The 144,179-nt window shown below is 28.4% G+C and overlaps 2 protein-coding genes across 3 annotated transcripts in view; one reads left to right on the top strand and one right to left on the bottom strand.

Annotated features, from left to right (window-relative positions):
• Positions 1-62,138: 62,138 nt before the first annotated feature.
• Positions 62,139-130,253, top strand: LOC107455410 (uncharacterized). Of its 2 annotated transcripts, none has more exons than XM_016072965.4 (7): positions 62,139-62,336; positions 115,856-116,304; positions 120,157-120,322; positions 124,182-124,306; positions 124,588-124,755; positions 126,210-126,348; positions 129,894-130,253. In XM_016072965.4, exons 2-7 carry the CDS (start codon positions 116,253-116,255, stop codon positions 130,018-130,020), a joined length of 777 nt encoding a protein of 258 aa, XP_015928451.3. In that variant the 5' UTR covers positions 62,139-62,336; positions 115,856-116,252; the 3' UTR covers positions 130,021-130,253. The 2 variants fall into 2 exon arrangements, with proteins under 2 accessions (XP_015928451.3, XP_071033575.2); XM_071177474.2 differs by lacking the exon at positions 62,139-62,336 and adding an exon at positions 102,893-103,049.
• A 12,464-nt stretch (positions 130,254-142,717) lies between these two features.
• Positions 142,718-144,179, bottom strand: part of LOC122270551 (glutamate-gated chloride channel-like) — an 18,857-nt gene continuing 17,395 nt past the window's right edge. The window contains exon 8 of the mRNA XM_043048268.3: positions 142,718-143,049. Within this exon, the coding sequence (XP_042904202.3) occupies positions 142,852-143,049 (198 nt within the window). The 3' untranslated portion in view covers positions 142,718-142,851. The remainder of the gene's footprint in view (positions 143,050-144,179) is intronic.

Raw genomic sequence — 144,179 nt, 5'->3', positions numbered from 1 at the left:
ACTTTAAAATTTTTTTATTTAATTATTCAAAAAAAGTAAATTACTGTATCAAAAGAGCTACATTAAAACGACATAGTTTAAAACACCCCAAAAATTTTATTATCTTATCCGAAATCTTTTTATTACCATTATTCAATGAAATTTTAAAAGATAATAAATAATTATAAATACTTTTTTGCATGGAGATATCTTGAGGGTAATATTTTTCATAAGTATGGAAAATTTCTTGAATAGTTCAAAAAATTTATAATTCGATAATAGATTATTTGAATAGTCAATGTGGGTAAATGAACATTATGTGAATTTCCATTTTACTATCCTGACTGAACTACTGGTACTATATTTTTCAGACTGCGAATTCTCGATCATTGTATTTTGATGCTCAAGAAGCAATTTGAGTCGCAGTAAAACGGTATGTTTATTCAGAAAAAGTGCATTTTGAGGGATCTGTTTTAGTATCTTAAAATATTGTATTCTCAAAGTACTTATCCTTCTAACCAAGATTTTTTCTTCTTAAAGTCAATTCTTAGATTCAGGGAGAATTAATATTAATATTCGAAAAGCCGGTTGTTAGATAAATAGTTAAAGGTGTTTCCCAAATTATCACGTGCACTCTATGTCTAAAAATGCTAATGTCACTAGGGAAGGACTACGATTGTTTTGCATTATGAACTTGCTAATTGTAGCTACTACTTAAAATTCAATCATTAAAATTTCAATGTTTTCGTTAAATTTAGTACTAGTTATTTCATTTATTAGTTATTTGAATTTAAAATTATATTTAAAAAATATAATATTCTTGTTCTGCAAAATATATCTTAGCTGAAAATGTTATAGGCTTTAAAAATTCGTTGATTTATTTCCTACATTTAGTTTCAATATTTTAAATAGAATGTTCAATGTGAATAACTGTCTGCAAACAATTTTTATTTTAAAAATTCCATTGAGTCTGTATATGCAAAAAATCAATTTGAAAAGAAAGTAACAAAATGATATGCATGATTTGAGGTCATACAAAGAGTTGTGTAACTAAGGTTCGCACAGCGAATCTTCAAAATCTACACGAATACGCTCCAAATCCTTAACCATTCACAGCAGCACTGGAATTTCATTTTCTACTTTGAAACATGAAGAAAAGTTATCTTTGTGGTCGCACAAGCACGTATCTAGGAATTTCAAACATCTTAAGATATGTCAGATTTATATACAAGATATATATGTGGTGGATAGAAATTTTGTTATTGGAATTTAATCAAGACAGGTTTTTGAAATTTAATGCTGGTAGAAGAATTCTTTACAGAGCGGAAAATAAGGATTTTATTTTATATTAAGGAACATCTTTCTATAAAATGTATGTTTTGGCGGAATAAATATGGTTTCCGCATTTCGTAAAATATCAAGATGATATAAATATATGACTTATATATATATACTATATATACTTATATTTATGAATTTTATTGAATTTTTTATTTTATGGTTGTAAATCCATTAAAATATTTATTGCTAAAGGTGTTACATAAATGAAAATTAAACTAGTATAGCTTATACAAAAGAATATAACTGTCTTAAGATAAAAATTATATAATATTAAATACGGATTCATACAAATTGTTTTTATTAGTATTTGTTTCAGATTTCTGGAGCTAGAAACTTTCGTGAATATTTTTCAAATCACTCCCATTAATTACTTTTATTATTAGGGACTTGACAGCGTATAACACGTAAAATACCATCATTAGTATCTATCAATTCCCTGTTATTAACATATTTTTTCTTAGGAACATGATTTCATATCACTGGCACTCTATTCCTTGTCAATATTTATATAATCACTGTCATTAATAAATCTTATTGTTAGGACCGTGATTTCATATCCCCGTCACTCAATTCCTTATTAATATTTATATAATCACTGTCATTAATAAATTTTATAGTTAGGAACAAGACTTCAGATCACTGGTACACAATTCCTTATCAATATTTAAATAATCATCACCATTAATAAATCTTATTGTTAGGAGCGTGATTTCATATCACTGGCACTCTATTCCTTGTCAATATTTATATAATCACTGTCATTAATAAATTTTATAGTTAGGAACAAGATTTCAGATCACTGGTACACAATTCCTTATCAATATATATATAATCATTGCCATTAATAAATCTTATTGTTAGGAGCGTGATTTCATATCCCTGGCACTGAATTCTTTGTCAGCATTTATATAATCACTGTCATTAATAAATTTAATGTTAGGAAAATTTTTTCCTATTGAATCCGATATTTTCGTCGATGTCTATCAAATCCCGTTAATAAACTTTATTCTCTGTTAAATGACGTTATGTCTCTGGCACTTAGTATTTTACATAATCACTGCCATCAATAAATTTTATTGTTAGAAATTTGATTTTTCATATCACTTGAACTCAATTCTTTCGTCAATCCTCATACAATTACTGCTATAAAAAAATTTTATTGTTAGACATGATCACAAATCACTGGAATTCGATACCCTTGTCTATATTTATAAATCACTGCATAATTAAACTTAACTATTAACAGGATTATCTCATATCACTGGCAGACAATTTCCTCGTCGTTGTTATCCCCTCGTTCCATTCATAAAATTTATTCATTGGGAAATTATCGTATATCTCTGGCGCTTGATATTTCGGTTAATATCACAAGCCTGCGAAATTGAACTTTTGGAAAAATACAAGAGAAGTTATTGTTGATTTATATGTTATTTGCTGTGCTGATTTCGAAAATGACCTTCATTTTTCCCAATCACATCAGGATTTTTTTATAAAATCGATATTAATGTTTTTACTAAAATCCTATTTGGAAAAGAATTCTCTCAAACAATTTTGCATGTACTGTCCGGCAACTGTTCTCTTCATTCATTTTGATCTATGTAAAATTTAATCTTGTGAAAGAAAATTGATTTTTGAGCTATCAGCTAATTTTTTAAAGGTTAAAATGAATAAAAAATACTGTTACCAGACAGCACAAGTCACCTCTGGTCGAGAAAAAAACAATAAGTTCCTTGCGTTCAAACTTTTTACACCAGATTCTAGAAGAAAATCACCAACATACCATTGTAATTTGTTTTTATTGATATTTTATTGAGATAACTGACGTAAAATTGACGATTGACTAAGAATAACAAATATTGTGTAAGTGTATATGAAAGTTTGAAACAAAAAACAAAACAAACAAAAATCAAAACAAGCAAAAAAACAAAAGAGAAAATTTTCTATTTAAGTACATACTCGTTTTCCTCTGAAACTTATTTTTGATGATCTTCTTTTATGCTTAATCTCAGGTTTATCCCGAGCTATCATCCAACAGTAGTCAGCGAGCATGTTCTTGTCCCATCTTCCTTGATATTTACGCTCCATATCTTTGATATCTTGATGGAACCTTTCCCCTTGCTCTTCGCTGACTGCTCCTAAATTTTCAGGGAAAAAGTCCACATGTGAGTGAAGGAAATGCATTTTTACACTCATGGAGCAACCCAGCGTTTTAAATTTGTCCAGCATTTTCGTTACGATTTCCTTATAATTAGGATCCTTGTAGTTACCCAGAAATTTATTGACGACATCTTTGAAAGCAACCCAAGCTTCTTTCTCCGTTTCTGTCATGTTAGTCTCAAATTCTTTATCCTTCATGAGTTTGCGGATATCTGGAACAACAAATATTCCTTCTTTCAACTTAGCTTGGGATAAACCTGGAAACTTTTTGCAAAGATATTTGAAACAATTGCCATCATTTGGAACAGCCTTGACTAACTGCTTCATTACACCTAATTTTATATGTAGCTGAGGTAACAATACTTTTTTCGGATCAACTAAGCTGTTTCGAATAACGTTCTTTGTGCCTGGGTCAAGATTTTGTCTTTTCGGCCATTCTTTTTTGACCCAATGTTGAGTCTTGTCACGGCTGTCCCACTCACAAATGAAACATGGGTACTTTGTAAATCCCCCTTGTTGACCAAGAAGCATGGAGATAACTTTCAAATCACTGCAAATAGTCCAACTGTGGTCGATATATTTGATTTTGTTCAGGACGAGAGCCAAGTTTTCGTAGCATTCTTTTAAATATACTGAGTGTCCAACTGGTACTGATGCATACTGACTCCCATGATGAAGAAGAACAGCTTTGAGGCTTCTTTTAGAGAAATCTATAAACAGCCTCCACTCATCCTTATCGTAGATGACATTAAATTTGCTCATCAATCCAGGAACATCAGAACAATAGACCAAGTTCTCCTCTTCATCAAAGTACTTAATAAATTCCTTTTCAAGATTCCTGTACCAATAAAAAGATGTTCCTTTGGCCAATAAGTTTTTTTCTTTCAGTCTGGAGCCTAACAACTCAGCTGCCTCTTTCGAAAGGCCAAGATCTCTAGTCAGATCATTAAGCTCAACCTGAGAGAAGGGCTGAGGAGAACCGTCTGCGGAAAGCTTATATTCGATATCCGAGCCTTGAACTTCTGGATGCTCCGAATCTGAAGAGATGATTGGCAATTCAGTTGGAGGCAAAGGCACAGGCACACCAGGTCCATGAGGAACAGATGGCCGATGGAATGTTATCAGGATAAGATATTAGTCTTTGATTTTTTCGGTTATACCCACGAACATGGCAGGAACAAAAATAACAATCATCAAAGTGGTTTTGGGGCTCCCTCCACGTCATAGGAATCCCAAATCGTAAAGTAGTCTTCTTTCCTTGATGCCATAAGCGTAGATCATTGAGACACAGCACACAAACTTTATGAGGTGCCCAAGATTTGTCCTGATCTCCGAGTTTCATGCCAAAATATGCGAGATAAAGTTGTTTTACATAGTCTGTAATGTTCCTTATTCGATTTTTAACAACACAATATTCGCCGCATATATAACAAAAGTCATCTGGGAAATTTTCACAATGTCTCGAACTCGAAGCCATGTTTCACGAAACGCACAGAAAAAAGAAGACTTTAAAATGATTCCCTATTACGCTTGCTAGTGTTTCTGAGAGGTCAACGAAACTAGATAAGGATTCTCGTGACGCTATTGGTAGAGGGAGATTGTGACAGAGAAAGGGACGGTGACAGGAAGTAGTAATAGAGGGGTACTTTTGTAGATTTGACCAAAGTAGAATGCTGGTCAGTCAAGAAGGGATAGAAATTCAAAAACTTTATTTTTTTTATGGTAAATGTTCATAAAAATTCCAGTAAAATTGAATTTTTCTAATTTTTATGGTAAATGTTCATAAAAATTCCAGTAAAATTGAATTTTTCTAAAAAACGTGACGTGATAGAAATTTTTCATTATTATTTTCCACTTCAGCACCAAAAAATACATTAAGTTCAGCTATCAGACCCTTTGTATTTTTTTCATCGCAGGCCTGTGTATTTAATAAATCACTGTTATAAATACATTTTATCGTCGGGGCATGTTTTTATATCACTGGCACTCAATTTCCTGGTCAATATTTATTAAATCACTAATATTAATAAAAGCTTATTGTTAGGACATGATCTCAGATCGCTGGATTCGGATACCATCTTCAATACATATCAAATCCTTGCCGTTTTTAAACATAATTTTTAGCAGTATAATTTCTTTATATAACAGGCACACAATATACTCGTCGATGCTTACAAAATTTCATTAATAAACTTTATTTTTAGGAAAATGCTTTTATATCTGTAGCATTTTATATATTCGTTAACATTTAATAAATCATTGCTACTAACAAAATTTAATTCTCGGAACATTATGTATTTTCACGCAAACATTTTTATTTGAAATTTTTTTCGAGAAACTTTGAAAAAGAGTTACTGAATATTTCGAATTTTCACAATATTAAATACCTTTCTGAAGCAGGGTTCGCGTTATAAGCACCGTAGCAATGAAGATAAAACAAATGAAAATTATAGACATATGCAAAGGGGAGGGGGGAATAATAATGAAAAAATATAACAAGCAACTGATTTTTTTAAAAAAGAAAAAAAAAGAAAGCATGAAATTTTTAAAAAAAAACCGGAAAATAAAAGATATGATCTTTTCATCAGCCCACACTATTATATCCGTAAAAAAGAGTGCTACCTGATATTGTATCAATATAGACAAAGCAAAATATATTAATACGATAGTGTGAGGAGCATTCATACAATTTTTTTACAAAAATTACAACAAATAAAATAGCACACAATAAGTAAGAATAACACGTAAAAACAGAAAATAAAGTAAAAGAAAAAGAAAAAACAGTATAAAACAAAACAAAAACTATAAAGTGAGTAGCAAAATCAGATGTACTTACATGAACGGGAAATTTTTCAAGAATGATTTAAAAATATTTTCGCAACAAGGTTGCCAGATTACAAAATATGTTTTATATATATATATATATATATATATATTCCTTATATTTAATATATATATATATATATATATATATATATATATATATATATATATATATATATATATATATATATATATATATATATATATATATATATATATATATATATATATATATATATATATATATATATATATATATATATGCATTTGGTATCGTATATTAAAATTTTCCAAACAGTATTTTTTAATAATGTTTATTTAATTTCAAATTTGTCTCACAACAAAAAGCTAAAAGTTTTTTAAATATTTTCCCACAAAGATTATTTTTAAGGTTTAATTTATTTTGGATGAATTATTAAGCTATTCGTTTAAGTTGGCTTATGTGTTTATAGTTATGATAGCTATTTTATTCGTCCGTCATAATATATAATATATAAAACTACTCTTTTTGTTTCAAATGAAAAAGTAACCCAAACAGTTAATTATAAACTTTTCAAAATACAACTAAAATTTTTAGCAAATAACAATAAATACATTTGTTCATGCTAAGGTATACTCACAAGAATGTTGATTAAATCAATTAATTACAAACCTGGTTTCAAAGACAAATAAAATAGGTTGTAATAAACTTTATTACTCTCTTTTTATTATCTTCTCTAGGTGAAGAACGTTGAGAAGAATTTCAATTACATTTTTTTTTATATACATAAAAGACCGCATTTCGAAACTCTTTCTCGAAAATTAAATGCTTTAACGGAAGAATTTTGCATCAAGCACATAAAAGAACACATATTTTTATAAAGGTAGCAACAAAACTGCAGAATAGAACTAGCTTTTCTCAAAATGATTTCAGAAACTCTTTTCCCTATCTAAACATTCACGATAATTGTTCTTTTAGGCTTTTTCCATTCTTATAAATTTAATAATTACACGTAAAATTTAATTTAAAATTACAGTATAAGTACACGATAATAGAGATACTGATTTGCATTTTAATAGTTACTTCTCACTCACGAAGTTAAAAAAAGAACTCCCACAACTGCTCATTGCTCAACAAAAGGGGTTTAAGAGATTAAGGCTTCAGATTCGGTACGAAGGACGTGAAGGTGACCTTGCGTTTCGGTCTTTTTTATTTCCCCAAAAAGGCTGATGCTGTTTGATATGAAGCCGGTATGTGGTCAAGCTGACTCCGGATATGGAATTCTGATCATTTGACCAAGCTGCCATTGCGTCATCATTGTTCCATCGCAGCTCACTTATAGAGTTTGATCTACGATATATATATATATATATATATATATATATATATATATATATATATATATATATATATATATATATATATATATATATATATAAGTTTGGTGGCGGAGGACTGATGGTATGAGCCTGTTTCTCCTGGTATGGGGCTGGCCCACTGGGGAAGGTTGATGTTATGATGAATGCCTATGGATACTGTGATATTCTCCTTCCTACCTTGTGGGCAACGTACGGTATGGATGACTGCTTGTATCAAGACGACAACGCAAGATCCCATGTTGCAAGGAGGACTCTTGATTGGTATGTGAACGTTAAACGCATGGAGTGGCCGGCGCAGAGGCCTGATCTTAACCCAATTGAGCATCTCTGGGACGAATTGGACCGTCAGTTCAGGGCCTACACCCTTCTCCCCAAAAGCAAGCATGAATTATGGAACTTCCTGTTAAACATTTGGAAGGAAATTCCTCTTTCCACTATGGGTAATTTAGTGGAGAGCATGCCCAGAAGAGTTGCAGCTGTGATTGCAGCCAAAGGAGGACCTACCTCCTATTAATTTTAATAAATATGGGTTTATGTCGTTATAGTGTCGTGTCCCGTCACTTTCTTCCAAATAGTGTATATATATATATATATATTCTTTTCTTGTGTTGACAACACTGAGACAAGCAAAAGCTGAGACAAACTGAGCAATAAGTTGAGAAGAATCGATTGGTTAAAAGCTTTCAGTTCCCATCAATAAGCAAAGTGTTCTGTATTATGTTTTAATTATATTTATGCTGGTTCAATAATAATAACTTTATTTCAGGGTGTTATTGTATTTCATTGGAAAATGAGTACTAGTCTTGCTGTTATGCTTCTTAAGTTTGATAAAAAACATATTCGAAGAGTAGAAGGAAACATTGATGACAGTTATGAAAGATGTAACATTGAATGATTGCTTAGGAGACATGCCATCATAAATGATATAACTACTAATGTTGGTGAACATGACATCGATGTCATAACAGAAATATGTAGCTTTTGCTCTGCTCAGTTCTAGGCAAAGGATAAAATGTTTTTCCGGAAAGTATACCAAATGTTGCCATGATTGGAAAGTCAAATTTCCAGATTTAGTGATCATTCCTGATTTGCTGAAAAGAAGAAGTGAGAATTTCTTCGAGGTAAGAAATTATCGGAATCATATCCATGATTGATTAAAAATGCTTAATTTTTTAAACGAAAATTTAGTCTTAAAGATTTTAAGAATTGATTAAAATTTATAAGATATCGCTCTGGAACACATTTTAAATGGTTAAACTTAGCAACAAACAAAGTGAACATGGTTTGTATAGCCATATAAGATAGGATAGCAATCTTTGGGAGATGGGAGTGTCAGCAGGTCAGAGCCCACTAGTTTTATTATTTTTCTTTATTACTTGAAAATAAGGTTGATTTCAAAAAGTTAAGCAAAACTAAAATTGAAATTGATTCTGTTTTTTCCTAAAAACTATTCATCAATGGATATGAAAAAAATATGCTTTATTATCCTTCTCAGTTTTCAGATTATTTACAAAATTGCTATTCAACCATTTCTGATTAACTGATTCAAAAAGTGATTTAAAAATGATTTTTTTACATTCTTGATTACTTCATTTAGTTTTTTTTACTTAGATTTTGTTTTTTTATTTACTCTTTTTTACTCTAGCGGCAAATTAAAGTATAGTATTTTTTTAAAAACTTCCTTATTGAAGAGAAATATTTTCTGTTTCCTTTTCAGTCAAAGCAAAGCAATGTCAAGGCTCTTTTAAAAAAATACTGATTTTCAAGAAACTTTTAAATTTCTGAAAAATGATTCTTAAAATATTTTTGAACATTTTTTTCGTATTTAGTACGGTACAACATGATTCAAATTAACACATTGCTTTAAAAAAATAAAAATCAAAAATTCGTGTTCCTTACACCTTAAGATTTTACTGCCATGATTTGATTAACGGGATTTTATACTAAAAACGATTTAAATAAAAAAAAAAGTTTTGCTATTCACAATGAACTTTGTGTTCAGTACATTAAAGTCATTTTTTTACTTCTTATTCTCTCATCAATACTTCTTAAAGGATGATACTGAGCTATCATTTACCCATGATGGTAACAGATGTTCTAAATGGTTCTCTTATAAAAGAAAATGTACGAAAGAAAAAGAAATAAATAATAAGAACATTCTACTTACCTTACTTTAAAACAAAGTAGCCTCCAGACTTAGAAGTTAGAAAAAGTATTAAATTTGTGCTTTTACCTTTCGTTTTAAAGTACGAGGCAAAGTTTACTGAGAACATAATATCAATCGAAGAGTGCTAGAACATATGAATATACATATATATATATATTCCTATTATATAATAAGAATTATAATATATATATATATATATAATAAGAATAATATTTACATGAACTATCGTTCATTGGCCACTCATATGAACTGAATATAGGGAAAGATATTCACTTTTTCTTCTCATTTTGAAACGTTTAAGAAAAAGAGAGATTAAAATCGTTTTAAAAATATTGTTTGAATGGAATTTTAATTTAACATCATGGTTTCCAAAATTTAATGTTAGAAAGATATATAATAAAATAGAGAGCTATTAAATATCTAACTTTAATAATAAATAGTTAACTCTAATATATTTAATTTTAATAAGGAAAATAGACAGAGAAAAAATTAAATACAGATAGACAATATACATAAGCGTATATAAGCATTTAGACTGATAGATAGGTAAATAGGAAACATATTGATAGAGAGAAAGATAAGCAAAAAGATGCATAAACAGGTAAATAGACTGACATAACTATTAATATTTATTTTCAATAATAATGTCAATAAGAATAGCTAGAGAAAAATAAAAAAAAAGTTATATACAGACAAAAAAATTTTTAAATAAGCAAATATCTAAATACAAATATTGAATATAGATAGAAAAATGGATACATAGATATCTAAACTGGTTGACAGGGAAAAAGATAAGCAAATTGATGCATAAACATATAGACAGATAGGCATATTTATTTTATTTCTTTCAAATGGCAGAGGTGAATTGACATGTTAAAGAGCAAAACCACAGGAACAAAACAAGAAAGTAAAAAGTCATTTCCTCAGGAGCGCTCTTGCTTCCCAATATCGCTCGGTAGACGACGACCCGCGGAGGGCCCTGCAGCACAGGATGTGGCTGCCATCCAAAACAGCTTGGCTCATGCGCAGAGAACAATAGGGATCAGGTGCCAGCCCTAAACGAAACAGGTGCGCGGCTAGGCATTCATGTCCGATATATAGTCGAAACTGAGCCACCGCTTCGCGACGCGGCCAGTCTGGAATGGTGTTCTGTCGAAGATCTCTCCACACTTTGGTTTTTACCCTTTCTAACAATTGATAATGGAAATCCCCATTGATTTTTGATCTAATAATCCTTTTTAAAGTTGAGAAGGGGACTAGGCTACTAAGAGCATGGAGAATTCTTGTGCCTCTCTTTGCCAAAACATCAGCCCTCTCATTTCCTGCAATATCACAGTGCCCGGGAATCCATTGTAGACAGATAGGCATATAGATAGATAGATTGACAGGTATATAATAAAACAGATAGGCATACAGATAGATAGATTGATAGGTATATAATAAAACATTTTTAAACGTTTTACTACTAAGAAATGCTTAAAATGTTTTTATTTTGCTATTAAAGTTAGGTATTGAAGAAATTGTTATGAGAGCAATTATGCAAGTCATTTTCAAGCTATTATGCAAGTTACTACTTGTAAGCATTTTGAACCAAAATAAATGATATTATTTTTTAAATTTTGCTAAAAATCAGTTAATATGTGATGCTTACACTTTTGATGCTAACTGTTTTCAGATGTAATCCTATTTCAAAGTGAAATAAAGTTTGCTATGTTGCACTTAAGCAGTTATGTTGAAAAATTCTGTTAATTTTTCACGCTACTTTTTTATTTCATTACAAATGTACAAAAAATGCAACGGGTAAATTTATTGTGAGTGAAGTAAAAAAAAAGTTTAGTGAAAATTTCTTATGGGGGATATATTTCATTTTAATAAATATTTTCCATGTACTAGCTTATTTTACACATTCCCTGTTATTGTTACACGCTATAGACATTGTTTTTAATCAAAAATCTGCTCCATTCTGAAAAAAGAAATTTTTTCTAGATTGTAAATTTAAATAGTTTTTTTAATATTTATGTTAATATCAGTTAATTATGAGGAAATTTAAATGGCAAAAGTAATATCTTATTTTAATAAATTCCTTTTATGGATATAAAATATTCCCATCTTAAACACCGTTTAAATTTAAAACGTTTTGACAACTTCTACTTAATGTCTTTTTTATGTAGCTTTATGAAAAATGAGCGACCAAAAACTAAATATGAAAATTGATGGTAACATTAAACAATTTAATAGCCCCTTCAGGAATACTTAATGAATTGATTTATATGCAAAATGACTTCATTTTCCTTTTATTTTATTCATATTAGGAAGATATGCAATAAAAAATAATAAAAGTATTTAAGAATATAAATTTCCTGTTTTTACTTAAGCTGCTGCAATTAGTGTAAAATATTAGCTTTCAAGCATTTTAATAGTTAGAGTTCTTACTTAAATTTAGCAATAATTCATTTTAATGAATTATGTTATAACGATTTTTTTCTTCAAATTTTGTTTGTTAGAATTATTTAAAAAATATCACGTGTTATTAATCAAATAAATATTGAGAAAAATTCTTGGACTAGTGGATTTAACGGTGGGCACATGTAGCATGCAATTGAAATTTTACATAGCCAATTAAAGATCAAAGGGGGAAAATGGTTTATGTTCTTTTTTCTCAAAAATGGCGATTGGATATCTGATGCAATTTCAGGATTACTATGGTTTCACAAATTAATAAAGTGAAAAATCGGTTCTCTATCCATGAGTTATTAGGCAGTGGACCGTGCTGGGAAAAAACTTCTGGGTAAATTTACTGTGCTGGGAAAATACGATTTACGGGTAAACCAGAATAACAATAGAAAATATAGTGAAGAAAACGAGGAAAAGACTAGTAAGAAAGTATTGTCTGGGGAGTTTTGAAGAAAAAAATGGTTCACGTCGAACTCGATTTTAAATTTTTTTGTTCATTTTTCGAAATTGTAAATTTTGTATGAAATTTTTGGGGGGATATGAATAAATACTTGTGACATTTGTGTATGTTTTTAATTTTATAATTTCAATCGAATGCCTGCCACTGAAAATTCTCAATCCTTGAACTTCGTTTTCGCAAAATCACCTTTTAAGGGTATAAACCATTATTTTATCCTGATTTTCAATTTTTAAAAATTAAAATTGTTCTTTTCTACATTAAGAAGATAGAAAAATGAATTTTGAGGAGTAATTTTTGAAGTTTTTTATTTGGTAATTAAAATGTTCGTTCTTAAGAATGCGTCGTAATTCATGATACGTAATTTATTATTACGTTGTTCATTACTTAAAATATGTAGAGTCTCCAAGCAATGAACTTTCTCTATTTCTGAGTCATCCTTATAACAAAAGTTTTAATAGCAGCTTTAAAAGCAGTCAAAATGTTCTTCATATTACAAAGATACTGTCTTTCTATAATGAATTTTTAAGGCACTAATATTTTCGATTTTTATCAATTTTGAAAATATTTAGACGTTTATTTTTTTAAGGTAAATTTTGAAGAAGTCTGTAATTTAAGAAGAAGTTGGAACATTAGAAAGAAATGGAAGAATACCAAATGATGCAATTCTCTACGACTTTTTAGAAGTGGATAAAGAACTGTAAGCAGCTTTATATCCAATAGATGATGTGATTTGGTTCAGTGTAATGGAAAACTATAAAAGCGAGGAAAACGACAGTGATATGAAGACATGATTCAGCTTTAAGGATCGATCATTCGAAACCATTAAAAGGGAAATGGAAAAACAACTTATTTGACTCTATTTTTATTTAACTCTTAAAACGTAAAATATTTTATGAAACTTTAGCACCACAAAATATAAAGCAATATAAAATCACGAAATTACTACATACGTAATTGAAACTTGTTCTATTACATATAACTTATATATATAATTAAACATGCGTAATTAATATATATATATATATATATATATATATATATATATATATATATATATATATATATATATATATATATATATATATATATATATATATATATATATATATATATATATATATATATATATATATATATATATATATATAAATTTAAAAATTTAATTATAAATTTAAAAAGAAAAAATTTATGTACTCATCATGATCATAAGGCGTATTAACTTATTTTTGAAATTAAAATTAATTCCTACTTATACACTTTTAAGCTTATTAAATCTGCAAAAAATTACGTAACAGTTACTTAAAAAATGGAAAATCTGTAACCTTCGTGTAAAATTTTTTTTTTTTTCTATAGTGAATTTTTTAACTGAAACCAATTGATTTCGTGAAATAAATCATGGAATAATAATTGATTACAATAACTGTTAATGCTTGTAAAAGAATTCTTATCTTCACGCAAGTGAAGATTGTAATTTACTCAATTCGACAAAATTATAGCTTGCAATTTTCTCAAGAATCTTTTGAGTTACAAAAGAAAAAACGTTCTTAAAAAGTTCTTTTTTTAAATTTATTTTTATTTCTTTAATTATTATTTTTTTATTATCGTGTATTGATATGAAAATATCGTGAAATTTCCACCCTCGTTCGAACTCAGATTACACCTTCAATTTGAACTGGGCAAGCAATATGGTGCAGATTAAACCATTTTTGATCTAGTTTTTCTTTACATGGCAGAAAGTAGCAATTACAGGTAAATGAACAAATATCCAATTAATTAGTAAATCATTCAAAATGTTTACTAATTACAATATGATATTAGTATTTTTTTGAGCACATGCTCACAGTAAATTACAAAACCTAAAGAATTGTCAAACTAAATCATCAAGCAAAATTCCCCCCTCCCCTCCCCCCAAAAAAACCTGATTGTTTCACTTAGGGAGTTATCTTATTTAAGCTAATTCAGGGTTTACAATTCCAAAATATTCAGGTTTCAATTTTTTTTGTCCTTTTTGTATATTTTCTGAGCTTCCTTTATAACACCATTTGATTTTGTTCATATATTATTCCCTGTGACAGCTTAAGAAAAATATTACCTCTTTCATTTGGTAGTATTTACAATAACTCCATGCATTTTCTTAAAATAGTAATTTTTAATTAGAATAATATTAATCAAATAAAAAGGTGTTAACAAGCATGCGAAGTATTTACCAACATATCCCATAACAGTAATTATTACCTGAAAACTATATGGAACATGTTCTCGTAGTTTAATTGAAATTCTTTGAACTTTTCAGACCTTTTTTCTTTATCACAAGCAGCTGTCTTTCTAAGATATTTCAGCATAGATTACATTACCATTTCAATTTGTGAGCATTCCCTTCCCAAAATTTTTGAATATTAATTGAAAATTATTCAAATATATTTCTGAAATTCATTTCTAATACAAAGTTCTCCTTAAAATTGTTTAAGTAGCTTGTCTTTCAAAATGACGCCAACCTTGCAGTTTTTAAAATTAGAGATTTTATTTTTATTCTTTTTTAACACATTTAAGCCATTTTAATGCATACTTGAACACTGTTTAATTTCACCTTGTTTTAACCTTCAAATTTTTGAAAAAGATTAGAGAAAGTAAATTCAGTACAAAAATATCATTTCTAATGCATTATCATGTAACAGAATTTTGTGTAATTGGAATTGGGTTTTAAATGTGTAAATTGTTGAGGCGAAGATTTCGATGAAATTAAGTTTTTTTTGAATTTTACAGAAGAGTATATATTGAGATCTTCGATAACATAAAGGTATTGGGATAAATTTTTTTTAACGATAAAATAATCTTTTTAACACAGTTCATATTTTGAAGTTAAGTGAAAAGTTGAAATTGATGGTTAGAGTTGTTGATGGTTAGAATTAATTTTAGAAGAAATTTAGTATATCTGGAAGTCACGCTGAAAGTCAAGGTAAGAAATGCATAAAAAATTTATACTCCTTCATCATTAAGCTTATTCAATATTTGTAGTCCTACTTGATTATAATCCAAGCACATTATTTGTACTCTTACTTTTGCATCGTTTGTGCTTAAGGTTGGTTCTTGTTTTTTTATCATGAATCGCATTCTTGCTTCCTTATAATCTCTAATCACTATTTTTGTTTTAAGTTCATTTTTTGTATTCCTACTTCATCATAATCCGTACTCAATATGCGTACTCTTATATCAGCGTAATTCGATTCTAATATTCGCACTATCACTTTATTTTTAGCACTCTAACTTCATTTATATTCATAATCTTTGTTCATCATTATTCGTACTCTTTACTTCATAATTCTAATCAATATTTTAAGAGCGTTCACCCAGAAATTATGCTATAGTATTTATAAATTATATTTTAATTTATAACGAGCATTGAACAGCCGGCCATATTTTCAGTTTACAACTGTCAATATTCAACTCCGTAGCCTTGAAATTTTGAACTCAGTCCAGAAGACAAGGACATTGCTGAATCAAGCCAAGAGACAAACTAGATTTCGTGGAGAACAATGTAATGAAACTAATCAGTATTTACGTTATACGCAAAGGAAAACCACGAAAACCAGCAATGGTCATCCCGGTGGAAAGGGGGTTCTAACCAATGATCATTAAGGATAACTTGCGTCAGCACGGTGGTTGGTCCTAGCCAGGAGCAGAGTTCTTATAAACCAGCTACAGCTGAGAGTCAATCCTGCGTCACCTCTTTGAGAGGAGAACTGAGTCATCCCGGATACATAAATTATGTTTCATAATAACAGAATTTATAAAATTTTAATAATAGCACGTGCATGCTTTTTTCATAGGAGCACAAATAAGAAAAAAATGGCACCCTCTTCTTGATGTCTTTAGAAGTAATTGGTTTCTTTCATCATTGGCTACAATCTATTTTTATTACCTGTAACTGGTCGCCAGTCAGTAAGGGTGATGCTTTACTTAATGAAATTAGATATATATATTAATTGCAATCTAATAATTACTTTGCCTAGATTTCTATATAGCTAATATTTATTGTTCTCATTGGTGAAGCATGATATTTATCGGTATTTTTTTACGACTTACGTTTTTAAAATCCTTTCAGCATAATAAACGTTAGCTCTCAAATTTTTACATTCCAGTATATTTTTCCTAATCCATTTTTATCTCTAAAATAAATCAGATAAAAATCTTTAGAAAAAAAGTATACGCATTCGAAAACTCAAATAAAAGTTTGGGTTCTGCGTACTTCGATTGCTGATAACAACTCAACCCAGCGGAGTCTCATTGAATAGATTGTCATGACGATCCCATTCAGAGGTCTGGGAAAAAGTTATCTACTATTTTCACACTGAGTCAATAAACTTTTCTTGCTATATCACTATATCTTCAAAAAAGATTTTTTTGAATTGAATCGAATTCCTTTTTTTTATTTGAACGTCCATTTCTTTAGAAAACTCAGAAAAAAGTGAAAATCAGAAGTGTATCGTAAGATATGATTTTTAATATCACTTTTTCTCCTTTTACGTTATGAAAGTTGAAACAGTGTTAAGGAAAACAATGCAACTGAAAATGTACTTAAGGGAATTTTTTTTTAAATTTTTATTTTTGATAATACTTATAGTATTCGCAGCAATGTTAAATTTAAAAAATATTAAATTAAAAATTTTTTTTTTCATTTGCAAAATTTCTCTTCGCGGTTTTCGTAAAAAGATTATGTAATAAAATTATCGTTACAAGGAGATAAAAATTATGATAAAATTATCGTGCGTAATGCAATGATATTTTTGGTAAAAACAATAACAATAACGACATAATTTTAGTTAATCAAAATATACGGTATTTAAACGTAGTTTTTCCGTTCCTATGGTAACGGTTTACCGGAAATTCCGGTTTAAAAAATTATAGTTCTTATTACAACACATTTAGCAGAAAATACAAAGCTGAAAAATAAATTAAAACGATTAAATAATTTCTATGCTATGCTCTAAGGAATCATGATGAAATTACCTAATTCTTCACTTACCAATATTTATCACGATGGGAAGGTATTCTTCTGCTTGAAGTGCCCCTTGTATATTGATCTAAGCTGTCTGGCTGTATGTGGTAATACGTATTTCCAGAATTGCCGAGGAAGGTGTCGAGGAGTTTATTAAACGAGGAATTTAAAAAAAGGTAAAATAAATTACACAATAAACACATAAATAAACAAACTGCCTAGTCCCTATAGTTTATAGCTATTGTGCCTTCCACTGCTTATAATAGGGTGAATTTCAAATTTGAAGCCATTTTGTTAGCTCACAAAAGAATATTTCTTATTTTGGAATTTAATTTAATAGTTGTCTAGATATTTGTGATTTCCAAAAGTACACACGATTAATAGTCATTATGTATAAAATTAAAAGAATTTGCCAAACTTCTTTTTCTATAAATTTTTAACGAAGTGCAATCTTAAAAAGTAGGCTGTCCAAAATGACAAAGTCAAATTTCATTTTTATATTTTACCAATTTCCAGTACGTAAAATAGCTTAACACTTAAGTTTTCAAAAAAAATTATTTTATAATAAGTCTTGAAGATACTTTTGATCTTTTTTAAATTTTTTGGAACTTGTTTAGTGTTTTATGTTGTTCAAGGGAAGTGTCCGGTCTTTATCTGAAAATAATTATTTTTAAAAATACTCAGTAGGTGAAACTACCACTTTTTTATATTGCTTCCATGATTCAGTGAGTGGGAATAATCATTTTAAAATAAAAAACCTTGGATGAAGGATCACTTTTGAAGGTTTTTAGATTTTTAAAAAATTCTTCATCGATTATGAATACTTTTGTGTGTTGTCCAGGTTGTTACTAGCTTTGTAAAGTTAATTAGTGAACCTTTATTATTTTCTTGTCCTATACAAAGAAAGTCTGTGAACCATGCTTGAACCATGTTCACAGCCATAAAATGTTTTTTATAATAGGGATGTTTTTTATAATAGGGAATGTTATAATAGGGAAGAGCCCCCCAGTGGCGTATGACGGCATTCCCGGGCAGTGTTCCTATGCAATTTTATTTATGATAATGTACCCTAACTCCCTTAGTTTCCTTCCGCAGCATTTATGCGAACCCTGTTACAGATAACTTTTTTAAACTTGTACTTTTCAACAGAAAACGCAGTAAAAATGTTATTAGTAAAAAAGTCTACAGCTTCATGAGCAGAACTAATTTCAGTTTTGAAATTTCCTCTCCCGAATCACGTAAAATCAAGCACTAGTATAAATGCCGCAAAAAATTAGTTCCTCAGTGTAATTTCTCAGGTTGTTTATAACGATAAAAACTTTTCAAGATTGGAAAATACTTTAATAGTTAAATTACTCAATTCTTATTTAACTTACTCAAATTTCTTATCCGTCCTTTTAAGAAAAACTGATGCATATATATATATATATATATATATATATATATATATATATATATATATATATATATATATATATATATATATATATATATATATATATATAGAGAGAGAGAGAGAGAGAGAGAGAGAGAGAGAGAGAGTAGTTTTGAAATTAGCGATGCGAAAGGAACTAAGATATGTTAAAAAAAAGTTCCCCAGTGTTATAACTCAAATGATATGATTTGTATTTTAATAAAGAATCATATGCAAAGCATTGAACATCATAAACAAAGCATTGAGAATCATGTGTAAAGTAGTTGAGCATTTTAATATTTAGGGAATAATTATATTTTTTTATTTACAAAAATTAAAGATATCGATTATTTGTTATTGAAGAAATATATTTTGGTTACATATTATAAAGTAGAATAAAAAAATATGCATTTAATTAGATAGACTCCATTTTAAAGGTGCATAATTGATTCCTTTTTTTACAAAAAGAAAAAAAAATTCCTAAATAGATAAATGTTGGAAGTGATATCAATCTCCATTATTTTACACTTTCCGGCGTGAGACGGAGTTCGGAAGAAATAAATTGGTAGAAACGAAACTGATAAGAAAATGTTTCAAAATAAAAAAAAAGTAATAAAATTTTAATTTCTTCACCTAACTCCAAACATAGACAAAATGTATCTTTCTTAGTGTGTCATGGTTTAGCTAAAATGTATTCTTACTTTTTTATGTATTTATTTTTTTTACGTAACATTTTCTTACAAATGGGATATTTCATCTTCGTCAGGAAGTCAAATCTCATTTTGTGTGAATTGGTTTTCCCGAATTCTTGTCGCAGCTCATTCGTCTTTCGTTTTTATTTCTTTTAAAAAAAAAGAGTAGGGACAAATTAAAAGGAAAAAATACCATTAATTACGTGAACCAGAAAATATGAACTAAATGCTGGGAAAGAAATATGTTTTTTAAAATTAGAAATTGTCTGAAGCGTGCCAAAACTTACACGCACTTGTAAATACTGCGATAATATTAATTTTTATAAGATTGCTTTTATACTTTAATAATCGATCAAATTAAAGCTGTAAAGTAAATCTTACGTTCAAGGGGACTGCAATATCCCATTTATAACAAAACTCATTATCACAATAGAGAGTTCATTAAAGGGCGTATACACCTTTTTAACTGCCGAATAACTGAAGCTATATTTATAAAAAGGCTATAAAGGTATAGTAAAATGGTTCTGTGCTACATGGTGAAACTACTATTTACAAAGCTCTTTGTTCCAAAAAAAAAAAGCAACTTTAAAATTACAAATGTTTTTTAGTACTCACTTTCAAAAATAAAACTCTCACTGACGAATCTCTTTGACGATTCAGTAATCCTTAAGCTGCATTTCATAAATTTTTAAGTATCATTTCGTCACGAAATCACGTGTTAAGAAAATGTAACGAAAATGTTTCTAGAGTTGGAACCTCATCGCAATGCATTGTGGGAAACTAACTAAAATGAACTAAAATTATCTAAAGTTAACTAAAATTAATTAAATTTAACTAAAGTGATGAAACTACACTAAAGACTATATGATTGAAAATAAAGTGTCGAGACGAGCCGCGACCAGCCTACATGGTAGTCAAGAAGTTGACCTCGTGCGAAGAAGATCTCGGGTTCGAATCCCGCTTCGAGAATTTATGTAATTTATCTTTTTGCTCTATCTGTCCTTCTTATGCTTTTTGGTTGACCTTGATCCACCTATATGTCGACCACGATAAAGTGATTATAAGAAAAATTAGATACATTAGTTGCTACGAATTTTGTTTTCGTTTGGAAAAAATAGAATGACGAAATATTTCTTCAGTTTTGACGAAGTTTGTCTCCTCGAATAAGAGACGATAGAATTTTTTCACTTTGAAGAAAATTTTGCTCGGAACATAAACCAGGAAACGGTTTCGTCAAAAGGGAAGAAAGTTTCGTTGAATTTGAGCTTCCTTTTTTTTTGCAGTGCGGAACGAGTAAAGTAGCTCGTTGCAGAATGTCATCAATTTGGTATGAATGGACACATTGTATTTATTAATGATAAAGAAAGAATGCTTAAAAAGTACTTTTGTTTGTTTGTGATTTCGTAAACTGAGCCGTAACGAAAATTCTTCTAGGTTTAGAGAACAAGAAAAAAAGTTATTACTAATACTAGTTCTTCGTTTGTCTTAAGCTTTCCAAATATCAATAATGCTTTCAATATTTCTTTCACTGATACATACATTAGTTAATGATACATTAAATTAAATATTTTTTTGTTGGTTCAATAAGCGAAAAATGTATGATCAAAACTACGTTAATATGTTTCTGACTCAGAACGGTATGTTTTATTTAATTAGCAGAATTATGCTTTTTTTAAACCAGGAACATCAATACAGTACAATACGGTAATTTTGCTCCGTGTTTACTTAGCATTGTTTCACCTAATTTCTTTTAATTTTTTGGTTATAAGAATACTTTTAGTTTCTTATCAATAAAATATAAGTTCTACATTGACTTACGAAAGCATTAAGTAACAGATGTATTAAAAATATTCACGTGTCTTTACACTTTTAGACAATATTTGTGTCTGCAAAAAATAAAAGTACCAAGTAAAATTAATAATGTCATGTATTTATATGAAAACATTTAAGAAATGATATACTCTGCACTTAGAGTATCATTTTCTGGTTTAAATACTGTTAATATAGAAATACTTAAGAACTTAATGATCATAGAAAGTTGAACACTACTAAGTATTAATTTCAGTTGAAATTGAATCTTAGAGTTATAAGCAGCTTACAGCTTTAATAAACAAGAAGCTACTAGTGCATTGAAAAATAACATATACAAGCGCTAAACCTAAATGTTCGATGAATAGTTTCAATCATCACTACTTCATTCATCTATACCCTTGATTAGAAACTTTTTTTCCTGTCTAGTTGTAAAAGAACAGGTAAGTCAGGTTAGAAGACTAAGTTTTCCTTATTGACTTTAAGCCTTGCTCCAACTTAATCGTCTTACTGGCTTCATTTACTTAAATAAGACTACTTCATCGATTAAAAGCTATTGGAATTCTATTATAGAGTATTAAGTGCAGGAGGAATTAATTAAAATTAATAAAGAAATTATTTATAAAGTTAATTGAATAATTATTTAAAAAATTAGTTAAAATATTAATTATAGATTTATTAATTAATAATTAAAACAATCAAAGGGTTAATTTTAGGAATTAAGTAAATGAGTTGAGTTGACTTGCAATTTTGAATTTTTTTTTCTCTTTGAACATGGAGTAATAAATGTTAACCCCTTTAAAGTCAAAACAACAACAAACGTCAAACAATCTTTTAACGTAATACATTATTTATTATGGTTTAGAAAACCATTAAAAAATTTAAATTTCCTTTAATAGTTTTTAAAAAATATACTTCTTGTTTACATGCCGTTGTCTGAACCTCCAACTAAATATTACACTTCGTTTAGAAGTACAACACATTTTCTGTTTTGCAGAAATAGAATGTCTTCAATCAATAGATAAAAAATATGCCTTTCTGTACGGAAAAAGCATATTTTATTTGAGTGTTTTAGCCGGATAGAAATAAATTATTTACAAGTAAAATATTTTTCAAGTTTTGTCATAAGCAATGAAACACTTTGAACTATATCACATTTCTTTGCATACTGACCTAGGGTTTGATCCTGAATCGCCTTTGCTCTGTTATTGTTTGAATTAGGTGGCCAATATTGTGATATCTAATGACTTTTTCCATAACTTCTTGACCTGAATATATATACCTATCTTCTCTGGGCAATTTAATGATATCCATAAAAAATAAGAATGTCCAGAAATGTTCTGATATCATGCTCTGCAAGATGAAACTCATGCTTATTTTTTCTGAGCAGCATAAATTGAAAGACTCTTTATGCATATGTTCCACCATTGGATCAGAATACAAATAAAAAATCTCAATCGGACTGAGTTCAGATAGTTTTTCTTGTATTTGTAAAATTCGAGTTCCTTGTATTTTCCAGTTCTTTCTCGTGATCTTTTGTGTATGGTTGAGGGCCCGATTGATTGCATTCCCCAATTTTCAGATTTACATCAAGAATTTAAGTTGCAAATGTACATCTCGAATACGCTGAGTTGTGAGGAATTGTTTCAAACTGTTCATTTTCTGGTTCTGTGATTTTCAATGAATGGGGTAAAAATTCGCATGATATATTTTCAATTGTTAGGAATTCAGATTACGCTGGAATTGTATAGGAATTTCAATTTTCTCTGCCATATCATGCAAATCTTCTGTTACATTTAAATCATCACTATGTGCTTCATTTACGATCATATTACAATCAAATCTTCATTATCGCTGTTTTGATCAAGATCAGGAGGAATAATTTCTAATTCAAAATAATCCTGTTCTTCACATTGTCACATCAGGTAGGGTGTTTAAATATCCAACAGCCTCTTCATTTGCTTTAAGGAAAGCTTTCTTAGACAGTTTGGAAAATAAATTTGAAAGTAATTGTTCTTAAAAAAATACGGCAAATGATTTCAGTTATTTTGTAAAAGCAGAATTTAAGCAAATAATCAATACTGTTCATAATTGTAAATTTAAATTTTTGATGTATTACTGAAAAAAATGATGCATTCATGATACGTCAAGCATTTTGAGAAAAAGATATCAGTAATGTCTAGATTAGCATTATCTATATTGTATTTACTGTATTTAATGAATTCGTTGATCAGAATTTTGTTCAATACTTTATTACTATTTTATTATCATTTTTTATTTTTTATGTACTTAAAATACTTTATTTTGAAGCTAATCATGAACGAAAGCATATATTTTACTCAAAATATTGAAATACAAACTAAATTTATGAATTTTTGAAGTTGACATAAATGTATTCGAAAAAAATAAATAAAATTAAAAAAAAACCTTAAATTAAAAGAACCGTGGAATTAAAATAGTTTTATTATAAAAACAGCCGACAAAATAAGCTTATACAAACTAAATTTATAAATTTTTGAAGCTTCATGAAAAATGTATTAGAAGAAAAAAGAAGAGAAAGAAAAAAAACTATAAATAAAACTAAACCATGAAATTAAAACATTTTTATTATAAAAACAGTAACAAAATAAGCTTTTATTTCATTTTCAAATAAAGGAAAAGATTATGATTTTGCAAAGTTTCTATAGAGATTAAATAAAAAAGAATGTCACTTTTGTTATAACAGCATACAATGAATTCTTGAGCACTTAAAAAAATAAGTTTAATAAAAAATATAACATATTTTTGCAAATTTTACTTCAAATATATTTACAACCTTTCATACCTTCTAAATTTAGCTTCTGCAATGGACTATCTTCATGAAAAAGAGTTAACGAAACGAAAAGCTTGACATTTGATGATACAGATAATAGATACAGATAACAGATAAGAGTATATGCATGAATTCGACACTCGGTGGCTGAGCGGTAGCGCTTCACGCTGTCGTGCCACAGGTCCCTGGTTCGATCCTCGAGCCGGGCAAGGTTGACTCAGCCTTTCATCCCTTCTGTGGGTCGATAAATGAGTACCAAGCATGCTTGGGAACTAAACACTGAGTCTTCCGTGTTCGCCTGACCACCTGACCGGAAAATCTGCTCCTGTACCCCAGAGCCCAAGGTCAAGAAAACTGAGATGGGCACAGTAGGCCTTGGCCCTCTATGGGCTGTCTCGCCACTGCGTTTAGTTCAGTTTATATGCATGAATTCATGTGTGCATAGACAAATGCTAAAATGCTTATTAATAAACGTATTATAAAAATCTTGATTATTTTTTACTTCACTGAATTATTACGAATATATTCATATATTAAAACAATTACAAATACATAGACACAATTATCGCAATTATAACAATACACAATTATTGCAATTATAACATAACATCAGATATATATTTAAGATTTTTACTTTAGCCATTTAAAAAGTATTATATATCAACTCAATATATCAATGATTTGAAGATAACTTCCTGTTTTTGACGATATCATAGTATTATCCTATAAGTGTGATATGTTTCTGCATTTTGGTATTTTTTATTGCAAAATATTTTTAGTTTGAATTTTACAATGTATTTTTATGCATAATTATGTCACAAAAACCTAGTAAATGTCTGTTAAAATAGCCGGAAATTTCTTGCTAAATCCGCTTATAAATTATTTTTTTCAGCTGTTATTTGTCTGCTTGATAACACAACGATTTTTAAAGAACTTAATTAGGTTCGTAAATCTACAACCGAGAAGAAAAGGGTGGTTAAAGAAAAATTTCTACGACATTCTTTATGTCGTCGAACTATCTTCGTATTTTAATTTAAAGTATTTATTCCCTTTTTTATGCAGTATTTTTTTGTGCAAGCTCATTGATTTGTTATTTAAATCTGTATAAAAGAAGTACTTTTTTTCTTTACAAACGTTGTTTTTATAGTAATTTCACTACTTCTGTAAATCCAATATAAAAACAAGCTTTAATGCTTGACTAGTTTACTAATTCAATTTATATTTCCGCTACTTACATGTTGCGCAGTTTTTATACATTTTTAGTTTAAAGCGTTTTTTTTCCATTTGTGTTATAGATTTTAGGAAAAAAATCATTTACTTGAGTAAAGCAGTAATTTACGCAAAATAAAATGTCCAAGTTACATACATAGATTAGTTTTTTTAATACGCCTTATAATTTTTATATGTTCTTCTCAAACTATTTCTAGAATCTTATTCTTTAAATATCGCGTTTTCAGTAATGATTGAAAAGTTTCTGACATGTTTTCTTCCAAGCTTTTTATTTAATCTCAAATATGAATTTAAGAGATTTAATTATAGAGCAGTTATGCTTCACCAATATCTCTAAACCATATAATATGTTTCATAAGCGTTCAAAATTATTTTAAATATCTTATTCATGAAATATAAATTATTGGTATAGTATTGCAGGTTTCTGGGAAGCTTTTTCTGCTGGATGCCTGGCTCTGCTTTTTCAAAAAATATATCTTAGTTTAAAATGTGAATTGATGAAATTTGCTTATAGAACAGTAATGTTTCACCTATTTTATCTCAATCACTCAAAACATATTTTAATTTATATATTTTCTCAAAATATTTCTAAATTTTTCTCTTAAATATTTTTTTGTTGAAAATATGAACTTATGAAATTTGATTATAGAACAGTTATGTTTCACTAGCATTTTCAGTCTCTCTAAAAACATAATTTATGCATGTTCTCAAAATTGTTCTAGAATTTTTTCTTAAAATATAAGATATGGATATTACGTGTAAAGTTTCTGAAATGACTTCTTTAAAATGTTTTATTATGAAGCTTCAAGTCTAAAATTAAGAAATATAAGCAAAGATAACTCAAGAAACGCAAGTAAAATAAAACTTTGTTAAATTATACAGCATTTTATCATTATTTGTTTCTCAACAAATCTGGCTAGATGAAAACACATGTTAGTTCAAGATTGGAATTCGAATTTTACAGAAAATTGGAAATAAGACTTGAGAATTTTATGTCAATTTATCCATTCATAATATAAATTTCTACGTGGTTATTTAGTATTTTTCTTTTTTTAAATTTTCACTATCTTGTTGTGATTTCTAACAAACAAATGGCGATAAATTATCAGTAAATAGCGTAAAATGAGTTTGTAAGAAATATTGTTGATTGAAATATGCTACTTTGTATTCTTGAAATTAGATAATAAGAAATAACGAAGATATTGATTTACTGACTGTTGATGGTTTACTATAGTTGTGTTACTATAGTTCAGTGGAATAAACGAAATAATGATTAATTTATTATTTCGTGAATTTAAAAAAGGCGGGAGCGTAGAGAAAAGAAGAAAAAAAAGTGTATTTTGCCCCTTCATTCTTGTTCGAATCTATTTAACATTCTGTAATGCATTGAAAAACAGAGTAATTTTTTTTTATAAATTGAAAGATCTGTTAAGAGAGAGAAAAATAAAAAAAGATTCAAATGACGAAACAAAAGAAAATTATAAAAAGTTGCTTGTATCCGATTGTGTTTAGTAGTATTTTATTTATTCGATAGTCTTTCTTGATTCCTATTATTTAAATCAAGTAAAACAGACAAGGAGTGGGATTGTTCTTTGAAACATTTTTTTCTTTTTTTAAAAAAAAAAGTTATTCGGGCTCCATTTTTTCTTTAAAGCCTTTATTACTGTTTTATTTACAGCTTTTATAAGTATACAGAATCCCTAACTCACTCAATTTAGATTATACGTTAAAAATAATTTATCTATTATCTAATATTGTTATTTATCTTGTAATTGAAAAACTTCTGTCTCTAAAGTGTAAATAAAATAAAAAGAGCATGTGAGTAATATTACTTAATTTACCTCATGTATATACGTAAATTAAGCGTACATGTAGAATTATTTGTCATTTTAAATTATTTTCTTAACTATCATGCATGCTCACGTATATGAGAGATACACTAGGAATAAATTTAGTTTTTTATTTATTTTTAATCCCGTTGACCATTTTTGAACTGAAAAATATTCAAATTAATAGAAATTATTTTTATTAAGCTTATTACAATAAGAATTTTGATAACTATATAACTTTATTTAAAATTAATTTTTTTTTTCCAGAAATATTTACGATGCACTTTTGTTGTTTACAAAAATAGAAAACCTTTTTCTAAAAAAATTGATTTTTTCTTAGAAAAAACCCCTTACATATCTTTTTAATTTTTTTCAAAAGTTCATTAAAAAACAACAGTATTTTTTTTAAAAAAAAACAAGAAGTTGTGATTGACATTTCTACAAGTCTTTATTACACCTTTTGCTTAAATTGCGATTTTAAATGCGTTTAATACTTCTACCATTACTAAATAGTAATAAAGTGAACAAAGGAAAATTAAGAATAATGCTTTTTTCACTGATTAACATAAAAATATAAAAGAGTGAACAAATTATTTGCTCAGAAGATTTACTTATATTACCACAAATTTAAACGCAATGATTCTAAATATTATAGAAAATATAATTAATTTATACTGCAAAGTAAAGAAATAATCAAGTGAAAAATTTCCCTTTCAATTTATTTTCGAAAGCTTATTTTATTTGTACAGTTTTTTACATAATAAACATTAGGAATTCTCCCTTGCACGTAATAAATAAGAAAAATGAGAAGATTATTCAATTACCATTTATTCGAAAAAAATTGAATTTTTTTCTCTTGAATGAGAGAAATTGGAGGAAAATATTTTCATTTTTCATTTTCCATTATTTAAAAGAAATTTAATGAGTAAAATTGGAATTGTAGTTTAAGTATAATTAATAACACTTTGCAGTAAATAATTCGTATTTAATAATTTGAAAATTGATGCAAGATTAAAATATATCTTGAAACAGCATATAATTATATATATTTTTTTAGTCTTCAAAAAAGTTTTTATTCCGTCAATAATTCAAGACCTTGCAAGCTTTTCTCAAGATTTCTTAGGTACTTCCTAATTTCAATGATTTGAAATTAAGTAATTCAACGATTTTAAAGGTAAATAATTCTTCGAAAAAGATTTTTATACACAGTTAGAAATATTTTTGAAAAATTGCTCAATAACAATTTATTTAATTGCAATTTTAAAATGTTTCTAGAAGCTTATTCCTGAAATATAAATTATCCGCATAGTATTAAAAGTTTCTCAGATGCTTTCTTCGAAAAATTTATCGTTGTTTTAAATGTAAATTTATAAAAATTGCTTATGGAACAGTAATGCTTAACCCATTATATCTCAATCAATCAAAATATATCATAATTTATGTATTTTCTCAAAATATTTCTAGATGTTTCTGAGATGTTTTCTTTGAAATAATTTTTCAGTTTAAAATGTGAACTTGGTAATAGAACAGTTATATTTCACTAACATTTTTAAATGCTCCTGTAATCTTTTCTTAAAATATAGGATACTGATGCTAAGTGTAAAGTTTTTAAAAATTAATATTTCATTAAAGTTTCAAATTTAAAATTAGGAAATTTGAGCTAAGATAAGTCAAGAAAATTAATTGGAATTAAACTTTGTAAAATTATTTAAATTAATTATCATTGCTTTATTTGCAACAAACCTGGCAGAATGAATGCAAATGTGAATTAAAGATTGGAATCTGACTGAAGAGTGAAAATAAGGCTTTGAATTTTCCCATTCATGATCAAAAATTCTTCGTGATCATTTAGTATTCTTCTTTTTTAATTCTTCTTTTTTAATTCTCACTCTCTTCATATGATTTATAAGAAACAAATAGCAGTAAATGATCTCCATAACATAATACTTTACACCATTTAAAGCAAGTTTTTTACGTTAATATTATGTTTCAGAAATGTAAGTTTTAAGGTTTGAACTGAAAATTTAAAAAATGAAATAAAAATAGTGGCCATTTCATCCTTTTAGGCAATAATTACAATAGTTTTTTAATTCTTTTGGTCTCGCAGTGGACTGTTCCCAGCAGAAACACGGTTCCCAGCAGATCACTGAAGTCAAGCATCACTGGTTGCGGTCAGCGTGCGGGTGGGTGACCACTTGGATCAGTCTGCGTAGGGACCGAGAGTGTGCGGTATTGGTCCTCATTAAACTGTTCTACCGTAAAGTGCTGAACTTCTCTTGCAGGTCGTTAGGCTACCGAAGTAGGAGATCAAAATTGCGATGGCATGTCATCGGATTATCCTCAGGGACGTTTCCCATACCGTCGCCAATAGTCCATTGTGCAGCTCTAGTGCGACGTAAGTGAACTACAATTTTGAATTCTTTTGCCTTTGTAAATTAGATAAAATTGCTAAAGGTATACTTTTCGCGTTTCATCAGTACTCAGGGAAGCTTTGAATTGTTTAAACTTTTTAAACTATAAAAATTCATTTTTAATAATGTTTATAAATGCAAATATACTGACATTGGTGTTCGTCGTAGCATTTGGCTTCCTTGGCTGATCATTCTGGATGCCAAAAAGATAGAAATTGTTGCCTAAGTCGATGAACTACGGAAAGACTCACATTTAGCCACCTGGACAGTTCTATCTGAATTTGTTTCGTCTCTAGTCTTCCAAATGATCTCCATCGCAGTTTTTCAGACAAGTGATGACTGAAGGTCATTGTTACAAATTAGTTAACTCAAGTTTTTTATGTTAGAAAAACAGCGAAATCCGTAATCTTGCGATCAAACACACAATTTTACGCTCAGTGCAGATAACGTTATTCCATTCCAGTGCCATTAATTTAGATATTGCAGTTTTGCTAAAAACTCTTTATTTTTGGGAGAGTAGTAGCTATTTTTTTATAATTTATGATAGTCAGTGTATGAGTTAAAATAATAAAAAAAGAAAGTAATATTTGACTGCATGATACCCTTAAACAATTTAGTGATATATATAACTAGCTAATAATAGAAATAAAGCCTTTTATGAAATATAATTTTTCTTTTTGAATTCCGCTGATAAACTGTTTGTTAAATGACATCAAATGTGAAATGTTTTGCATATACTTTTTTACAGACACAATTGTGGCTGTTACCCACATTGAGTTATTGTTAAGAAAAAACAAATGAATTGAGATTCATTACCACGCATAATTCATTATTGATTTATTTTTAAGTATATAATGCAATTTGTTTCTTAACTTCCAATGATGAGACTAATATTCAGAAACATGCCCTCATTTCTTATTTTGAATTTTTAATTTGTTAGAGAAACTGAATAATTTAAGAAAAGGAAACCGCAGCCCTTGTTAAAATGTTCTATACACAAATGTTTAACAGTTTACAAACAGAACGCATCTTTCTTTTTGAAAATTAATGAACAAAATTCTTTTCTATTGATTTTGCTATCAAAAATAAGATGAAAAAAAGGAATGATGAAGAATGACTTCTTAGCTCATCTATCATATCCTTACTGCAATGTGTCATGACGTCATAAAGATCAACAAATATTTTAACAAAAAAAAAATTGTTTGTTTTTTTCGAGCGTCTCTCACATAATTAAAAGTTTTTATGCCTTTTGTTTAGTTATTCTTTTTAATTTAAGAAGTACTTTTTTGTTGTCACCGAAGGGAATATTTCATGTTGGGTAAAAGCATGATGCAAAATTAAACATCATGAAATATTGTGAATATGATGTATTGTTTTTCTATTTGTTTAATGGTTAAATTACAGCATGTTATTTTTTATATGAGTGTGTGTTTCGCTTATCGGAATTTTGTTTGCAACAGTCCTATAATAAATAACTAAAAACTTCTTAAATTCCAAATTAATTAAGTTTCGAATTATCATCAGCGCTATGTTTATTCTTTGTAATTGCAGTTGTTTTTAGCATTTTAAATTAATAAATTCATGAATTATTATTGTTTCAAAGTCTGTTATAAGTTATGTTTTTATATGCTAAATTAGTTTACGAAATTAAGATTCCGAAGTTGCTTATTTTCTAAAGTTAATGAATCCTGTTGTAAAAAGCATTCTGCAAGATGAGAATTATTTAGTTGCATAAAATAAAATATCACCTTGTTCAAAAGTTTACGCAAGTTTTTAAGTATAATTATTAGCATTTATTTAATGACATGTGCGATATGTTTGTCCTCTACTGACTATGATGTGGTGCTTTAATTAATTAAGTTAAAGCTGAATTGTGCAAAAATTGCTCAGTTGTTGAGAAATGGATGACGCATTTTGATGGTTTTAGAACAATTCTAGATATACATTGTTGAAAAACCGTGTAGTTTTGCATTCATGGCTCTTTTTAACCATATTTGTTGTAAATGGTTTCAAAATCATAAAGTTAAAAAATGTTCTTTATCGCTAACTTTACGGTTTATTGCATAGATAGACTGCTGATGATTATATTACCGTAATTTTAGATTTAAAATTCCGCCGGCCAGGTGGCCGAGTGGTTAGCACGCCTGACTGCGAAGCCAATGGCTGCGGGTTCGAATCCCGCTCTGGGAATGGATGTTTCTCTCTCTATGTGTTGTCCTCGGTTGTGTGTGATGTGTGAATGTGGCCCACCCTATAAACGGGTTTGAGGCAGTGTGGCGTGGGTAATGTTGCTCGCCTCCGTGACTCTGGTTTACAGGTGCCCACTGGGTAACGTGAAATGAGTAATAATTCCGGCATCTTCTAAGGCGAAGAATAATGCTCAGTGCCTGCCATTGGGAAAAAAAAAGATTTAAAATTTCAACAGTGTATCTATGATTTATTTGAGTTCCAAAATAAATTTATATTCCAAAATTATAACTTATAATATTATTAGATACACGCTTTTGGAAATACAACTGCAGTATAAGTTTTGCAATTGGAAATAAATATAACGTTTCTGAGATTAACATTTGGAATGACGATAAAAAAAACTACGTCTGATTTTGAAAACTGCAATTTATTCTTAAGATTCTGAAGAATTTAGTACAAGGAAATTAGTGACAGAAGAATTTCATTATTAAAATAATACTATCTCTTTATTGCTTACTTTTAAGCGGCTCATAAAGTGTGTAAGTGACAAATAATGTTGCCATTAAGATAACGAATGGAACAAAAAGGACAGTTTTACGCCATTTTCTTGGACTGTTTTCCCTTTCATTTGAACGATGGGATTTTGTGACTTTTACTTTATAGCCTGAAATATTTTTATGATTGTTTATTGTTTTGCTTTTATACATTGCCGTTTATTTTAGGAAAAAAATGATTATTACGTTAACCTCAGAAAGATGGACATTATCTTCGAAGATAAATTGAGATAATAGTATTTTAAAGAAAAATTATCTAAAATATAGAACTTTTTTTTTCTTTTTAACAGCAATTTATTGGCTAATGTTATTTGGGAAACAGTTTCCATAAAAACCTGTTAGTTTTTTCTGAGAGCGATTTGATATAGAGAAATAGGGAAGTGAGAAAAGTTTAAGGCCAAAAGCTGAGGTTAAAAATCCTTCATGACTAATTCTGTTATACTTACATTGATAGTTTAAATTTTAAAGTGTAGACAATTCATCATTGGTGTCAAATGCTAAGCCATATTGCAATAATTTATTTGTATTTTAGTACCTTGATGCTTCGGAAAAAAACTAGCATTTGAAGCTTTATGATTTATTCTTGATTTATCCAAAGTCTATTTTTCTAATTTTCCAAGATATTAAATTACTATTGTAAGATAAATAGAATTTGCCAAGGCAGGTTTAGCCCGTGCAGGAATAATGTCCCCGTTGGACATTAAAGCGAATGTTCCTCCACGTTAACCTATGGAGAATTATGTGTGTAGAATAATTTTTGCACAGAAACTAAGAAATAATTTTGAGTATTCTTTGTTTAATTTTTGAATTTTACATATTCCTTCATTTTATTTATTGAAATGTATATATTTTAAAGTTGTATAATTAAAACTTCAACGTTGAGGAAGTACTTTCATTCATACCTTCATGTGGGGCTACTTTGTGCAAATTCGAATTTGGCACTTTTCATGTGCTGTTATTCAATATTAGGTTTTTTCAGGTTAAAAATGTGTGGAATTTGAAGATAGAAGTCTTCTCAATTACTACAAAATTTTCTTCCAATTTTAAAACAATCTCAGAGTGTGTTTTGGTTATCCAATGTCAACAACTTTCCGAGATCGTCGGACGTCGAAAAGTGTGCGTGGAAACTTTAACTGTGAAATGCAAAGACGTTGATAAAACAATAGTCGTAAGTGCAAATTTTTTTATTCATATATTAATAAACATTTATATCAGGTTAGCGTTAAAAAAATTTGAAAATTAATGACAAATAAACGAAAATGAAAAAAATGCACTGTGGGGCTACTTTGTGCAAAGTTTCACTCGTTTTTTTTCGGCAGAAAAATTGTCAGACGTTATAAAAAAAATACCTGGAACGAGAAACTACCGTGATTGCACTTTAAAAAAGCTGCAACAATGTTTGCAAGCAGTTGCTGGCGGTATGTCGATTGCAGAAACTTCTCGGAAGTACAAAATCCACAGAAATACTATCTCTAATAAAATTCACAAGAAACACGTGAAACGTGCTGGTAAACTATTATTTTTGTTCTACAAAGAATTTTTTAATGAATTAATCAAGCGATTTAACACATAAAAATATATTTTTATATATTTTATAGGACATCAGGTGATTTTGACAGAAACTCAAGAGCAAGTTCTGTCATTTTCATTCAAGCAGGTTAAGTTCAAATTTATCAATATTATAAATGTTTATGAATATGTAATTATTTTTATTTTTGAAATTTCATCCATTTCAATGTTCAAAAATGTATATTGTTTCTTTTTGCTTAAACTCAAATGTTTTGAAATTAACATTCCTTTTAAGAAAAAAATTCTTTATAAAAAATGGTTTTTTAGCGCTGAAAATTATTTTCAAACTAATATCTTTACATATCTTGATGTTTTTGTTATTAAAAATGTCAACAGTTAACTTTTTTGACAATTTCATATCAATATTTTACTAAAAACATGATTATTAAACTGAATTCCTATCGCTGCACAAAGTAGCCTCACTTGGGGGCTACTTTGTGCAAGTTATGTTTTGACTTATTATTTGTAAATATTACATACAAATAATACCAATATTGATCAAATTCACTCGTCTGAGTCCAGTTATGAATATAATATCGATAAATTTTACTAAAGTTTGAATTAACAAAGTTTTTTTACATGTCAAAGTTCAAAAACTGCGAAATCCTGCACAAAGTAGCTCCACATGACGGTACTATGAAATACTTATCAATTTAAAATAATGACAACTCAACAACTCAAAAAATCATATAATGCTTTTTATAATGTTTTTATTTGTTCTCTAAAACACAGAAATGTTTACTTTATTTCAAACTATTATTGATTTTTTCCCATTTTTCAACGTCATAAAAACGGTATGACAGATTTAAAATGCTAATTTTTTATTCCATTTATTAGAGAACAAACTACTTTATTAGCTTAAATATAAAGTATAAAGTTAGTCCTTGAAATTTGCTTAGCGTGCATAATATACATAAAATAGAGTATAAGTAATTTTAATAGAGTATTTTTAATAAACAATATATTTCATAAAAAATGTCATTAATTGAAATATGCTACTTTGAAATTAGATAATTTAAAATAATGAACACGTTGCTTTACTGACTGTCCCGGTTTACTATAATTGTATTACTAAAGTTACTGTAGTTATATTACTATAGTTGAATTAAAATCTGACTTGTAATTGATTGTGTTTGACAGTAATTTATTTTTTTGAACTATATAAATCAAGTAAAACTAACAAGGAGTAGGATTGTTCTTTAAAAATAATTTTACTTAAAAGCAATTAATCTTATTGAGACTTCATTCTTTCTTTAAATCATTCATTACTGTATTTATTTTTAAGAACACAAATTTTTAACTCACTCATTTTAGATAACACTTTAAAATAATTTATTTAATAATTAAAACAATTATATATATAATAATTATAAAAATATAAACAAAAGGAAATAATTACGTAAGTAATACTGATAAATGTACCCCATGTAAATACTACGAGTAGAATGTTTTATCATCCCTAGCAGCAAATTAATTTGAGCCCTCATTGGGATAACCATTACATGAAACTTGGTCCAATAACGGTACAAAGGGTTCAAAAAGGTCGTACTTTTTTTTCAAAAAGTGCATTTTTTTTAAAGAAAACAATTAGTTGTCATTGACATTTCTACAAGTATTTTTAGATGTACTGTTTAGATTGCGTTTTCAAATGCATTTAATTTTTTTCCACTACTAAATCATAAAAAAAGTGAACAAAAAAAGACTATGAATAATGTTTTTCCTCTAGAATACAATAAAAAAATTGAATGAACTATTTCAGATAGAAAATATTGCTATAATACCATAAAACTAAACGTAATGTTACTAAAAATAACAGAAAATATAATTCATTTATACTGCAAAGCAAAGAAATAATCCTGTGAAAAATTTCACTTTTAATTTATTTTCCAAAGCTTATCTTATTTGTATAGTTTTTTTTATATAATAAACATTAAGAATTCTCCTTTGCGTATAATAAAAGAAATGAAAAGATTATTCAATTACCATTTATTCTAAAAGAAGTTAGATTTTTCTTTCGTGAAAATAAACGAGGTAAATTGAAAGAAAGTATTTTCATTTTTTCATTTATTTTTTAATCCTTTATATAAAAGAAATATAATGAATAAAATTGGAATTGAAGTGTAAGCATAATTAATTATGCTTTACAATAAATTATTTTTATCTAATAACTTAAAAACTGATCTATGATAAAAATATATTTTGAAACAATATACAATTATATATATTTTTTTTATCTTAAAAGTATATTTTGCTCAGTTAGTATTTCCTTACCTAACCAGCTTTGTACAAACTTTCTTATGTATTTCTTAATTTCAACGATTTATAAAGTAAATTTTTCTTACCGAAAAAATTTTTATAAACTGAATGATAAGATAGTCAAATTGCTTATAAATAAATATTTACCAATGAGTTAAAATAGGTGTTTCAAAATTGATATAAATTGATACTTTTAGATGCGTAGATAGTTCACATGTTAAAAATTTATACGAGATAGCGGTACAGAGTTCCATTATGGGATAATTCTAGTGTTTTCAGCAAAAATGCTTCCATAAAAGCTTTTCTGATTAATTTAAAACTGTAACTTTTAATAGTTTTGCCAAAAGAGTTTTCTGTTGCTTGATATTGCTTTTGGGTATTTATGGCCAAAAAATGCTACTGTATGGTACTGTACAGTAAGAGAAAGATATTTCTGTTAAAACAATATATAATTATGGTAATAAAACCAAAATGTATGGTGCTTGAACCATTCATTTGGTAAATGTTCCGTTCATATGGTAACAGTTTACCAGAATTTCTGGTTCTGCGGCCCAGTCAATATATCCGACGCGAAGTAAAAATAAAAGAGAAATGTGAATTAGAAAGGAAACTATCATATGAAATTATAATATACTTTATTTATGAACTATACGGATCATTTTAAATTGTACGCGCGAAAATGTAAAATTCTAATTGGCTTGCGGCACCTGCCATTCCAGGGATACTGCATCGTATCAAAAATACGCAGAAAAAATTTCAAATCTTAGAACAGAATTTGAAACATAGTTTAAAGATTTTAATTCTTTGGAAGACAAATCTAGCTTGTTTTCGTCGATTTTCTCAATAAATATAGACTCAGTACCCAGTAATATGCAAATGGAAGTGATTGAGATTCAGTGCAACTCAAATTTGAAGGCAAAATTCATTGAAGTGTGTATGCTTGAATTTTACAAATATTTACCGGTAAGGTTTGAAAATACTCGAAAATTCGCATATGAAATTAATTCTATTTTTGGAAGTACTTATTCAGTGCGAGCAGTTATTTTCTGTTATGAATGGAAATAAATCTCCTGTCCGAATATAACGCTCACGTTAGGTCAATTTTAAAAGTCTCGGCCAATAAAATTTCTCCCGAAATAGGAAAGATAGTAGCAGAGAAGAGATGTCAAGTATCAAACAGTAATTTAACTTTATATATGTTTATTACAATGTATTATTCGAAATAAAAATATTTGTTTCTATGAACATTGATTTTCTTTTTTTGCGGCCCACCTAAAGTTAAGCGTTGTTTATTTGGCCCAAGTTAGCTTCTGAGTTTGACACCCCTGCTGTAAGGTATCATGATAAATTACCAAATTTTGCCCTATTTACACATTTTATTAAAGATTATAAAACCATATTTTATTCCTAATTTTATCAAAATTATTATCAGAGCGTTTCTGTCAAAATTACCATGCTTTATGGTGTAAGACAGAAGCATTAGTAAATTCAAATATTATTTATATATTCCTAAGATTTTTTTCCTCGGTGTAAATCAAAATTCTCAAAAAATAAATTATTTTTCTTACTTTGTAAGAATTAACTCTTGTTGCAATGATTGAAAGTTGCAGAAAAATCAGTCATTAAATTCCATGAAAAGAATTGAAATACATGCGTGCTTTTGAGAAAATAAAATAAAATAGGGGCAAATAAAAATATCTATTTTCTGCTTTTTTTTTTTCTTCAATTGTTTGTCCGCCGAATTGCTATTCTATTTATATCTGAATTTTATTTCAGAAATATTGTTACTAAAATTTTTTTTTGAATTTAAATCAGGAATTTAAAGCAGAAAAGAATTGCAATGAATAAAATGAACTGTTTTCCGATAATGATAAAAATATTAAGCAAAAAATATTTTCAAAAGATAGAAGTTTGATTTTTGATATATATGTATATATAAACTAACTTTAAATTTTTCCTTTGGCTTTAAGGTAACAAAAGCAATCAGTTTTGAGGCTTTCAGAATACCGTCGTAATTACCTTAGGACATAAAAGTTTATAAAGAAAAAATGAAACCAATAAACCACTATTGAGTTTTTGGCTATTTGCCTTAAACTGAAAACTGCATTGATAAAACTTTTCCCCGATAATCTTTGTTTTTCTTTAAACAATGCTTAATAGTGACTCGTTCACTGTATCGATATTGGTCCCTTGTGAAATAATTAACGTCTTAAGCTACTACATTTTTTTTTGAAAAATTAAAAACACTTTGTGTCATTTTATTTCGTTCGTGTGCCTGAAATTTTCAATAGAGTGACAGAGTTAAGTTGAGAATATAAATTACTTCATTTTTTTTAGTCCTATTTTCTGCAGTTAAAAGTTATTGTTCTGCAGTCAGAGTTAATTAAAAAAAAGAAATGTTGCTAGGAGATTAATTGTTTTATTTTAATAATCAATAGAGATACAAAATAACTAAATTGATATGAATTAACCGAATGTTAAAAAAAGCATAACTTAAATGATACGGCAATAGTAGTGATTAAGGTAATTTTTAAAATACATTCTACAACAAAAAAATCGACGCACCAAGAAAGAATTGTCCGATTGAATTGAAAATTGGAAGATAGGAAGAAAATGTACAGAATAGTAAATGATTAAAATTTCAGAACAATTGAATAATTTATTGTAGAGTTACAGTAACAAGTTCAATAAGGTGTTGACCCGCCTCTAGTCTGGATACAAGCTGCCACACGGCGTGGCATAGATCGATAAAGCTCCCGGATGGTCTCTTGCGGTATTTCCTTCCAAATTCGATCCAATTGTCGAACGAGGTCATCAACATTCCGTGCCAGATGCAATCGCCTTCCCATCATATCCCAGAGGGAGAGAGATCTGGTGATCTGGCAGGCCAAGGAAGAGTTTGACAAGCTTGCAGACAGTTCCTAGTAGTGCCGTATGTGGTCTGGCATTGTCCTGCTGAAAAACCAACCCAAGGAGCTGCAAAAGGAACGGTAGTAAAACAGGTCTTAGGATGTCGTCGACGTACCGCTGTGCAGTAAGTGTACCTCTAATGACGACCAAAGGGGTCCGGCTGTCAAAGGAAATGGCACCCCAGACCATAATGCCTTGTTGAGGGCCGGTGTGGTGTGCAATAGTGAAAGCAGGATCCCTCCTCTGCCCTATGCGTCTCCAAACACGTCTTCGATGATCATCAGGACACCGTTGGAAGCGGGATTCGTCGCTAAAGACTATACGTCCCCAGTCGGCTTCATTCCAGCCTGATCAAGCGTCGATTTTGCGCGTCTTAGTGCGTTCCTGGTGCGTCGATTTTTTTGTTATAGAGTGTATTTTATTTTTATAGATTTTATTATTTTTATAGTATTTTATTTTATTTATATAGAGTTTATTTTATTTTTGTTATAGAACTCCTAATTGTAAAACAAAGTAAAACTGTTAATTTCTTTTCAAAGGCGCCTTTTTTACTTTGCTCATTTTCTTATACATTCATTTGGGGTGTACTTTTTTAAATACGCATAATGATTTGGGTCTAGTATAAAAAGAGTAGAAATGAATTTTGTATTTTAATTTTGTTCCTTTCGAAACGTTGATGCCTGAGAAGCAGAAGATGTAATTTCGAGTTTGACCTTAGATATTTTGTGATTACTTTTATTCTTGAGAAATATCTATCCACTGACGCAGAAGGCATTGGCTGAGTCAATAAAAACGCTTGAGTATATCTCAGACAAATTATTTTGTTGTAAATATTCTGTAACTTTTGGAATTGATTGATAGAAATCGAAGGCAAATGTTGAGTTTTCAAAACAAAATATCTTCTCCATGTACAGAATCATAGTTAGATTTTTTTATGCTTTTAGAAAAACATTTTTCATGTCTTTAAAGAAAATGAATCTCTTAGGTTCATTTTAGATTTTCCTCCATTTATTGAGATCTATTGTATGACTTTCTAAGAATGATCAGCTTTAATCATTTTCTCGTATTTAATTTTTTTGTTTCAGTTCTATCTTCATATTTAAAATACCGCTGAATGGTATATAAGATGATGAACGACAGAGGTAAAAAAGTTGTAGCTTAAGAGCCCCGCTTTAATAATCACTTGAAAATGCTAATATTTTATTTTTTAATTTTGATTTTCACGAGTGGAAATATAAAGCAAATAACCTTCAAAATTATTGTCTATGTTACCGCATTTACCTATAAAAACTAAATAATGTTATACAAATTTTCAGTACCAGCAATATTTTTTAAAAAATTAAAAAATCTAGATTTTTTGAACGATTTAAAAAATAATTTGATCTTTATTGGGATTTATAGATTTAAGCCTTGGATTGTTATAGAAATTATCGAAGTTGGAAAAAGGCTCGAATTTTCCATCTACATGATATAAATTATTCACTTTTTAGTCTTAATTTTTCGAGTGAAGGCCTCTTAAATTGTAAATAATTTTCTTTTAACATCTTTTGCACAGACAGTCTAATTTAACTTAAATATATATATCTTGCTGAGAAACTCCTGTAAGTGACTGATGTTATATTTGAACCTAATCAAATTGTTAGGGCAAATGAGGTTTTACTTGGAAAAAAACGTAGATCAAGGTATATAATTTTAAAGCTTGGTATCACAACTTTTAATTTTAATATTTCAGCCTTACTTACTTACATTGCATAAAGTTATAATTCATTATAACACATAGACCCTGAGGCATTATTCTTTCTAGCTTTCATTCGCTGTTTTTACATAAGAAAAACCTATTTTTATAAAATAAAATTGTATATAGTTTTCTTTTACTGAATATGTAATATTTTTTTGTTCCAATATCATGGGAGATATTCTCAAATTTTGAAGGAGGAAAACACACTAATTATTTCCTTTTTCGCATTTCGTAAATCATCATCACATCAAAAGAAAAAAATAAAAATAAAAATCGTGAAATCCATAGCAGTAACTACAAACAAAAAAAAAGATAGATGGTGAAATCACACGAATCGGACTCTTCAACTGGGGAGTACTAAATGTGTGATTCATTTGGAGATTCAGTTGTTGTAATAAATAATATCGTCTTCAAGGTACAGGATTTTAAAAACTGGGTGGAAATAAATGCTCCTACCTAAAAAAAGAAAAAAAAGCGATGGAATCATTGCTTTCAAAGTTAAATATTCATATGCGTGATTCGACTTTTCCATATTGTCTGAAATATATTGGGGTTTTTAAAAACCATTTGAAAATCAATAATTGTCGAAAATACAATCGGAATACTGAAAGGATTTGTTATAATATAACATAAAGTGAGCGAGTCCAAAAGTGATTACTTAAATACGCAATTTAAATTTTACGTGTAGAAATAATATTAACTGAGGAATAATCGGAATTTCAAAACGTCCGGGGAATTCGGCAGCACAAGCAATAAAAAGTTTAAAAAAAAAAAAAAAAAAAAAAAAAAAAAAAAAAAAAAAAAAAAAAAAACGATGTAATCGTCACATTAAAAGTAGGTAATTGATTTGAGTTTTACGTGTAACTAAATTGTAGAAAAGTCATTGTTTTTTTTTTAAAAAAATGTGTAAATTCGTAGCAATAAATGTCGAAAGAATGATCGAAATACCGCATGGATTAACGAGAATATCGACACAAAACGAGTATGTCAAAGAATGATTTTTCGAATGAACGATTCCAATTTCGCTCACCGTAATAATATCGGTATATTTCAAAAATTCACGAGAATATAAATAACAACTGAGCAATGAAAAACATCGGTATTTCATAAAAATAGAACAAAAGTTCGTAGCAATAGTTGCTAAAAATATGATCAAATCACAACATATATTTACAATGGAATCGGCGTGAATTGTGAGAGGTAAAAGCGATTTAAAATTTCATGTTCGTAATTTTTTAAAAAAAATATTGGATAGACCAAATTAATAAACAAAAGTAGGAAATTATTTTACTACAAATCTGAATTTGTAAGAAAATCCCCCCCACAGTTAAATTTTAGTAAAATGTAAAATATGGTGTTCTTGGAAAAAAATATATGAATGAAATAACATGAGTTCTGGAACGAAATTATCTGTTCAACTTTCGCGATTGCGGTTCCCCCCCCCTATATTTTCTAATTGAAATTCAAGCTGAAACCAGTCATTATTAAACATTTTTATTCTTAAATAAGAATCGAAAAGCCACGAGCATTTCTTTCCCCCCCCCCCAATGCGCGTGAAAGGAATTTTTGAAAAATAAAATAAAAGTTTTGTTTTATAATATATGCTGTTATATAATAATTTTGGCTAAAAAAAGCTTTTAAAGATGTCGATAGAAAAGAAAACCAATTTTTTTACTTCATTATTCCTTATTTTTCATTCATTCCCAAATAAGAATAGAAAAATTAAGAACATTTCATTTTCTTCTGATGCGCGAAAAAGGCATCTTTTGAATGTAATTATGAGGAAGTAAATCTTTCGAACATTTCTTCAGAAAAGAAATTTATTTTTCACTTTATTATTCTTTATTTTTCATTCTTCCCAAATAAGAATAGAAAATCACAAACATTCCTTTCCCCCCGATGTGCGAAAAAGGCATCCTTTAAATATAACTTTAGTGAAAGAAAAAAATTCGCAAATTTCTGCGGAAAAGAAAACCAGAATTTTTTACTTCCTAAAGAAAAATTCTTTCTGCAAGAGCCTGTAACTTTCTGCGACAATATCGCCGTATCGCCGCGATTCTGCCACGGGCAATAGACAGCGCAAATAGACAGCGAATTATTCTGAGGAATTCCAGCGAATGAATCAGGAGTGAGACTTAAATCTCTCGTTTTATTTTAGCACAATCAAATGCTCAGATGAGGGTTTTGTGAAAAAAATATGCACTAAGTATTCAAAAAAATTTAAAGCATTCATTGTTGTTTAAACTTTTAGCGTGTGTCTATGTTATCTTTCTACTTTATTATTATTACAATATGATATCTTTGTCTGTAAAATTGCGGAAAATATTCATGCTATAATACAATATTTTAACATACTCAGTATTTTAATTAAATAAAATATTTTCCAGCATGGAATCCCTTTCGGTTTCATCGCGGAATACTTTTCATTGATTTCCAAAAGTTAAAGGAAATGATAAACGCTTTGAAACGTAGCCAAGAAACCGAAAATCTGTACCGAAGCACATGGTTCATTTCCGAGCGAGAGTTAACAGTTGTTGGATGGAAAAGTGGATTCTGGGAAATGAGAGTAAATGATATTTAACTTAAGACAAATGGTTATTTGATCCGGCAGAAGAGAAGAAGAAATGACTCTATCTTTCATTCATATGACTCCCCGGAAGAGTCCTAATGGCTTCTGTCTATAAAACTATAACAGTCATTCCACTACAGTTCTTGAAGATTCCACCCAAGGGGGATACATTTTATAAACATAGTTGGTTCGTAGAAAATATTTATCTGAATTTATCTTCGAATAAATATAGAATTTCTTGTAAATTTAAAATAGTTATTTATAAAATGAAAGCAATACTTTGCAATATAATTAAGTACAGACATTTTCTATAGTTAAGCAGAGTATACTGTATTAATTATTTACTTTAATAGTAATATATACAAAGTCTGTTTTGCTTCATTTTGGGAATACATTTTATGAACGTAGTTTATTTGTAGAAAATACTTATCTGAATTTATCTTCCGATTATATGGAATTTCTTGTTAATTTAAAATAGTCATTTATAAAATGAAAGCAATACTTTGCAATAGAATTAAGTACAGACATTTTTTATAGCTAAGCAGAGTATACTGTATTAATTATTTACTTTAATATACAAAGTCTGTTTTGTTTCATTTTGGGAATGCATTTTATGAACGTAGTTTATTTGTAAAAAATACTTATCTGAATTTATCTTCCGATTATATGGAATTTCTTGCTAATTTGAAATAGTTATTTATAAAATGAAAGTAATACTTTGCAATAGAATTAAGTACAGAGATTTTCTATAGCTAAGCAGAGTATACTGTATTAATTATTTACTTTAATATACAAAGCCTGTTTTGTTTCATTTTGGGAATGCATTTTATGAACGTAGTTTAATTGTAAAAAATACTTATCTGAATTTATCTTCCGATTATATGGAATTTCTTGCTAATTTAAAATAGTTATTTATAAAATGAAAGTAATACTTCGCAATAGAATTAAGTACAGACATTTTCTATAGCTAAGCAGAGTATACTGTATTAATTATTTACTTTAATAGTAATATATAAAAATTCTGTTTTGTTTCATTTTGGGAATGCATTTTATGAACGTAGTTTATTTGTAAAAAATACTTATCTGAATTTATCTTCCGATTATATGGAATTTCTTGCTAATTTAAAATAGTTATTTATAAAATGAAAGTAATACTTCGCAATAGAATTAAGTACAGACATTTTCTATTGTTAAGTAGAGCATACTGTATGAATTATTTACTTTAATAGTAATATATATATAGTCTGCTTTGTTTTCATTTTCGGAATACATTTTATAAACGTAGTTTATTCGTGGAAAATATTTCTCTGAATTTATCTTCCGATTATACAGGATTTATTGTTATTTATAAAAAGCAGTATTTTGCAATAGAATTCAGAACAAGAATTTTCTTTAGTTAAGTAGAGTATACTGTATTAATTATTTACTTTAATAGTAATATAGATAATGTCTGTTTTGTTTTTATTTTGGGAATACATTATAAAAACATAGTTGGCTCGTAGAAAATATGTATCTGAATTTATCTTACGATTATATATGATTTATTGTTAATTTAAAATAGTTATTTATAAAATGAAAGCAATATTTTACAATAGAATTTAGCATAGATTTTTTTTCTGTGTTAGTGTTACTGATATAGTTTATTTACTTTAACAGTAGTATACTGTAAATAGAATACTGGCGTAGTTTATTTACTTTAGCAGTAATGTATACAAAGTCTGTTACATTTTCATATTGAGGATGCATTTAATGAAACAGATTGTTTGCATGGAATATTTATCTGAATTTATCTTCCAATCATGTCGGACTTCGATGAGATTTGAGCATCTCATTGATTATACATAATTAGATAAAGAAAAACATGTTTTTGGTGGTATATACCATAAAATAAAGATTAGCTAGCATATTTTACATCTATTAAAACTGCAAAATTACCAGTACTGGAATTTATCAAAATTAACTAAGCATCATTGGCATGAATATCAGCTAGACTAGACGAGTTATTAGCATTTTTCCATTAATTTGTTCTTTAGTACACAGTTTTTTTCAACAAGTACCTATTACCAAAATTAATATAGTATTTTCGGCATTAATAATAACTTGGCGATTTTTTTCAATTCTCTGAAAGAATTAATACTATTTCTCCATTAATTTTCTATTTAGTAGATAGCATATTATTTATTTCATTTAGTACCTGTTACCAAAATTAATTAGGCATCGTTGGTGCCAAAAAAGTAGGGTGGTTTTTACGTTTCTTCCTTACGAAATAGTACAATTTCTTTATTAATTTTGCAATTAGTGCATAAATTATTTTTTTATTTCTATTACAGTTGCTATTATATAATTTAGTTTTGTAAAAATGTTATAAAAACATAACTTGTAAGAAATTAGTACTTGGTTTTTGATACTATTTTGGCCACGTAGTGTTTTTAAGCGCTCATATTGATTATTGTGTCTATCTGACATAAGCATTGGAAATAAATATTTAAAAAAGTGCAATAAAAACCCTTTTTTATTAACGAGAGCTATAAACTAGGTAACATAAATTATGGCATGGTTTAAATATTTGAAAATGTGTTTTTAAATTTTTAAAACCTGGTTTAACTATTCTTGCAGTTATATTTATATTAAAGGCTAATACTTAACCAGTGAAAAAATTTCATTTTTCAAACACCTCCCGAACAATCTAATTGAAATTTCAAACAAGTTCTATTATCTGAATTGCCACTCGCCGCCGTGTCAAAATTTCATGACGATAGCATAAACGGTTCTGGAGTTACAAGAGAGATATGCATACAGAAACACAGACGAACTCTTTATTTTATTATTATAAATCCTCCAAAATATTTCCTTAAATTTATTTTCAATAAAATATTTTTATAGAATTTTCTCTTAATATTTTTCAACGAAATTTAATATTGTATTTATTCATATTTTTAAATATATTTTACTAGTTTACGTACTTTTACAGGAGTATAAAGGAAATTTCTTAAGCCTTCTACTTGAGTGTACATTTTACAAAGTAATAAATTTGTAAAAAACGTTTACATGAATTATATTGGGAAACAGGAGTATAAAGGAAATTTCTTAAGCCTTCTACTTGAGTGTACATTTTACAAAGTAATAAATTTGTAAAAAACGTTTACATGAATTATATTGGGAAACAATTTTTTTTATTGCAAACATACATATTGCATACAAGTGTTTGATCTTGCCTATTTAGGATGTGAGGATTTCAAATCTGAAATTACTTTTGTACCTAAAGCTACAGGATTTTTTTTAAATGACATTTTTGTCTATTTTTTGCCAAAGTGTACAAGTTTAAAAACGTTATGTATTGCAGATGATGGTCACGTAAGTGATGCGACAAATTTCTCGGAGCGTAAGGGCAAATCACCAGGATTAAAATTGCATACGAATCCAATCCCGAAAATTTGATCACACGCGCATGTATATATATTTTTTTATCTTACTTCACATTAATTTTCTCGTATTTCTAGTATCGTTTAATAGTTATTAACTCATGAAATGTATCTGTTTATCCAGATATGTTCTCAGGATATGAAACGTTTAGCCAAGCTTCTGTTTGGTCGCTGTTATGGGCGCTCAACTCTCATTGGTCTCAAATGTCAACAATGTTCTATGATAGTTACTCAATGTCTAAAATTATTTGTTCTTCTATATAATTGCAAAATTAAAAATAAATAATAAATTAGAGATCCTGGAGGGAGATGAGGCCAGACGTTGGACTTAATGCTGGCTGCGATGTTGGAGCTGCTAGTGTGAGCCCCCGTCGTTAGGAATTCATCAGGGGAGGCGTGGTGTGTTACCGATGAATCTGTCTGTTTTCTTGGCCACATTTATCTGGCAGATGCTTTCTTCGGGGGCATAGGGGCAGAGCTGTGTGCCGGAGTCCATGTCTATGTCGTAATACCCGGCTAGGGGCTCTCCCCCCAATTATGTCCTGTTTAGAAGCACTCGGAGAAACAGTGTAAGGTTGGGAAGCAGAGTCGTGATGGCTCAAAGGCTGGAGAATTCGCCTTCCAATGAGGTCATCTGGCATGGATGAAATTGATTTTTACTAATTGAATAATAAATGATAAAAAAAAATTGAAAATGTAAACGTGTTTTTAATATGATAATTGTAAAACATAACCTTTTTGTAAATAAATTTATCAAATGGGCATTTTGGATATCACTTCTTCAGAAATAAATAAACCATGCGGACATTTATTGACATGGTTGACATCGGTTTTCGTGAAAATATTGAAGATAAATATTATAGGGATACGTATTGTAGACGATATTCTAGGGATACGTATAGGATACGTATTGTAGTATTCTTGAAAATATTGGGTTAAAATTATCATAAATTTTTGTGAAATTTCTCTTTAGATGTTTAAACATTAATTACATTATTAAAGCTGTTCCTTCAAATATTTTTCAGCAAATTTGAATAACAGTTTTTTTGTTGTTGGGAGGAGGAGCTTATAGAGTATACAACAGTGGATGGATACATTTTACGAGAAAAGCATATTATACTTAACATTTTATTACAATTTACGGAAGACATTTTTTGGGCGGAAATATTTAGATCAGATCTAACAAGTTTAAATCAAATTATCGTTTTTATAGTCAAAATACTTCGTTTAGAATGTTTGATTAAATTTTTTGTTACTTTTATGGGCAGGAAAGTTTCATTTAAATCGATTAAATACTACGTACTTCAATTATATACTTGTTTTTAGTACAAGTGATGTATTTTAGATACATATTTTGAAACTTATAAGCTTATAAAATATTTAAAATCAGATTTATTTCAAACATATGATTGAATGTTCTATATTTGTAAATTATTCAGTATAGTTACAATGTAGCTATCATTTTCAGAAAAAATGACAATGAAAATTGCTTTTAATTGTGAAGTCATACAACAGGACTCCGGATGAAGTTATTGAAGATTTTCCACCAGATTTAGCTTTCATATGCTTGTTAAAATCCAAGAAATTCTTAGATGTGCTTATTTTTCACTCATTGCATAATTTTTTTTTCATTTTTAGATAGTTAATTTAAATTTTTAAATATTTTGCAAAGAAAAGACTTTATCATTCGACATTCTTTTCTTATATAATAATAAAAATAAACTAATAATAAAAAAAGAAACATATGAAATATTTCAAAGAATTTCAGAGTCGAATCTAAGATGAACAGTAATTACATTATAATGACTGATAATATTTAAACTTCACAATACATAGTCCAAACATTTTTCTTCTTTTATTTTAATGCATGAACCTTATCTTAGTAGGATTTCTTTTTATTCCTCCAAGAAGAGCGGAAATTATCCTCAGTTCTTTACGTAATAAAGGAAATGGAAAGCGAAAGCATAATTCAATAATCTTCTTCGAGCAGTAAATGTGCCAGTTTTCTTTCTATTTTCTTTCCCTCATACGAAATGACGGAAATATGAAAATTGAAATATTTTATTTTATTTTTTGATCTTTAATATTTCTTTCTGGAATTTAATTTGAATTATGGGGAATTTACACCGTTTCTTGTAACGTCTAGATGCTTTACAAATATTAATTTTTATGATTTTTCTTCCATCACAAGTGACATTATAAGCGAAAAAAATATTAACAGTCGGAATAAAGAGAAAGAAAGAGCATGATGTGATAAATTCAAAGTTCAAACAATTACTCTCGTGAAAAATTGCACATTTCAAAATTTGTAGATTAAGTGAAGAAAAATTTTATTTAAGAATCAAATTAATGTATTTTCTGTTGATTGAGGTTGGAATACAACGATTGCTTGAAAACAAACAAAAGATTTGAAAAGATTTGAGTAATTTCGAATAAATAAAGAAACTATCTAAATAACTATCTAACTAACTAACTAAATAAATAAATTAATAAAAAAATGAAATTTATTATATTGTCATTATCTTACATTTGATCGTTAAAAACACTTACACGAATATTTGTTTGCTGAGCCATCATAATTAATAATTTCCATCTTGTATTTAATATGAATTATTGTGAATTTACATTAATTTAGTTTAAGCATTATTTATGCATTTTTATTTCTTATAAATTGCATTTTTAGGGCAGACATAGAACATACGAGTAAATATAAAGAAAAAATAACATAACGTTGTGAATTGAAAACTCTAAAATTTACTCTTAAACTGTTTTCGAAATTTAAGTTTAAGTGAAGAAAACTTTAATTTGAAAATCAATTCCACTGAATTAGATTGAACTCAATTGACTATTTGAAAGCCATTATCCATCCCTTATTCCATTGTCCGTCTTTTATATTTGATATTTAAAAATATTTTCACCATTAAGCGATAATTATTTATAATTGGTTATTTTTTGCTGCTAGTTCTTTGCTAAGCAAATAACTGTTTGATAATTTTAATGATTTTTAATCCATCACAAGTAACAAAGCAAGAGAGAAAAAATCTTTTCAGTAATTTATTAAATAAATGTTTCCAGTAATGTTTATTCCTAACAAAAATTTCATCAATATGTCTGTTACTGTCTAGCGTTCATTTATTCAATAAAAAAAGATAAAAATAAATATATGAGTAACGACAATTTACCGACATGAGTTCCTTTTAAAAACAGAACTGAATTCACTATCTGCTTTTGTACACGGAGAAAACATTCTAGTACAATATCCTGTCTAGTACAATATCCTTCTAGTACATCATTCCAGTACAATATCCACAAAGTATGTCCATGCCAGTTCGGGTAAAAAATAAAAAAAAAGCATAATTCCGGAACTAAAATCAAATTATACGGTATTCAAACTATTCATTTATTACTTTTTTCATTCATATAGTAACGGTTTACAGGAAATTCTTTTTTTCTTTAAATCATAGTTCCTATTACTACACTTTTAGTAAAAAATACATAACTAAAATGTAAATTTAACCGAATGAATGGGTTTTGCTTTGTGCGATGCTCAGATGTGTTATGAAAATATACCACTCTTTACCACATTTATCAATTTTTATCACAATCTTATTTTATTATTAATTTTTTCCGAGACATTACCAAACTGCTTCGGTAAAAACTACCAAGTTTTTGATGGTTTGATAGAACCAGAAACACGGTCAATTTTACCATATTCTTGTAGGTTTTGACAATACTTTTTTTCTCCGTATGCAGTTAGTTGTTTATTTTAAACTATTTCCTGCTTAAAAAAAATTGGTAAATGAGATTTTAATTACAATTACAATTTTCTTCAAATTTATTTCTTCGGCAGAAATTTTCTTAGTTTATCTTTCAAAACTTAAATACAATTATTAATTTGGTCCTTCCATTCCTCTTTAGATTGATATTTTATACTTCGAATAACAATTATTTAGACATTTAATTGATTTAATTGAAATTATATCCTAATATATATATATATATATATATATATATATATATATATATATATATATATATATATATATATATATATATATATATATATATATATATATATATATATATATATATATATATATATATATATATATATATATATATATATATATATATATATATATATATATATATATATATATATATATAATATATATATATATATATATATACGTTTCGCATCATTCTGCATAAATTAAATTATTCATTTTTCTGAAATATTTTTTCCTATAATTCAACTTCATAAGTTAAACAATAATAATTATGATGATGGTGATGTGTTTGAGCATGAACAATTTAGTTTTTTATGTTTTACTTTGAAAATAAAGTTGGTTACATAAGAGTTAATTTTCAATCGTACTTGTATGGAACTCTATTTTAAATACTAATCAACATTTTTACGACAACATTTAATCCCTCCTAAATAGTAGGTTTTCTTTATAAGCATTTATACACTTAATTAAAAATTTATCATTGGGTTAAAGTAGGACACAATGCCTGATATATAATTTATTATTATAAGATGCGTAAATTTTTCATCAGATTCTGGATACAGTTTAAAGTTGATGGAAAAATATAATTAGTTTGAATACGAAAAAATTACCATAAAAATATTAAATATGACAGATACTGAATAAAGAAAATACTAAACAAGGTATCAGTTTTTCCCTTAAATTTGTGGTTGATCCTGTTAAAAAAAAGAAAAAAAAAGAAACATTTGTTGAACAGAAAGAGTTGTAAAAAAAAGAAAAAAAAGAAACATTTTTTTAGGCAGTTGTCAGAAAAAGAAATTGCATTAGATAAGGAATACAATTTTCAGCTTTTACACTATCTCCAATCAGAGCACAATGCAAATTAAATTAATTTTTAAAAAAATCGTATTTGAAAAGAGTTAAGATTTGCCACGTTGAATTTTTGAACGATTGTTTCTCTGAATAGAAAAAAAGAAAATTATTGTTCTCCCTTTCTTAAAATTGTTTTTAAATTATTTTATTGATTAACTTATATTATTACCGTTTCGTAAAAGGTGATGATCAAAAATGTTTTAAAGCATTAAGTCAAAAGGCTTAATGATTCTATCCCCAAATTTTGAGGTGCATTTCAGCAAAGCTTTACAAAGTACTGTACAATAATATTATAGTTCGTATTTACATATTTAGTAATATATACCAAACTTAAAAGTAGATTTCACCGATGCTTAACCATTTTTATGCTATGCTGAAAGATATCATGATAAAAATATCAAATTTTACCGTATTTACCGTATTACGTATCACGCGTTATGAATGCATATTTTGTGGTTAATTTTACCAAAATCATTGCCAAAGCACTTCGGTAAAAATTGACAAGCTTTTTGGTGTTCCCTTAGAGTCAGAAGCGCAGTAAAGTTTCGAATGTTTTGGTATTTTTGACCATGTTTTTTTACTCAGTGCTATCATAAAATATGATTACTAGCAATTAAAATTTCAAATAGTTAATTACATCTAATAAAATGGATTTTTAATTCTAATAAAATGGATTTAGTTTTAAGGGCTGCATTACAGTTGATTACAAATAGTTTATATAACGCGAACTTAACTGCAAATTAAACTGCGAAAAAAATTCACACAAGATAAACAAACTTAGATAGTTAAGACATTTGTGGTATAAAACGAGAATTCTGGTAAGTAAATCCTTAATTTTTTATTCATTGTGATAATGGTTTATCTGAAATTCTGGTTTCCAAAAATATAGTTCTTATTAGTAAACATTTAGTAAAAATACAAAATTAAACATAAAATCTAACCGAAAAAATGCTTTTCTTACAATACTCTAGAGCAGGGGTCGGCAACCTGTTTGTCCTTAAGGGCGCAATACTAAATTTGAAAATCACCGAGGGCGCATATTTTACAGATAATCATGCACAATCCTAAACTCAACTGACTACTTGCTGTATATCGCCGTTTGACATGAATTAAGTAAATCGCTCTGGCTATCATACATTTACATTAGTCCAGCGAGGGCGCATTAAAAATCGATCGGGGGCGCCATGGCGCCCGCGGGCGCCGCGTTGCCTACCCCTGCTCTAGAGACTCATGATACGTTATCGTTCTTGTAAATAACAGAACTAAAATTCATTTTACCATTTATTTGGATGCTTTAACATTTTGATGTCTGCCTTTTATCAAGTAAAATTGTAATGTATCTTATAATCTGTTTATCCCCTTACAGCTTTTCTTGAAAATAAAATTGGTCTATTTAAACTGTTAATAGAAAATAAATGACTGTTAGTATTTAATTTTTTAAAATATTTGAACCTGGCAGGTTTTTTTAAGTGTTTTAACGATCCTAACTTTGAATAGATCATGCTATTATGTCTGTTTTATTCATCTTTTATTTAGATAGTGGGGTTCATTTATTTATCTATATACATATATGGGTTTCTCTGCAAGTACAAAGACGTAAGTTTGAGAAATCAGCACGAATATACATCCAGTGTTATAGCGGGATTCGATTCCCTACTTCCATGCTTCAGAGAGGTTAGCAGAAGAGCGATAGCGCACAGCAAAGAAGGCTTCAGAGCTCTTAAAATAATCAAAATCAAACACTATTGGGGTCTCCGTGGTAAAAGGGTATTGTCCTTCCTCCTAACTTTTTTAGGTGTAGAGGTAGCAGGTTCAATATCTTAGTGCGTTTATTTTTTCTTCAATTTTGTGCTGTCTGATTTTCAATTTACTAGAGAGAATTCATTCATTTCATTAAACTCACGAGCACAATAAATACATAAATATGTATCCAAGATATATTTGCTTATTTGTTGTTACATATTTAGGTTTACGGTGGTATTTAAACCCGCTACCTTCATACTTCCATTTTATGAGGTTGTGACAGTCTGATGCATAACAGTTAAGTTATTGCTTCAGTTCAAGCATTTTTTAGGCATTTGTATATTTACAAATAATTATTTTTATAGGTAATTAGATCTTATCTTATAGGTAATATGGGAATGAAAGAAACAAACCAACAAAAAACAAAATTAAATAGTTATAATTAGTTCAATTAGATATCATTTACTATATAAAATAGTTGCCAAACTGAAGATTTTTGTAATTACTCAAATTGCACTAGTACTGTCAAAGTTACTGACTATTTTGGTAAATATACCAAATTTTATTACATTTTCAACCAAACAGCATGATAATAAGATCATACTTTATTTGTTGTTTTATAAAAATCTATTACCAAAGTGTAACTGTAAAAATTACTGAACTTCTTAATGCTCTCGTGGAAATGGAAAACAAGGTTAATTCTAACATATGATGGTAGTCAGTGAACTAATTATCAATTAGTGTATCAACTATCAATTAGTGTTACTTCAAATTTTATTCGAAACTTTTGGTTAATTTTCGCAAAATTTGAAAATAGTGCGGATTCTCTTTAAGTAAATCTGATTTTTTTCTTTAATTCAATGTGCATTCCAATTGAATATAATGGACTTCCTAATTTTCTTGATATATTTCATTATTATTTCTTTTAATAGAAAAATTATGTAGGAAGAAATATTTATTTTAATAATCAACGTTTAAAGAATAGTGAATATTTTCATCAGTAAAGGCAAAATAATTATTAAATAAAATCCCTTAATAACACAAATTAGATCATTTTTAAAATTTCTAGAGATCGAAATTTTTTTCACTGTTCAGATCAATATATAATTATAGAAATGTTAAAAACAAACGTCAAAAAACGTAAACCAAATATTAAAACATTACTAGTATTTGAATTATTTAATTGAGAATTTTAGTTTGTCCCATTATTTATTTATTTATTTGCTTCGTCTAAGATATTATTCCTTCTTTGGAATGATCAATCAGATTTATAAAGAGTAATCGAAAAAAAGGCCATGATATTTATAAGCTCCTATATTAACTATTCTGGTGGTAATGGGAAAAAGCAATGTTATTTTCAAAGCATGACAAAAGCAATGAAAATATATGAAGTTCTAGTCTATTTTTGCCCAAACAACTAATATTTCCCCTCTTTTGACGTCAAAAGATCTTTTTTGTTATTCATAATATTTTTTTCAGGCAGAAGTAAATTTCTTTTTGGTTCAGGCTTACAATTGTATAGTAACTCATTTTATGGAAGAGAGCGCTAGGTGGTATTTAAATCAGATTTTCTTTTAACAATTCGAATAAATAGCTTTCCTTTCTTTCCCGTCTCGAATAAAAGTCAAAGAAATTGCTCTTAAATAATATTTAATTATGTGGATTCCTATTTGGATTATTTTGACTGATTATTTAAAATAAAATTTCAGATGCAAAAATTACTTAATGTAAGTTATAATGGCCTAATATGTTGTAAAGTTTTGCTTGTATTTTTCTTTTAAGCAAAAGAGCGAATTAACTCTACATTTTTAACGTATATTATTTTATCTTAACTAGAACATAAAGTATAGTACTCATAGAAACGGACCACTCCGAATAACTTTTGATCTAATGATAGGATCTTCAGGTTTTAGGACTCAATCTCTTATGATTTAATCTTAAATGATTCCTCAAATATGCTAAAGAATTAAAGGGAGACGATATTATGGGCTTAAATTCAGGTTCTAGTATTCAATCTTTAATGATTAAATCTTAAATTATTCCTGAAGTGTGCTAAACAATTAAATGGAGACGATATTATGGGCTTAAATTCAGGTTCTAGGATTCAATATTTAATGATTAAATCTTAAATGATTCCTCAAATATGCTAAACAATTAGGGGAAGACGGTATTTTAAGTTACGAAATTGACGCAAAAATGTACTTTCTATTTCTTTCCTGACACATTTGGTATTTTGACGCTTAAAATTTAGGGAGAAGACACAACCTGAGAAATATGGCTCTTATAGCCAAGAATGAAGTTTGGACCTCTTAATGCTAATTTTACTTTTTGTGTATTTTTCCATATCTCAAAAACTTTGTAAGCAAATTAAAACATTTTTGCATACCATTATAAAGTTTGTTTAACCAAAGTTAATTCCATGCAAAATAACTTTTAGTAAATACTTTTTTTATAATTTTATTTAATAGTAGTTTAAATATTTTTGGATTGAAAGGTAAAAAATTTTTTTCGTTATTTTAAAGAGAATAGAATTTCACATTGCTCAATACGAAATTTGAGCGAAATAGATTGAATAGTTTTTAAGAAATTTAATATTAAAAATGCGTTTTTTTCTTTCAAAATATTCTAAAATGCTTAAAAATCATTAAAAATATTTAAAATTTTTTAACTATCTGATGAATAACAGATGGCACATCCGTAACTCCATTTGCAAATATGATTGTAAAAATTAGCATCAGTCATACGCATTACATATTCATTCATAATATGATATGCAAATGTGTGATATTGTGAGAGTCTTATAAGTATAATCACCAAATTTATCTTGGAAAAAGGTAATTTTAAAGAAGAGTTATACATATTAGCAAGCAATATTATCAACCAATGTTTTATTTAGAAATGTTAGGTTTTTCTCAGATATACTTGCATAGAAAGTTGAATTTTTTTAATGAACCAAATTTATCTCAGAAAAAGCTAATTTTAGAGAATAGCTGTACACATTAGCAACCATAATTTTAATTTGGTTGCTAATGTGTATACTATGTGTATGCTATGAGTGCATTTGAATCATTACTTTGGACGAGTCTTATTTGCGACAAATGCATTGCCAATCCATTTTTTCGGTTCGCTATTTTCCTTTTTTTTAATAGTTATTGTGACTCATCTCCTCATGTTTTCTTTTTTTTAAAGTCTCAATGTTTTCAAAATAATATTATTACAACAAGCAAAATTCGAGCTTGGGTTCTTAAACTGTTTACTGTTTTTTCAAACTTTGATAAAATCATTACTAAAATCTCTTGTAATACACTACATGTAAAGGTCCTAAAATCAAATATAGTCTGAACTAAACATCTGAATTCAAACTGAGAGTTGAATCGTATTTTTTGTTATAAACCCTTTTAGAAACCATAAAATTCCTTTAATTAAAATAAATTAAATTGCAATTGCATCGCTCAATTAAATTTATTTATGTTTTCAATGTTTATAGTTTAATTTAATTAAAAATGAACTTTTGCGTCAGGTAGAGCGATCTAAAACCATTATTTTTTCTCCATATATATTTTTTCATTAATCTTTTTTGATAATAAAGAATTTTTTTTGTTGAAAAGTATCTGTTTGTTATTTTTCAGTTTCGGTTTAGAACTATTATACAAATATAATTTTAAACTGACAGATAAAAATAATGGTGTCCAAAACACTGATGTTTTTAGTAAAATTATTATAATTGCTGTTAATATGTCTAAATACTTGGGTATGAGGCCCTTCATTGCTCTACCTGCAGTACAAGTGGCCCTTCATTCAAAAAGGTTGTGCATACCTTAAAAAGTTTTGAAATTAAGATTTTTCAAAGCCTAATTAATTTCCTTAATTATCAAAATAAAGAATAACAATCGTTTCATGAAAAAAAAAAGAAAATAAAAGCATATAAAAGAACTGCTGCGAATCAATCAGTGTGCGGCTGGAAAAATGTTCAAAATTAAACATTAAAAACTTATGAAAATCTATTACCGTTAGCACTTTTGTATTTATGACTTTATCACATGACAGTTTTGCTGTAAAAACAAGCGTACAATAATTGGTCACAGTTAGGACTTTTTCAATCAATAGAAGGTCTTTCGAGAAACACTGATATTGATTGTTCTAGTATATATTTACAGATGCAAAAATAAGCAATAGGTACTCCGGGATTAAATATATCATCCAAAGCAACTTTTGTGCCAATGGCTAAAAATAAGTATAAATCCGGATTATTTAACAGCGTGATATCTCCAGAAATTTTCAAAAATTTTCGCTTTTGATTTTATTACTTAAAAAATAACTAACTTTTATCGATTACGAAATTTGAAGTAAACCTTTCAAACCCTTAAAATAGGCACGTGAAAACTCCATGTATTCGAACAAACGTTATTTAGCGTGATAATTCTTTTTTTTCCCCATTTTTTTTTCTCTTTGGCTGGCTGTACAATTTTAAATAATTTTACTTTTAAGCTTTTTGGCTTAGGGTGGAATTTCTTTTGAATGCTACCAAATCGAGCAATCCCAATCTTATGCCTTTATCCTTATAAAAAAACTTCCCATTTCCAAAAAATCGTTTCAAAGACGTTAGCGATATTTATCAAAGGTAATTAGGATTAACACCGTTTACCCTGTCATTCAGGCTCTAGGGATTGTTGCAGAACTAGTTGTCTTGTAGATAAAGGACATTCTTTATGAGGAAATCTATAGTTAATTTGTAAAAGCATTCAGAAACAAATTACGAGTAAAACACATTTAAAACATTCATAAGTGGGTTATTCAGAAAGCACTTTAATTATTAACACGAAGAATTAAAAGAAGTTTTATTCTTTTTCATAGAAATTTTATAAAATCAAAGTTTTAAAAAAAATTTTTCTTGACTTATTTGAGTTAAATAAAAACTCTAATAATTTGAGCTTTGTTAAATAATTTAATGGATAGTGCATCAAAAGTAGTAAAACAAACAATTAGGGTGGAATTCTTAAAATTTTATTTTATAATCGACGTTTAACAGCTGATCCAATTCTGAGCTTTTGACTACAATGTTCAAATCCGCAGACCTGTAGATTTGAACCCAATCTAGAAGGCAAGCAAACTCCTAGATCAAACATTGGGGCAAACTAGCCTTTGTAGGAGACTTTTTTGTTGGAACTAACCAGCCTTTTTGCATTACAAGGAGAAGAAAATCACCAAAACCTCCCAAGGTTAGCCCGATGGCAAGGGGATTTCATCCAATTCTCTGTATTTTCTGGTTTTGATGTAAAGATGTATAAAAGAAGTATTTTCTGCAGTGTGTCTCAAAAATTGGTTTTACTTGTTGTAATCTTATACTTACAATTATCCTAAAAACAATCATTAGGGTATACATTATTAAAACTTCCATATGGACGTAGTAAGTTGCATTTCAATCTGCATTATAGCTCCGCATTTACAAATTTACCAAATACCATATATTCCATATTTAAAAATAAAATAAGATTTTTGATGTTTAAAAAAGAATCAGTTTTTCAATCTTATATAATAAGAAAAATTTGAATTGGGGAGACAGAATCACCCAAGCTCTTAAATTTCCCAATTTGAGAAATCACCAGAAGTTTAATTAAAAAAAAAAATTTTTAAATTATGTATACCATGTGCATTTTTTCTAAACCATAGCTTACTTTTGCCAAAATTTGATTTCGACCTGTTTTGAATTTTCCATTTAAGATGCACAGGGTATTCTGCAAATATTAATTAGCGACCTAATCATTACACTTTTTAGGAAATTTTTACACGAAACTTTAGTAAAAAATTACGAATCAAATTATGGTCTAAAGTATAGGCACAGTCTGGGTGTATCATCCGTAAAATATTATTTACCTTAAAATATTATACCGAAATTTTTACAGCAATTTTTATTTTGTGAGAGATTTGACGTTAGTTGTTACTGCAAGAATTACGGTTTATCAAATTTTGTGTTCCATAACATGTTCCGGTGTAAAATTGGATTTTACGGTACGCGAGAGAGAGAGATTTTAGTTAAAATTTTTTTGTTATTTAAAAACACAACAAAACTCGTTTGTTCAATAATAATTAATTTAACAATACGATTTTTGCTTCTTTAATGAATTTAAGTAATTTTTATGGGCAATTCCATTTTTAAATTACTAAGATTTTTATTCAGTGGGATAATTTTACATCATTGAAAAAATGTTTAAGTAATTTTTTTCTACATTCATACATTTGAAGCAATTTTGCAAATATATTTGTGATACATTATTCATCATGTTGAATACATCAGTTTTGATATATTAAATCAGACTCAGCTGATTATAAAAAACAACAACTTTTTTCACAATATTATATATTTTGTAGTAGTACTCAAATATACAAATACAGTTTAAATACGTTCAAAGAATACAAATACAGTTTAAGGGCATTTTATTTGCGAACGCTCAGTTTTTGTATATGTTAGATTAATACTTTTCTTCATAAAATGTTTCGAATACGGTACGTGGAGTGAAACTTAAATAATAGTAATAGAAATGCTCTGAATTTTTTTTCAGGCTTATTCTTTTTATTATAGTCAAATTTCATGCCATCAAAATTTCCTCTGAACCTAGATTCTTTAAAGCAAATGCTGCTTTTTTATTTCTAAAAAGTGCAGTTAAGCTTTTTTTTTTTTTAAAATTTCATCGTTCAATTCTTTAAATTTTTTTTATGCATTTTAGAAATAAATGAAAGTATTTTGTTTTGTTGCTTAGAAATTACAACTTCAAAATGCTAAAAATTGAAAATCTGTGAAAAAATGAGCGCCTTTTTTTATAAATGTGTTACATAAAACACTTAGGAGAAAATAGGACAAGTGTTGAAACTTTTTAAAGTTTTCCAAGAAACCTTGCTCTCATTATTATTTTGAACATATCTATCACTTTTTCCTTTCAAATTCGAACCTGTTCTTCATTTCGAATGTTTATTATCTGATTTGGATGTAAGCTTTTAATAAAAGTTGTTTGTGTCTATACTACACCCTTCACGGATATATTTATACAATAAATATTTTTATTGTATAATATGTTGTATTGTATAAAAATTGCATTGTACAATTGTAATTGTATTGTAAAATAAATATTTGAAATTCGTAAATAAACATAAATATTTTTTTCCAGATTCTTCGAAACTAGAGCATCACTTGAAATTCAATTTGATTAAAAATCGAACTCAGGACTTTTATCAGTGTCTAACTGAAAGAAAACTTACTTTTTTACCATTTAAATAAAGTTATAAAAATTGTTTTTGATTTTGATTTTCAAAATCATGTGGTCTTTGATAAGATATGAAACTTGTCGAAACATCTTCCTCTCTTTTTTAATTCCAGGTGCCTTCCAGATATTTTTACATTTTATTGGATTTTAAAACTTTTCGTTTGTATAACGTGATTTTGGTATATTTACTTCTAAAACAAGTGTTCCTGGTGATGATTAAGAATTCATTTTCTGATCTGTCTTTCGTTTAGAAAAAAATGTTAATTAATAAATAAAACTTAACGCTTTTGACAACGTACATATCCGCAAACAATTGTTGATAGACTGTGAAAAATTTAGGTTTACAGCTATTACCAATATTTTGTGCTGGTGGGTGACCACTTGGATCAGTCTGGTTGGTACCAAGGATGTGCGGTGTTGGTTCTCGTTAAACTGTTCTGCCTTAAAGTGCTCGAAATCACGTGCAGGTCATCTGGCTACCGAAGCGGGGATGCCATCTCCTCTGCAGAGGATCAAAATTGTGATGACATGTCTTCGGATCATCCTCAGGGATGTCTCCCAGACCGTCGCCAATAGCCCATAGTGCAGCTCTAGTGCGACGTAAATGAACTACAACAACTACAACATTACCAATAATTTGAGTTTAAATAAACTAAAATTTTTTACAGTGCATGTTTTCATTCAAGAAAAAGGCTTCGTGAAAATATGAGTATTTTTTTAACATTACAGATCGAAACTTTCATTATATAAAAAATTCAAAATAATACTTAGGCCACAACTTTATTAAATTAAGTTTAAAAAATAAAACAAATGAGTCATTTCTTTGAATTACATTCAACGGTAAATTTTGAAACAGTGCACTTTTTAACTGATTAGATTAATTGTTTAGCGAGCTGTATCTCTTTAACATAAACAAACACAATGAAAACTATCATGAACGTATGTTGACCTAATTTTTATTGAAGATTTTCCTTCAGTTTGAACAGAACAAGTACTTACAATAGCCACTATCATTTCTCCCTCCGACAATCCTTCTGCTCCCAGGCATCCTTTTCGTTCCTTCTTGATCGGTAGTAAATACACTGTTGTCATGACAACAGAATGCGCTATCGACCATTGGTCGGTGTGGAGTCACATGCTTCCGCGGCTCGTTCACAGGTTGCGGTCTTGTCTTCTAGACCAGTATTGCCTCCTCTTGCCAAAACTAGTTGGAGGACATGAGATACCATAGACTGAGACCATTTTCTGCTCCATTACCTTCATCTCAAGGACATGTGTACTAAAGTCTGCCTTCAAAACTTACTACTCTCCGATTTTGATTAAAAACAAAAGTAAGTAGTTCCATGTTTATTTAAATAAAACATGAAAATATTAGTGACCAAAAATTACATTAGAAAGGCAATGTTTCTTAAAACAAATTACATATTATTGTTTTATTTGATACACTTTATTTTGGATTTAGGTTCCTTTTATGTTTCAACGCTAGAAATTGTTAGTAAAACAGAGTTTATTAAATGTGATGCATTTTTTATTCTCAATATACAAAGCATCTTCTTAGAAAACAGTTCGTATTAGAAAACATTTCAAATTGATGAACTGTGATTTATAACTGTAGAATATAATTCACATTTGCAGAATAAAGTTTTTTTTTTCTATAAACACAACACAAATCCATAGAACACGATTTATATTCATAGAGTATAATTTGCATAATATACACTAACAATATTTAATAAATTCATATTCCTTATAATATCTGAAATATAGCTATTGATATTTGTACGAAAACATTTCTACTCAAAATGGAATAAAAATTTCATTTATTTAGTAGAAATCATAATAAATTTAACATCCTGTTTCATACTGAATTAGTTATAAAAATAACTATGGTTTATTTTGAATGTTTTCAAGTACTTTCTTTGGTAGAAAAATGAGAACATTGCCTGAAAAACTCAAAAAAATTTAAGCTATTAGAATATCTATAAGCAACGAAATTTGGTACTAAGGACTCTTTTTTAGGTTAAATTATTTCAAAGCAAAAATTTCATGTATTTCAAAATAAGTCGTTAATGTGTTTTTCGTAAATACACAGAGAAAAATTTCTAATATAAATACATCACTTAAAGACATTTCTAGTTTCAAAAAAAAAAATAATAATCATGGTAATAAAAACAGTTATTTAACCATTCATTTAGCTGTTCATATAGTAACGGTTTATCGGAAATTTTGGTTTTAAAAAGTTTAGTTCTTATAACAAATAAAGAACTGAAAAATAAATTTTACTGAATAAATAGTTTTTATTCCCTTACTGAGGTATCATTATAAAAAGGAATACACAATTTTGCCACAGTTACCAAATTTCGACATTGACTATAAAGCAATATTTTATAATTAATTAAACCAAATAATTGCTAATGATCTAGAGTAAAAATCGCTGTGTTTTCATAATAAATCAGCTAAATAACTAAATAAATCGCTGTGTACTTCCATAGAGCCAGTATTATTGTAAGGTTTCAATATTTTAGAAGTTTTGCTTTTACTTGCTGCCTCAATATATATCTCATAATTTAGCTGAAAGACATAAATTTAATTCTTATTGTAAAAAAAGATAAGTTAACTATTTTGCGCATCTTTTTATAATCACATTGATGCTAAATTAATTTGATAACAAATATTTGCGATAAATATTTAAACTTTTTATTTCACGCGAATTTGAAAAATGTTTGTAAAATATAGACATTTAAAAAAGCAAGGAAAATTAAATTAACGAGGCAATTTTTGTTTTTATTCTCTATTTTAAAATAAATTTAAGTAGAAAATAAAGTAATGATTTTAAAAAAGAATCTTTTCGCCTTTAAAAGTATTTTAAAAGTATTATTGATAAGAAATTTTTACTGTCACTAAATGTCACGGTAAGAACTAAGCACTGGTTTGTTTTATTTAATGACAAAGAATGTTATTGACAAACTGTTTATTTCAACTCTTTTAACTTTTTTCATATTGAAACACTTTATTTTTAAATAAATATAATAGCTACCTTTCTTATATTCGTAAACAAAATTTCTTTTAAAACCTAAACTTAACTTTTTTATTCAATTAGCAAAATAATAAAAGCTTTATAATTTTTTTTATCAAATCAATTATTATGTATCTCATGAAATTCCTAGCGAGTATAAAATGCGTTAAAAAGGCAAATTTCATTAGTTTTTATATTTTAACAAAACCTTCTTTTAATGAAACATTTCTAAATAATCCTCCGAGAGTTACATTGTCATTTTAATACTGTAGATAAATTCCAGTTGTGCTATTGTTTGGGATATTTATTTATATATTTTTTAGATTAAAGAATTTGAGTGAAATATAAATTATGTGTAAATACCAAAATGATTTTAGATTGAAAAAAATCAATGCATTAGTTACGATAAAATTTAAATCGAAAAGTTGTCATACATTTCCATAAAGTACACGCCATAAATGTTTTTTAAAATACCGCATCGTAAAAAAAACTGAATTGTATTATGACAATATGAGTAATACTATATTGAAAGTAATAGGAATTTTCTATAAATTTTATTTATTACTGTTAACTTATCACTTTCAACTTTCCGAAAGAATGAAAATTCAATTTTTGAAAACTTTTTGGTTAAGAGTTAAAATTGACTAATTCGTCCATTCAATATTTTATAGACAACATTTAAACCGGCTTTTAATAAAAGCAAACTTAATAGTTAGGATGATTCTGTGGCATTACTAAAATACCGCTCTCGAATCCATTTCTTTTCTTAATGCGTATATTTAAATAAAAAATAACATATATTCTTATAAAAATGATATTTCTCATCGTCTCAGCTGCACTCTAGAAATTATACTAACAGTTTTAACAAAACAATAATGTTTTAGATATTTTACCTTTTTCTTCGTCATTTTGTATCGACAGCACATAATTTTTGATAAAATAGAAAACTATCACACATTTTATCATATACATTTTATAAATATTTGATTTAAAAAAAAAAAATCTCATTTATTCTTCTCAATAAACTTCGAGAGCAATGCAGCATTTTTTTAAAATTTAATTTTGAAACTACTTAATATATAACGATATTACTGGAGATAATGTGCTCACTTGTCTATTCCCAGATTGAACTCTTAGAAATGATTGAGTATTAATTCGCTCCTTTTATTTTCTGTTGTAAGTCTTAAAGATTGCGTTGATGGATATGCTGCTTTAATTTTAATGCTTTTGATGAAATTCTTAATTTCAAATAAATAAAGATAACTATTTTCTCAATTTGATGCGATCTTCGCTCAGAAGATTTCTCAAAAAATGATTTCGTCAAAAGTGTACAATGTTAAAACTTCCGGATCAAATTACGGTAAAACGGACCTGCACTGAGGATGCCACACTTTTTACAGCAAAATCCATTTTTACTGGAACATGTTATGGAACAAAAAATATCATATACTGTAATTTTTACATTAATAATTACCGTAAAATCAGTAAATCACTCGAATTAATTAAATATTACACTAAAAATTACGGTATAATATTTCATGGTAAAAATGGACTTCGCGGATGATGAGCTCAAAGTGCCGGTACTTTATACCGTAATTTGATATAGAATTTCTTACGGTGTAGAAAATTTTGTAAATTTAAAATGGCAATTTCTTATTTACATAATGGATGTAGTGTATTTTCCCAAAGTTATAATGTTTTCATGATAAGGCACATCCCTCTTTAAATAAAATGATAACGCTTGACATTATCAAAACTTCCATGGATGGTGAAAATATTTTTTCGATAAGGAACATTTCATTACAACTGTAACATATTTCAATTAAACTTAACGAACTCGTCAAAAACATCCGCATGAGGATGAGACGAATATTCAGTTTATTTCATTTAAACGAGCAACTCTTTGAAAAGAAAAATTGTCCAGCGTGTAGAATCTAAATCTTCATTTTAAGTAGGCTTAACAGAAAACTGTAATTACGCAGAACTTGGTGATCATTCCTTTCGTTTGGGTGTACGCAGACATTCTAATTTTGAGGGAAATCTTTACATTTCTTAGTAACTGAGGCCTAGTTTATCATTTAAATTGAGAAGCAATTTGTTTTTCAAGTTTAAATCGAATTAGTTTGATTAATGATAGAGGAAATTTCAGGTACTTTATTAAAACTTCATATTTTGAGACGCTTTAAGGTTAACTCATTCCAAGAATAATTAGATATATTAAGCTCCGATGTACTAATTTATTTATAATCAAACTGCGTGCTAAAGAGCAGTTCAAAATTCGCTGCACAAATTCCAAACTAAATTACAATAAAAATACAGGTACTCAGGTTGCTAGCATTTTTTACCATACACTACGAGAATTTTCATTCTAAAATTACGGTAAAATAACCAGCAGCAATCAGTCCATCCAATTAACCTTAAGTTAACAGAATAGAGCATTTTTTGTTTTATTTCCTGGTTTTGAAACCGTTTACAAGTGGTACGGTAAAAGACTATGAATACTAAAGTATAGGTTTTTTAAAGTTTTCTTAACATGGTTTCAAAACTGCAAAAAAGAAATTTAGCTGGACATTTGAGCTAGGCTTTTAGATAGGGAATGAGCATTGGACTTAGGCTGTGGTTACTAATAGTGTATGCATAATAAGTATCTGTACACCTTATATGTAGTTGACAGGTTATAAAATATATTTTTTTCAATTATAACTTATTGCATCGTGTGGTATGCAGATTAGTATGAGTTTGTAACCTAGTATTAGACATCCAGTTTAAAATATGTAGTATTTTTATATTTAAGAAATTTAAACACTATAAAAAATCTAAAATGTTTTTTAGAGTTGAATTAATTCTATGACTATTATTTTTCTAAAAATGCATAATATTTTCTTGAAATTAAAAAATAATGTATGAATTTAACGTAGCGTTAAAAAAAAACTAGATAGATAGTGTGTCTGAAGTGCTTTGACACCTATTACTAAAATTTGACACGTATTACTAAAATATTTTATGGTATTTATTAAATTTCAGTAGAAATTTCATGAACATATTAAAGCTTTTCTTTATATTTAAATTATAAAATTCCAATATTTCCTACATTGCGACAGAAATACTCATCACAATGACATATATGATACATACATACATAATACATTCATACATAATACTTATATACACATAACTATCTTTCTATCTATCTATCTATCTATCTATCTATATCTATCTATATATATATATATATATATATATATATATATATATATATATATATATATATATATATATATATATATATATATATATATATATATATATATATATATATATATATATATATATATATATATATATATATATATATATATATATATAAATATCACCTATACAATTTCTTGCTTTACGCATAGTAATTATTTAATGATGCACTGGTGAGCTCAATAGAAGCTGCTGGCTTTTATGAATTTTGGTACAAAACGGAACTGCATGTCCTGCTCGTAACAACGAAGTTTATTATTTTTATTCAATTCTCTTAATACTAATAGCTGACTGTAGGCAATATCGAGTTATCGTAATTAGTAAAATAATGTTGTCACATTAGCTTCATCTTTCTTTTCTTTAAAATTTTATTTACTGTAACTATACTGAGCCAAGTTTGACAATATAATTGAAGTGCTCTTTGAAGGCATGGCCAATCCTTTTTTAGAGTTCTTTTAGTCAATTTCTGTTATTTAACATTTGAAAAAAATTAAAAATTCAAAGCTATTATTGTGTTATTATCAGCGTACTTTTTTAGTCAAATATTCTCAGTCAATATAATTCGCCAATATTATTCGCTAAGAATTTGAAAACTTGCGTACCGATTTGCATAACACGTTTTTCCTTCGTTTGCAAATAACAAAATACCGGCTTACCAATATTTACCATTTATCAGCATAAAATATCAGCTGTAATTTGAGAGCAATAACTAAAAAAAACCTATTAATTAAGCAAATTGTATCAAACTAAATCTTTTTTAATGATTTCTGAAAGAATATTTTACTGATTTCATTGGCATGGTTATTTTTCTCAATATTTATTCAACTTTCCTCCGTATTGTAATGTGATATCTTCTATTAAATTAGATTGTATATATTAAATTACATTAACTTTTGAAACATTCATAAAGATAAGTTTTTTTGCAATACCAAATTAGATTATTACGTATTCAGCTTTGTTAAGAAAAATTTATTCAAATTCAAGCCAGACGAAACCCAAAAAGACGAAAAATAAACACTTGCTTAGAAATTCAAAAACTAACTTAATTATTTATCATATGCTTAAATTTAAGCTTTATTTTTTGTAAGTCGAGTGTTTTAAACTTTTTCGAATAAAAAATTCGAATCTTCCAATTTAACTGAACATACATAGAGCAAATTTTATAAAAAATAAAATATATAGATACATTAGTTTTTAATCATCCGTGTATCTTGTAATAAGTAGAGATTGGGGAAAAAATCATATTAGAAAATTTCTAGTCATGAAAATGTTATAATGAATCAAAAGCTTAAAATTAAAATAATTAAACCCAGGTATTTGCCTGAGATAGGAACATGCAACATTTTACATTAATTAGTTTCAGGTCAATTGAAAATTCACTAATTCTTTCACATGCAACAGTTAACTTTAATTAAAATAAAGCATTAATTGCAGATAAAAGTGCTGATTCTTTATGATCTTAATACATATTTGAATCAAGTACCCTTTATTCTTTTGCAGTAAATTTGCACGATATTAGTCATTGTTTTTTAATAAAGCACAACTGTGCTAATTTATATTTATTGTCTACAAAATATTAAAATAGATAATTCTGAGAGACAAAATATACCCTTTTTTTTACGCAACCTATCGTGAAACCAGGTTTCACCGAGTTTTGAATTGGGAAACTGAAATAGTTAAAGATTGCAAGAGATGAAAATGTCAGAAACAAATGATGTAAGAAATTAAAATATTTTGATCAATTATTGTAGGAATTGTGACCATCAGTTGCAGACGGCTTCAAGAGGTAGAACTATTACTAACAGTTGGTTTCAAAATTCCTTAAAGTGGTAGCAAGAGATAAATCCATCTGTAAAAATTGGTGCAAATGAGGATCCCCTCAAGCAGTAGCAAGATATATTTATAGTCTACAAAATATTAAAATGGATAATTCTGAGAGACAAAACATACCCTTTTTTCTTACGCAACCTATCGTAAAACCAGGTTTCACTGAGTTTTGAATTGCGAAACTGAAATAGTTAAAGATTGCACGAGATGAAAATGTCAGAAACAGATGATGTAAGAAATTAAAATATTTTGAGCAATTATTGTAAGAATTCAAACCATTAGTTGCAGACGGTTTCAAAAGATAGAACTATTACTAACAGTTGGTTTCAAAATTCCCTAAAATGGTAGCAAGAGATAAAGCCATCTGTAAAAATTGGTTGCAAATGAGGTTTCCCTCAAGCAGTTGCAAGAGATAGATCTATCTGTAAAAATTGGTTGCAAATGAGGTTCCCCTCAAGCAGTAGCAAGATATAAAGCCATCTGTAAAAATTGGTCGCAAGTGAGATTCCCCTCAAGCAGCTGCAAGAGATAGATCTATCTGTAAAAATTGTCTGCAAATGAAGTTCCCCTCAAGCAGTAGCAAGATATAAAGATATCTGCAAAAATTGGTTTCAAGTGAGGTTATCCTCAAGCAGCAGCAAGAAATAAAGCCATCTGTAAAAATTGGCTGCAAATGAGGTTCCCCTCAAGCAGTAGCAAGAGATAGATCCATTTGTAAAAACTGGTTTCAAGTGAGGTTCCCTCAAGCAGTTGCAGGAGATAAATCTATCTGTAAAAATTGGTTTCAAGTGAGGTTCCCCTCAAGCAGTAGCAAGAGATAAATCCATCGGTAAAAATTGTTGCTAGACATGAAAGAAACATCAACAGTGATTACAAGAGATGAAATCATAAAAAAGAATGGTTGCAAGGGGAAAAAAATCGTGATCAAAGCAGTATGAATTCCATATAAATTGGTTTAGTTTTTGGCTAACTTTGAAATGTTAGTGTCCATACAGCACTTCAATCGATTAACAAAATATACAGGACCAATAGAATATAAACAGCATCAAACAAAAACTTATCTACTAAAACATTTTTATTATATTTTACGTTATTTTTAATTCCATTTATTATCAATTGTTTAGTCAAATTAAAATTAAACTGCATAAAAATTGAATTAGATCGAAACTAATTGCTCAAACATTTCATTCCAACATATCAAAGTTAAAATCTCTATTTACAATCGATTGAGCATCAAGTAAAATTTCATTTAACCGTATTCTTAAATAGTTTTTCTATTTCGTCAACATCGTTCGAACTAAACATCCATCTTGTCAAGATATGCAATATGGAGCTTAAAACTACAAATTTTCTTCTTCATTAAACGAATTTTTTTTTTTTAGTCTGGAATATTTCGAGCAAAGCAAAGAGAAAGCTTAGTTTTCAGAATATTTCAGACATCTTATAAATTTTAAGAGAGCGGAGAGCAGCGGAGGTAGGCGCATCCTGTCAAATAAATGAAAATTTACGAGAAAAATGGAATCCATAACAAAAAGAACTATGAAGCATCTTTCATGAATCCAAAGAGACGGAGGAAAAAAAATAATATAAAATGAGTGAAAGTGCTTCAACTCTTTGGTAAAAAATTCTTGCTTTACTAAATCAATTCTAGTGAATATTTAGCTGAGGAAAGGCAATTTTTTCTAGGGTAATTAATAGCTTTGATATTTGTTTCAAATGACTTATATGTTACAATATTATGATGATTAATTTGTCGTTTGAAAAACAAACACTTTTAATTATAGTAGTATCTATTTAATATAAATTTCTAACTAATTATTTCAACTTTTTAGTTTTTTGTCAGTTTAATATGTTATTTTCTATTCATAATATTAAGTAAATTTTATTTCAATTTAAAATTAGTTACTTATTCTTATTTTCATCAGATATTGTTTTATTTAAAATTTGATACATTAATTGTTTTCGTGTTTCAGCTTTTTGATCATTGCAGGTTTGAATCTTAATACAACTTTTCAACCAACATTCATGATCTTTTGTTTTCAATTAAACAACAACTGAAAGTATTGTTAAATGAGATTACAAAATAATTGAAAATGTCTTTTTCTTCATTTCAGAAACATTTAGTTACATTTTTATGTTTTTTTGCACGCAAAATGTATAATTCATCTTCTAGGAAATTGAATAATTGTAAAATTGTAAAAATTTTATAATTAATCACAAACTTTGGAAAAAGTAACAAGCATATTTCGGTTTGATAATAACTAGCATTGAGTTTCCTTTCAGAAATTTATTTTTCGCTGTGCGATAGAACAGCTAGAAGAAATATTTGAAATATTCCGTAATCACCACTCTTAATATCTTTAAAATGCTTGCCCAAAATAAAGTGAAAAAATAATGTACAATGCTCATACACACTGTTAGAAATTTCTCGGAAAGAATGGTTAAGTAACAATTTATTGAATAGTTATTTTACCATTTCTAATCAAAACAGTTAAATAACCGTAAATAAAATGGTAATGAAACTGTTAAAATTGAGAAAAACTGTTTATTGACTGCTTTCACCTAATACAGTTAAACAACCAGAATTTTATCGCACCAACTAGAACCACCTAAGGAAGCTACTTAGCCTGTATACATGTCATAGCACAGCGCACTAATCTGTCAATCTCATGACCGGTAGAACTGGAGTTCGAGTCCTAGTGTTGACACCACAATATTTCTTCCATTCCTTTCAACACATGAAGAATTTTCAGTGTACGGCACTCTCCAATGCCCATTACCTTACGAAAAGCCGAGCTCCTACGTCTAGTTAAAGTCTAGTTAAATAATAATTTTTTTTTATTTACATTTTTGAAAAATGCTAGTTGTAACTGGTTAAAAAGCCGTTTAGTTTTGAATTCATGGTCTTATAACCATACTTTTTGTAAATGGTTTCAAAACCATAAAGAGAAAAAAAAAATTCTTTACCGTAAACTTTATGGTTAATCGGATGGACAGACAGCTGCCAGTTATTTTACCGTAATTTTCGAATGAAAATTTTAACAGTGCAATGTGGATTATCTAAGCAAATAAGGGACAAATATAGGTCAATAAATATGGATAATCTAAACAACTTTTAATCCAAAGAATTTATTTTCTTATTCTACGATTTCATCTCTTTTTTCGAGGAACATGCAATGATGATGTTCTATAATTTTTAATTATACTTAAGACATTAAAATATTTCTTCAGGCTATATTTTAAGTTGCGAAATCAGACAAAAAAATATTTTTTCTCTGAATAAGTATTTTCACCATAAGCGGCATTTAAAAAGAATCAATAAATAACTAAATAACTTAAAATAAATAATGAAGAAGAGAAATAAAAATGATATGTTTATTTAGAGAAAGTATGTTTTTGCATTTTATATATGATTTCGTCACCTAAATTGTTGTCAGCACATAAATTAATCATCATATGCAACATACTAAGTCGCACTTATTTACGCATTGTATGTATTTATATCAAGGGTGAAAAAAGAACATTTAACCCAGGAAAAAGTAAAAATGGTCATCAAAATCTGACGAGTCAGTCGATTATGAAGAACAGTTAAAAAAAAGTAAAACAAAGGTTCATTGCTCTTGGAAACTTGAACTTGTTTCTAAATAACATCAGCTCCCTTCTATTTCCCCAGACAATTTTCATACTTTTTTTACTTCAATAGGTAGGTTACGTTTTTCTTTTTCTTCCTATTATCTTTTTGCCTCTTTTCTACTTTTTGTTAATTTGCTACATTCAATATGCTTTTATACGCCAATTTCATGTGCTTATTTTAAAAGCGAAAATTACAAATCAACCTAAGTATAACACTAAGTGTAGATAACCTTTATTTAACCAAGAAAATAATTTGCACCAATCCGATGCTTCTTCTTTATCAATAGAAGAACTTTTTTTTATTGAAACGTGCTTTAAACCAAAAAATCTAGTGAGTGAATAAATTGCGGAATGCTGTTTATCTATTTAACAAATACCAAACAAAATATTGAAACAAATATCATTCGAAAATAACATTAAATTCCTTGTTAATTACATCAATTTAGAAGTTTCTGTAAACTATTAAAGTTAATACTTATTGAATATCCTTTTTTTCTATTTAATGTACCTCTTTAATTTAATAGCCTTTTTAATGCATGTTGTTCTTAAAATGTCTAAATCACTTAAAGAAAAACTTTATCCCATGTTTGATCCACCGTTTAACTTTACGACAGACATAAAGCACTTAGATTCGGCCCTAAAATCAAAAGATGGATTATTTCTTTTCATTCTTAACAAGTAAAATGCTTTTGAAATAGAAAACTAAATCATTTTGGTCACCAAAATGTCCAACTCAACCAAAACCACATTTGTTAAGACGGTAGGGAGGGAAATTTTTAAAATTGAAACCCTCACATTACCTGCGTTGAAAGAGTTTCAAAGAAAAGGAAGAAAAGAAAATTCATGAAATATTCATTGTTATTTCCCATCTTAGCTTTTTCAAAAAACAGAAAGCAGTTCTTTTCTAAAACTGAAAGTAAGAGAAACTCGATACTTCAAAATACTGTTCAACTTTTCTGTCTTCTCAATCACTTTAGCTTTTTTTTTATTCTATGTTTTGAGACTTACATCAAGACATTGGAATTTAAGAGAATAAGTATAAAAAATGATGAAAATGGAGATCCAGTGAACCAAGAATTTAGAGCTTTACGGTCTACATACTCACATTTGAAAGATTTCTTACCGTATATAATGCCCCACAAGAATAACTTAAAGAAAAAAGTAAAATAAAGATGTTTTTTTAAATCGTCTGCTATATAAAAACATGAATTTTAATCATACCCATAACACACAAATAACCTTTCGCCTTCTCAATTTTTATTTACTTCTTTTGTGTCATAAATCAAAGTTGTTGTTTGTTGAATAAGTTGTTTACGTTGATATTTTTTATGTCCCTTAAAGAGGAATTTTCTTAAAAGTTCAACTTTAAATATGATGGATGCTATATCATTAGTTTTAGATTTAAAGATTTTTGTTCTCTCTTGAAAGCTTCACCTTCTTTCAAAAATATTTAATTTTTCATGGAAAGAAGATCATGCCATAAACTAAAGATTTTTTCTTAAAGTATTTTGTTTAAGAGATGATAGCGTTAATAACTCTAAATTAATCGCTTCTTTTACCTTGTTTTTTTCTTTTTTTACAATCTTGAAATTTAAACTCTCATTTTTGACTATTCAGCCATCCCTGAGTAACATTTCGTTAATTTTGAGAATAATTTTCTCACGAAATCACGTGAATTGTGACGAAATGCGAACTCTCAAATATATGACGAAAGTGTTTCCTCAACTCGAATCCTCATCGTTGTGCATTGGGGGAGATTTTTAACTAGAATGACAAAACTCGAATGAAGACTAGGCAATCAAAAACAAAGTAAGGAAGTAAGCCGACTGGATTGTATGGTGGTCAAGGAGTTTGCCCTCGTACCAGGAGATCGAATCTTGCTCCGGGCATGCGTGTAATTTATCTCTTTGTTTTATCTGTCTTTTTTGCATTGCTAGGGTGACATTGATTCATCTATATGATAATAAGAAAAATTAGAAGATAATTATGAAAAAGTTAGATAATTTAGGCACAAGTTTATTTTTTTAGTAAAAAAATATAATGGTGGAATATTTCATTCATTTTGACTAAATTCATTTTCCTCGCAGAAGTGATGACAGTTATTTTTTCAGTTAGACGAAAATTTCACTCTGAGTGTATTCCAGGAAAGGTTTCGTCAAAAACCAAGAAAGTCTTGTAAAATTTGAGTATCCAATTTGACAGTGTGTAGAAACTAGAATCTCGTAGTGTTTAGGGTGATTGAATAAATGCCTGCCAATTTACAAAACCAATCATGTGAGTATCAGAAATAATTTCTCAGAAAAAAAATTATATATATATATAAATATATATATATATATAATAAATAAATATATATATATATATATATATATTTATATATATATATATATATATATAAATATATATATATATAATATATATATATATATATATATATATATATATATATATATATATATATATATATATATATATATATATATATATATATATATATATATATATATATATATATATATATATATATATATATATATATATAAAATGTTTAAAACTCCGATATTACTATTGCCTAAAAGAATAACTTAAAAGAAAAACATGCTCTTGTTGCATTTGATACGTAGTATTGATTCTTGTATCATTTGATAAATATTAAGAATTATAATTATTTATATCGTACTGTCATAATCGTTAGCTTTTTTCGAAAACAAAACTATTTCAAGCCCTTTTTATTAGTATACTTCTTATTGATATCATAAATATTATTGTCACATTTTCATTACTTCTAAAAAGGAAATCTCGTGGCTCGACTATTTCGGAAACCGAAGACATGATTGTAGTAATAAAGTCTGTGTTGAGCACTTCCTTAACAATCTTGAAACCATAAATTTAAAAATTGGTCACTGAGCACAGTAATTTTAATACTGAATAGTTCAGTGTCTTTACAACTGCTCTCCTGTGGCTCTAAAAAAATTTTTTTTAAATTTTTGAATTTTTTTAATAAAATATTAATTATGACTTTAGAGTCATTTCATTCCCTATTTTCAATTTAATGTAGATCGTCTCTAAAATGCAAATTGCAAACTGATTTATGACCGATCTAGTTCTCGAATCCTTCTAAATTTTTTCCACTATAGCCCACTTTCTTCTACTCCTTTAAAAGATTATCAATAACGTTCCTTCAGCATTCTATATTAAGTGCTATAGTAATTCTAAATGAAGTTCTCAGGTTTCATGGAAAAATTTGCATTCTATAAGAAAATAAATTTTCAAAACTATAACCAAAATTTACTTAAAAATTATCACAATAGAGCATGAGGAATATAGATTGCTACATAAAGTGTTAATTTTTAAAGGAATATTCTACTTGATATATTTCAGATTTTTGCATTTTTTTAAGATTACTTCATGTTAAAATCTTGTAACAAGTAGTTATCAATAATGATGCGAGTTTTTTTGATCTGATAATAACATATTTAAAAAAAAAACAATAAACATTTACTGTGTGAAAACTTTGATTTTTGAAAGAGTTTTATAATCCCTTTTTAAATGCGGCACCAGTAAATCTAGTATTTTTTTAGCAGAAAAAAGTTATCTTTCTTACATTTATTCCTAATAGGGGAATGCATAGGCAAAAACTTATATTTTTGAAATAATGCTGCTTTTATTATTATAAAATTACCATAAACCATTAAAAAATTCTAAGGAAAATCGATTGAACCTATTTGAAGAATTTAATGCACCATTTTATATTTTAAAAGTGAAGAAATTACAAAACTTATTTAGAATCTTCTTTCGTCAAAAGATTTCAGCATTTCGAACCTTTTATGCATTCAGTCTCAGTGATGCTTAAGTCCATTCAGACACAACATCATGAATAAACATCGAAAAGATCTCCCTTATAGCGAAGTTTCGAAAACGACACTTAGAATCTTCTTTTATTCAAAGAAACCTGACTCCTTTAAAAATTTAAAAGTCTGAAACTCAAGTCCTCACTTCTTTCCCTAGAGAGTCGTAACCAGAGTATATACTTCTACTTCCATCAGCTGCTGCCACTCTTTTTCTTTTTCTGTTTTTCCCCAATTTTACCCCCTTTTTCTAAAAAAAAAATTATTATTTTTGAGTGCGTTAATTTTATTTTTTAAGAGAAATACTTAAATGTTCAAATAGCTTTGTTTAATTTAAAAACTCAGTTAGTATTTTTAAAAAAAAATTGTAATTTTTTTTTGAAGTTTATAACTCTTTTTGCTATTAATTTATTTAAAAAATATTCTGTAGTGCCTTGAAGCGGAGAAGATAAGTAATCCAAAAGCGTATCAAACATATAGAACAAAAAATTCCATTGTGTATCATGGAAATATTTTTCCATTTTTGAGTCTCAATTTAACTTTAATTTCATCAACTCTTCTAGTTCTAAATTTATTAAAAATAAATTCAATGGTTCCTTGAAGTAGAAAAGATTCGTAATCAAATAGCTTAGAAATCGCGCAGAACTAAATGTTTAATTTTGTGTCTAAGAATTTTTTTTTCCATTGTTGTTTTTTCAAATGAATGAAAAAACTTAAAAATAATTTAATTTCTTCAAATCTTCTTGTTATAAATTTATTAAAAATAAATTCGATGTTGTCTTGAGGCTTAAAAGATCCGTAATAATATGGAACAGAAATCAAACAGAGCAAATGGTTTCACTGTGTGTCAAAAAAGCATTTTTCATTATTTTCATTTCAAAATTATTGCAAAACAATTGTATATTTCCAACTCATCTTGTTTTAAATTTCTACAAAATAAATCTAATGGTGTCTTGAAGCGGAAACAGGTGTCTTGAAGAAAACACAGAAATCGCACTGAACAAAAGTTTTCATTATGTATCTATGAAATATTTCAGTATTTTTACTTTAAAACCATTGGAACAAGGCCCCAAAATAATTTTCATTTCATCAACTCTTCTTGTTCTAAATTTATTAGAAAGAAATTCAATGGTGGCTTAAAGCGGAGAAAATTTGTAATTACATGGCTTAAACAATGGCATTACATGGCATTGAGCAAAATGTTTCATTTTGTTTTTAAAGTGTTTTCTCAGTTATTTTTGTTACAAAAAGATTGTAAAAAAATTCAAAATAATTTTAATTTGCTCAACTTTGTTCTAAATTTATTAAAAATAAATTCAATGGAGCCTTGAGTCTTTAAAGATTCATAATTATATGGCGCAAAAATCACACCGAGCAAAAGAAGAAAGTGAAGTTTTAAAATTATTGCAAAAAATCTCAAAGTTATATTAATTTTTGAAACTTTTTTTTGTTCTAAAATTATTGAAAAATATTCAATGGGGCAAGAAGAATTGTAATCATACAGTGCAGAAATCTCACAAAGCGAAAAGGTCTGTGACCAAGAAATGGTTGTTTGCTATTTTTGTTACAACTATGCAAGAAGTTCGATTTTATTAATCTTCTTGTTCTTAATTCCCACTCCCTTTTGGAGAGGGGAATATAAGTTATAATATCTAATCATAATAATAATATAAGCATTTTGAATAAGCACCAATCGCACAGAACAAAATGTTTAAATACCTAGTTGCAGAATTATTTTTTTGATATTATTGTTAAAAACGCTATGCATAAAAATCTAAAATGACCTTAATTTTTAAAAAAAATTCTTCTTCTTAATTTATTTGAAAATCCTTCGAAGGTGCCTGATTGACAATCCGATTTTGTTTTGAGAATTATAGTGTATATTTGTTCAAAATTAATGATTCCTACTTTGAATTGCATTTTAAAAATAAATTTACTAACTTTTAGGATTACTTTATCTTACTGTAATTATAAATTTTAGTGTTATTGAATAACAAAAATGTTGGCGGTTTCTTTGCACCAAAGTAGTGTAAAAGAACATTAATGCAGTGAAGCACAAGATCCAAGAGTTATACATGGCGTTTCATTACACCACTTTATTGTAAAGTAATAGCCACCATTTTTAGTGTTAAGATATACTAAAAATTTTTACGGTGTACAAATGAACACTAAATCAAATCTCAGCGTTGGCGTGAACAGACTTAACTTATGTAACGAAACAAGCTAAATTGATAATGCAAGAAGCAAAACTCGCTATCTAAGAACTAAATTAATTAGTTTCTTAAGTGCTACTTCTAAGTAAATTTTCTACTGTTTTAATTTATTTCCTTAAAAATAGCAAGAAAAAAAAATATCAACAAAAGTGAGTCATGAAAATTATTTTGCTATTTAAAAGCATTATTTTGATTTAATTAAAATGATGTTACAACGACTGCTAATTTATTTTGGAAAGTAACAATTTTTCGATAGAAACAAAAATTTAAATTTAATTTCTCGATGCTATAATTAAATCGGATCGGAAGTTTGATTCAATTTAGCACATCAAAATTGCAACAAATTTGAGCAATATTATGGCTTAAAGAATTAATTTTTAAACAATACGAGCAATACGAACTGATTTTTCTAATAGTATACATCCTAAATAATCTCATACTTTCTTTACTAATTGAAAATATGAAACAAAGATTATAAAAAGATAAAATTCAATAATTAGATTTTCTTTTCTGCAAAAGTTTGAAAGCTTGTCTATTTACATCACACGCTAAATGAAATTTTAAACGATAAATGCTATATTAAATCATTAATTTCTCGCAGCAGTTTAATATTTATAATTCGTAATTTTTAACTAAATAAATTTTGCATTTACTTATTATAATATTTCACTCATCATTATTCTCTGTTCCTGTACGCTGCTTTTAGAATCAACTTTTATTTAAAATAATTCATTTTTGCTCTGATTAATTCTGAGAGCATAGTTTGAAGTTTGCAAGTTAGTGCATAAATTTAATTCAGAAAGTCTCTTTTCATCAATTGCCTGTAAATTGCATTAATGTTTAAAAACAAGACGACACGCATATAGAGATGTACATATAAAATCAAAAGGTGGATGATGGAATGTGTTTAGATTAAGGATTTGACCATTATACAATTAAAGTAACATTAAGATTCTTGTTATCTCTGTAAGATGTTTCAGATATCTAAATGCTTTTACCAAATTACAGCTGAAATTTGAAAAAAATATGGTTTAATTTAATATAATATGGTTTAATTTAGCAATTAATTAAGGTTTAAGTTTAAACTGATTTTAATAACTAGAGTACTAGACTAAGTAACTTAAGAGCTCATTAAGCATTTATTTGACATTTAACTGTGAATGTTTGCTTAACACTAAAATTTTGTTTGGAAAAAAAAACTCATGTGTACAATGTGTAATGTGCAGCCAGGGGTCCTCATGTTACCTCCACCATACTTATTTCCCGTCTTCCTTTTTTTATTTTCTTGTTACAACTTGTTCTCCTCTTTTCATTAAACCACTTTTTTTCTTGTAATAACGTGTTTGCCTCTTCTGCTCGCAGAAAAAATTTCTTGTAAAATTACCTTTATGTACGGTAATAACATTTCTGGTAAAAAAAAACAAACAGTAATTCCGGTTAATAAAACCAAAATATACCGTATTTAAACCATTAATTTTGATAATTTTTCCTATCATAGGCTAACAATTTATCGAAAATTCTGTTTTTTTTTTTAAATTATAGGTCTTTTTATCACACATTTTGAAATAATGCAAAATTGAAAATTTAATATAACCGAATAAATGCTTTTCATGCCGTGCTTTTTTCCCAAGCGTGACAAAATTAACAATTTTACCAAACTGTATCACATATTATAAAACCATGTTTTATTGTAAATTTTTCAAAAATCATTTCGGAAAAATTTCCTCGATTTTTGATGTTCCGATTGAGCCAAAAGCACGGTTAAACTTTACCATATTCTGGTAATTTTAACCCTACATTTTTCTCATTGTGTCATTTCGCATGTCCTCTGAAATAGAGCTTTGCTTATCGAACCGAAATTATAGAATGCCCAGTTTTGTGAAACTCTTTGCGCTGTCTCCATGTGGTTTTTGCTTTACTTTATGCAAAAAACACGTTAGCAATTACTCTTCCTAACAAATTCTATTTTCTTGTCGATTTTCATTACACAATTTATATGGCTTCTAAATTCAATTCGGAAAGACTTTAAACAGCAATCTAACACTTAGAAAACTGCATAAATATTCAAGTTGCGAAAGCGACATACAAATAGAGACTTGCATATAAAACCAAAAGCAATTCAGCTTCCAACTCTTGTACACGACTCACCGTGATCATTTCTTGAGTGTTCCCGCATGCCATTAACGCACCATTAAGACTCTTGTCATCTCTGTATCATCTCCCGCGTATCTAAATGCTGTTACCAGATTAGAAAAGAGCCAGCTGTGAAATATAACTCGATTAAACGTGGGAGAAAGTGTATGCCTCCAATTAAGCTCGACTCATCCTACACCCAGCACCCGGCGTTAATTGGATAGAGGAACGATACAAACAACTCAACTCGAAATTACGGCTTCTGTGTAGTTTAGAAAGTATATCGTAACTGTTTATTTTGAAAAAAAATTTTTTTTAGATGATAGAAATTGCCTGCGTTTTATATGAGATAGTTTATGTTTGGTAATTGTTTTCGATACAGTCAATTAATTTTATTTTTTTAAAATTTAAATCCTATAAATTTTTCAGATATTTCTTTTGTTTTAATTTTTTATTGTTATAGATGCTTAATTTATCAACAATTTATTATTGTCTGCCAATAGTTTTCAAAGCACGATTTTTCTTACGAATTAGTTATGTACTAAGTAAGTACGTACTTACTATACTAAGTACGTACTTATATACTAAGTACGTACTTATATACTAAGTGCGTACTTATATACTAAGTACATACTTACATGCTACGTACTTTATTTTATCACGTACTAAAATTTCGTCAAGAATTAAATTAGCATAATAATAATAATTGTTTACATGTTACCCAGTACACTGCAAAAAGTACCGGTAAAAAGCACCAGCACTTTTTACAGTAAAATTCATTTTTACCGGAATATGTAACAAAACTAACAAAAATCTGATTTAACGTAATTTTTACAGTAATTACTACCGTAAAATCCCTGAATCACTCTAATAAAAATAAGTATTAATGCACAAATTACGATATAATATTTTACAATAAAAGTGGATCTTATGGTAAAAGGGATTTTATGGATGATGCCCCCTAAGTACAGGTACTTTATACCGTAATTTGAACTGGAATTTTTAAGTGAGTATGCCATACTATAATTTTTTTCTTTTTGCTGATATAACTAATTTAAAATCTAACTTAAGTATTATATATAATTCAAGAATCTTATCTTGATAATATTTTCTTACATATCTGCTTCGTCAAATTAAAATACGATATAATTCCACATTAAATTTGATTTTATAGATTTGGATATTTCGTTACGTCTATGTTTCATAATTTCTTAAGTTTAATTTTTTAATGGTAAATATGTGATGCACTTTGATGTTTATTTTATGATACTAACTTATTAACAGTTATTTTTTCGTAAATATTTTTGAAAAATTGTTTGTATATCCTTTTTATTATGTTGACATCGCAGCACAATTTTATAATTATCGAACCGGAACAATATTTCCGAAACATTCTTATATCTATTCTTTATATTTATCTTTTGGAATGGAACCTAATTCTATATTCATTTAACAGAAACAGGAATCTTAACAAATATATTTCTTCACGTGGATGTTTTAAACTGTTTTTATTATTATTTACAATGTGCAACTACTTGCCTTTTTCTTAACAAATTAATGCTTCCGACATTTTTTTACATCTGTTTTTCATATTTAATTTTTATACTCCTAGCAATGTAACAAAACTTCATAATCATTCTATCTGAATATTGTATCAATGAATATTTTGCTGCCTTTAAGTATGTTAATATTTCATGTTAAAATAACAAGACTATTCCCTTGTCACATCAAAATTCTCAATCAGACAATTAGAATTTTATTATTTCTTTCAATGCCCATTTATGTAAAATTTTCTGATAAAAAATATAAGCTCTTTATTACTCAGCAAGCATGCATGATGAATTTTAAAACAAAAGAAACTCATAACGGTAAAAACTAAAGTAAAAGAAGCAGAAAAACCACTGGAATTGTAGCGTCAAAGTTAATGGGCACGAAGCCAGCAAGTCAATAGAATACGCTTGAAAAATAATTCACGCCAAAAATTTATTCTTTCGCCCTATCATCCAAAATGTCACACAGACCACATCTCCAAACTTTAATGATTTCTGAAAGTCGATTTCCTCGAAACGCTAATTATGGAACCAAGGCAGTAAAAATAGTTTATCTCTTCTACCAAAAATCGAATTTCTGTTTCCTGAAACTTTTTAGTAAATTTTAACTATTTTCGCAGCATTATCGCTAATGGATATCCATTCCCTTTAGTAAATTATATTTTTAAGAGCAACCTCAATTTTGTTTCTATTTTTTTTCTTTTTTACTTTTTATATTTGTTTCATTTTTACTTAGTGAGAAAGAAAATATCAGCTTCGTGGTAAATCAAAGAAAATAGTTAGCTCTAGTCTTGATTTTTTTTTTTTTTTTTTGTATCTTGCTTTAAGAATTTTACTTTATTTTATCAGGAAAGTGTTTGAAGTTTTGTCTAAGAACATTATAGATAGTCGTTATCAAATTATCGAATATCGGATGATTTTTTTGCTGCAAATAAATGAAGTTTAGAGGTAATCTATATAAACTTATATTGAAGAAAAGTTTCTTTGATAGGACGTGAAATATTAATTAATACGAAAAACTTACTGTCATTTAGAAATTTTAGTTTTCTTCCTTTCTGTTAAACATAACATGGAAGCAATGTTATGCTTGCCATTTTGTTTCAAAATAGCTGGGTGGTAGGTTTAAAGATTTAGTTTTTAGATTTTTCACATCTCTCATATATGATTTTGGGCTCCAATAATTTAAGTATGAAAATGAACACGGGGAAAAATTTCTGTCATAATCATTGCACCGCATGACAATTACATTTCTGGTAAATAAAAATCTCCATAATTCTGGTTAATTAAAACCAAAATGTACGGTATTTAAATCATTCATTTGTTTTTTTTTTGCTCATATGGTAATGGTTTCTCGGAAATTCTGGTTTTCAAAATTATAGTTCTTATTACTACAAATGCATTAAAAATAAAAACTGAAAAGAAAATATTACCTAATAAATGATTTTTATGCCATGTTCTAAGGTATCATGATAAAATTACCACATTTACCAAGTTTTATCAAAGATTATAAAACTATATTTTATTGTTAGCTTTACCAAAATTATTACCAAAATGCCTCGTTAAAAATTACCAACCTTTTTGGTGTTCCCATGCAGTCAAAAACAACGTAAATTTTGTCCTATTGTGGTATAGTTTTGCCCATATATTTTTTCTTAAAGTATATATAATTTTAACAAAGTGTAAATATAATTAATTAAGCGTAATAAACTAATTAAACGTGATCAATTAATTAAACATAATAAATTAAATAAACGTATTAAGTTAATTAAACATAATTTATCAATTAATTAATTAATTGGTTAAATTAATTAATAATTAGTAGTTAATTAATTACATTTAAACACAGTTTTAAAAAAACTTTAAATCTAAAAATTAATATGCTTGAGATTAAAGATTTGTGCAAAAAAACATTATTTTTAATATTTCTAGTTATTAAAATAGCAAAAATATTAGATAAAACTTTATAATCTTTTATGAATATACATATTTATCAATGATACTACCAAAGAAAACGTTTGTTTTTTCCCACTTCTTCATAAAATGAAATGTTTAGAGTTGAAACGTCTGGATTCCATTAGTTATTTTGAGGGTTTGTTGTTTCATGTATACCAAACAATTATCAAGACTTAGTGGCCCACAAGGCATTTAGAACATATCTCAAATGAGCTGAATTGCAGACAAATCTGATGATTTAGCTAGCCATAAAATTGCCGGATAAGCAAAACTTCAACACCCATATATGCTGTCATATCATCTATTAACAAGATGAGCTGGGCACTGTTAAATTTATTCAATAATATTAAACAATTTAATTGATGCACATTATGCATGAGAATGATTTGAAATTTTTATAAACAGTTTCCGAGAAAAGTTATTTTCTAAACCAGATTATAATAATAGTTGTATACTTTGAATCATAATATCGTACAAATTTAGTGCAAATATAATTAGGTGGTAAATTGCCGCCATGTCTCTGTTTATTTTAAATCTTAATATCGAGCAAATTTGTTGACAACCTAATAAGATTTTAAATTGAACAGAGTCTCTATTTATTTCGAATTATAATCTAGTGCAGATTTGTTGCAAACGTAATAAGGTGTTAAATTGAATCACATAGGGAAAAAAATCCTGGTAAATTACCGCCCTGTAATGATATTTGTGTTAAAAAACCTCTCTATTCTGATTAATTAAAGTAAAATATGCAATATTTAAATCACTCATTTGGTTATTTTTTTCCGTTCGTATGGTAATGGTTTACCAATAGTTCTGGTTTTCAAAATTATAGTTCTTATTACTACGACTTATTAAAAAAATACGAAACTGAAAAGAAAATTTAACTAAATAAATGGTTTTTGTGCCATTTTCTGAGGTATCATGATAAAATTACCAAATTTTTTGACACATTATGAACCTTTATATTATTGTTAATTTTACTAAAATCAATATCAAAGCGCTTTGGTAAAAAAATACCGTGCTTTTTGATTTTCCCGTAGAGCCAGAAACACGGTAAATTTTACCTTAATCTGATAGTTCTGACTATGACTTTCTTCTCAGTGCATGTCTCGGTTTCTTTTTAACCTTAACATCGTTCAAATTTGTTGCAAATATAATATGATGCTCATTTGAACCTTGTCTCTGTTTATTTAGAATTATAAGATCGCGTTTTAAAAGTAACAAAAATAAATTTACATGATTAAAGGATTCAATGGTGCATAAGTTGAGGAAAATTTGCACTATATACTGGCTCAAAGTACTCCAAAATTTTTGAACAATGCACATAATGCATGAAGCTTATAGAAAAGTACAATATATTTGTTTTGGGGAAGTGGAAAATAATTAAATACGGATTGAAAACAAAATGGTGGATAAGATGTGAAACATGTTGAAATTTACATAATTAAGTGAATAGAAAATTTTCATTACAGTGTGAAAAAGTCTTTAACACATTAAACCACAATACGTCATTAAAATTATCTGTAACATTATGCTGTCAATTTTAGCTAATATCTTTATGCGCAATATAATTTTTCTTACCCTTGAATACACAATGCTATGATTTAACTTATTTTTACCAATTTAGATCTAACAATCGGATGTTGACGTTCTAGGATTTTTAATGTCTCGAGGGGATGACCTCAAATATTCCATTCAATTAGTCAAAATAGTACTTTCTCTGAATAATCATACTTTTTTTGTTGTTGTTGTTGACGGATTTGGATTTCTGACCCCCGAAATACAAGAGGTAGCCGGATCTGGGAAATATAGTCCCCATAGTTTGGTCGGGAGAGTGGTTCAAAGTTTGAACCCCTTAAAGTTAACTTTACTTTTTGTGTATTTCCCAGTATCTCAAGAGCGTTTTAAGCAAATTTAAAAATTTTTACACACAATTATAAAATTTGTCTACCCAAAGATAATTCTACCCAAAGAATAAATTTCAGTTAATATTAATTATTTTTTATTGTTTCATTTAATAATATCCAAAAAAAGTATAGAATTTTTTACATCATTTTGAAAGTATCTCATTTTACATAACAAAATACAAAATTCGAGCGAAATCTTTTTTATAGTCCTAAGAAATCGAATTTTCAAAAAGTCATGTATTTAAAATTCTTAAAAATAGCATTAAAAATTCACTAAGTTGCAAAAATTAACTAAAGGGTGAAAAACTGCACATTGTGTTAAAAAGAGTTTATATTTTTTATAATATTATAAATAATTATATATAACTCTATTACATAATTCAAAGAAATATATAAAAGAATAAAATAGGAATTTATGTCTTTAGAACTATTGTAAACATGTATTTCATATAAAAAGTTTGTAATTTAGCTTGAGGCGTTATATCTCTATCAATTTAAAATACATAAGTAAATAAGACAAATGAGGAATTTTGTATGCATTACTTTAAATTATTTCAAGAAAATAAGATTATTAGTATACTTTTATAATGATTTTTCGAAGAGCCTTAGTGCTTACAAACAAAATTGATGTAATCAAAGTTTGAGTTTGGCGACAAAAATGGCGACAAGCATAACCCCAATCATAACAAGATTCCTAATTAGGTATTAAAGTTTGCTTTTATTTTAAGCCGAAAACATTCCTTGGCTGGCTTAAAAGTAATATAAGGCAAAATACATTTTAGTGATTTATTTTCACATTATATTTTTTTCGACGTCTTACTTGAAATAAACTTAAAAAATACTGAGTGTAACTCTCAACGGAAATAAAACATTATAATGTATTATTATCTTCAAAACAAGTAAATAAAATTTCGAATTTAAATATTTCTAATAATATGATCATTTCTAATAATATGATCAATTTGAGACTCAGGCGATTTGCTTGTCAAATCCAGGTGAACTGTAGAACAAGGTTAAGTAGCTTAGTACTATCATCGTCTGATTAATGAAAAAGTTGAGTATTCGTTTTCTATGGTTACCGATGTCCAGGGAGGGATAAAGAGATGTAATTTGTTTTCAGATTGGTTTCCACCTAGAACCTTATCTTCTTTAGTAGGAAACTGATTAAAGCATAGTGCACCACTGAATTAAGTTGAGAAACTTTTTATGTATTATCACCGTATATATTAATAATTAACGATCATTTAGTTATGCTAAAGTTCATTGCAAGGTATCAGGATTTTTTTTTTGTCAAATAAAGGGAACTGCTAGCATTAAATGACGATTAAATCCATCAATTGACTTTATTTATCAAAGTGTGTAAGCCGTATGAATTATCATTTATTTCTCTAAATATTACGGAATATTTTTTGGAGTGCAGTGAATTCTGAGTACAAATTTACTACAACAATAACGAGTGGATAATAAAATGGATTCAAATAAAAAATATCCCTTAAAAACAGAGGTATGTGTTTACAATTTGAAAAAAAAATCTATAAGCTGTTTTATACCAATAAATATTGAATTATATAATTTGGAAATATAGACAATCTAATAACACAAATTATTTACACAGTTTTGTTGCACTGGAAATTTGTAACAGATCAAAAATCAATATGAATAATAATTCAGTTTTTTGCAATTAAATATTTAGTTACTTAAAAAAAATTAATAAAAAAAGTATCTAAGATGTTTTAAAATCCAAAAAATGCAATTATTACGAACTCTTGGTATTGTCTCCTCGCAGTCAGACGAACCACATATTACTAACTTTGCACAAGTTACAATATCAATATCAATTATTAATTCTTGTTGAGTCTAGTTTAAGTATTCATCGTAATATATTTGACCATCTATCTAACTATAGTCTTCATAATAAAAAACACAGAGCCATATAACTTGGTTGGAATTGATTGACCAGAATTTGGTAAAAGTTTAGAATTTAGCACCTTCTCCGGTCCAAAAGTTTAAAGTCATCTATTCAAAGAGATGCATCTTACACTGAGAAAAATCATATGATCTAAACTACCAAAATATGGTAAACTTTAGCCTGTTAATGGCTCTACGGGAGCACCAAAGAACTGTATAATTTTTACTTTAATAAAATTTACATTAAATACATTATGAAATGTGTTTTATAATATGTCATAAAACTTGGTAAATGTAGTAAAATTTGATAATTTTATCATTAGAGAATGGCATAAAAACCATTTTTTCGGTTAAATTTACTCTTCCATTATTTTTAACTAAATGTGTGGTAATAAAGACTATAATTTAAAAGAAAAGAATTTCCCGTAAACCACTACCGTATGAACACAACAATTAACAAAATAAGTGGTTTAAATACCGTATATTTTGGTTTTATTTGCCAGAATTATGTTGCTTTTTTTATCAGAAATAGCATTACCATACTGTAAGGGAATTTTACCAGAAACATTTCCCGTATATGCCCTTTTCCATCTCAGCCTATTTCATTATCTACTTTGTATAGAGTACTTGTTATTGATATTGTTTTTTGAGCTTAGCTCGTTGAAAGTACTTTTATCAAAGAATTTAAACGGGGTTGGAAAGATTTCAAAGAAGAAAAAAATGAACTTTTGAAATCCATTTGGATTTTATGGTTAACAAATCTATATATATATATTTCTCTTACACGGCACCAAAAAAAAGCTTCATTACAACTCCCCGAATGGCAACGTTAGAAAATCAACCAATGATTACTGCTAAAAATGTCACATGGCAAATCTGGAAGAGGTGGCTCAACATATAGCGCTTTTAAAAACGGGAACAATAACCAGAGTGAGCATTATCAGGTTGTTCAATTCAGATTCATGGCCTTAAAACATGATAATATTTAATTTAAACTCAATTAGGAATTAATTAATTAATTAAAGTGAGAATGCTTTAAAAGGCCGCTGTTGAATTGATATTTTTCTACTGGGAGCTACCTAAACGTCTAAAAAACGTCTAAGTGTTTGTATTGAATGCGTTGAATTTTTTTATATTTCGCGTTTATTTATGCATTGAATTTTCACGCTTTAAAATGCAGAATATTAGTGAAGCTGCTAGGGCTTTTAAACGTAATGAAAGAAAACGTGTTCTAAGAGCCCAAGAAAGTGTTGAGAAATGTTATTGAAGACGTAGATTGCAGAGATCAAGTGCAATAATAACTGTTCAAGATGTAACAGTAGATGTCGAAGAGTAGATATAATATTGGCTCAATGACGGAACAATGTAGTTATTGTAATGCTTACTTCTGGGCCAAAGAAAGAAATTCTTCTATCAAATCAATAATGCTGATCACCAAAAAATATTTTATTTGGCGATAAAACAAATTTTTGTGTTCTTGAAAATGAAAGACTTTTTGAGGGTTATTATCTCACAACGAAAAGTTAGGGTAAAGTTTATATTTTTAAATAATAAAATTTTTTTCTAAAAATTTCAGAATTTCTAGCATTAACTAATTTATTATACACATTTAGTTGAATTTAGGCGAGTAACTGCAATATTTGATAATTTGTTTTGCTAATATGTTTCTCATTTACCCAACGTTTTGATTTTTTCACCATGTACAATCTAGATAATATATTTTTTTAAAAGCTAATATACTTTTTTAAAAGCCAATAAGAACATTGATAGAATTCTTCCACATAAGTACAATACTATGTTTTTGATGATAAAATACTGTGTCTTTGATGATAATATACTATGTCTTTGTGCTAGAACATTGTGTTCATTGGCGAGCGAGCGCAGCGAGCCATGGTTCACGGTGTGAACCGCATAGGATTGCGTAGCAATTCTCGGGGGTTGGCGAGCGTTAGCGAGCAGGGGGCGGAGCCTCCTAGTAGTATCATAAACTGCCTCTTTAAAGACTCGAAGTCAATATGTAATACGTTCAAGACTTCAATTATAACGAAGTGAGCAAACATTGTTAAGAGTAGGATATAACGTGGATTTTAATATTATCACTAAAGATCAGAAAAAACTCTCGTTTTCTAGTACAGAGACATTATTTCTCGTAGATGAACTCACATCAGAATGCGTTTTGCTAATGAAGTACACTAAACGAGCCTGCTGTCAATAACTGTAAAAAGTTTTGATGTATAGTTGCCACCATTTTTTGTGTTGAAGTAAACTAAAATTTGTTTACAGTGCATGCAATCACATTTTTTATTTACTTACTGTTTTGTTCTATTTATTTATTCATTAATGTTTTTATTTGTTTGACAACATTTTCACTCTCATTAGAATCAATTTATAGCTTCACTGCAAATGCATTTAGTTTAAGAAACAAATAACTTTCTAGTAATATATTGGCACTAATTCTTTCAAACAATTGTTGTTCTATTACTTTTGCATGATGACAACAATTCTATACTTAAAAATATATTTAGCTTATCAAATATGTTGTCAATTACGCGCCAAAACTATTTTCAATGTGCAAAATAGTAGAATTAGTTCAATGTTAGCAAATTCCTTTTAGGTAAATCTTAATTACCTAAAAGGATTTCTTATTATAATTAATAATTTCAAGTTTCTTGAAAAAAAATTACAATTTATTATAATGCAAATTAATATATTCCGTAAAAAACTTTTTTTAAATTGTAGCTCTTTATTTTATTTTAGAACTATTTAAAATAAGATAACAAGAATTCGCAAATTAAGAGATCTAAAAAGTACTTCTACATAAAGTAGAAAATGTAAATCTATTCAGCTGTCAGTTTGCATTAGCTGTTGGCACAAAAAGTAATAATCGTTATTTAAATACTCGGTTTTCAAAGATTATCATCATTATTATAATAGAGTTACCCATGTCGTAAGTATTCTGGTGGCTGATGACTATTTTGGATAAAAATTAATCATAAATTCAACAAATGGTGTTTGGCAAAAACAGAAAACTTTTGCGAAATTCAAAGAAGATTACTTTGGAGAAAAGAACCAAAATATAATTTGATTATCTATTTACATTATTTCAAGCATAATTTTTTCGGTAGTATATTATTATTTCCTTAATGTTATTCTAACGATTTCCAAATACTTAAAATGGATAAAAAATGAATTATTGTTTGCTTGAACGTAAAAGTTTATTGTTCTTTAGGGACTTAATATTAACATGAATAGGTCCTTTTATTCCTCGAAACTATGATTAATATAGACAGATTAATGAAAAAAACTGCGTTTTAAAATTTAATAAAAAATCTAGTTTCGAAAAAATATTTTCTTCAAGATAATTTTATTCAAAGAGTAACTAAATGTATTGAATTTTTTAATTGCTTTAGGAATTTTATTTAAGCAACTAAGAATAGCTTAAAATATGTAAGGATTTATTGATTTTATTGAAAACGCATGGTCAAAACTATCAGAATAAGGTAATATTTACCATATTTAAATACATAAGATTTTGGTTTTATTAACCATAATTATGAGTTTTATTTTACCAAAAATGTCTTTACCATATAGAACATCAATTGTACCAGAATTATTTTCTCCATGTTAAATGCACTCTAAAAGTAGGATACCCAAAATTCATGAAATTTTCTTCAATATTGACAAAACTGTTTCCCGGTATATATTTCCAGTGACCATAATCAAGAAAGTACTACTTTCACTTGTTTGATATTGTTCATCAAAGGTTAAGGCTAAGTGTAAATAGTGTGCAGAAGCCATCGCTGGAACAAGTGTTTGCCATTGCCAGAAATTTAGGATTGCTGAAAAATCAAAAACAAGAAAGTTTCATTTCCATGCACGCATTTAAATATGCAGCATGAAGCATTCTCAATGAAAAATATGTAAAAAAGGCATTCGAATTAACGAAATTTACAAACTATTACTCTGGTTTAAATTTTCCTTCTGTACAGCGTTTTGAATTGTCATATTTTATTGAAAAACAATACATCAAGAAGATAATAAATTTTTAATTTAATAAATAACGCATACTACTGGAAAATATATTTTAGGAATATTATCTAAGTCTAGCTTTTAAAACATAAATAAATCTGAACTGTTTCAAAAATTCGTTGAAAATAAATTATACTGTTTCCTTCTTTTTAATTTTATCAATTGTGACGCGTTTTACTTTCGAATGAAGAAAAAATGATTTTTAACTTCTTAATTATATAGAAATACAAATCTAATACATTAAAAAACTTATTTACTTTATGATGCAAAAACATTATGATGCAAAAAAACTAAATTTATTTTAGACGTCAATAAAAAATTTTAGGAAATTTACGACAAATAATTTCAAAATGGATTTTTTTTTATATAAGCGAAAATTAAAAAAAATTTAATTTTTAAAATTACATTACTTGTCTTGAACTAATAACCGTTTGCTTCATTTTACACCATTTGACTTTCGAAGACGAAAGAGCAAATTGCAAATTAAATCAGTTTGAATAATTTAAAACTAATTTTAGATTTGAGATATCCATACCCGAGTTAGGCAGGATCAAATACGTTTGTAAATGCACCAAAAATTTATTCCCCAGTGTTATTGTATTGTAGTTTATTTAAAAAATATTAATTCGAAATCAATCTAATTGTTATTATAAATATATTTAATACTTTCAATTTCTGTCTCAATGAACTTAATGCTTTTTGTCTGCATGGATTTATGTAACTTATATTAATTCAGTTACAAACCTCTAGGATCCTATCAATTTTCATAATGTATGCTGCTTATCTCACATTTATAATATTTTCGTGAACTTAAACAAGAGTTCAAAAGCCTATCAAGCTACTATAATTGTTTCCATCAAAGCAAAAAAAAATTTTTTTTTTATTATGTGTGTTAAAAATGTCAAAAACGCAACACATATAAAACACAAAAAATAATATATATATACTATAGTTATACTATAGTTCTCTTAGATAAAATGTCTTACAGCAGCAAAAATCTTAAAAAAGTGATGTATTAAAAACATGTATATAATAATAAGACTATATATGGATCATTTAAAAGAATTGCACTTTTGATGTCCTATGACTTTAGGCAATTTTAATTGCAGAAATAAATTTCTAAATAACATTTTCAAGCATTCAAATAATGCTTGCAGAATAATGCTGTAATATACGTTTTTAGCAAAAGTAGATAATTAGAAATAAGTACTTTTAAAAATAATATCTGTGTAATGTCTTTTTAATGCGTCACATACAGCGAATTTGCTATGTTTTGGCATTCTTTGATTTTTATTTTACCAACTTTTATTTCACTAAACCAACTTTTAATTGAAAATAATTTTAATTTTTCCACTTGTGAAAATTATGTTATATGTAATATGCATCCTAGCTTATCTAGTACACAGTTTAAAATTATTTTTGAGCAATAATCAAACATTTTAATGTTGTCCCACTCTATTATCGTAATTATTGTATAAAATTATTTCTTTTGAGTAAGCAAAAATGGCAGGCGATAGTCTATTTTTAGATAAGGTTGCTATTTTAAAAATTGTCACTATATCTGCAGTATAAAAAGGTAAGGACGTTTTATTCACTATTCCCCATTCGCTAGCATAATTGTTTTTAATTAATTAGAAGAATTTTCATTTGATTTCTTGTAATAAGGTCAAAATACGCTTTTCAGTTTTATGTAAATATTCCTTTTTTTTCCAATTGAACCTGTTAAGTAAATTGACTTTCAATTTCTACTTCTCCTCTCTGTTATTTTTCTACTCTTTTACAGTGTCAATAGTAACTTAACTTATTTTCTTTTATTTATTGATTTATAATTTATTACATATTAGGTTTAATTCAGTAAGTTGCAATGGAATAACATTTAAAATTTATATTCTGTCAGCCTTCTCCTCTGTTATCTTTTTCCACTCTGTTACCGACCATTTATTTAGCTTTATTTCTCCAGATGATTTAATGAAAAGTAATTTTAGTAACTTATAGTCTAAATTTAACTGAACTCTAAGCTATTTACTGTCTCAGACAACTTAATTTTTTTATTTAAAACACTTTTGAACATTTATCACAGAGGATAGCATAGGTTAAGGTTTTATTTTTCATTTAAATATTTTCTTTAATTTTATGTTCAAAATAAAAAAAGTGCCCTGCTGTTTCAAGTCTTATGAGCAAGAAACATTCCTGCTACAATTCTTATAAGCAGTAATTAGAATTATTACATTTTCAAAAAACATTTTTTAAAATGCTTGTAAGCTTTTCAAATTACTCATGCATCAATTACACTCTCTATGATGTGGTAAGGACGAAATAAAACTTTAATTGAAATTTGACTTACCAGTTCACCTTTCCATGATTAGTCAAAAGTGAAAAAAAAATACAATACCTTAAATGAAGCTAGACAAATCAGTTCATCAATTCATATTTCTATGAATTATCAAAAGCGAAAAATTCCAATATTTCAAAAGAAACTAGAGATATTAGGTCATCAATTCATTTTAATTGAAACTTGACTTACCTGTTCATCTTTCCATGATTAGTCAAAAGTGAAAAGAAAATACAATACTTTAAATGAAGCTAGACAAATCAGTTCATCAATTCATATTTCTATGAATTATCAAAAGCGAAATATTCCAATATTTCAAATGAAACTGGAGATATTAAGTCATCAATTCATTTTAATTGAAACTTGACTTACCAGTTCATCTTTCCATGATTAGTCAAAAGTGAAAAAAAAATACAATACTTTAAATGAAGTTAGACAAATCAGTTCATCAATTCATTTTTCTATGAATTATCAAAAGCGAAAAATTCCAATATTTCAAATGAAACTAGAGATATTAGGTCATCAATTCATTTTACCTTGATATGGCAATAGTAAACAAATACAATTCTTTAAAGGAAAATAAGGATGTCAGACATTATGGAATCCAAACAGGTATTTTTTCGTGAAATAAAATTGTTGTAAATATTGGGTTTTTAATTTGTATAAATTGAATAAGAAATATCAATAAATATGATCAATTTTTTCCCTAATCCATTATGATTACTAATTGAGAAAAACATCATCTAAAAAATAATAATTGGTAATTTGAAATAGGGTTTAAGAAATAGGGTTTAATCTTCTATCTATCCATAAAATCTTAGAAAAAAATTTATTTGAAACTATAATACGATTCGATTTTTATTGCCCTTTATTTCGATCCAATAAAGACAAGAAAACTATTGTTTTATGAAACTGTAATATTAAAGTAACGGTGTAAAAGGGAACATCGCTTAATTTCTTAGGGGAAGGTAAATAAAAATTTACATTAATTGTGCGGAACGGAGTAAGGAATAAATTAGTTATGGAAGCAAAGCGAACTTGATGAAAAATTCCAGCTGCGTTAAAATGAAGCAGAAAAAAATTGAATGACAATATAACAAAACAACGTAATGAGAGAACTTGTGGGAAGGTACTTTTTTTTTGGCCGATGACATTATTAAGCGGCTATACGCACTTTATGTTAGGTGATTTAAGTTGTGTTTTTTTTTCTTTTTTCTTTTTGGCATCCTCACTTTTTACATAAATTTCGGAACAAAAATCTTTTGATTCTGTAATGTATTATTGCTTGATTGATTGAAGGAAATAAACATCATTTTATATATATATATATATATATATATATATATATATATATATATATATATATATATATATATATATATATATATATATATATATATATATATATATATATATATATATATATATATATATATATATATATATAATTTATTTATTATATTAACTTAGGTAATATATTTACGTCGCACTAGAGCTGCACAATGGGCTATTAATTTTTCGAATGAATTTAGAAAGTTGTAGATTCGAATACAAAACAAGTTTTATGGGTCCGAGTATGTGTAAAAAAGACGAAAAAAAATATTAAAAAGCAATAAGAATACCAAAAAAATAAAAATAACAAAATAACTCCATAAATATTAAGTTTAATAAATTAACCTTAATAAATAAATCGATTGGAAATATAGACAGGCACCCGATCATGTTTCAAGGTAATATTCAAGTTAGTCTAATTTTAATCTGTATACTTTTTCTCTTCAATTTTCATTACTATTTTAAATGTGTCTCAAATGGTCTTTTGAATATATATATATATATATATATATATATATATATATATATATATATATATATATATATATATATATATATATATATATATATATATATATATATATATATATATATATATATATATATATATATATATATATATATATATATATATATATATATATATATATATATATATTCACGATGGAGTATTCCACATTATGTATGTTAGAACCGAGCACATAATTTTATAAACATGATAAAGTCGGTTCAAATTCGGTTTGTCTGCATTTTATTTGAAGTTTTTAAGTAGCAATTTGTTGCAAAATTTTTTTAACGTGTACTAACAGCTTCCAAAAGAGATAATTGAAGCTTATCAATATCTTTTTGAAAGCCATAAAGGCTCATGAGAATTTTGAGGGTTTTCTTAGTGAGTATATATCCAAGAATTATTAGAAAATACTCTTTTAATTGGAATATTGACTTTTTATGTACCTTTGGGAGAGAAAGATTTCTACTCCTTAAAATTAATAAGCGAAATCAATTTTAAGCTAATAGTTTGTATAAAAAGACGACTCATAAGAGACATTATAGATTACATCTTAATTGTCAAAATTTTATTATTTGTATTTTGTGGTAAATAATTAATTATCAAAAAATGATGAGGCTTAGTCAGTGATTGCGCAATTAATACCGAGCGGGTATGTGTTAATCGAAAACAACGCGAGATAGAAGGCTGTAAAATGAAGGTTTTTTTAAATGACGAATGTGATAAACGTAAATACATTTTTTACCTTATTGTACGTGCATTGCAATCTTCATTTTCTCAAGTCACAAGTACAAAACTTTAAATAATTAGCTCTTTTATAATAGAACGTTTATAACTAATTTTTTTTAAAAAATTATCCATAACTTACAGTAATCAAGAGTTGAAAAAATTCATCCAAATTTGAATCCGTTCTGATTTTTTAAAACTACTTAAATGTAGCTTTCGTTGCAAATAGGATTTCAAAAGATTTTTTTTTTCAGTCAGTGGTGGCGTTTTGAAAGAAAAAATGAGTAACATAACATGAAATAAGTTACATTCTCGTAGATTACTCAAAACTAGTCAACCCATTTAAAAACTGTAATTTTTAAATTTTTACAAAAATCAATTAAATATTTTAGTACAATAACTTTAAAGGGATAAACTATAGAAAAATGCAATATTTTTATTTTCATTTTTCGCAAATTTTACTGTGTTGTTCTCCTTTAAAATATTCCCTTTGAAATAAATATTTAAGATGTCCTATATGTGATGATTCATTTTTCTTCATTTGTGGAGGAAAATAAATGACAGAAATTATATTAAAAATAAAACAGGGAAAATGTGGAGGAGGCGGGAAAGGAAAAAGTTCAAATTATCCTTCAAACTCCCCAAACGAAGGGAATTTATCTTCAAAAGTGTGGCATTGCTTTCCGAAAAGACATCCGAAAGTGTGATATTTCTCTCCTGAAATGCATTTCGTCTTCGTCAACAAGTCAAATCTCATTTTAACCCAACTGCTTTTTTTTTCTTCTTGTTCAGAAAGTGTAGCGATATATCTTTATTTTTTCTGAAACGTCTGCAAAAGAGAGAAAAAAGGATATTTTTTCATGGTTTCAAATAAAAATTTGATTTTGGAAAGGATAGACAAAGTCAATTTTCGTGTCATAATTTTAGGTAATTGCTATTTCTAGTTATTCTGCGTATATGGATTGATATATAAAGGAGAAAAGATATACCGGGGTGTCTTGTTTATAGTTTTAAAGAAGCTTTATATGAAAAATGTTTTTTCTGATCTGTTTTATTCGTAGCTTGAACAATGTTTCAACTGTAATAAAAGAAACGCATCGTTTTTTAAATAAACAACAGCAGTCAGACTTACTTTTGAAGCAGCATAATTACGTTAACTGTTAATTTAAATATTTAGGTCAAGATTTAATCTTATTGCGTTTGAAAAATACGCTTTTTTTTTAAAAAGCAAAGTACTTATCTACTTTTATAACTTTTAAATGCTTAATAGAATTAATAAATATATAAGTCTGTTATTAAAAGATTCAGAATGTGCTTCATCGAATTCCTTTTCTTAAATTCGGCTTGCCCACTTTTTTTTTTAAAAAAACACCATTGCGTACAAATATAATACAGGCGATGCCTAGTATAATGGACCTTTACCTAACGACTTTTGTGATTAACGAAATGTTCTTTTTTCCTGACTAATGTGAAGGCAAAAGCAATGAGTAAAGAAACCCGAATTACTGAATTATTCCATGAGATAAATAATTTTCTCTTTATTCTTTTGATGCAATATAATTCTTTTGGACATTTTGATATCTTTTAATAAGTTCATTAAGATATAAACACGAAAAACTCTTTTCTCGACGTTATTATGTCTTCCTCGATTCGCTCTCTGTCCTCCAATTTTTAATTTAAGAAACGCCTAAGTGCTTTTTTCGATGAATTTTCACAAGTGTGCTTCTGATAACATCTGTCCTTTAAAAATTAGGAACCGAAACGGACAAAACATTCTTATGTCAGTGTACACTTTTTGAATGATCTATATTTTGTAAGACAATCTTGAAATCCATTTTCTCCAATAACAATTTTAAAATGTATTCAAAAACGCGGGATAGTGGTGTCATCTATCTTATGAGTTGAGAAATAATAGACTATTTTGTGTAACAGTATTAAGGTGTTCGCGTCTATGCGTAAAGGAGAGTTATTTATTTCAATAGTCCAGAGTCAGTGATAAAGGAGTGCAAGACATTAAAAACTCCTGATTTTTTAAAGGAATGGAGGGAATATAGTGGTATAAATACGAAGATTCGAACTCCCGATCTGAGGGCCATTAGATAGACAGATTCTCCCTTTCAGAAGAAGTATATACCTTCAAAATAGAAAAATAAGCGGCTTCAAAAGTGACTACAGCACACTGTAAGAATTTCTGTCATCTGATAAAGAAAAAGAAAAATATGAATTAGTATTTCTTAATCGTCTTAGGTAAAAGCATCCAATAATTGCTTTTTTTCACAGTTAATAGTTTGAAGGACCACTTTTTAGGTGTAATTTGACTGTTTCGGCTGAATATGATAAAATAAGAATTAAATGTATTGTCATTTATATATTTCCCCAGAAATAGCCAAGTTCTAAAGAAAAATAAAAATCCAGGTTGCCCTGAGAATTACCGACCTATCAGCCTCCTAAATATTATCGGCAAAATATACGAAAAAGTAATTTACAATAGAATTAAACCACTTCTCTCAGCTCTCCCAGACGAACAATATGGATTCCGACAAAAACTAGATACAAACAAACAGCAACTACGAATAATAGACTACACCGGAAGAGCAATAGCAAACAAAGAAACAATAGTATTCCTAATGATCGACATCTCAAAAGCATTTGACAAAGTATGGCACACCGGTACAATATTTAAACTAATGCAAATAAATTTTCCTCCTGAACTCATCAAGCTTCTATCCTGTTATCTCTCAAACCGAACATTTCAAGTAACTATCCAAAACTGCATCTCATCAAAAAGAAGCATCTTAGCCGGAGTACCTCAGGGCAGCATACTTGGAACGATTTTATACATACTTTACACCTATGATTTCCCTATAAATAAAGCAGATTACAATAGCATTACAGCCTTCTACGCAGATGATACCGGTATAATAATCAAATACAGAAATCCAAACTTAGCTCTAATATAACTACAAGAACAAACAGATGAAATAGAAGACTGGTGTAGAAAATGGAAAATAGCCGTAAACGCCGACAAATCACAAATCCTCATCATACAAAAAGGAAGAATTAAAATTTTACCTCAATGCAAACCGAAACTGTTCAACATTCAAATCCCAATTGTTAAGAGAGCAAAGTACCTTGGACTCATAATTAACAGTAAACTCACTTGGAGCGACCATATTGAAAATATAACAGACAAAGCCAAAGCAGCAGTTAATATCATCCAACCTCTCATCTATAACCAAAACGTCTCGCTAAAAACCAGAAAATTACTATACACCTCCATGATCCGACCTATACTTACATATGCTTCACCTGCCTGGACTACTATACCCGAACACCTAATGAAAAAGCTCAACCAATGTCAAAATAAAATACTCCGAAAGATCACCCGTGCCAGATGGTTCATACGTAATTCAAATATCCGTCAAGATCTCAAAATTCCGTTTCTATCCGAATATATACACAAATTAAATGCAGACTTCTACGACAAAGCCATAAAATGCAGCACAGCCAACTTCAATCAGATTTTTAACTTCGAGAACTATAAAAAAGACGATAAACTAAGACCAATAGCCGCTCATTTCACCTTGACGCCTCATACCACAACTATCAGCACAAATAATAGTCTTCAATTACAGCATCTATAGTCCTCATCAATAATCCAAAGTACCAATAATCCACAGCACCAAACACTTTACCAATACTGAAATCCTGACCTATGTTACTTCACGTTGACAATCAAACTACAGCCATCCACAGATTACAACAAGTTGCTCTTATTATTTTCATTTTCTTTCAGTTATACAAGCAAGGTGCTTGTCTCCCTGTAACAGCCACCCCATAGACTTCTGAACTCAAACTGTCTTTTATTTTAACTTTTCATACTATTTCAGGATGTATGGGATAGGGGCCTTCTGCGCAGCCCAGGTGCCCAATTTTTTTATAAATAAAGAAAGAAGAAAGAGAAAGAGCTAATAGTGGATAAATTTGCCTAGTTGCATATTAAGGCGTTTTCTTTGGGTAATGGTTAAGATTTTTATTTAATGTTTTCAATCCCAGTAATAAGAAGTCTCGCAGTGGACTGATCATTAAGACACGGTTCCCAGCAGATCACCGAAATCAAGCATCACTGGCTGCGGTCAGTGTGCGGGTGGGTGACCACTTGGATCTGTCTGCGTAGGGACCCAGGGTGTGTGGTCCTCGTTAAACTGTGCTGCCGTAAAGTGCTCGACTTCGTGCGCAGGTCGTCGGGCTACCGAAGCGGGGGTGCCATTCCCTCCACAGAGCTTCGCCGAAATTGTGATGGCATGTCTTCGGATCATCCTCCGGGATGTTTCCCAGACCGTCGCCAATAGCCCATTGTGCAGCTCTAGTGCGATGTAAATTAACAACAACAACCAGTAATAAGAATAAGTTCGTTTAAAAGAATAAAATTTTGAGTCACGGTGAATTCATTTAATAGAGGTCCGACTCCAATTAAACTATGAAACTCATTGATAAGAAACTTGCCTATGGATCTCAATGCGTTTGTAGATTTTTCAGTTAAGTTACATAAAAACTTTGGAAAATCAAAGTAAATGTTTTCTTATTTAAAAACTATTGCTATTAGTTTTATTGCAAGTGGTGAAAAATTGGGCTTATTGTCTTGATCACTGAGCCGCGATGGCTCAGAGATTAAGGCGCTGAACTGCCATTGAACTGGGGCTCGATTCCTAGTGGCGGCTTGAAGCTTCAATTCATTTGGCACCAGTTTGTCTGGGAAGTAAAGGCATCATGCGAGCAGGGCTGACATCATTGCCACAATCGTGCCGTTGGTCACGAAATCTTAGAGCTTTAGCCTCCATAACCCATTGGTCCACAACGGGCCAAGTGGGAATAGAATGTGTTATTATGTATAATATCACTTATTATACATAATAACACATTCTTATTCATTTTTAAAATAGTACATATGATTAACATTTTGGAATTTGACTCTTTGAGACGTGGAAACAAAAACTTCATGTAGTGAAGTTTTACCTTTCTTTTTTAACAAAGGAAAATTCACATAAAAATACACAAAGTAAAAACATGTATGACATAGGTTTAGAATCAAGCGTATTTCACTAAAAATGAAAGTAATCGACCCCACCTTGACTTAGAAGAATCTGGAGAAAAGAAAATAATTTTGCTATATATTTCGTTTTTCTTTTTCCATGCGTATAATTTACTGTGTAAAAGTTTTACTTAAATTTGAGAATTTTTTTAAATTTGTGCAAGATAAAAATGCAAAAAATTACATGTACGATGCAAACTTAAAGCTACACATATTCCACCAATTATATAAGAAATCAACTATTTCTTGACTAAGAAGAATTTGGGAGAAAATATTTACCGTATATATTTCGTTATTCCTTTGCTGTATCAATAATTTAAAAAGCAAAAACTCTAATTTAAGCACTTAATTTATTTAAGTATTACTTAAATTGCTGCATTTTTTTATTCCTTTTTTTTTCAATTTGTACCTAGTAAACCACAAAATAAATCATGCATGGCGCTAATTTAAAATTACACATATTCCATCAAAAATATAGATAAACACTTTCTTGACTGTGAGAAATAGGGAAAAATATTTATGGTATATATTTCGTTGTTCTTTTTTCCATACATGAACCAGAAACTGGTGGGGAGGGTCTAGGGTGTATTGGTTATATTTTTACTTTCTCCGTCATTGGGGCTTGTTATTAGGGTAGATAAGTCAGGGGAATGTCAGACGACGTCACTTGTCAGCAGGCGGCTTTGTCTTTCATCATTTTGACAAAACAAGACATCCTCCTGTCCCGGCCTTTCATTCATACAATGAACTTTGCTTGGTAAGGGAAACATACGGTGCAGTTATAGCTTGTAAGTACAGCTGAAAACATTATTCTATTCTTTTTTAAAAATCAAAATTACAAATTTAACTTCAATACTCGTTGAAATATAATACCTGATGCATAATTAATATTTAGTACACTGTAATAAATACATAATTAGCGTTTGACGCAAAAAATTGTTAGCTGTTTTTTTTGTTAGTTTGCTTAACTATTTTGGGGGAGCTATTTTGCTTAACTATTAGTAGAGTTTTATCATTTTTTTGTATTATTGTTTGATTTTTTTTATAGTTTTATGCTTTTTTTGTTCCACCTTTGTTTTGCTTTTTTTTCTTCATTTTTTGGAAAATTGTTTCTCTATCTCTTTATTCAGAAATCGGACGATCTTTAAGTATTAACAAAACATAACTGTATTTTACATTCATGTTTTTAAAATTTTATCAAAAATTTTAAAAAATCAGTTATTTATTTTTATACATTAAAAAAATATCGCTTCCAGTTTTGTAGCCTTTATTTAGTTCCACTTTTTTTAATGATAAGGAGGTTCTGTGTACCTAGTTCCGTTATTGCTTCGCCGATTTTTTTAAACTAAAAACCTTCCACACACTGTAAAAATTCCGGAAAAAAATTACAATATGTAGCACCGGAACTTTTGGCACATCATCCGTAAATACATTTTTACCTTAAAATATTATTTCGTAATTTTTACAGTAATATATATTAATTAGAGTGATTTTGCGGAAATTATTACTGTCAAAATTACGGTATATAAAATTTTTTGTTCCGTAGCATGTTCTGGTAAAAATTGATTTTACGTTTAAAGGTACCGGTATCTGAGTCCAGGTACTTTTTACATTAATTTGATCCGAAATTTTTTTACAATGTATAGATTTATTTTATTTTGTTACTAACTTGGGAAAGTTTTTTTCATGCTATAATTTTATTTCCGACTCAAAAGAAAAAGAAGGAAAAATGGTGCTAATTCATCCTTTTGGATATAGTGACTGAAGTTTGATTGCATTTGCGCTACTTAGAGAGGAAACTTATGAAAACATTCTGAATTTTCTCTCCGGTATCGAACCTTTTATCCTTCTATATAGAGGAATAAATTCTTCAACTCTGTGGTTTGTGCAAACCAAGTGATTTCCTCATTTTTTATGAAAAATAAAAAATGTTTACTAAACGGTTCTACTAAATTATTTAATTTTATAATTGTTTAGTTTATTAATTTAGAAACACATTCATATAGAAATACTTCCAAATACATATTTTATTGTATAAAATGTAATTACTAGAAAAAAACGAAAAAAATTGTCTTGATTACTGGAAGATAAAATAACTTTTAAATAACGAAATATATGTTTTTACATCTAGTACACTGTAAAAAATTTTGGATCAAGTTCTGGTAAACATGGGTGACGGTATTTTTTACAATTAAATCTGTTTTTACCGGAACATATTACGAAACAAAAAAAATATAATATACTGTATTTTTTACAGAAATAGTTTCGTAAAAACAGTGAATCACTTTAATGAAATAAACATTAGAATGAAAATCACGATATAATACTTTTCGGTTACCTATAATGCCCCCTAAGTACTGGTAAATTTATACCGTAACTTGATCCAGAATTTTTAACAGTACAGAATGCAACATTTAGTGTCCCCATATTGTGCTTCAAGTTAATTTGATCTTAAAAAGCAACATTCTCTGAGTAAATCTCTTTTTGAGTCTATTATTTTCAGTCGTATCAAAAATAATCAATATTATTCTTAAAAACTTATTTATGTAAAATTTGTGATTTTTTTTCTTCTATACTTTATGTTCGCGGCAACAAAGTAAAAAATTAAAAATAATGCTCATGGAGAGGAGAATTCTAGCGAATTTACCGTATTGTATGGGAATGGCATTTCTGGTAAGAAAAAAATCAACATAATTCTGATAATAAAACCAAAATATACGGTATTTTAATCATTCATTTGGTAATTTTTCCGTTCATATGGTAACGGTTATGCATAAATTCTGGTTCTCAGAATTATAATTTTATTACTACATATTTAGTAAAAAATATAAAAACAAAAATAAAAATTTAAACGGATAAATGGTTTTTATGCCATGCTCTAAATATCATGATAAAATTACCTAGTGTTACCCTCAACCAGTAAAATTTATCACATATTATGAAACCATATTTTATAGTTAATTTCACCAATATGGTTTCATAATATGTATGGTTTCATATGAAACCATAGAGACATAAACACGGTAAATTTTACCATTTTCTGGTAGTTTTAACCATACTTTTCTCCCAGTGAAATCCTTTTTGAAACGGATTTAAAAATTTGTCTCTGTCCCCTTAAAAATGTTAACATAGTTTTTTCAGTATAAAAAAATTTCTCAGTGAACAGTTCATCAAGCTAGAAAAATTTTCTCATTTTCTAAACGATAAATGTTGTTACACGAGAAACATAATCGAGAATTATTTTCATCAAGAAAAAAAAAACTATTTATTGTACAATTAATTCCTTTAAAGTTGTTTAAAACACTTTAGGTTAATGAATCACTTGAGTCAACAAATCAATTTCCACCGAAGCAAAGACTTGCCTCGGTCGAATTTCCCCAAACAACTGAGGTGCGATAAAAGGTGTTGGACGACATACTATATCATCTCGCTTAATTAATTTATCGATCTAGTTCTGGATTACGAACGGCGATAGTTTGTTGCCATAACATTCTCTCGCAAAATCTCGTTTCAAAATGCTGATAGTCGACCCTTGCTTTGATGGCAAAATTTAATAAGAAATGTTTGTGTACAGATGAAAGTCATTTAAATATTTTCGTGTAACGTAGTTACTTGGATTATCTTAAAATAGAATGATGAAGAAATGATTAACGCATTTCCACTAATACAATGAAAAACTGTAGTCTATAAGATATCAAATATATAATAGAAATTTTATATTCCGATCATCTGAATACAGTTACAAAATTAAATATTATAATTACTTAAATCTTAATTTCACTTTTAAATCAATAGCAGACTCATTAGATATTAGTCTTAAAACAGTCTATAATATAGTAAATATTATAGTCTATATTATACTCTTTAATATATCAAATATATAATAGAAATTTTATATTCCGATCATCCGATCATACAGTTACAAAATCAAATATTATAATTATTTAAATTGTAATTTTTTAGTTTCTAAATCAATATTTAAATCAATAAAAAGACTCATTAGATATTGGTTTAAAAATATAAACATCATGTATTTTATGCTAAAAACCATAAAAAACTCAGCATACAAACTTTAATTTTTTTTTAGCAAGCAAATTGTGTAGAAAATATATAATATTCAAATAGAGGCCTACATTGTCTGGTTATTTTAGTTACTAGTACATTTATACCAATCCAGAACGTCACTTAATTATTAAGTTTTGAACCAAGCAGATACGCTGTAAGAAATTTATTGTATCTGAACACCATTTTTGGGGTTAAAATACACTGAAATTTTTTACAGTAAATTAACGTAGTGGCATATACCATAAGAGTAAAAAAAAATATTTATTTGTTTTTTTTGTCAGTTGTTGCCTTTTCCGAAAACAATATAAATAGGCAAAAAATATTCGAACTTCAAAAGTCTAAACTGACTACAATCGAACTAATTTTAAAAATATTGATTAATCTCATGACTTAAAGTTACCGAGAATGTCAGTTGTCCTCTTTATGTTTTCTGCATAATTATGTTGAATTAAAGAAAAATACAGATTCATTGATTACACTGGCGAACATTTTATATTTTCATTCTCTGTTGTCATGAGATTTCTCAACAGATCTTAAAAGCCTTTGTAGCGCTGATTTCAAATCAGAAATCAGTTTTTCTCTCTAAGCTCAGAATTTTTTTTTTTTACGAAAAAACAATCACAGTTTAATTTTAGTCGAAGTTTAAAAACGCTATATACAACGGTGGGTAGCATACATGTTGCAACAAGCTTCAAGGGAAGTTAAAAAACATTATCAGGATTAAAATTTCATGTAGACCCATGCCTGAAAATATCGTCATGTGCAGTTAGGGGAGCATCCCTACTATGAACTGCTTCTTCGCGTGCTTCCGGAGAGGTCATAGTAAGAAATCACCATAGTCGCCTACGGTAATATTACCGGGCATGGATTCTTATTCAATTTTAACCCTAATAATGTGACTGAACTGCCTTTGAAGTTAATCGCAACAACGTTAACGTTTTTAAACTTGTACAATACGAGGAAAAATAAACCAAATATGCTATTCTCTCTCTACCTCTGTCTCTCTCTATACCTATATATATATATATATATATATATATATATATATATATATATATATATATATATATATATATATATATATATATATATATATATATATATATATATATATATATATATATATATCTTCTTTAGATTTAGGAGTAAAACTAAATTCAGATATGAATCAGATAATCCTACTCCTGAATCAGGTAATATCAGATATTTGTATACATGCAACAAAAAAATTGTTCCCTCATATTATTCACTCTTTGTTTTATTCCGTATAAAAAAGTAGATGCTCGAAAAGTTTGAAACAAAGCATAACTCTTACGTAAAACAGGTTCCTTCTAACTTCACTCTAAAAAGCACTTAAGCTCTTTTTCAAATGAGCTAAAGACACTCCATTATTTCTTATCACTTATTCTATTCACCCCACCCCCTGAACGATATCAAAAAGAGCGCTTTCAAACGTCATTTCCAGATGATCGCAACAGGTGAACCGAATCTTTGTTGGCTTGGAAAAGATAGAACGAAAGAAGAATAACTGTGGGGTTGAGTAGAACTTTTCACTCCCTTTAGCAAACGACAAAATAATCATCTGGTAGGGAGATGCTCACAAGACAACAGATGTCGTTTTCTCTGCTTTATTGCATGTGCGTGCCCTTTCTTTTAAAGAATTCTATTTCTGGAGATCTTCTAGAGTTTAAAGCGTTTATCGGAATGTAAGAAAGAGGAAACATATCTTTATAACCTTGGTTAATGCAATTATTGTAACACATTTTGGTTTGTTTGTATTAATTCATTTTCATTTTGTATAGTTTCCTTTTAAATTTAACAACTTTAAAATAATGGCGTGTAAATATGAATAGTTTTAGTAATTAGATTAGAGTGTATGTTTCAAAAATGTCACTACAGTTTTTTTAAATTTAATATTTAAATTGTTTATTTGAAAATAACTTTATAGAATTGAATTTTATGTTATTAATAGCTATGTTTTTCTCTATAAATTACTTAAGAATTTCAACTAAATTTAAGCAACTCATTTAGGAATTCAATTTAGAGTAGTTGATACTCTGTAAAAAATTCCAAATCAAATTATTGTATGAAAAAATGAGAGTTTGGATGCAGTATCCGAAAACTTCATTTTTACCATACAATATTAAACCGTAGATCTTTCAGTTATATATATATTTAAATAATGATTCAGTGATTTTATGGTAATTATTACTGTAAAGTTAGCGAGATATAAGATTTTTTTGCTCCATAACATTTTCCGGTTAAAATGGTAAATACGGTAAAAATTATAGACACCCTGAGCACAGATTTTTTTAAAGAAATTTCTTACAGTGTAACTAAAAAAGCTCAAAAAATTATCTGCCATCTACGAAAAAAGGAATAAGAACTTTCTTATTGAATAATGTTAATTTTTCAGGTACAAATAGTACTGTAGAAATTTCTTTTTCATCCATTACCAACATTTGCAATTAAATAACTACAAACCCAATATTTGCCATTGAAATATATTCCTCCTTTTTAAATTATTCCTAATTTTTAAATAGGCGTCCTGTGTCACAAGAACGCGCATTTTTCGGTTTTACATTATTCAAAATTTTTACATCAAATATAATTTGGAGAGTTGTGTAACACTAACTTTGTAAGTTAGTAAAATAACAATGTATGCAAAAAAAATTTATCTCTTAGTTCGTAAAAACGCGTATTTTTATAACTACAATGAAAAACGAGAGAAAAGTTATCTTGTTTTTAGATAAAGTATTAATTGATTTGATTTAAAAATTCATTAAATTAAATTTAAAAGTTTATTTAATTAAAAGTTTTATTTATTACTTTATATTAAAAGCAGTTAAAAATGAAATTAATTACAACATGCAAGGGATATTCCGGAATTTAGATTCTAAAATGCTGTAAAATAAAGCTAAGGTTTCATTTATTTACTCTTCCTTCCAATATTGCTAGTAACTCTGTTAGTTCAAACTATTTCCCATTCTCTAAAGTTGATGTTATAACTAAATATCGTAAGAATTTACAATTCTGACAGTAGTTGATTTTAATAAATAAAAATACGCTTCATTTTAATATTTCATAGGGCTATAATTTATTTTTGTTAATGAAACAATTACTGCTCGCATTACAATTATTCAATATTTTTTTGTTTATGTTGCTACTAAATATTTAGAAATCAACTGGAGTCAAAAAACATAATTCTATAAGGCTTATGATACATTTTTAAATAATTTTTTCTTAATATACACTGATAGAAATTTCTTGTTAAAAATAGTTAAATAGTAATTCATTTAATTGTTATTTTACCATATACAAACAAAACAGTCTAATAGCCATAAATAAGATATAATTATCAGAAGTTCTCTTCCATTTCAACCTTCCCGCTCCTGTCAATAAGAAGGAATTCCTGCCCGAACATCTAAAGTGACTGGCTCTCGAAATTATTCACTCTATTCCAAAACAAGACGCAAAAATTTTCACTGACGGCAGCAAAATCGGCGGAGTCTACATCGAGGCGGAGATACAAAGATGGCGGAGTCTACATCGAGACTCCTGATGAAAAATTTTCTCTCTGCCAGCGTAACCCAGACTTCTGCTCCGTTTTCAAAAGTGAACTTCTGGTTATCAACAGGGTCAGGAATTTGTTATGCAAAATGACCTTTACTTTAAAGACCTTTGGATATTCTCTGATAGCCGCAGCTCCCTGCAACATCTCAACAAACGGACCCAAATTGGCGACAAAACCAGTATTTCCATCGTAAACAACCTAAAACTCTTGTCCCTACAACATAATATTCACCTGCAGTGGGTTCCTTCACACGTCGGTATCTTTGGTAATGATTTATAGCGGACAGCCTAGCTAAAGAGGGTTGCAGCCAACCGCACCCTACCTCTTCTGATCTTACCTATCTTGAACTCTACTCCCTGAAGAAATCCCAGTTTCTCAGAGACTGGTTGAGTCCCCCCACCCACCATTTGTACAAGGGAAATAAGCCTGAAGCTTCTTTGACCCTTCCCTTTGAAAGGAGAGTCTGCACCACCATCTCCCGCCTAGCTACCGGCCATCTTAAAGGTTTATTATTTTCTGAGGGAGCTAAAACCTACCCCCTCTGCCCTAAATGCCATCTACACCGGGTTTCCGCCGATCACATCCTGAACTGTCTTGGTCTTCTCTGGAAAGACATTTACTCTTCTCCTCTTTTGGTGTCTGATTTTCTTCAGGTCAACGGGTTCATAGATCTGGTCTGACTTCGTCAGGCCAGAAGAGGATAAGCAACAACAACAACAAGATATAATTCGAACTGAAAACTGTGTAAAAAACCGTTTGTTAACTGCTTTCAACTAATACGGTTAAAAAAGCAGATTTTTATCGTTTCATCTAGACCCATCTAATGAAGTCACTTAGGTTCTTGTAGATGGGTAAATATTATAGTCAAGACGGCTATTCTGTCAATCTCATCATTTTATGATTGTCGTTGAACAGGCGACTCAATTTTGGGTTTACAACTTCCAATGTTCAACTCCGTCGTAATTTTAATCCCAATCCAGAAAAAAAAGAACTCCAGGATCAAGTATATGGCGAAATTTGCCTTCATGGAGGACTTTTTGATGGAACTAACCCGCATTTGCATCACATGGAGAGCAAAACCATGAAAATCTTCCACTATTAGATTGACAGCAAGGGGACTCCAACCCATGATCCGTCTACTATTGAAGATATTTCAGGTCAGCACTGTGGCCTGTGTGAGCCGGGTGCTGAGTTCCAGTCCCGGGTACGAATTCCAGCCATAGCTGGGATTCGTACCCGGGTCACCTCATTAGAAAGCAAGTGCTCTATCCCTTGAGCCACGGAGAATTGGGATTCGATTCCCTGTGCTGACACCGCAATGCTTCCTCTCTTTCCTTAGACACACAAAGTGTTTCCAGTGTTCCGCACTCCGCAATTTGTGATCCTGGCCTGTTAGAATACCACACTCTTATTCAGACATAAATGGCAGCACCATAAAGTTGTTAAACTATCTCCAGCGTCAACTTAACTTTTGTTTTTACTGTTTTGAAATCTTGTTAGTTGTAAAAGTTTAAAAAATTTCATAGCTTTGTATTCATTTTCTTAATCATACCAGTAGTGAACAGTAATTAAAAAATGAAAAGTATGTAAGAAATGTTCTTTTCCGTAAACTCTTTGCGGTTAGTTGAATAGACAGGCTACTGCCGAATATTTAATCTCAATTTTAGAATGAAAATTCTGACAGTGGAGGATATATAGTAGTGAAGCTCAAAAACAGCTCATATAGCTCAAAACAGCTCATATAACTCAAAAATACGAAATATATGAATTTTAACGGTGCTTCTCCTCTTCTTATTTCTCTTGCTAACCACCTCGATTTCTTCTCAATCATCTGCCAAGTTTCGTTACATTAATTGTCCTTCTTGCGTATTTCACGATCTCAAAGAAATCGTATTTTAAAACAACACTGTTTCACAAGAACTGTTAGATATAGATTACAATAAAATTATGTATTTTCTCATTCAAAAATCTCTCAAATTCAATCCATGTCATATAGATTGAATTGTTTTAAAATGTTTAAAAGATTTTAAAATTTAAAAAGTTTTCTGACTGCTAGTAATTAAATTAATAATAAATAATTACAAAATTTTTTAACGTGTAATCCTAATTAGGAAAAAAAGTTTTATAATTGTATGCAAAAAGGAAAAATGTTTTTTTGTTAGTTTTAAAATTCGGGGAAATATATTCAATAAGTGAAATCTACAAGGATTTAACTTTTTCGCTAAACAATTGAGATCATATTTTCTTGGTTACGGCAATCTCGCAATCCATGTTTTGAAATTCAAGAAACTGAACTCATCGAAAAAATAAGTGTTTATTTAAGAGAAAGTACACTTTTGTGTCTGATTTTTTAATTCAAAATAATTTATAACTGCTTTAATTCATATATTTTAAATTAAGTCCTTGCACCCTTACGATAGAGACCTAGTACGTGAAAATAATTTCATTAGATCAAGGTGCTCGCATTTGCTTTTACACAGGGTATATGCGTCCACATGCACTCAAAAGTATTATATCACACTGCTGGAATTTTCTTTTTAAAATTATGGTAAAATTACAGGCATCAGCCTGTCCATCCAATTATCTATAAATTGCTGGTAAAGAAATTTTTCTACTTTTACTACTTTGAAACCGTTTACAACTAATATGATTATAAAGCCATACACGTTTTTAACATTTACAGCAAGCATGGTTTCAAAACCATAAAGAAGAAATTTAACTGGGCATTGGAGCTAGTCTTTTAGTTAGGTAATATGCATCGGTGAGGGCAAGACACTGAAAACTTTTCACATGTTGAAAGGAAGAGTGGAGTAAATATCGTGGTGTCAACGTTGGGACTTGAACCCTCGTAGCAGCGTTCATGAGACTGAGCGAATAGTCCTCTCGGGTATAATATGTACCCAACTGCAAGGAACTAAGTTGATTCATAAGACGGTCTTAGTTGGTGAGATAAATTTTGGTTGTTTTACCGTATTAGGTAAAAGCCGTTAATAAACGGGTTTTTTTTCAGAAAATACCATCTTATTTATGGTTATTCAACTATTTTGTTTGAATATGGTAAAACAGTAATTAATCAAGTGTAGGATTGTAGTATTTACAGTAGAAAAAAATTTGGAACATTATTTTTCCTAGCTTTTGATCCTGAATTAAATAAAATAGGAAAATGTCGTAAAAATTGAATGTATATAAATATTTTATTAAAATAAATTCGCTGTTTTAATTAAAAGAAATTTGTTTTGCTTGTTTAAAGAAATTGCATATTATTAAATACGAAAGTAAGTGTTTATACACTGTACTTTACAGTTATTTCGTATGTTGTAAATGAAAAGAGAATTTATCTCCTTGCATGACACATTAGATCTGTGCAATTCGGAAGGCCATCTATTCTATGCGTCAAATTCTTTGACGTTGACGTCATGAGTTGTTTTGCTCTAAAATTTCTCCTTTTACTACTTTAGTTTCTTTCTTCTCGGCTTCCAGTTTTTTTTCCATCTCTCCTTCCGCCTTTCTGCGAGAAATGTAATTTACAGATTCCGAAACATTTTTGCCCAAACGTCAATTTATATTCTTTTCTGGCAATCGCTATCTTGAGAATTTCGTTTTAAAGCCGTTCTCGTGTTGCCAATTTCGGTATGGCATTTCGTTATTTTTTTAGCATCAATATTTCTTTTCAGAGAAAACTTTTCGAACCCTCAAGAAAAGAATGCGCATGTTTAAGAAAACGCTTAGACTAGCAAACGTGAATGGAATTCATTACAGCTGCAAGCATATTATCGCGCCATTTTCAAACTCAATTATTCCAAAACTCTAATGACAGCTTACTTTATACTTAAAGTTCAGAAAATGCAATTCATTCTCAAAATAATTCTGCCGTTTAATCTGCTTTTGTGAGTTGTTGTGACCAAACTACTCTTTAATGTATTTCATTTAATTTGGTAGATTTTTATAAATCTTTTCGTTAATTTTTAACTATCATAGAATTCCTTAATTACAAACTTATTATTGCAGTTCCAACTTAAAGTGTATAAAATGTCAACTGCAAGCATATTATCTCATATATTCAACTGGAAAGCTGCATTTAAAATTAAAAAATAAACAGCGAGTGCAAACAAATTGCTATTTCCTTTCCCCAGTTACAGCTAATTTCGTTTATATTATTTATATTGTCACATTATAAAGAGTATACTTATAGTGTCACATTATATTTATATTGTCACATAATAAACAAAAAGATGCTTGACACTTTCAATTATAACAATTTATTTTTAAAAAATCTGAAACAAATAAAATAATATTAATTAAAATTTTGTAAGAAATACATGTAAATTAAACGTTCTTAAAATACATCGATATGCCAGTTGTCATTGCTAATATCGCTTAAACACGTAACTAATAAAATTAAGTTAAAGTTACATGCGCTACCCCGTGATGCTTTTAAATACTCATAAACCCTAATTATTCTCTTCTATTTTTGTGATTTTAATATATTTCGAATGTGAAAATTACGATTTAGTATACATAAACTTTTTTTTTTATTTTGTTTGAAAACTTCTCTTATTTGTTTACTGTGAAAAAAGGATTTCTCAATATTGAGCAAAAATGTGTAAAAATAGCTCAGAGGCAAATATAGTAGAATTTAAAAACCCCATATATTCAAAATTCAAACAGCATACACTAAATTTTGAGCAAAATGCATAGTCTCAAAAGTAATGTGCACTGTTAGAATTTTCATTCTAAAATTATAGTAAAACAACCGCAGCAATCCAATTGACTGTAAAGTTTACGGTATAAAACCTTTTTTACTTCTACGCTTTCAAAACTCTTAACAACTAGAATGATTAAAAAAACATGAAAATAAGATTATAAGGTCTTTTAGCCATTTGCAACTAGCATGTTTTCAAAACCATGAACCAAAAATTTAACTAGACATTGGAGATAGTTTAGCAACTTTATGGTGCAGCCATCTATGTCTAAATGAGAGTATGCTATTCTAACTGACCAGAGTCACAAATTGGGGAGTGAGGGACCCTGGAAACACTTCATGTGTTTAAGGGAAATAAAACATTGTGGTATGAGATCTGGGACTAGAACTTCTGTCTGTCATAAGTTTAACACATTAGTCCTCTCCACAATAATGCTCACCTATCTGCAAGGAACTAAGTGGCTTCATTAGGTGGGCCTAGTTTGCGCGATGTTATTCTGGTTGTTTAACTGTATTAGGTGAAAGTAGTCAAAAATTTTCAAACAGTTAAGAGTTTGAATTCCATCTTATTTATGGTTATTTGACTAGCCACCATTGCATTGATGTGCATTGGTCGCCACCAATGCCCATCTCTCTCTTATATTCCTCCCTCTACATCACTTTTGAGACTATGCATTTCGCTCAAAAGTATGCTGTTAAAGTTTTGGATACATGGGATTTTCAAATTCGTCTGTTTTTCGCTTCGAACTATTTCTACACATTCTACTCAATGATGAAAATAGTGTTCTAGTTGGCTGCTTCATGAAGCATTTTTAGTAAACTTATCAAAAAATGTGTGAATAATTTTTTTCAAAGATAAAAGCATCTCTAATATATATATAATTAAATACAGAAGAAAAAAGAAGTCATGAGATTGTATTTTTTTATTTGTGCTTTTTTTATCACATAGAATAGTACAGTAAAATATGTTGGTATTAATTTGTGTTTTCTTGCGTTTGAATGAATAAAAATGCATCTTTAGATATAAAATTTTTCTAACTTACTAGTATTCATTGTACTTGATTTAGTAAATGGTGTTTAAAAAACTAAATGATTTAAATACTTTTATTTAAATACATGTATCATATTTTTAAATGATTTATCTCAAAAGTTTGCATTTATATCATTGTTTCTCCTTTTTTCATCTGGTTTAGTTAAATATTTGATTTAAGATTTTGATCATAATTTTTTTAATACTTATTTTTTTATTTCAGGGAACTGTCTACTTCGATAAGACAGAAACACAGATGAAGAATTTTTACAAATTCTAATTACACTCAGACAATTGCAATTACACTGAATGAACTTACCCTCAGTTTGAGCAAAATTAAATTTTTTGGTAAAGATTTTACATAATTCCGTTTGATATCATGCTTAGTTATGCTCTAATATCTTCCCATGGGAAGAATTTTTAGTCACAAGACAAATATCGCTGTGTAAAATGGTCAAGTTTTAACCATAATCTACTCATAATAAACTTTACTTATTTTTTTACATTGCATTCTTTGTTACTATGGGAACTTCATCATGACACAAAGCTTTAATTATTTTGAGTTATAGTCATTTTAAACAACCCGAAAGACAAACGCACTTTCCTATTGTTACATCACCATGGCTATGGAAGATAGTGATGTGAAACAACTTTCCAGTCACGATCATGAAGGTAAGTGCCATAAAATACTTTCTATCCCTTAATAATAAAATTTATATCTATCATCAAATAACTTTCTCAAGAAAAATATTCATTAACATAATTTTTTATTTAAATGTATTTGAAAGGAAATTGTATTCAATAAATAGATTACACTGAAAACAATATTTTTTTTTTTGCTTTTTGTTGCATGTGATTTTCTTTAACAAATCTTATCCAGTGTTTATTTTCAGTCAGCAAAAACCATTTAATGTAAACATAAAAAGGTTTGATATACGGTTTACGTGCAAACCTTCTAACCTTAAAAAGAGATCCGTGACAATCTGCTCTATTCTACGCACATTACCCTAATCCAAAACCTTTGAAAACAACCTTCTATATAAAAACCTTTAATCGAGGTTGACTTAGAGTTTTCAACCTTGAAAAAATCCTTGAATAAAGCTAGTCTCAAGGGGAAAATAATCTTAAATCTAGATAATTAAAAGGCTTCGTTTCACAACGTCTTGCTCAACCATCTTGTCATGAAATTTTAATAGACAATGCAATTTGATCCTATCGGTAGTGCAACGTCAACTAAAGCACTATTATAGACCTAAGGGACCATTTTAGCTCAGTGACAACACTTTTTAAAAAAGCTTTAAAAAGTAATTTTTAAATTTTTTAGGATGAAAGGTTTGAAACTGTAATATTTTTGCTTCATTGAAAAAAGGTTTTCAGTACAAACATTTTCGTGACAATATAAAGAAAATTCCGAAACGAGGTTGCCATAAGGTTACCTGCTTTCTGGATTAGATACTTTCATACCACTGTTCTCAAATCTGCCATCGATCTCTCTTTCCACGCTAGTTTCTTTCTAAAATGACGTTTTTAGTTCATTTTTTGACGAAATGCACAAGTTTAAACATTTTATATGTAACAGGGGTCAAGTAAATTTTGTAAGAAATTTCTTTGGAAGTAAGGGCACATCATCAGGATTAAAATTGCATAGGGAGATATGTCTGGAGATGTTGCCTTACATCTAGGACATTTCATGATGCCTAGGGACGTTTTCCCTTTATGAACTGGCTATTTGTAGGCTTCTTAGCTAAACTCAGCCGCGCGACAGCCCATAGGGGGCCAAGGCCTACTGTGCTCATCTCAGTTTTCTTGACCTTGGGCTCTGGGGTGCAGGAGCAGATGTTCCGGTCAGGTGGTCAGCCGAACTCGGAACCCCCAGTGTTTAATTCTCAAGCATGCTTGGTACTCATTTATCGACCCACTGAAGGATGAAAGACTGAGTCAACCTTGCCCGGCCCGAGGATCGAACCAGGAACCTGTGGCACGACAGAGTGAAACGCTACCGCTCAGCCACCGGGCGTCTTGTAGGCTTCTTAGCAGGTTATAATATGGACGCGCTCCTATCCGTGTACGACAACATTTTCATACATACGTTCCTATGAAATTTTGATACTGATGATGTGACCTAACTCCCCTAGAAATTTGTCTCAAAATTTACGTGACTCCCTGCTACATATAACTCTTTTAAACGTGTTCATTTTGGCAAAAAATAGACTAAAAATGTCATTAAAAAATCTGTAGCTTTAGTATTTCAAATTGGTATCTGTATTTCAAGTTTGAAATATTCTCACCTGACATAGAAAATATTAGGTTTTTGTATGAATGCAGCAAAAACAAGAGTTATCTTTTTCTAACTGCTAATAACAATCAATTAAAAAATCCAGAACCTTTAAATGGTTATTCGCCGTTAGCATTCCAAACATTTTTTTTTTTAATTTTTACAAAATATTTCATTTTAAATAAAAAGTGCCAATTATGTATTGACTGATAATTGTGTTATAAAGTTTTAAACTTGTAGAGAGACATATAGAGAGAAAGAAAAATATCTTAGAAGTATTAAAATATTACAGACCCTGACCAAATTATTAGACGCAGTTAAAGATTCTGTGTAAAATTAATTTTAATTATCATACACTACAGTTTTACAATGTACTATACAGTTTTATTGTTTTTATGTGACTGAAACCGGTTTACACTTGTTTACGTTAAGTGTATCGATTGGTTAAATTAAACGACATATAATATAAGTTTGACGATGAGATAAATTAGACGATATATTATATAAATATGGAATATTTATTATATCAAGCATTTTACTCGTATTAGATCAAATTATTTGACGCACTGTAGATTTTTGATAATTACATGATTTGCACAAGTTTATATGCAATACTTTTATATTTAAGCATACATGCAATAGATTTTTAATCAGGAGATTATTTATATACTTATACGAGGGTTGCTATTTATATTTCTGGCCTAATAAAGAAAAAACAAATATGTAGGATCGAAATTGGTTTTATTGTTTTTCAAAATATTCTCCATGATGATCAATACACTTTTGCATGTGTTTGAACCAATTTTCAAAGCACTTTTTCCAGTCCGATTGAGGTAACTCCAAAACATGCGTTTTGAATGCCTCAACCGCTTCTTCGGGGGTCGAAAATCGTTGTCCACGTAATTTATTTTTGATGTGTGGGAATAAGAAGAGGTCATTGGGTGCCAAATCAGGGCTGTACGGAGGATGACCCATCAATTCGATCTTTCGCTCCGTCAGAAATGCCTTTGTTTGAGTCGATGTGTGAGAGCTCGCATTGTCATGATGAAGAATGATTCGCCTGTTCTTCTGCTTTTTCGAATTTCTCCGATGACTTCTGGCAAACAAATGGTCGTGTACCATTCAGAATTGACCGTCCTGCGTTGCTCTAACGCCACTGTTGCCACATGACCGCTAATGCAGAAGAAACAGGAAATCATTTGTTTCGATGTGCTTCTTCCTCGAACAACTTTTGTTGGTTTTGCCTCGTCTTGGAAGACCCATACAGTTGATTGCTGTTTTGTTTCCGGCTCATATGCATAGATCCATGATTCGTCACCTGTGTAGATGTTATACACAGTCTTTGATGTACATTGAACGTATTTTTCCAACATTTCCTTGCACCAATCGACACGAGCCTTTTTTTGAGCGTTTGTCAGATTATGCGGGATCCAACGCGAACAAATTTTTTTTACGCTCAAATGTTCTTTCAATGCTTTATTGATGCTAGGCATACTAATGTCCAAAGACGCCTCTATCTCACGGTATGTCACATGACGATCTTGCTTTATCAGTTCGCGCACAGCATCGATCTTTTCTGGCCCAACAACGGATTTTGGACGACCTGCACGGGAATCGTCCTGGATCGAACATCGACCACGATTAAATTCGTTATACCAATTTTTTACAGTGCTGTAGGATGGCTCTTTATCGCTGAATAAAGAATTAAGTTCATCGAAGCACTCTTGTCTTGACAATCCACGTCGAAAGTTATGAAAAATAATGGCACGAAAATGTTCACGATTCAATTCCATTTTTTGAGAGAGAAGAACTTTTCAATTTATTGTCAACAACACAAATGAAACTATAATGGTAAATCGTCTGCTGAGTTTATGTTTAAAAATATCAAACTTTCGATTAAAATCGTCTGCGGACGCCTAGCAACACTTACTGTTGCCAAGGCCAGAAATATAAATAGCAACCCTCGTATACGTATTTTTTTAATTTATTTTTAGAGTTACGATGTTAACCAATTGATACAGGAGCGTAAACAAATGTAAACCGGTTTCATCCGAGTAAAAACAATACAGCTGTATAGTATCACCTGATAATTACAATTTTACATAGAATCTTATAGTGCGTCTAATAATATGACCACATACTGCATGTATTAATAAATGTCTTTATATTTATGCTGAAACGGATTGCACAAAAAAGAACTAGTTGCTTTGAATAGCTTGCTATTCTGAATAATATTGCTTATTTTTTAGTGCTGGGAGTGGATTTTTGCTCTGGGTACACAGATATTTTTGGAAAATGGAACACGGGATTTGATTGCCCTCGTATTGGTAATGGGGAGACAGTCTACTGCTGTGGAACTGGAACCTACAAATATTGTTGCACAAGGCGAGACCAACACACAGGATCAGGGATTAGGTGAATTTTCTGATGCTTTTTTTTGCTTTAGATTTCATATTTTTGGAGTTATTAATCAAATAAGTCTTGGCTATAATGGAAAATAACAATAAATAGAAAAATTTTCAAATTTACTTCTTTTGTAAGAAATTCAATAAAATTATATTATGATTTTTTTTTTACAATTAATAAACTATTTCTGCGAATCTTTCAATCCTGGAAAGCTTTGATATAACTTATTACATTAAAAAATGCTTGAAAATGAGATGTATGGAAAAATTTGAGTAAACTAAAATGAAAAGATTGTGCCAGAAGTGTTACCCTTTTTAAGCATATTAGTGACAAATTCAGGGTTAAAAAAAAAAATTACGATTGCAACACAGAACACACAATAACACAGAATATGACTAGCAACAGCGTGTTATGTTTCTATAATTTTGTTAGAATTTATGCCTACTATAACAATTTTTTTTGTTATAATTTAGACATATTATTATTAAACATGATAAATAATTTTTTAAAATGTATCAAAATAAATATCTATTGAATGACATAGATATTGAAGGATTTTGCAATCAAAGTTCTGCGCTTTATTGACTTTTATAAATTTCTTTTACTCTTTTAAGTTTTTGTTACTTAAAGTTCCAATTATTATTATTCTTAAAGAGTATTTTATAGTCGGCAGCACTGAAATTTAATTTGCAACATTTTACAAACTATTTTTTACAATAAAATTAAAAGGGCATACATTATTTTCTTCTTCGCAAATTTTGTTCACCGATTACTCAATTTAATTGTAATGCATTTCTTGTTTTATTTTACTTTATACCTGTAGATTTTTTTTTCCTTTCTTCTTTCATTTTAAACTCACTTACAATCACATATTTGTTTTTGGAGACATAGACTCATTATAAATAGTAATTTTTATCTTAGGACGATTATTCTTTTTTTTTGTTGAAATGCCTCTGTCTTAATGGAATGCGTCCGAAAGAGAACCTTTACTTTTATTCTATCAAGTTTTTTTTGTTTGAAAAAACATCATTTTAATGAGAAGCAGAAAATTTCTAAATTTGATGAATTTAATTATCCAATTAAAATAAGTGAATGTTCCAAATAACTTAAATTTAAACATTACCTAATGTGAAACAGAAAAAGAATTTTTTTCTTCAAAAGTGCGATTAATTTATGTCATTTTCTTCGTCTTTAGAGAATAACACAATCAATTTTTCGAATTTAAAGGGATTAACAAAACTAAATTACATTAGTATTTAATTTTGCACTGCAACTCTATCAAGCGACAACTAAACACTCATAACAGCAATGCAATTTCAAAATCGATCAGTAAAATACAAGAAAATTAAACTCTAGTGCTTAATTAACTTCAATTCATAATGATACATAAATTTTCAGTAACCGAAACTTCAGTTATTCCAAACGTTTTTAATTGATTCTTGGATTTAATAAACTTAATCCTATACGTGTTATTTGGTTCAATATATTTTACGTAAAAACAATATCAGCTGAGTTTAGATTTAAAAGCAATTTCATTTTAATAAGATATAAAGCAAAGCACCTATTTACATAAAATTAACATTGAGCAAGGTTTTCTTAAAGCCCTAATTTAAAAATGTTCTTCCCATTTATATGCTTTGTTTTAAACTATTCCTAACAATTTAATTAGTTTTCATTTTATATTTCAAAATAAAAGAATTCATTTAACCAAGTGAGTAGTTTTATTATACATACACGAAATAGGTTCTTAAAGGTTAATAGGTTCTTAAGTATTAAAAGCTCTAATGAATTTTTTAGACAAAAAATTTCAATTTCAAAAAATTTCGTACTATCTTCTTATTAAATGGAAGTCAAATTTTTCTTGAGAGAAAGATATTTCTTCCTTTGGAATATTTTAATATTTTGTGCAAAATGTTTTTGCAGAGAGAGAGTTACCTAATTTATATCAAGCGATCAATTTTTGGAAATTTAAATTAGATATGTTTTGCTTTTAGGTGAAAAGTATAGTAAGTAAATCATGCAATTAATTGAACAGCCTAGGTGCAATTTATATATTGTGAAAAAAATTAAACATTAAGGATATTAATCTTGGATTCTTTTGTTACTGAAAATAGATTTTGAATAAAAACTGTTACTTCAAAATGTTTCGATTTTTAAGGCAAAGTATATCCTTTATTACATACAAACTGGAAACAAATTGTTATTTATCTATTCATAACAACAAGCTCACTAAAGTTTCTTGAAAGTAAATTTTTAATTTGTATAAGTTTTAGGAAGTTTATTGCAGTGCTCCTGAGGAAAACTAAGCAAATTAAAACTAAAAATATAAAATATTATCGAACAGTTTTTATGATTTCAATTCAAAGGAATTAAAAATGTCTGTACACGTTAAAAACTGTGGTGTAATATCTCTCCGAATTTCATGGTGAAGAACTCTAAAAGTTGTGTAAATGGGGGCACCCTTTTTCAAATTAACATCAAATAAATCGCTCATAGACAATTTAAAGGGTGTATGAAAGCTTGAAACATCGAAAATGCAAAACATTTAAATCGAGATCACAAACCTTTGCAACATACGTTAAATATTTTCGCCTCCGAAAATTATAAAATCGGCGCGTTTTGTTTTCATCTGTAATATTTTTTACAATCGATAACGAGTTGGCAATTACTTACGGCTATCTTCAATGTTGCTTTTCATCTACAAATACTGAAATTCCTCGTTAAAAATATGTATTTATGTTTTTTAGTTTTGTAACAGTATAGGTTTACATTTTAATTTTCATGTCTCTGTAAACTGTTTTAAATAATTTTATTATGTTCAATCCGCTCCTGCGCTGTCAAGCCTCTTTTCGAATTCGTCTTAATATTCTCTCAGCTACGCGTATATTTGATTTACAAACTCATTTTATTCTAAGAATTAGTGCAAGTTTACAACCTAAATTTCCGATTCCTACTTCATATTGTCTCATAAAAATAGCTTAACTTATCCTTATGGATATCATTTCTTACTGTAATTAAAAATTTTAGTGTAGTTACGAACATGATGGTTGGTGGCAGATACTTTTTACATCAAGTAAAGTAAAAGAACATCCTAGGTTATTCTCATCACCAGGAACATCCTTGGCTTTTAGTGTAGTAGAACACTACTTTGGTGTAAGGTAGTTGCCATCACTTTTGGTGGTCAGAAACACGAAATTTTTTTACTCTCAAAGAACTCTCTTTTTACATGCTAGAATTCTCTTTTTACACAGCTCTTTTTTTACACTCTAAAGAACGTACTTCTGAATATATCAAGTAAAAAGTCTCACATGAAATTATGCAATCTATTTTGAAATTACTAACACTGCAATGATAACGGAGTACAAACCTAATCCCTTTTAGCTCTTAAGAAATTTGATAATTAATCATTCCCTAACCTCGTAACCTATTCATACCCTAACCACATAACGCACTCATACGCTATACACAGTAAAAAATCATGGATCAAATTACAGAAAAAGTACCGGCACTTAGAGTGCCCGTATTTTCTACCGTAAAATCCATTTTTACCGGAACAGGTAATGGGACAAAAAATCTGATACCATAATTTTTACTGTAATGATTATCGTAAAAAGACTGAATCATTCAAATTAAAAAAATATCACGGATCTCTTACGGATGATGCATTCAAAGTGCCGGTACTTTATACCATAATTCATTCGGAATTGTTTACAGTGTACCTCGTTAGTTACTGATTCAGAAAATTAATTAATTTTACTACTGCATGATGCGGATCTCTACTATACCTTGAATTTTTTTAAATAAAATAGCTAGAGCCAATTAACACGATATATGAAATTTACCTTTATTTTATTTATCTTTTTTTCAGCCAATCAATAGTATTGGGGTCAGCATTAGGTTCTGTAATGGTTATTATATTGGTCTCTCTTGTGTCATGTCTCATATGCAGAAGATGTGTTCCATACAGAAGACAACACCCTTCCCTGAATGGTGGTAAGCAAATTCCTGAAGATTTTTGCACTTGCACAGAATTTTTATGTATAAATTTTCTTTTAATATTCAAATAAATTTTGAATACAAATAAAATTTATTCGATTGGTTTTATACAACTTAGAATAAAATTGAAATAGGAATAATTTGTTGAAACTTTAAGTAAATCAATAGAGGATAAAAGTGCTTTATTCTATTTCCTGGTAGATTGGATATATAAATGTCTTTAACACAACTTTTTAATGATGCACTAATGCACCAGAGTTAATTATTTTTATTTCTAGGTCCCCTCTACGCCCTTCATTGTAGCAGTACAGCAAGTGAAATGGCAAATGTGTATTCATTTCCTGGTCAACCTTCAATCGTTACTACTCCAATGGATAATACGCGCGTATTAGTAGATTTAGATGCTCCAGAACACACCTATACTGTACCCATGAATCCCCAAAGAGGTAATTAAATCGAATCATAATTATTATTCAAATTACAATTAATGATTGTTTTGTTTAAATAGATAAATTATAATTTTATTAAAGATCTTCTCGGCATTATATCAGAGGTATGACATTTTTATCGATATGTCGTTTTCTTATACCTCCGTTTGAATGTGTGTGTATATATATAGTATATATATATATATATATATATATATATATATATATATATATATATATATATATATATATATATATATATATATATATATATATATATATATATATATATATATATATATATATATATATATATATATATATATATATATATATATATATACAGTCAAACCCCACTATAGTGAAACTTCAGGGGACTGAAATTTCGGTTCACTAAAACCGGGAGTTCGCTATATCTATACTGCAAACAATTTTAACTGATTTTTCCGAACTGCTCCCTTTTATTACACATTATTTAAATAATTGACCAATGAAAAGAAATACAAAAATGATTAAAAAACAATCTGTAATAACAAAAAATGTATTAACTTTCTATTTTTTATAACTCTTTGTCTTGCGCACAAAAAATTTAGGGGTGGCCTTAATTTAAAGAAGGGAAACTGAGATAGAAGAATCAAACAACAAAGAATGCTTATGGCTACATTCAACTCAACAGATGGTTTTAAAAATCGGTATATGTATTTTATGTAAAAATTTCAAAATTATCAAAAATGAAGAAAAAAAAATTAGTCGAAGACAGAAAGAAGTTCATAATATCCAATTTTTTCTCTTCCTTTGGTTCACTATATCCACAAAAAATAATATTATAAGTGTATAGCAAGACACGGGAGAGAACATTTTGTTCACAATATCCGAGAGTCACTATAAACCATGTTCACTATAACGGGGTTTGACTATATATATATGTATATCCCAGGTTCAACTGCTGCCACTGGATGACCAGAGAACTAATGTTAATAATAGTGTAATGAAGAAGGTAGGTTTTCATTGGTCTGATCAAGAAGTTTTGCGGACCAATAAAAAGCTTCAATGGTAACAATGATCATTTAGTTTACGTTATTGGCTGCAACGTTTGTCAAGAGAAGACATATTACAAGTCCATTAAAACTTAGGCAGCAAATTTCTTAACTTTAATTGCAATTATAGTTTTTATGCATATCATTTAATAATAAATACATTTCTTTCTTCTCTCTTAATTTTTTTTTCTAAGGTGTCCAACGGAGGTTGGAAGAAATGATCCCAGAAATGATTTGCATTTTGACAATATTTTTTACAAGAATTTCAGTCAACAGTTGTGTAGAATATTTTTAAAAATACTTTAGTGTTTCCAAATTAAAATACAAGATTTATATTTGAAATACGTGTAATAAACGGAAAAATATAAATTGTTTTCTTATTGAATCAAAATTATTTATAATTACTTAAACACGTATAACTTTATAACTTTTTAGGTCTTGCCAGGCATTTAGTTGCAGGAGGTGTTTCAGTTAGGTGTCAAACTCCAACAGATCCTCCTCCATCTTACACAGAAGCAAACGCATTATCTTCCGATATCAGTGCCATAGAAGGATCATCTATCGCCAATAACAGGTAGTTTTTCTTCTAAATTGATATGAGGCTGCGTTTCATTATAGAAGTCAATGGTTAAAATGTTTCTATGAAGATATAAGATAATTTATCATTCAATTTTAATCCACTTTATTTGCTCATGTTTTATTTGTTCGCATTGCAACTCAAAACATTTCAAAGTAATTTTCAAAAAAACAATTTTTTTTCTAATTGCAATTGCAACTTGGAGATCATAAACAAAGTAGATTCACTTTATACAGTATTGAGGTTTGCTATGTTGTGTTGTTGTAGACGAAATTTTAGGTTATAATTTTGGAATTATCAAAAGTTTATTTGTTTTTCCTTCTTTATGGTAAGCTTGAAAAGGAGAAAAACATTGGTTTAACTTTTTGATCTCCTTAAAACTCTTGAAATTATTTTTATTACTTTTATTTGTGTGGCTGAAATTATCTCCTAAGAGAATTTTCCCCAATTTCTTATCGTTTTTACAAATGAATAAAATCACTTACCAGGTCAAATTTATGTGAGATTTTGTAAGTGAAGCCTATTATCTTAATAAACATTTTTCATTTACTTCAAATACCGTAAAATATTAATAATTTTTTTAGTAACACTCATCTTAAAAATTTTATGTTTATTGTCCAAACATAAACATAAACATAAGTTAATACAGTTTTGAGTATTTTCAGTTTGGACTCTCTTTATTTGTGATATTCACCTAAATTAGTATTGAAAATGATCCAGTTTGAACTATGGGTTAGAATTTCTGATTTTTAATTAAAACAATAAAACCAAAAATATCTTTCAAATGAGGAAATTTACAACTCGAAAAGTATTTATGGGATCTCTCTGGTCCCATATCTCAAAAATAAACTCGCCAACTTAATGCATAACAAAATAAAAAGTGAAAAAAATAATTCTAAAAAAATTATCAAACAGCAGCGGTTGCCATAGCAACGCATGCAATGACCAGAGTAACCAAATTGTGTATTCTTCAATATTAACAAATTAGTAACAACGTTTAGCTGTAGATGGCGCTATAAAGAAATGCTTATAAATCTGTAAGACAATATTTGCGAAATAAAAATCAGTTGCAGTAACATCATGAAACAGTTTGAGAATAATATTAACACATGAAAATACTTTTGATTGCTGAAACGCTCTGTCAGGCAGCGGAACACTTTTTTTTTATAATTTAGCGATTAATATAATTATTTGTTGATGAACTTTATTACTATTTGCGAAGTTTTGCAAGAATTAATACTCATTTCCTTAGCCGAACGTAGCCCACATTTTACATTTTTATGCCATTCCATTTTTTTAAAAAACTAAACTCCGTTAAGAAAAGACTATTGCGGTATGAGATTTTCGCAATCATCCGCGACTGCATTTAGTTCCGCTTTATCTCATTATCAAAATATGCATATATGCTTTCTAAACAATGTAAAAAATTTTAAAAGTTAAACACGTTAGACATATAGTTTCGTAGTCCTACTGAAATCCTAGACTTGGTGACATATATCGATAAATAAGGTAAACATTCGTTCGTCAAAAAGAAACAGCTACATGACGTTGTAAGAGCATTGGATTTGATTGGACCATTGAAAATGGCGGGTCTTATGCTGACATGCTCTTTAGAAATCAAATGGCAGAAAATGAATTTTTACTTTTGTTTTGCTGTAGAACAAAATCGTCTGAAGGAACAATACTTACTATTTTTTCATCACTTTCTTTAATAGCAAACAGAAACACGCGCATTTTTAGGTATAATTTTTAAATAAATCTCATTACTTGTTAATTAATTATTTTTGTTGATAAGAAAGCAAGCTAAGGAGGCTGTGCAACGTCGTTTCAAAACTTGGCGATATTTGCGCTGTGATTTCGGCATTCATTTGGCGTGCACGTATACGCAAAAAGATCATCTGCGTAGGAATCAGGGCTAAAGAGAACAGAAGAGCTAGTTCACTCCGCTCTTAGAGCTGAAGCTACGATTTCCCTCCTCATGACGTCACTGTGTCCACAGATCTCGGAGATCACAAGCAAAGATATTATGATAACTTTGCATCTTTCTCTTTGTAAAATTAAGTTTAGACTTTTTCTGGTAATTAGCTTTCAAACTTTACCTAATTAACACATTATTTCCGTTCATAAACATAGTTCAAAAAAACGTTCTTGGGCATTATATTAAAAAAAATACCATTTTAAGCTTATAAAAATGTTTTACTAGTTGGCAAAAATGACACTATAAATACTTTATTTTAAAAAGTTCAGCTTTAACTTTAATTATTAAGAAAAATGAAAGCATATATCGACACTTTTTTTATCTACATATTCTTTTATAACAATAAATTGAGTTAAATTTAGAATCCCTGATTTTAAAATATGCCGTTAATAGCAATTTGTTCATACTTAATCATTAGGAAACATCTACCTTAAACGCTAATTACTGAAACAAAATAATAATTTAGGTTCATAATGACATTAGAAATTTTACAATTGTTTATAGATATTGAAATTTACGATGATATAATTTATATATATTTAAATTTAAGAGAATATAATTTTTAAAAAAAATCATAAATATTTAGGATAACTACATTAAAAAATATGTTATGAAATTAGGAGAATTCCAACTATATACTATATATTTTTTTTATACTTTTTATTTACATTTTAATTTTCTTTGACTTTATCCATTTTTTAATTTTTTTCACCTGCCTTTCTTTTTTAAGTAACGAGGCGGTTTCTATTTAGATAATGAATTTTTATAAAAGCTCTTAAAGACAGAATAAACGTATTGCTGTTTTATATTAACTGAGTCATCTCGGAATCCATTCTTTACATAGTTGTTCATTTACTTTAGGGAACACGCGGAAAATTATATTTTTTCCACTTATTTTTCTATCAGAATTTGCAATCGTGCAAACTGGCATTTCGATAATAGTTTTAAATTCTTGTTAATTCACTGCAAAAACTGAGGAAAGTCATTATAGAAAATAACAAATGTCTTAGAATATCTCACAAAAAGAAATGGTCCAATATTAGTTAGAGCTAGTAAGACCGAGTGCTCCGTTCTTGAAGTAAAAGTGCGAGCTTTGCGCCAAAGTGACGTCACTAGAGAAAATAGGAGGATTGGCGCGGCGAGAGCTACTTCAAAGGAGTGAACCAGCCCTTCTATTCTCTTTAGCCCTGCGTAGGAATAGTGGTTTTTCTTAAACTTGCGACAGAGTATAGTTTTTTAAATTATCGGTCATTTGCATGTCTTCTTTTAACGCAGAAGAAAAAGTGTTTATCTGACAGATTAAGAAATAATTTTGAATAAAAGTACTTTTTGATCTTGAATATCCTTTATATAAAACTAAAAGACGAAAAAAATCGAAAGACAAAAATACATAAGACCGTCAAAAAATATCTTAATGTATAATGTAGATAAGTTTTTAAGGAATTATAAGCCTGCGAAACTATCAAATTACTAACTATTACTATATTAAAATTACTAAACTATACATTTTTTGCAACATATCACTATTAGTTTAGCTTACAAAATAATGTTTATTTCTTTTTAGCTTTGATCTTCGTACTTCTCGAGTAGGGTCTGCGTCTCAAAACAGAAATGCAATCAATCAGCGTCCAACATCGGGATGTGGAGCTTCAGGTATGCAGAACGCCCTCTACTGGTCAACGAAGTTTTGACCCACTGTTGATGAAACAAAACATCTTTAAACAAAACAAAACAATTAAATCATGTTTGATATTTTCATAATCTTGAAGGAAGTGTCTTATCTTTTTTGCGATAAGAGATAGACGTTGTTTTACACATATGCCAAATAATACCTGAGATAGCTATTATTTTGTTGTGAACATGAGAGTTTGAATCAAATAATGTGTTGTAATAAATGTGTGTCTAATAAAATTTTACTTTCTATGACCCTGTTTCTTATTTGACGGCAATATAACAAAAACAGATTATTTAAAATTATTTAAACTGCTTTTTAAATCTACTTCATTTCAGCTTTCCTCATATATTTTTCGAAAAAAATATTGCTAACTTAAAATTAATCAATTCTAACTCAGTAATAGAAAGTTGGCCCTTAAATTGTCACTGAGAAAAAAAGTAGGGTCAAAAATACCAGAAAGTGGTGACGTTTATCGTGTTTTTGGCTTTATGAGAACACCAGAAAACTCGGTAATTTTTATCGAAGCACTTTGGTAATGATTTTGATAAAATTGACTATAAATATGGTTTTATAACATGTGATAAAATTTGGTAAATTTGCTAATTTTATTACGAAACTTTAGAGCATGACATGAAAATCAATTAATTAAATTCACTTTTAAGTTTTGTATTTTTCACTAAAAATGTGGTAATAAAAATTATAATTTTTAACACCAGAATTACACCAAATAACACCAGAATTATCAAAAAATGGTTTAAATACCGTAGTTGTAATTTTATTAACCATAGATGTGCTATTATCATGAATGGTGTTACTATACAATAAGATAATTTTACAAGAATTTTTCTTTGTGTTACTTTTTTGTAAAAAAGTATATATATTTCCGAAACATACTTACAGAAAAATCTCTTTTGTAATATATTCTTAGCAGAAGTTTTTAAATTGAATCAATAGAATAAATGTTAAAATTAATTCATAAAAATACAATCTAGCAGATAATTTTGGAAGAATCAAAAATTGCTTGACAAATCTTAGTCCATTGATGATCCCATTATTTTTCCTCTACGAATTAGACATTTTGTAACATATTGAACCACAATATTTTTCAAATTTATGGTAATAAGCTGAACTAAATTGTTGGGATTCATACACTTGATTACATAGCACTATGATTCAATTTGCAAGGAATCTTGGTTAAATTCAGCACTATAATATGGTTACCAAAAATGCTTCAATTCTTCAAATTATAAAACAGTTTAACTTACATTAAAGCGTGGTTTATTTCAACACTTTTATTAGATTTCTAAAAACGATACAAAAGCATACTAAAAGCTGTAGGAATAAGCATGCAAGAATACAGTGAAACTAAGCAAAATAGCGAATATAATTTGACCTTTTCTAAGAATAATAGAATATGCTTTTCTATTTAAATATATCTAAATGATAATCTTAAATATCAACACAGATTTAAAAAATTTACTACACAATATAATTTATTTTAATTTCAAAGTGTTAAAAATATTTTTCTTTAATCTGTGAATGTATTGGTTTTCAAAATCAAAGGAAATATCATCCAGTTCTTAACCGTCTGTGGAAACCATAATTTTGCAGCAGTAAAAATACAAAAAAAATCATTTTATTTGAACAAAATGAAGAAAATTCCAGAGATACTTTTTTAAACTAAGACATCAATTTTTTTAAAATATAGTTCATAGTGTTCGCCAAAATAAATTTTCTTATTAAGTTTATATTAATTGTCAATTTAGTTATGCTACTTTATTATAATAACATTGATTCATTAATCTCAAAATTCATTCATTACTTTGAACATTAACTCATTCGTTAATTTCGATTTTCATGTATTCAGTTGAAAATTAATTACTTCAGTTTGTTTCGCATAAATTAATTACTTCAGAAAGTTCAGAACTATAATTCTTTTAATCCAGAAAAACATTTACTTTCGATTTTTATTTATTAATCATTCTAAACTGACAGGAAAAAAATATTTAGAATAGATTAGAAATATTACTGTTTCTAGGACAAATATTTAGAAATCATTACAAATAATATCAAATTACATAACTGATGTATATTAGAAAAAAATAAAAGATAAATTGGTAATATTTTAACAGACAAGAGGAAAAAACTTTTGATATACTATAGATTTTTAATAACCGGCATTAAACTCTTTCTATTATTTTGCTCTGAAGTTTTTATTATTTCTCTTAAAGGAAATAAACAGTTTTATTTCATTTTGTACGAAAGAAGTCATTTCATACGTTGGACGCAAACCGTAAAATAAATCATGAGTTTTATGGTGTATGAAAAGTCCAACGACAAAACGACAACTTTAGAGAATCAAGCCTTTTATCCGTCTCTCACAGTTAACGTTAACATACTAAATTAATTTTCTTTCTCTAAATTGAAAACTCAAAAAATAATTTTAACTGTAAAAGTTGCTAAAATTGAGTTATATTTTTACAGTAAAGCAAAGAATCGAATGTTTTAAACGTGTGCGAAATGTAATTAAACATGAGCTATAGAAAGATCACTTCTTAAATACTGATTCAAAAAGTGTTTTTTAAAAAAAATATTGTTATAAACTCTTTTTTCCTCATAATTTGGGCTTAAGTTAATTAAACATATGATTTTATAAATTTATTGGAAAGCAGATCCATTAATCAAAACCGCTTATCATTCCCCATGATTTCTCTAGAAATTTTTTGCACAAAACAGTTTTTTTTCTTCTCAACTTGTAATTTACTCAAAAAGCACGCACTGAAGATTTACTTCTTGTTCATGCTCATACTTTCAACTTTACACGCTTAAGTATTTTTTAAATAGCATATAAAATTAAAGTTTCACAGTCATAAACAATTTGCTCAGTCACCATTAAAATTTCATCTACAATCTTACTTTCTAAACCATTATTCAGTTTTTGATAGCTTTAAAAATACATTTCACCTAAAGGAAAATTTAGTGATAATGTCAAAACTTATTTAATAATATTTTTTTTTAAAATTTTACATTCATTACTTTGAATGCATATATTAATTAGATATATTTTTACAGCATTACAAATTATGTGCAAAACTGAAAGGCACCATTAGTTAAGTTTAAAAGTTCCAGCTTTATTTATTTATTTATTACTAGCTGAATACCTGTCCTTCTAGTCCGTGGGCCAAACTCATTTATCGTTCAAGTTCGTTCCGATACTTTGGGGGCAATTTTTTCTTTTGACAAAACGATTCAGAATGTTTTAGTATTTTTAATTTTATAAAGTTCTCCAAATATTATTTGGTCATAATTTAATAACAATCGATTTTATGACGCACTCTTTTTCTGTATGCTTTCGTACTCTCATCCAGTGAAATCGTCGAATTATTTTTTCCTCCGCCAAGCTAACCAATCACGCATTGTCTCCTCACAGTCGCTTACAGCAATGTTTGTAAGCAAATCGTTGGTTGCATTGATGATAATTTTCTCGATTTCATTTTAATCCTTTGAATTTTTTTTAAAATTTAAATAAAGGTCTCTTTTTAGAGCCAACTATATATTGATAACGCTTCATTTTCCCGCTTTACTGTTAAATATTTGATTTTCATTCCGAAATTCGAATTGTGCAAGCGGTCGCATTGCAATGCCTCTCTGACCTAATCAAAAATACGTCTCCGATTTTAAGATACAAAAATATATACTTTGGTTAAAAATGAGAAGGAATTATTTGTCCTATTTTAATTTTAATAATATTTGCTGAGTTACAAATTTAAAGGGGATATTTATCTATAGATCCCACCGAAGAAATGAAAGTATTGTAGTTATGTTGATGAAATGTTAAAAAAAAATTTTAAACAATTTTCATTACTTTATGAAGAGAAAATATTAGTTCCAAAATGTTTAAAAAATCTACATATTAACGTTAATGATCCATTATTCTTAAAAAAAAATATTATTTTTGTTTCACTAACAAAGGTGCTATGGTAAGTATTGTTTCAAAAGATGGTTGTTTTGATGGCTTATTTATCCAATATCTGTGATATTAAACATTTTTGTAGAGTCAAGCGCACATCTTATATTGCTTGCATTTTAATTCTACTTAAATATTACTTCTTTTTAAACTCTGAATGGCGTATAAATTGAAAATTTTTTATTAAGATGTGCTTACTCGGAAAAAAGAAAACAAAACTTTTTATGATTTTTTTTTTTTGCTCTTACAAAAAAGCTATAAAAAAACTGTTAACTAATCTAAACTAAAAATAAATCATGAAATTTAAGGAAATTTATGTATGTTTTCTCTGTAGGGTCAGCAACAAGAAATTTGACAATTTTGTATTTAATCATTGAATATTTTTTTTGAAAACTTCTGATATTGGTTTAAAAAATGTGTTTAATCAATTTTCCAACTGGCACTATTTCGAAAAATAGTTAAAGAATGTCTCTACACTTAAATGTAAATAAATTATTGAATATCAAACCATAATGAAATTTCCAAATATATTAATGTCTGGAATTATATTCTCTTGCTAAATAAAAATATATTCAACAATACCTGTCTAAGGTTTTTTGGAACACTCTGTATTTGTCTTTTGCTAAACTTGCAAAAACTATTTGAAATAACACTTGAAAACATTTTTTTTCAATTAAAGCTATGAATTCTACATTCTAAATATATTTTCTCTAAATCAATATTATTATTTTCAAAATTAATGCTGTACCAAAACATTAAAATTTTAAATAATAAAAAACCAAACTTTGTTAAATTGTTCAAATAAATTATGTATCAAGATAGTTCATTGCGTAAAATAACCGGTTTTTATATAGTAAAGAAAGTTTTAAAGCTTCAGTAAAAGACAGTGTACCAAGCAACAAATTAAAAAAAAAATCAATTCAAATTTATTGAAAATTTTACACAAACGAAATTTTTTATTTTTATGTCAAACTGAATTTCAAAATATTCATTTGTATAAAATGATGGTTTTTTAGCTTACTAAAATAAGTATCGTTTTAAAAAATAAGGGAGAAATATCTCCAGATTTTTGAAGAAAATCAGATTATTTTCTGCAGGGTAGCAGTTCTTAAAAAGTTGATGCAAATTTTAATTTTCACATAGTGGATGGAGGAAAGATTTATATATTCTATAGAATTCAAGTTTTAAGTATTTTTACAAAAATAATATTAAAAAAACCTGAAAAATAATCGCAGATGCAGTATTATAACCCTTCATATTACAACTATAACTGTCATAGTCTATGTTTTACCTTTTAATAGTGAATTATCAAATAATCATGATTTAAAATGAAAAAAAAAAGATTTTAAGATCTTGAAGTAACTATAATTTTATAAAAATTTTGAAGTACATACTTATAAAAAACTGTTAAGTGATTTAGCGCAAAAGAAGCGTGAACGAACGGGAAGCTATCGTAACATGCAGACAACTGCTTTTGTTCTGATTGGTCCATTCATTTCCAAGTGACGTCAAATTACGCTTCTCTTCGGATATTCTAGGGCAAAATACTGAATTCGTGAAAACAAAATAGTTCCTCATTGTTTTGATAAATTTCAATTAATGGCCAGTCAGATTTTGGAGAACTTTATGAATTTATGTTTCTCAGCCAAGATTGTGTTCAATTTTGGTAGAATAAAATTGCCCCTCAAATGTCGGAACGAAAATTAGTTTAGAGCTACTTTTGAGACTTCGGCCCACGGACTATTCGCACGGAGTTAAAAAAAAAAAAAAGAAGAAAAAGAATCAACAAATCAGTAGGGGAGAGTGGGGTCAATTGTAACAGGGTACGATTGTAACAGAGCAAAAATTTCGAGTGTCGGGTTCTAGATTTGGTTCCTAGGTGGCGCGCAAGGTGTATTTAATAAATCTACATGTACACCCCTGATGGCAACCATTTTTATGTACTTTTGAAAGAGTTACATCACAAAAGATATTTTCACGCCACGCAAGTACTTTTTTTGGTATTAGAATATTATATTGTAACAAAGTAATTTTGTTTAAACAAATAAAAATTAGCAACCGAATATGTAAGTGGACACTTTAATTAACATTTCAATAAAAAAAAAAGATTAGTTTTGCTAATTAACTAGCATTGTTTTTAACAAATGAAGCTGAAATGGCGTCTTGGGGACAATTGTAACAATAAGTAAAGGGACGATTGTAACAGCTGAAAATAAATAATCTTATGTTTACAAGCCATTACTTAACTCTTTAAGAACCACCAATAGTTTCCTATATCATTTATATTATGTTGCATGTGCATTATTTTATTTGTCACCTTTCACAGCATAAATTAAAATTTTTAACACCTTAAAGTTAAAAGTTTAACCCTTAAGGTTTCTGCTCATTATTATTTTTACTCCTAAAATATCACTACTATTTTGATCAATAAAAAAATATATCACAACTATGATAATATGTATAATTAACTATGTTTTAGTTGAATTTATGAACTGTTACAGTTGACCCCGTAAGTGGGGACAATTGTAACAACTGCTACGACTGTCAAAAATTGTTAATAACTAATATAATAATATTTAAAATCAGGGTTTTTTTTTCTAGTAGAGGATAGTCTACTTTACTCGTCTGTCAATTAATACTAATAATATATTGGATTTTTTGTTAGTTAAAAATAGTTAAGTAAAAAATGTTACAATTGACCCCACACTCCCCTACTGAGAAACGCTACGAAATCATATTGAAAACTGAATTGAAGAGCTTAGTGGAAGAACCAGGTCAGCAATATTTTTAGGGGAATTAATGAATCAGAGAAAATAACATAAAACGGTTGCGTCAATATAGGTATGTTTGATGTAACATAATTATTTTTGGCTTCCCTTTAATTTTAATAAACTGATCCACATAAATTTTTAGCGTGCTTGCATGACTGTTATTCGAAATTAAGCAGTGGCAAATAAAATAAGGCATAGAATTATCAGTCCAGCTTTCTAATGTATTGGTAACAAAATAGTTTGGCTATCACTTTTTCCGTATTCTGATTACAGCCTCTTTGAAAATGTCACTTGCCTGGTTCTTCCACTTCCTGACTTCCACTATCTTCCTGGTTCAGTTCTTCAATGTAAAGCTAAAATATTTTTTTTCTATTTATTATTATTTGTAACCCTTTCCTATGATTTTATGTTATTGAACTAAGCAAAACTAGTTTATCTCAGTTCATCCCATCAGAATAGAGATAAACTGTATTTTGCTTCATTTAGCATGATGTTATTGCTCATGTTCAAGTTATGATGGTCAAAATTTACCGCTATCAATTTTCCCTGGTACACATCCCTTTCAAGGAGCAAAATTACCAATATAATACTTTATACCTATTTTAATGCATTTCGTACCTTACATTATAATATTATATATACGTTATAACATTATAACAGTTATAATATAGCATTATATATATACATTACAACATTATAACAATTATAGCATAACATTATATATACATTATAACATTATAATATTTTAATGCATTTCGTCTTGAAGGTGCATGATATACACCTTCAACACAACAAGTACAACATCTATCTGTGGTAGCAAACCAAATCCCAATTAGAAAAAAATTAATTATGTAAACAGTAATTAAAATAGTAATTACGTGTTCAGAACTAAAAAGAATTAATTTGATAAGACAGAGCTTGATCATTTCTCTATCGTACCTTTAAGTTACAATTTAAAATATTTATAAGTTGTAGCGTAAAAAAGCTCTTCTCATTCTAATTCATTAAAATATTAATACACTATCTTTGCTACCACTGGAAAAAAAAACTTTTTTAGCAAAGTAGAACCTGTTGTAGAATTCGTATCAAACCGGCACCATTTAAAATAATACCAGTAGTTTATAATACCATAATAATCAAGCGTCATTTGTGTAGGACGCTTTGCTACGGTTCCCCTAATCGAATTTTAACTATACATAGTTTATTTCTTTATCACAGCACATAGCCTTTTTTATTTCAACTATTACATATTGCCAACATTAATTAGGCATAGTAGTCAATAATAGTATGTCAATTTCTTACTGTTCCTCACAACGATTAAGTACCTTTGCTCTATTAATTTTACTTTTTAGTACAATGCCTATTTCTTTTATTTCAATATGCATATTTTGAGTAAACTAATTAATAATTGTTGGTGTTAATAGTAGTATGGAGATATTATACGTTTCTCCTAAATGATTTAGTACCACTTTTTCGTTAGTTTTGCTTTTGAATATTGTTTTTTTGCATTTCAACTACCGTTAATTTTAGAAACACATTTTGAAAGAATAACTATAAAAAAAACATGTGGTATTAGATAACTTTAAAAATATTTGCGTAATCCACGTGTTCTAAAACAAACTCTTTTTTTCGATCAAATAAAGCTATAAGCAACAAATACCACTGATTTTAGCTTCAAAATATATTATTTATTGAATCCTCTAAATTTAAATTTAAAACAATGGCTAGTGCTCAACCAATCAGAAAATTCTGTTTCATTTTTTGCTGATTCCACTCGAACGGTTTGTCGTAGACTGTTCTAATGTCAACAGCGACCTTCCTCGCACTTTGAACTATCTGTCTGGTGTTACCTATGTTGACACACGAACACACACACATTTTTATATAGAGAGATTATTTGACACCCCTCGCAGTGACTTTGCGTTATTGGATTAAGGCAGTGTTTCCCAAACTTATTACTTTTGTGTACCCTTTCTAAATATTTTGTAACGCTGTGTACCATTAATTACAAAATGAATGTATTTTTTACTGAAAAAAAATTGCCCAAAAGTTAAAAATCACAACTGGCTGTTAATACCCCTAATTATTAACTGTTAACTCTGCAAAAAATAGCCAATATAAAAATACGTAATCTTAAATTTTCATGGCTAGCTTTGTTTCTAAATAAAAGTTTGTGAAATTTTCGTTTGTTGCATGACATTTCGTATAAGAACGCGTACCCTCGCTAAACTGTTCCCGTACCCCTGGGGGCACGCGTACCACACTTTGGGAAACACTGGATTAAGCGAAACACAATTTTAGAAATGTATTCTTTCAAAGTAAAAACTAACTACATCCAACATTATTGGCATAATGTAGGGTGTAACGTATTCGGAAAAAAAATAACAGATATTCGATACGTAACGAATAAAAATAATTAAATGTCAAGGAATTCTAAAGCCTAAATTCTTTTTTTGATAAACGGGAGCTATAAGCTAGAAAACATTAATGATGTTATCTTTACAATATTCGGGGGAAAAAAACAGACTCACCCGGTAGTTTAATTTTAATCAAAGGCTAGTTCTAAACTCATGAGAGAATTTCTGAAATTTTTGAATGATTATTTGGCTTGGGGGGGGGGAATTGCCCTTTCGCCTGCTGCCTAAATTTCAGGTCTCTAGCACAAATGTTTCTGGAGTTATAACAAAGACAGACACATAAGCACACAGACAAATTTATCATGTTAATATTATGTATATCAAGTTCAGTAACGTTTAGAACATTTTTCTAGATATATTTAACAAACTGCTTTGTAAGAGGCTGTGAATCGTATTAGAAAAAAATATTGAGCAAATTATCTGTTAACTTTTTTTAGCGCCAAGTTGATTATTACTAAATTAAAAAGTTGTGATACCATAATAACATATTTTCTAGTTTTTAAAATTTCTTTAATTTCTTAGATTTATTTTTTTATCATTCTCACTAGCATTTTAACTAAATTAAACTAATTATTTAATTTTCATTACATTTTATAAAAAGCTAATATAAATATTTTCATTATTTTTTATTATTAAAAGCTAATATAAATATTTTCATTCTTTTTTATTATAAAAAGCAAATACAAATATTTTCATTCTTTTTTAACAATCAAAGTAATGACTAACTTTTTATTGCAATACTAACTCATTAACTCACTTTCGTGACTAAATCGAAACAGAATTTATTTATAACATTTTCTATAATAATTTATTTGTAAACTTTATTTCTTTCCATAAAAATGTTTCAGTTACATGGTTATGCCAATTATCAGTCCTTTTTGGTGATTAGCCTTAACCAAACTACGAGTATTTTCAAATATAATAATTACGGAGACTTGACTCTGCTTTCGGCCATTTTATCTTTCGATAAATCGCCAACCATGGATTTTTTCCCATGCTCCTATCCGTCCGTTAAGAACAACTAACTTTTAATTTTGAATTCCTGGTGAAAGGTTTGGGGGGGGGGGTGATAACCTCTGCCTGAGCAATAATTAACGATTTTTCTTGATGAAGAACAAGTATGATTATCTTGATCCCTTTGGGGAGTTCTTTCGTTAAAACGTCGCCGTGTTCGTTATAATAAGATTTACATAATAAAAAAAAATTTCCAAATGATTTTATTTATTTTTCTGAAATAAATATCCCTACTTCATATCCAAATTAAAATTGATCTGAAGCGGTCATAATATGCTTAATACTGCAATGGACTAACCACTCCTAGCATAAAAGTAAAGCAACTTAAACATAATTGCGTGATACTTTTCTTTAACTTAAAGGGTAGCAAGGTTCAATTTAACTCCTTATAGAGAGAGCAGCAAATTTTCACAGTATTAGTAATGTTAGTTCTAGTTCTATTCATATCTGTTAGAAATTTTAGATTGTGTTGGGTCATAACATTAACAGTAAATTACCTGTAACTTTAATATGTCGCCAAGTTGATTACTGTTATCTTTCAAGCAAAAGCAACTTAAACTTAAGTTCACGAAACTTTGTTTTAGCTTAAAAGAAACAAGATCGAATTATAGAGCTTGTAAAAATCTTTCACTATACTAATATGTCTAGTTATATCCATATGAGGATACAATGTTAAACCAATTTTTTTGAAGTGTACACTGTTGGAAATATAGTATTGTGTTTAAACATAATTTTTAGCAAATTTTTCTCCATCTTAGTATGGAGTCAAGTTAAACCACAAAGTGTTCTAAATTAGGATGCCTACTTTTAAAAATTAATAAAAAGGAAAACGATTTGGGTTTTTAAAAAAATCTTGCATCAAACTTATGTGACAGGGCATCAATTTTTTTCTTAGAGTTTTTGTTTTTAAATCAAAAGCTTATGGCAGGTAGCACAGAATTTTCCTTCCACTGTTCTTTTTCATTTGATTTGCTATGTTTGGATTTGAGATTATAACATATGATTTTGGCACATCGAAAATATTGTAATTAGAAATTTTTATTCGTTTAATACAATTTTGAAACATTTTGATAAAATTTTCTTAGAATGTCAAATTTTACTATCCACTCCACCATCTGTCGGAAAGCTTTTGAACTCTAAGTGAAATCTCTTTTAAAAAAATTTATGCTCCGCTACATAAATTTGATGCAAGAACTGTCTTTTTGATATTAGCAGGTTTCGTGTTATAAACATAATAACAGTTTGCGGCAATTATAATATACTACAAAATCAAACTAATTTAAGGTATTTTTTAAGATAGGTATTTAGTTTCAATGAATGATACTATAGTATAATTTGCACTGAAGCAGGGTATAGTTTAAAGCTACTCTCTTAAAATGAAAGAGTGATTTCCCCTACTCAAAAAAGAGTTAAATTTTTTTAACTCCACTTGAGTGAAATACACGAAATTTTTGCTTTGCGTTTAGTCAAACTTGAGTGGTATTTATTTAAGCAATATTTGAGTGCTTTTAGCTCAAACTTGAGCGATTTATTTATTATTTAATTGCGTGCGAGCTATAAGATCGAATTTCTATCGTTTTATTTTAAAAAGCAAACGATAATAAAACTAAATGAAATTGTTATGTTCTGTGATCTAAATTGATTATGTCTTCATTTTTATTTTACGTTTGTGGCTTAACTACCACTACGAAAAATAAACATTAATTCACTGGTATATAAGACATGCTAACTTGATTCAATCATAAGGTTCCCTTTTGATAGATGAAGGTTGGCATTGTGACAATACCAATTTGTCGATAACTCTTCCCCCCACATTGGTGACCTCCGGGCGTGATTTGAACACGCAGTAACGCCCGGTTCGATCTGGTAACGCGTACTTCGATGAATGGTGCACATTGAACAGTTGCAGGGGTGAAAGCGAGACGGAAAAGATGAAAGACTGGTAGTGAAACCTTTTAAGTTATAGCTAGTTTTTGAGAGGAGTTTACTTTTTCTTTTATTAAACTGTTCAACAATATCTACTTTATCATGGAAAAGAAGCAGTTTTGCGAAAAAAATGCTGGAATGAAATGTCTTACGTACCAGTTTTTTTTTTTCTCTTTTCCGTCTTGCTATACAAGGGCTTTCAGCCATGAACAATTGAACAGTATGATTAAAATATATTCACTTAAATGATGCTAATTATGAACAAAAAGTGATTGAAATTCACACAAATTCAAGTTAAAAGGACCCAATCAAGTGATACATATAACCACTCAAACTCGAGTGAAAATCACTCAAGTTTGAGTGAAAACGATCCACTCAAGTAATACTGAAAATCGCTCAAACACGAGTTAAAATCACTCAAGTTTGAGTGAAAACGTTCCACTCAAGTAATACTGAAAATTACTCAAACACGAGTGATAATAACTCAAGTTGGAGGGAAATTTTTTTCACTCAAACTTGAGCTATTTCCATATAACTCTTTCACTTGAGTGATTTTAACTCAGGAAAAGAAAACCGCATTTTTCTAGACGAAAGAATTAAATAGCACACAAGTTGAGTTATTCTCACTCGTTCATTTTAAGTGAGTAAAGAACATATCTTATAAGTTTACATGCAATCAAATGTTTCAATTAGACTTTTACAGTATTCAAGAACGAATTTGGTTTAAAAACTGTTAAATTATGCTATAAAAGCTAATAAATGTAAAAATTATTTTGTCTTGAAGGAAACACAATAGCAAAGGCAATAATATAATAACAGACAAATGCTCCAAAAGAGATTGGAAAAACAATTCTGACAGTTCTTTCTATTTTATATGATAATTCCTTTGACGGGATTCTTAAGCATTTGGCATCCGTCTTTTCTTTTTTGACCTCGATTTCTTCCACATTCTGAAATTAGAAAAATTCTTTGAAATGTTTTGTATCAGCATGCAAATCAAGATGAGTTTTAAAATTTTCAAATAATGTAGTTTTATATTTTAATTGGTAAAAGAACCTTTTGGAATCAAAATCGCAAATGTTTTTAAAAAATTTCTTTTTTTTTAAATAAATTATTGCATTATTTTTCTTATATACATATATCCCTGAGAAATATAAGCATTTAAAAGTATGTACTGGGATAGAAAGTACTTTGTTTTTATTTTATATCCGTCATTGAATAACCGACCCAATTTTTGGGTTTACGACTATTAATGTTCAACTCCGTAACCTCGTAATTTTGAACCCAATCCAGAAAACAAAGGAACTCCTGGATCAAGTATTGATAAATTTGCCTTCGTGGAGGATTTTTTTGATGGAACTAAATCGCATTTTCGTTACATGGAGAGGAAGACTACGAGAACCTCCCACGGTTAGCCAGACAGCAAGTGGACTTTAACCCATCATCCGTCTACCACTGAGGATATTTCTCGTCAGCACAGTGGTCGGTGCAAGCAGTATGAGGATTCGTATTGACCAACCATTGTTGGGATTCGAGCCTAGACCACGTTATTGGAAGGTGAACGCACTACCCCCTGAGCCATCACGACTCAGTTAGAGAGTATTGTCAAAACTACCAAAACACAGTAAAATTTATTGTGTTTGTGACTCTATGGGGACCATATAAAGTTCGGTGACTTTTACCGAAGCTCTTTGGTAATGATTTTGGTAAAATTAACAACAAAATATGGTTTTATAATAGGGATAAAATTTGGTAGTTTTATCATGATACCCTAAAGCATATCATACAAGCCATTTATTCAGTTAAATGTACTTTTCAGTTTTGCATTTATTAAATTGATTTAAATTACTGAATGTGTGACAATAAGAACTGTAGTTGTTAAAAGAAAAATTAATAAACCGCTACCGTACGAACAGAACTATTACCAATGGTTTAAATACTGTGCATTTTGGTTTTATTAACCAGAATTCAGGATTCTTTAACCAGAAATGTCATTACCATAGAAAATTGTAATTTTACTTTTCTATACCGTTCTATTTTACCGGTTATTTATTTCGTTTGATGTAAATTTCTTGGTTTG

This window comes from Parasteatoda tepidariorum, chromosome 2 (assembly GCF_982258835.1).
Source record: "Parasteatoda tepidariorum strain Cologne lab strain chromosome 2, Ptep-v5.0, whole genome shotgun sequence".
Taxonomy (NCBI): Eukaryota; Metazoa; Arthropoda; class Arachnida; order Araneae; family Theridiidae; genus Parasteatoda; species Parasteatoda tepidariorum.
The sequence above is the reverse complement of the archived record's forward strand: the minus strand, read 5'-3'. Positions and strand labels throughout refer to the sequence as shown.

Coding starts and splice junctions, on each gene's coding strand:
- LOC107455410 (XM_016072965.4), top strand. CDS start 116,253: ATGGCTATGGAAGATAGTGATGTGAAACAACTTTCCAGTCACGATCAT. Junction 120,323..124,181: donor CACACAGGATCAGGGATTAG/GTGAATTTTCTG, acceptor TCTTTTTTTCAG/CCAATCAATAGTATTGGGGT. Junction 124,756..126,209: donor ACCCATGAATCCCCAAAGAG/GTAATTAAATCG, acceptor ATAACTTTTTAG/GTCTTGCCAGGCATTTAGTT.